Source organism: Neomonachus schauinslandi, chromosome 7, assembly GCF_002201575.2.
Source record: "Neomonachus schauinslandi chromosome 7, ASM220157v2, whole genome shotgun sequence".
Lineage (NCBI taxonomy): Eukaryota > Metazoa > Chordata > Mammalia > Carnivora > Phocidae > Neomonachus > Neomonachus schauinslandi.
In genome coordinates, this window is record NC_058409.1 from 84,671,403 (window position 1) to 84,799,295 (window position 127,893).

Genomic DNA, 127,893 nt, shown 5'->3' on the forward strand with positions numbered 1-127,893 from the left:
ATTCATTCATTTGAGACACAGAGATGCAGAGAGAGAGAGAGAGAACATGAGCAGGGGGAGAGGGAGAGGGAGAGAGAGAAGCAGGCTTCCCACCAAGCCAGGAGCCCAATGTGGGGCTCGATCCCAGGACCCCGGGATCAGGACCTGAGCTGAAGGCAGACGCTTAACCATCTGAGCCACCCAGGCGCCCTTCAGCTATTATTTCTTCAAATAAATTTTCTGCCCCCTTTTCTCTCTTCTTCTAGGACTCCTAAAATACGAATGTTATTACATTTAATGGAGTCTGAGTTCCTTAAGTCTATTCTCATTTTGCATAATTCTTCTTTCTCTTTTGTTCAGCTTGATTACTTTTCATTATTCTGTCTTCTAGGTCACAAATTCATTCTTCTGTTTCTTCCTTCCTGCTGTTGATTCCATCAAGCGTGTTTCATTTATTGAGCCCTTCTTCTCTGCTATGTTATTCCTTATCTCTGTGTTAAGGGTCTCACTCATGTCTTCCACTTCCTTATGGTCATTGCTTTAAATTCTCTATCAGGCATGTTACTTATATCTATTTTACTTAGATCTCTGGCTGTGGCCTTGTCCTGTTCTTTCATTTGGGATAAATTTCTCTGTCTTCTCATTTTGTCTTCCTCTCTGTGTCTTTGTGTGTTAAGAAAGTCAACCATGACTTCTACTCTTAAAAGTAGTGACTTTATGAAGAAGAGGTCCTGGAGTGCCCTACTGTGCATGTCCCCTGTTCACCAGAGCCTGGCACTTTAGGAGAGTATCCTATGTGTGTTGCTTATGCCCTTCTGTTGTGTCTGAGTCACTTTTCCTTTCAGTGCAGTCATCTGCACTGATCTCTGCCTGTTGTGGGCTGTGCTTGCTCTCTGTAGTGTTAGTGGGACCCAGGCAGGCCAGCTCTGAGAGGGTGTGCCTGCTGGGGAACTTGGGAGCAGGGCAGCAGTGTTGGCAAAATTTGTGCTGGGTCTCTAGTCCTATGCTGGATCCCGTGAAGTGCTACAGTGGCTGGAGGGTGTGTCTGGGGTGGCTGGGGGAGTACCACTGGGCATGGTACACAGTGGCAGCTGTACAGCTGGCAGCTGGGTGGGGCATGTGTGCTAACAAAATTTGCCCTGAGCCCAGGGCAGAGGCTAGCAGTCTTGGAGTGGGTGAGTCCTCAGGAGAACTTGTGGGCCTGGCACTCGGCTAGCTGGTTAGGTACCAAGTGTCTATGCAGCCCTGCTTTCCAGGTGGCTCTGTGTTTATGTTGGGGGGCAGGGGAGGAAAATGGTGCCTGCCAGTTCCCTCATTTTTGGAAATGCCCCACCATGCTCCGAAATCCATATGAATAGATCTGTCTCCCATTTGCCCCCAGCATTGTATAAACTGCTGTTTTTATGTTCCCTCTCTGTGCAGGCTGCTGTCGCTTTAAGGGTGGGGACCCAGCTATCACTTGCCCTCCCAGCTCACACAGTGCTGAGTCAGCTGACTTTAAAGCTCCAGGTTCCATGTCCCACTGGTTTTACAAACTCAGAATTCAGTCCCTCTGGTTTTTAAAGCCAAACATTATGGGGATTAGTCTCCTCATGTGAGCTCCCTGATGCAAGGACCCATTTTTCTGCCCTTTCTGTGGGTGCAGCTCTCTCCCTTCTGCAGGCAGCTCCCTCTGCCTCTCTGTCCTTCCTAAGCTTTCAGATGCAGCTTCTTCATATTTAGTTGTGGAGTTTGTTCTGCCAGTCTTCTGATCACTCTCCAGTTTATTGACTTGCATGTGGATGATATCTTGTTGTAAACGTGGGACAGAGAGAGCTCAGAGTCCTCCTACTCAACCATCGTCCCCCAGACTCCTCTATTGTTGTATTTTCAATTAAAAGGAAAAATTAATTTTAGAATTATCATCTTCATTAGTAACTGATTCATCTGAAGCTTCATATGAAAACAGTGCTCTTTTCCATTTAATGGGATGATCTGATCTTTCTTTCTTTTTTTTTTCCAGAGAGAGAATGGGGGGAGGGGCAAAGGGAGAGAGAGAATCCTGAGCAGACTCCATGCTGGGCCTGAAGCCTGACATGGGGCTCGATCTCACAACGCTGAGATCATGACCTGAGCCAAAATCAAGAGTCAGATGCTTAACTGACTGAGCCACTCAGGCACCCCTAGTAGGACAATTTTTAAATTTAATTTCTATTTATAAGCCTGATATTTGTTTCATAATGTTGCAGCAGTTTTCAAACCCAAAAATTCTAAACTCTTTGAAAAGTGATAGCTCCCTAATATGCTTTACAGCAGTATCCATGTGTATGCTATGATTTTAGAATTATTTACAGATAAAATTTACTTCCTTGGTGACAGCATTTCCTATACCCTTGCTCATATTTGTGCAGAAGCTCTAGGGCCCAACTTCCAAGATGGACCACCAAGCCAGTGTCACACCCTGGGTCCCACCCTCTCTTTCCCAATGCCGCCAGTGCTGTTGTTACCACCACCAATCTAGACTCAGGTCCAGCCCCAGCCATCTCCTTGGGGTCCCCTCCGCATCCTGGTCCACCCCAGGCTTATTTGTGTGTGCTAGGTGATGCCCCATGTATACATTGCTGTCTGCAGCCCCTGGAACCTGCGGGTCTGTGCCTGTCAGTACACACCCCTGAAGTAGCCCCTTTGTTCATGAGCACACTCCTTGTCCCATCAGGCTCCACTTACAAAATACAAGTTCAAAGGTAAAATTACTAAGCATGTCCAAACAGCAACAGCAAAACATTAAAATAAGCATAGGGCTCCTTCTGGGAACAGAGTCATGTGCCACTGCAAGGCTTGTACACCCATGAGCCTGGCCCTCCTGGGGAGGGAAGACTTGCAGTTGGCTAGGAATTAAATGGGATGTGACCATGTTATGCTGTCATCTCAAGATCACAACAGGAAGAGAGACTTCTTTCCTCTGTATTTTACTGTACTCATTTTTCAAAAATGTAGCCCTCAGCATTTCTTCCGATCTTGCAGTACCAGAAGCTGAAATCTTAATTTGTAATTTGCCCTGCATAGCAAAAAAAAAAAAAAAAAGTTTTTTTTAATTAAGGTTGGAACTTCTTATTAAGATGAAATCCAATGGACCTGCGATGGCCTGCTAGCTTTTATCCACATGTAATACTTGTAGGCATTAGCTTTTTTAAGGAAAAAATGCTTCTCCACATTTTAGTTAACCAAAGCTATTTTTAATAATACAGATGGCCAGAGTCATTTGACAAGGATGGAGGCTTGTCAGGGTTTTCATGAGAGCATATTTTATTCGCCCCTCAGAAGTCTTGCATCCTGAGAAAGCAATTCCAACAAGTCCCTATCAAGCCCTGGAACTCAGACCTCTCTGACATTGCCCCTTATGCTACTTATCCAGAGGTCATTCTCCACCTTGTTGTCTTCATTAACTAGAATAACGGTCATCCCAGCTCTGGTTTGTAACTGCCTTGGTATTGTGACTAATGTTCTGTTATTTTTGTCATCTACTTTCACCTTTCAGGACCTCTCTCCTTCCATTTCTTTTCACAAACCTATATCAAAGTTCTGAGTTTTGAATCCTTCGTTTGTAGTTAGCAAAGAAGCCATATTTGTAAGTTGAGTACGTATCTATATATAAGTTCTCCTTTTTCTATCCAAGTTACCAGGTTTAATGCTGTTTATCTGTCCCTAAATTTTATAAAGCAATTTGTTTCTGAAGTATTTTCCCAAATCACATACACATGTATCAATATTTGTATACTCTCCATTTTGGTTCTCTATTACTGAACATTTCCACCATGCTATGTACGCTAGCTATACTTGTAGGCACTCAAACGACAAGAGCTGGACACATACTGCAAAAACCACTGCCTCTGAGTATGTTGCCTTGCTCTCCTATAGCAAGCATGTTCTGCAGGGTATCTACTTTCTTTGGTCTTTATTTCTGTTAATTATTTTGGGTCTGGTCAAGAATTTTTATTCTTAATGGCTAATATAATGTTTGAAAGTGATAGAGTTGGACATGCCCCAAAGAAAGCAAGGAGAATGTCATGCTGGATGCTATAATTATACTAGTTGTAAGGCAGCTGGTGTTACCCTCAAAGAAATAGATGTGAAAACAGAGGGTGAAGCTAGCAGACAATTCCAGGATTAGAAATACAGTGACATTAGAATGGATCATAAGTATCTCTGTAGCCTGGGATAATTGACCTGCTATTGTTTGAAAAACACCTAGAATAAAACTGGGCCAGAAGCATGTCATGACTTCAAGTCATTTGAAGAGAATGGAAGAGGCACTGTCAATATAAAATGCCAGGAATGCATGGTCTTGACAGCTGTGCTGTTAACAACCCTACGTGACATTGTTAGCAGTCCTATTTCCCAAAACACATCCTCCTTGCCAAACAGGGTGTGTACAACTTATACAACAATATCTAGAAGTCATCACTCTAAGAACTATTGCCATTCAATGTAACCTAATCCTAAAATAATTACTCAGCTAACGTGAGTTCATTATATTTAAGTTAATTTTCCATTTAAATTATACCTTCAAGATTATCATCTAGCTATGAAATCATAGTTGGCAACATCATCTCTATCAAGACCAAACACTTACAATGTTTAAGACCCTGGAGAGATATAAAGGTAGGACAAATTGCCTCAGTGCTCAAGGAGTTTAGCTTAGTTTGGGGAAGATGAAAGTGCCAGTGAGCGTGTATTGAGAACAAAGGCTACATGAGTTCTGAGCTTAGAGAGAAGGCCCAGGTAGTCAGGGAAAGGTGTGCAGGGCAGGTGGAACTTGGGCTGGATGTTGTTTAGGACTGGGCTTCCATATGGGGAGAGAATGGTGAAGATCTCAATGCAGGGGTGTGGAGGCAGGAACACAAAAGAGATTTCAAAAGTAGGATGAAGAGGGGTGCCTGGCTGGCTCAGTTGGTAGAGCATGTGACTCTTGATCTCGGAGTAGGAGGTTCAAGCCCCACATTGGGTGTAGAGATTACTTAAAAATAAAATCTTAAAAAAAAAAAAAGGAAAAGAAAAGAAAGTAGGAAGAAAAGCCCAAATTAACTGAAGAGCTCATATAGGGCAGCAGGGACGGTGATGGCATTAGTCAGGAATTGCTTGGTTGCATATGATAGAAACCCAACATGAACTAGTTTAATCAAAAAGGGGAAATCAGGATAGCAGACTGTCTTACACAATTCAAGAACAGAAATCTGGCACTGAACCTAGGAACAACTGGAACCAAGGCTTTTGTTGTCTGTCCTCCTGCTCCCCTGGGCTCGTGCTTCATCTTCTCTTGGACTCTGCAGACCACACCACACAGTAAGAAACATGAATGCTAACACTGCCCCCAGTACCACATCTTACAGCCTCAGCAATTCAGAGCCAGAGGGGCAGAAGGGGCTTTATTCCCATTTCTAAAATCCCTGAAAAGGACATTGACTAGGGTATAGGATCAGTAGATTAACATGGAGATTCCTTCAGGAAGCCTAGGGATTAATGCAAGGGATGCAGGGTAGTTTAGGAAGGGATGTAGTTCTAAAAAAAAAAAAAAAGTGTTTGAGAAGGAAAATGGTTATACTAAAAAATATATATTACATATAGAAACAGTATCCATAAACATAGAAATTCATATCCAAAATGAAAAATGCAACATTTTGTGTTTCTTAACTTGGAATTACAAATGCTTAAAACCTCACATCAAAATGCTAACCTAAAATAGAATTGATTCCTTCCTATTATTCTCCCCCCAAAATAGTTAATTTCACCTGCAATTATTAGAGTGAAATGCATTTATATTAAGGACTCACTGCTGCTTTGTATTCTATGCCAGCATTTCACCAAATACACATTCCATCTTCCTGCTTTTCTGTCTTTGTTTAACTAAGGCAGCAACATATAGAACTCTTTTGCAAATTAAGCTGCTCTTTCTTCTAGTTGGAGTGAAATCTTTTTATAATGATAATTGAGGGGAACTGAGCTAACCCCCAAAGTATAGATTAACTATGTTATATCATGATTTTATGGTGCATATTATGTTTTGAGGCCTAAGATTTTACTAATTTCATATAATAAACCATATTATAAGGAATCATTACTGCCTTCATTCAGAAAAGATTGTATAACAGCTTCTGACTTGAATAGGAGCGCTGAATATTTCAATGCTATAGTGAAAAGTAAAGTTAGAAGCATGATAGAAAAACTAATATTTGTTTTATGGCATCCTTGACACTTTAAGAAATGTAGTTTCTATATCCAGTGCTCCCTTCAGAACAGTTTTGCTGTTTATTTCCTGGAACATTCTCCTTTGTTGCACCCCAGTGCCTTCAATCCAAGTCTGTCCTACCATGTACCCCAAGCCCAGGGCTCAGCCTCCTGGGAACAGGAATCTCGCAGTATCACAACACCTAAAACAATGCTGGAACCATAGTAGGTATTCAGTAAATATTGAATAAATGAATGAATTATATAAAGGGTTTGTATTCACAGACACAGCTTCATAAGCACAGAGTAAAAACATCCCTCATGTAAAAACAGCAAGGTTAAAATGGAGAGGTCAGTGAGGTAGGGACAAAACAGCCTATAATTGCTTCCCTCCTTTAAAAATGTCCCTTCATATGCATAAATAGTAAGCTATTGTTTACCTACCAAAGACGAATAATTCCAACTTCTTCCATTTCAATTCTGTTAGTGCTTGGGGATAAAGCTCAGTCTCTAAAGAACAAAGACGTTTCTTGCCGAGAGTTGGCCAGATGGCTCAGAACACAGCTCTGAAGTCCATTCTGATTGTCCAGTGTTTCTTTTGATAAATAGCATGATTGCACTGCCTGGAAAAGTAATTCCTTCTATCAGAAGATGCTGGCAATAGAGCCATTCTGGACCATAAAAACTGTAAAAGGAAATGGTAAGAGTGTCAGCAAATTCAATCAGTAGGATGAGATCAGCTTTTATTGGGTTCCTTGGATAACCAGACAGCACATACCATACTCTTGAATTAGATCTATCCAAGCCCAAACATCCAGTTTCACACAGCCCATGCCACATGTCTTTCAGCTGCATCCAAGACATTTTCCTAATTAGCAAAAATGAAGAGCATATGGTGGGAAGGAGAGGGAGAGCAGGTACCAAGAGTTTGAGGTGTGTATGGGGCAATCCAGAGGGACATATGCAAGAGCAGATATAAAAGGCTGAAAAGATCAGGGATGGTCTAAATCATAGCTAACATGTATTAAACATTTGCTGGGCCCTGTGCTAAGAGCTTCACCCATGTGAACTCTCGTGAGCCTTGCAACAACAATTATCTGAGTGCACTCTACTTTAATCCCCACTTTACAGTTAAGGAAATAGAAGCTCTGAGAGAGAAAATAATCAGTTCACAATTAACAAATGGTAGAACTGGGATCTAAGCCAGTGTATTTCTGAATTCAGAGTCTACACCCCTCACCCCCACATATACTGCTTTATAGAAGAAAGTTCTCGGTTTAATTTCTTCTTTCTCCACCTTTCGTCACAGCCAAACCATTGTCTCTTTCCTTCACATTCAGTTTAATTGGACCTCAACAACAGCTGTCACTTCCTATCCCCACCACTCCGTTGGACCTGTTCTCACTGTACCAGTTAGGATGTTTTGGGATACAACTGGCAAAATACCCAACAGAAAGTAGTCTAAATAAAGGGTTTTTGTTGTTCTGTTTTGTCTTTTTGTTTGTTTTGCTTTTTTCACGTAACCAGAAAACCTGAAACTGAAAGGCCTGGTATTTGTTCAGTAGCTCAATAATGTTCTCAGGGACCCAGCCTCTTTCCATCTTTCTGTTCTCTGCTTTTCTACACGTTGACGTCTATCCTCCAGCCAGTTGCCCCATGATTGTAAGAGACCTACATTCCCTCACCCAATTGCACCCAAAGTGTGAAAGAAAGGGACAGGAACACTGCTTATACATTTTTCTCTTTACATAAGGCAAGAAATCAGCCACATTTCCCTTCATGTCTCATTGGAAGTATGTTTCAGGGGCATCCCTAACTGTAAGGGATGCCAGGGAGGCAAGTATCTGGCATTTTTATAGTCTCAATTGTGGACATCAGGTTCTAGGACCTACCAACATGAAAAAAGGGAAGAGTTGTTGTGTAAGCCAAGAGAAGTTTCTGCCACCTACCTGCTAATCCAGAGGAGTCTTCAGCCCTGGCTGGACTGGCCTTTTCTTGTACATGACATTGGTGCCTGATTTCCTACTTCCTTACACTCTTTCTTTCCAGGCCCAGCTTCTTACCTGTCTTGCCTCCTACCTCTTATGTCACTCCTTCTCTCACCTCCTCCCAATACCTCTTCATCACCAGTGAAATAAAGACACTCAGGCTCATTCCAGATCACACAAGTGCCTTTAGGGATTAAGCAAAAAAAAAAAAAAAAAAAGGTGCGTACGGGGTCATGAGTGATAGATAGGGAGCACTGGAAACTGGTAAATTGGAGACTGCATGCCTGTTTAAAAACACTCCAATCCACATTATAAGAGCACTGGGCTAAGAGAAATTCATCTGTAGGCCAAATGTATCCTGTGAACCTTCACTTTGAAACATCTGAATGATTTCCATTGCTTCAGTTCTAGTATTTCTGCATGTATTTCCCAAAGTATGTTAACATCTGTGTCCATCTCTTCTTCCTGGGCTCTACATTTCCCAGCCCTTCTGTGAACGGAATGTGAACAAGTGACATATCACCGAGGTTGAAAGGGTTTTAAATGGATGCTCTTTCTCATACTGTCTCCTCTAGTCAAATACAAATGATTCGGTGGAGGACTATGGGATGGTGGAGCCACAGAGTAGAAGTGGACTAGATCCCTAAATGACAGCATGGAATAGAGCTCCCTCTTGTACTCTGCTCTGTAACATGAGTGAGAAATGTATTCTGTTAAGCCACTGAGATTTGAAGGTTGTTTGTTACAGCAGTTAGCTGCCTTGACTAAAACAGAATGTACATTTTTGTGGAAGTGAAAAATCATATCTTATATAAGCAATAAAGTCTGTCCCCTACTGCTTCATTAATTTATATTACCTTTTAGGGGTCTGTAGGCATCTCAACCCTGGAATAAAATAAGGTGTGTCAGTAAAGATTTGTTAATTGTGTTTATCTTTTCCAAGAACCAAAACTCTTAGTTTTATCAATCTTTTCTATTGTTTTCCTGTTCTCTGTTTCATTTATTTCTCCTCTTATCTTTATTATTTCCTTACATCTGCTACTTCGGGGTTTTTCTTCTTTTTCAAATTCCTTGAGCACTAGAAATTTAGGTTCTAGTTAGATTGTTTATTTGAGATCTTTCGATTTTTTTGATGTATGAAGACAAGGTGTGCATGGAGAAAGATGGGTTATAACAATAGCAAGTCAAACAAGATTGGTTGTGGAAGCCAAGATTAGAGAAATCAAATGCAAGATGTGTGCCTGGAGAAGGTAGGGAGAGAAAATAGACAGAGAAAGTCGATTTTCAGTTTCTCTCAGGGTTGACACTGGCTGATTCTTTGGTACTTTCCTCTTATACTCAGTGACCTCTCCCTCCCACATTGTCTTTTCTATTCAATCTATAATATCATTTGCACTTTTTACTTTTTGATCTTGAAATATCATTTGAATATTGGAGTTGTTTTATATATTCTCCATCAACATGAGATGATTCATGGTGTAACCATTAAGGGTGATAATGTCATTCCAGCCTCTCTAGCTAAAGAGATTCTCCATTTGGGAAAAAATGACTTAAGTCCAGAGCAGGAATTTCAATTAGTTTAAATTAAGTTTTTTTGGAAAGAAAGAACACAGACTCACTCAGGCTAAGTCAAGGAAAGTGGGTTAATTATAAAAAGAAACAAAAACAGATACCTCGTGGGAATCCAAGAACAGAAACAAGTGAATCCCACCAAGACAGAAGTTGCATTGGGGGAAGCTCTAGGGACTTCTGCAGCAAAGTCCACACATCTTCCCTCTAATAGCAATACTATTGAAGGGAGTCAATTACTCTCTATACCTCTTTTTCTTTTGGTACTGATTCTTTTTTTTTTCAGCTTTATTGAGATACAGTTGACATCTAATATTCTGTAAGTTTAAGATGTACAACGTGTTGATTTGATGCACTTATATACAGGCATACCTCATTCTATTGTGTTTTGCTTTATTGCACTTCGCAGATAATTCAATTTTTTCCAAGTCAAAGGTTTGTAGCAACTCTGCATTGAACAAGTCTATCAGCACCATTTTTCCAACAGCATTTGCTCACTTCATGTCTGTGTGTCACAATTTGGTAATTCTCACAATATTTCAAATTTTTTCATTATTATTATATTTGACTTGCTGCAACAACCTCAGGATAAAACTTTAATGGATGAGGAGTTGCTTCTTATGGATAAGCAAAGAAAGTGGTTTCTTGAGATAGAATCTAATCCTGGTGAAGATACTATGAAGATTGTTGAAATGACAACAAAGGATTTAGAATATTACATAAACTTAGTTGATAAAGCAACAGCAGAGTTTGAGAGGATGGACTCCTATTTTGAAAGAAGTTCTACTGTAGGTAAAATGCTATCAAATAACATCATATGCTATAGAGAAATCATTCATGAAAGGAAGAATCAATCAAGGTAACAAACTTCATTGTTGTCTTACTTTAAGAAATTTCCATAGCCACCCCAATCTTCAAGCAACCACCACCCTGAGCAGTCAGCAGCCATCAACATCAAAGCAAGACCCTCCACCAGCAAAAAGATTATAACTTACTAGAAGCTCAACTCGTGATGAGACATTTTTAGCAATAAAGTATTTTTAAATTAAGGTATGCACATTGTTTTTTTTTTTAGATATAATCCTATTACACACTGAATAGACTATAGTATAGTGTAAACATAGCTTTTATATGCAGTGGGAAACCAAAAAATTCATTTGACTCTTATTGTGACATTCACTTTATTGCAGCGGCCTGGAAGTGAACCTGCAGTATCTTCAAGGTACGCCTGTGCTGCAAAATGATTACCACTGTGGTATTAGCTAACACCTCCATCACATCATGTAATCGCCAGTTCTATGGTAGTATGGACTCTTAATTCTCCTCCATTACTAACTGGCTCAACATCAACTCCATAACTTTTCTACCTCAAAACTTATTGGTTCTTTCTTCTTTATAACTTCTATTTGTTCATGCACCCTCACAACTCCTTTTCCTGGGACTGACGTTACTAAGCTATTAAGTCTCAAGGATGAGCTTCATAGATCTGTGGCATGTAGTTTTATCTTTGTTTATGTTGAAGCCTGTGTGAATAGGCAAGACACGATGTGTGCATTCTTTTGTAAATAAGCATAAACACTGGCCACAGGTAAATGTGTGAGAATACATAGTTGTTCCTAGCAGGGATCAGGATCTGAAATGAATTTCACAGTATAGCTTCCTACTTTCATCTACCAACCCTACCTGACACAGATACATCCAGTAGTTTTTAAAATATAGGTAATTTTAATGATTTTTGGATAAAGTAATATAGGCAGATAGAATTTCCAAATGTTACACAAGGATACCCAATAAAAAATGAAGACTTCCTGACCTCCTGCCCCAACCTCCTATTTCTTCTCCCTAAAGATAACCATTGTGCTTCCATGATTTTTGTACAAATGGATTCAAATTCAAATAAGCAATAGTAACCTTAATGGTAAAGTAGGGGAGAAAAGCAATCTTACCCAATTTACTTGGACAATTGTGGAGGACTTATGGACCTGAAGGATGGGCTCCTTTTCTTCTACCAGAAACCCTAATGAGTCTCACTGTCCATCTAGAAACCTCACAAATTCCAATAACACAGAGCTGAGTACCTCCACTAAATCCCAGCAAGGGCTCTTTGTACAAGTCAGGAAGCACATTTTAGGCTCCCTCCAAAACGTGTGAATTGGTAAGTTAAAGCCAGCTGGTGCCTCTATCAAAGGAAGACCAGATCTTATGGCAAAAACTGTCCCATTATATGAAATTGTTACAGGAAGAAAAGTCTATGCATTCAGTAGGAGACCCACAGAAGCCCAACCTGATAAATCAGATTCTCACCCACACCTTCTGTCCTCCCACAGGACGCCCCACACCCCACACCCCAGGAAAGTTTTCTCTCTCCAAATAACAAATGAAGTTCTTAGTCAAAATAAATTTTGATGCTTCAGGAAATCCCATAAACCTTTTGGTGATATTGGTAATGTCTCCCTCTCTCTACTCACATGACACAAAGATAGCTGGAATTACTAATGACCATGTAAAACCTCTATGGGAGCCCTGTCTAAGGTTCTTTCCTCCACACAATCCTTTTTCTTACCTTTTGAGTCCAAGTAATACACTTCTATTTGCAACCCCTCTACTCAATTCCCAATTCTGCAGTAATTTCCTATACTGCCCCACAAGAGGATGCTAATCTTATCTTGCCCAAGAAATATCAAAAGATGTAGTTAGCTCTCTAGAGGCTGATACCCTGCCACATCTTAATGAAGATTTAGGACAAGGGTACCCAAACTATAGCCCACAGGTCAAATCTGGCTGTCTGCTTATTTGTATAAGTAATAATTTATTGGAACACAGCCATACTCATCAGTTTATGTATTGTCTCTGGTTGCATTTGTGCTATAACGGCAGCATTAAGTAATTGCAACAGACACTATATGGCTCACAAAGCCTAAAACATTGTCATCTGACCTTTTACAGAAAAAGTTTTTTGATCTCCAGTTTTGGCCTCTAGGAAGTTAGATGGGACACCCTATCGTAAGCATGCTTTTAGCAAAATACATAAGACCTCGTTACAGCATGCGACTCTTGATCTCAAGTTCATGAGTTCAAGCCCACATTGGCATGGAGCCTACTGAAAAAAAATAAAAATTGATACATAAGACCCGACAGACAGTGATTTTAACATAATAATATTTATGCTTTCCTAACTTAAATTCCAGAGTTAGCCGGGTTCCAGGTTTATAGAATCAACAGTAGCATCAGAGACCCAGGATCTTTACCCTTTTCTATCCTGCTATCCTCAGCAGGTTGACTTACCACTTCAGAGTCTCCAGATGGCTACAACAGCTAAAAGCATCCTCATCGGAGAGCATCCAAAAAAGAAGGAAAGTAAAGGGCAAGAAGAAACTTTTTCTTGTATAATTCTCTTTTTTTTAATCATGAAAGCAAAGCTTTCCCAGAAAACTTTAGTAAAAATTCCCTAATTGGGTTGCATGAGCATCCTTGGACAATCACAAAGGGAACTGAGATTGCTGTGATGGGTTTGGAGCCATGGTTTTCATGCCTGGTTGCATATTAGAATTACCCACAGAGTAACCAGCAAATTAGAAAACACCAGTATTTGTGTTCCATTCATTTCCTGGAGCTAAGCATATTCCCCATGAACAAAGGCAGATTTCATTTGTCTGGGAAGAAAACCTAATAGCTGATGATGGCTTTGGGGTAGGCAACCAATGGTGTTTACCACAGTCATGTACAGGGACATTGAAGTAATTCAGATAGATAGTGGGACAAGGCGGGGGGGAAGAGACTGTGAGCAAGAATCTACCCAGAATCCTCAATGAAAGAGAAGAAACACCCAAAAAGTTTCTGGGCAACAATTCCAAGGAGAGTAGAGGGCCATGAATTTCAGTGGGGGAGGGACATGCATATAGAGATCACAGGAGCTGGGGAGTGTCAAGGGAGGCAAGGAATATAGGAAAGTAAGGAGTTCTGAGGATACCATTAATTCAGTATTGGCATGCTGAGGGTAAATTGTCTATGTTATATCAAGGTTGAGGTGTCTAAGAAGACTAATCAATCTAGAGTTCAAAAGAAGAGGTCTTTATAGGGTATTTTTGAGAATGATAGGCAGGGGACTACTAATAATTTCCCCAGAAAGCAGATGTAAACTATGTATGTCCTGAGAAAATCCTATCTACAGGGCTGGTGGAAATCATGAACCTGGGTGAGGTTGTTATGTGAGGGGTGTAAAATACAGAGAAAGGTAAAGGTTTGCACCCTGGGATGCAACAAACATAAATCAAGTCTGCTGCCAATCATTAATGGACTGTAGATGTATAGAACTATCCTGAATTTCTGCTAAAGACAATAGAAATTCAAATGTTTTGCTTGACATATTTTTAAGCCTTGATGCTAAAGTGAAATCACACTGTTCTCAGCTAATAAGAATACTACAATTACTGAGCCAAACCCAAGTCTTCTAATTCCAGATCCCTTGGATTGAGTCCTCACTTAATCCAAAGCCTGATGTGCACATGACGGCAGAATCTGAGTGACTTTTTGGTCTCCAATGAAACACCCTGGGAAAACTGTTTTCCCTGCATGCATTTAAAAACAGTAACTGCTCTAGATCATTTAAGATCCTTTGTCAAGGGAATTCAATTAGCATCAGCCTGAGGTCACCCCAGGACTTCATAAACTTTTTCATCCTGTGAACTCCCCTGGGTTTTCCATGACTCATATCAACTGTCCCCAAAAAAGTAAGTTCACTTTTCATCCTACAGATTTTGCAGTAGCTCTGGTCTCCCTCTCAGTATCACATCAAATCTGAAAGGAGGAAGTGCCCGAGGGGAGGCAGTAGGTGGAGAATGCTGGGTCACCCACAGTTAACTGCCTCTTCCCCAAGCAGCTATTCAGGGCGCTGGGGCTGCTGTCTCTGTGACTTCCTGACAATAGCCCATCATCTCCCTATGGGTCAATTCCCAGTTTAGAAAACACTGGGAAAGTACCGAATGTCTATTTGGTATAATGACAAGCTATAAGTTAAATAAAACCCAGGAATGCTAAAATGATAACACTTGCCAAATTTGCTATATCAATTGTATAAGAATAGCAGCTTCAATCAATGGGCAAATATTTATCGTTTGCTATTTTAGTAAAACTAAATATGCCACCTTCACTGAACTAATGTAAGCTAAAAAGGCATTCACCCACTGAGCCCTTAGTTCAACAAATACTTGAATGTCTACTATGTGCAAGTCATTGTACAAGACACAAGGTGAGTGAAACACAGTTCCTGCCTTCCAATAAATTTAAAAATCTAAAAATCTAAATAATATCTATGTTTTAAAAAGGTAATAGGATATTATATATTTCACAAAGGTGTCAACATAAGCCCAGCATTCACCATTAGAATTCAAATGTGCTTGATCATGTTTGTAGGCTTGGTGTCATGGGCCTACCAGGAATCCAGCCACATGAGGTTCTTCATAAGAAGGTATCATGAAGGCAAGATCAAGAAGGTAAACCGGACCTGGTAGAGATGTGTTCATTGTCACAGTGATGCAATTATGAAAACCTGTGGCTGTCAATAGGATGTTTCCTTTGCCCCTTGAGTAAAAGTAGAAAGATGTTTTCATTAACATCTATAAGATATTGGGCCAGACAAGGACACAGCTTGGTACCCTTTTCTCAAAGAGAAAGGTGTACAACATGACCAAATCTTAAAGTGACCAAATATTAATGTTACCAAAGTCAGTCATTCAACAAATATTTATCAAAACCCTACAATATGGCAGAAGGGTTGTGTGGCCCAAGAAAAACTGGGTAACAAATAATGGGCATAAACCACAAAGTAATCAAGCTGATATATTTTAAATTAATAAGGTCCTTATTTGAATGGAGTGTCCAAGTGGTGATAAATTTTTAAAGGATATATAAAGGCTAAAGTGGATTCAAAGGAGAATGGTAAGGATGATTAATTAGGGAAGGAGATTAGGTTCTATGAGAAAAGGTTAAATTAATTCCAGTTACTTAACTTGGAGAAGAGAAAACTAAGGGCTGACTTGACTATTATCTTACCTTAATAATCAGGAGGGGTTTTGTGTTTTTCTTTTCCTTAAAGGCCTTGACTTGAGAAAATGGGATAAAATTAAAGCATTTTTTAGACATTGATTCAATCAATAAACACATCATATGGGACTGCCTTGCCTAACACAGTAAGAGATTGCAGAAGCCCCAAAATGAATATAACATAGTCTCTGCCAGAAGAAGCCATTTCATGTGGACATAAGAAAGAACTCCTATGAACAGCCAGGTGATAAAAACTCAAGAAATGACTGAAGGAGCATATGTAATAGAAAGGCCTAGAGATTGTCAAGAAGAATACTGACCACTATTCAAGACTGTTATGATGTGATCATAGAACTAGATGATTACTAAATTTCCTTTCTAGATCCATGATACTAAAACCTGTACCCTGGTTTTACAGTCAACAGTTTCCTACAAAGTGCTGTTAAAAGTGATATATAACAATAGTATATATAACTGAATTTATATTTGCCCATTGACTAATGTTTTGATTTCATGTCAAATATTCTTGTGTCCATTTTTAATTGATCTTTAATTAAAAGCAATACCTAATGCCTTAGATTTAAGGAAAAATGTCTAATAACCTGACAAAGAGTTAAGAATTTAAACTATGGATCAAAATCAATAAACAGGTTGCAGCTATAAAATGAAATGACTATTGAGAATGTGACAACTTTATTTGAATTTAGGGGTTTCCAGTAGAATATCCAGTATTAAAGAAAATGGACTACAAAAACTTAATCAAGTCCTTTGCAAGAAATGTACTGAGGTACATAAAACCTTGACTCACAGAGTCACACTTAGAACATTTGTTGTTGAGCTAGAATGCTAGAGAGAATAGAAATGCTTGGAGCTGCCTACTAGATACTTCCATTTGGATATCCCACTGAAATTTCAAATTCAACAATTAAAGAAAAAAGACTGAGAAAGCCAGAGAGAGAGCGAGAAAGACAGAGAAAGACCTTATCTACTTCAACTCAAATTTGAGTTGTACTCATGTCTTTTAAATATATCACCCTCTTCCCAGAACTTCAGAATAGAAATGTCAGCCTTCTTTGACTCCTCACTCTCCTTTGTCCCCAAAATTAATTCATTGAACAATAATGTATTGTGCACCTATCATATATCTGTCAACCTACTAGGGTTTAGGAGTGCAAAGATATATGTCACTGTATTTGCCCTCAAGTATAAAGCCATGTAAACCAATGTTCAGTCCCATGTAATCAGGGTTTGTTGGTTTGTTTGTTTGCTTAAATTTCATTGAGATCATTGTAAATCACATATAGTTGTAAGACGTAATACAAAGTGACCTCTTCTGTACTTTGCCTCATTTCCTCCAGTGGTAACACTTTGCAAATCTATAGTATATCAAACTGGCATATTTACACTGATACACTCCTCCCATCTTACTCAGATTTCACCAGTTTAACTTGTACTCACTTGGGTGTGTGTTGAGTTCTACACAGTTGTATCACTCATGTAGGTTACTATATCCACCACCACAGTTATGATACTGAACAATCCCATACTATAAGAGTTGTGTTGCCCTTTTATAACTATACCCACTTCTCTCCCATTCACCTCCCCTATTCTTACCCTCTGGCAGCCACTAATCTGTGCTCCATTTCTAAAGTTTTGTCATTTCAAAAATGTTACACAAATAGAATCATACAGTATGTAATCTTTAAGGATTGGCTTTCTTTTTTCTAAGCATAATACCTTAGAGATTCATCCAAATTATTGCATTTATCAATAGTTTGCTCCCCTGCAGAACCCAGCTTCAACCCACCCTATCTGCTAACACTGGAGCCATTTTCCTAAATTCTACAGCTCACAGTATGTTACTTCTCACCTCAGAAATCTTCACTAGCCCTCCTCCTTGAGCAGAACAAAGACTGAACTCCTCAGAGCCAACCGACCCTACTGCTCCTTCCAGGGATATAAGCTCCAGGTTAATGGGACTGATTTCTAGTCCCCATATGGGACGTGCTTTATCCAGCCTCTAGGATGGAAATGTATGTTTCCTCCTCCTTCTCTGCCTGCACAAATGCTCCTGACCCTTACAGATTTAGGCTCAGTATGGCTTCCTTTTGTGAGGGTCTCCCAGTTCCCTTCCTTCCTCCACTCCCAAATTTAGGCTATTACTCCTTTAGGTTTCACCATCATTTCGCTTGTATCATTACTAAAGTATTTATTTCATCCTGCCTTGTGCTATAATTTACAAGTTATTCTCCTCCAACAGACTGTAAACTGATTCTAGGCTTGGTGATATAGATGCAAAGTACTAACTTGAGTTGTTGTCCATTTATCTTATATCAACACACCTGTGTGCCAAGGACTTGGCTACACCCTGGGTAAGGTGTGTAAATTCTCAAAGGATTTGGAATCTTGACCAAAAAAATATGATATGGTAAAAATAATAATAATACAAGGCAGTATATGGTTTGTTTCTTAAGAGTACAAACAAAGAGCTATATTTACTCCACATACATCCAAAATGTGATTCTCTGTTTAACTTCATTCCATTTGAGGTTCCCTAGAAACATTTTCCAACAATAAAAAAATAGGAACAAAAAAAGAAAAGTGGCAGGCTTGTCGAAAATGTGGCAGAATCTATTTTAAATTTTTAGTCTTCACTTCTTTTTCTTTAACTGTAGTCTAAACTTGCTATTATCTCGTAAATAATTAAACGTGATAGTGTGTTAAAACTATTTCTACACAGTAAAGATTTTAAAATAAGAACAAAAGAGAACATGGTATTATAGTTTAAAAACCCCTTCTAACATATTTCTGTGGACATCAAACCCACTTCTGATAAATTAATGAAAATGCAGAAAGTGAGCGGCACATCAATAATGTTGCCGGTTCCAGACATTTTTCAAGTACAAGGTCTCAAATAATAAGACTCTCAAGAGCGAGGTCAAGGTGACCACTTGTTACCTGGAAGATGTGGACCAGACCATTTTTTAATAGTTTTCGCTTAACAATAAAAACAGAATCAGAAATCTTAGAACAGATACATAAAAGATGATGGGCCAATGAATGTGTTGATCTAACTTGAAATCTATCAGGAAAACTTGACATCCCCTGCTCTTTTGTTTTTAAAAATAATTTACATAAATTATTCTCTAAATCACGAACAAGTAAATGTCATGTTTTTTTTCTAATAGAACCAGTATTCTATTCCTATAGTGTACTGATGGCATTCAATGTGTCTTCAGTTTAAAGAAAAGGAAAAAGAACTGTATGTCATACTGACCTCTTAACATATATTAAATAAAGGCCATAAATATGTAAAAGCTAAAGTAGGATTGCTGGGGCCTCTCCTCCCCTGGACAAACAATTGTTAGAAGCTGATCATAAGGACTGTCTTTGAGGTTCTTATGTAAACTAAGTTTTCCCTTGTTTTTATTTCCTCAGGTTAAGCAAATCTTCTTTAGTTTCAAAAGAAATTCAGAAACACTGAGATCATGATTTTTATTAACTCTTAAAATTATCATCAGTATCTCAATGGCATCTTTTGATAGGCCTTTAATCAGTTTTTAATCACATTCTCCCCAAGTACCAGGCACTGTAATCAAAATTTCCTTCTAACTTATTGGACCTGAGAGGAGTATAATCTTTTGGAAATTCCAACACATGCTCAGCTGAACACAGACATTTCCTTGGAGCCAAATTTTATCTCAGTCCTGTTTTCTGATTAAAAAATGAAAATGAAAAATATTTAACCATGACCTGTACCAAAGAAATGGACTGGCTGTCTGCATCTTCCAGCGGAAGTCAGGACCTGCACAGACTCAGGACAGGGAGGTTCAGGCTAGCCGTGACAGATGATCGTTACTAATAAAACTGATTTATCTAAATGTTTCAACTTTGGGGCTTTTTCCCTCTTCTCCTTTAATATTGAAGAAAGTCAGGATTTTAAAAAGGAGGTGAGAGGAAGGGAGCAAAACAGCACACTGGAGGGAAGTCGGAGGTGGAAACGGAGCCACGCGGGGAAATGCAATCAAAGTTTTTGAGGGATCTACGTCATTGTATTGGAGTATACAACCGAAAATAAGTTCAAACGAGAAAGAAAGGAGAGCGCCTTCAAAAGTCCGCCGGTGCTTTAATAACAATAAAAATAAGTTAATATAAAGGCTTCCCATCTCGTTGGTGTTTGGAATTCACACAGTGCACTCTCGCCCACACACATCTTCTTTCCTAACCCTCACAGTATAGCTCTTGGCAGTTAAACAACATTACTTAGTTTCACACCACCTCTTACTGCAGCATTCAACCGTACCAATGGCACACCTTCTCTTGGTGGCTCTCTGCAAGAATCTGCATTCTCTATCTCTAAAGAGGCAAGCAGAGTGGTGGATTCAGTCATACACAGCATGAATAAGATCTGCTAAGACTGTATTGATCCAACTAGATTATGGATTGTTGATTTCCTTGCGTGTCTGACCCTACTGCTCCGAGCCTGTACCATGTACCAAACTGTAGACGCTGCTCCTTAATGTGACTTCTGACGACGTGGGCAGTATAAGACATTCTCTCTTAATGACAAACTTGATAGAATTAAAAGGCAACTCTAAGGGCTTCTCCACGAATAAGACAATTCCATACTGTTACCTGACAATCTTTAATTTTTAAATTAATTTAATCTCAATTAAATCCACCTGCCTAGAATAGTTGCAATTTAACTGCAAAACCCTGGCCAAGCTCTCTTTATTCTATTTGTGAAATTCAAGGCTTCAAATGATTGGTGGGTCCGAAATGAATGGTAACAGTTTCTGATGGAGTTGGATTTACAAAAATATTTTACATCTTTTGTCAGTTGGTCATCTAGGACATGTTTAGTCTAAAACAAAGCAGAAGCCATGAACATTATTTTTGTGGCCTGAGTTCTGGCCACATGAGACACACAAAGCCTCAGACAGAGCACACTGAGTCAGCACTGTGGTCTAGAATGAGGAGGAATGAGTCCTAGACTAGAGTTCTTGTCATGGAATGGAGCCCCATGTGGACCAAACAGCTAATGGAGTTGAGTCATCGGTCTCTAGGGGCTAAACCAATTACTTCCAAACTAAAGAGTTTTTTAGAATACAGATTCCCAAACCACTCCCTGGATCTAATACACCCACATCTCTTGGAATAGGGCTTATGGATCTGCACTTTTCAAAAGTTTTACAGGTGATTGGAGGACCAGTAAGTTTGGGGAAATAGAGGGCCAAAACTAAAATTATTCTAAGTGGGCATAAAAGTGGGGAGGAGTTCTCCATCTGCTCAGAGACAGAAAAAGCCTCCTTAAACTACTTCTTCAGCATCCAGTGTTGCTAACTAGAAGTCTGACTACAATTTGACTCTTATTCTTTTCTTGACCATCTGTTTGGTTTTTTGATTGATTGATTTTCTCTCTGGAAATTTAAAATTTGGAGGCCAGAAATTCCCTTAGAATGTAGCTATATAAGGACACTATTAATTTGAAGACTCAAAACATTCAGCTGAAAGGAAATTATTGTTTCCTTCTCATCTCTTTCATTTCCTATGTTCAGTTTTTCTAGAACTATTAAGTGGGTGTTTAACAACATGGATTAAAAGTATTGTGTTTTAATTTTTCATTCATTTTCCCATCATTTTCACTTTTTTCTCCAGGTTTTTATAATATTTTATTGTCTAGAATACTAATTCAGCCTTCAGCAATGTTCATCCTGTTTTTCATCTCTTGCACTTGATTCTTTTCTACTTTGCCAATAAGATTTATAATTTCTAGAACCAATTTGGGCTCTCTAGTCACTCATCTTCATAGGACCCTTTCCTTTCCCCTCTTCTTTCCCCTCCCCCTCCTTTTTGTTTGCTTTTCTTTCAATAAAAATAGCCACTTGACTCTCTAAAGATATTTTAAGGTTTTTTTAAATGAAGTTTTCATCTGTTCCTTGAATTATTTCTTTTATAACCTTGGATCAGTGGTTCTGTTAGTTAATCTTGGTCCCTCTATTGTTTTTCATCAACTATCTGGTGATAGGTGATCATCCATTAGTATCTGGCGTGGGTTACTTCTGCAGTTCTGATATTCCACCGGGCCTCATCTTTGATTATAAGACTGCTTTTAGTTTAGTTAACCATAAATGGTTATGGTGAGTCAACTGGACAAATCTCTTAAGGCTCCCTGGGCATGGGCTGGCAGGCCAGTATCTGTCCCCTCCACCCCTTGCCAACTTAGGAAGATGAGCATTTTGGCAGAGGAGTGGTTCAAAGCTTGAACCTCCTGGCAGAGCAGTCTGTCCCCTTTTCTCCCTCGGTGTCTGCATGTGTCTCAAATCCCCATGTGACCTGCTCTTCTCACGCAGACCCCTAAAGGATTTATTCTGATAATACTTTTCAGGCTTATCCTGACCCTGAATTCCATTTGTGCCTGTCATTTAATACAGTAGAGGAAGTGAAAAAGCTGAACTGGTCTGTTTTTCAGAATTTAGCTCCTGTTTAATTACTCTGATGGCTGTTCCTTCACCTCCCTCTCCTCTATATTAGGTCACTCCAAGCTTGGAGGTTTTCGGGGTTACATCCTTTTTTAATTTGCAAAAATTCTCATTAATTTTTTGCCTGCTAATGACATTCTTTCTCCTTTTCCTGGATCTTTATGAATTTTCAGCCACCTAAGGGATTCAGGACAAGAGGAAATTCAGATGTGTGTTGAGTTCAATCTCCTCCTACAATTAACCTTTCTTTGATTCTTCCCATATTATGCCACTGATATATTTAACCACAGAAAGGCAGAAACACCAACATTAAACTACATCACTCTGAAAACACGTAAGAAATACACACACACACAATTCATAAACTAATGGCATCTGTTTCTTCATGAAACCATAAATAGATAAGTTATCTTATAATTAGCCATTCTTTTTTATTTTCTCTTTCAAGAAAAGCAGTTCTATCTGAAAAGATATCTTCTTAAGAGGAATACTGCTAGAGTTGATAAAGCGTACCATTCAACTACATATAACAGTTTCTATCATTTTCCAAATATTTAGTTTCAGAGAAACCTAAAGTGAATCCATCATCATGGCCTATTGTGGCATATAAATGTATAATAGGAATGATGCCCACAAGGTATTGTGGAAATCTACATTGATCCTCAGTGTCTTGGATGGTTATAGACAATCTGCAGTTACTATTTACACAAGGAAACTGTTTCTTGCCAAAGTACAGAACCACTGTCAGAGGATTACAACCTCCTATTAATCAGCGTGTATGCTTCCCTTAGAGATTGCATTTTGAAATCACATGATTTGTTATTTGTAAATATCACTCACGCACTTACCATTTCTCATCTGCCCAGAGTGAACAATCAGGACTCATTCAGAAATTACACAGCAGTTCTCTGTGTTCACTGCAACATTAATCATAAGTGTACATACCATCCAATTGTGTTGTACACTCAAAACTAAGGGCTTCAGAATCTCCTTATTTCCAATTCACATCTAGACAGAAAATAGGGCATGAAATGTGACCCATGACAAGAACTTGTCTGTTATGCACTCATGCATTCAATTTGGTCTTGGGGTGATGGGAGATGATATTCTACATAGACAAAAGTATGAAGGGAGAAAATCAAAGAGCATCTGTAGTAAATGGTAAGTTGCCCAGATTGCCCAGAGTAGCAAAATGTAAAACTAACCAGTGGGCCAAAAGGCCATAAAAGTAAGTTTAAAGCATTTCTCAATGCCAGGAAATGAAAACAGAGTTGTACTGAGAGTGGCAAAAAAATAGTGATTATTCTTTTCCCTGTTAATTTATAGACATTCTCAAATCAGCCACATCATAGTAGCTCCCCCTCCTAAATTAGAGATTAACAGCAAGCCACCACTAAAGTAGAAAAGAGAGAATCTGAAGAAAGCCAATGATCGTGCTAGTGGGAAATCCTACAGTTTATATTAAATGTAGGTAAAACCTGCCTTGGGTCCCAGAGAGCCAGGGATCTGATAGTGTTAAGATGATACATAAATCATATGCAAAGACAATTCCATTTTGATGGCCAAAGTTTAAAATATTTTCTAGTGAAGACAGTGTGCATCATGTCATGTTAAGTTTGGAAAGAGAAATAATTGCATTATGACCTTTTATTTGTGAATGGATATGTATTGGACAAATACATCTCAAAATATGTGAGGAGTTTTAGGCAGGAAAATCTGGGAAATAAAGTATTTGTGCCGTATTCGTTTGCTAGTTCTGCTTTCCTAGTACTTACCCTGTTGGTCTTATTTTAACTTAAGTACATCTCTCTAAAGACTCTATCCAATACAGCACATTCTGAGGTACTGGCTATTAGGATATCAACATATGAATGAGGAGACACATGCTATATATTTTTGCTAAGTTTTGTTTTCTTTAAGAGAGCAACTGTGAATGGGCAGGAAAACCTTAGCACTTAATTCCAAATAAATAAGTTCACCAGAGCCCACACAACCAAAATAAATGTCAGGCAAGTGCTGATACTACACGAAGGAAGGAATTCTAGATATTCTTAATTAGAAAAGAAGCAGTGGCAACTTGGAAGAGACACATTGGTTCTTGCATTTGGCCCTTACTAATTCATACTAAGAATAATAATATCCAAAGGTGTAGATTCATCAAAAAATTACAGAAACATTTTTAACTGCAAAGTAAACAGCTAATCTGGGATTATTTAAGATGAGATCAGAGTTAATTATGTATGAAGTTCCTTTACTGGAAAACATGATAATATCATTTGTAGTGACATTATAATATGGGATATCAAGTCAATGACATTGTCCAGCCAAACTTTTTTCCAGTTTTCTGGTATCTATATAGAGGGCGATTTTCATTATTAGGATAAGATTGTTGATTGAAGTGTTTGGCTTTTTTTTTTGCTTTCAGGTTTGTTTGTTTGTTTTGAGGAATATCATTAGTAGGATATGAGTAGGAATAGGAGCAACATGAAATTTCTTGGCTTTTTGACCCTTCGTGAAAAAGTCAGGCAGAACTGTCAAGATAGGAGTGAGGGCTAGCCTATCACTTCATGCTATACTGTCCATTTTGAATTTTCACCATGAAACATCCATGCATTTAAAATAAAAAGGTATAGCAAATCCACTTCAATAGGGTTTTTGCCTTTAGCTTTATACTCTCCCCTCCAGACCTCATCAGCTGTCTGGAAATGCCACCAAACAGTCTAGGTTGAAAGAAGTCAAAAGCATTGATGTTCCTTGGCAAACACAAATTCCTCCCTTCTGACTTTCAATCACAGCTTCAAAAGCCTCTGGGGTGATTCCAGGGCCTGCTTGATTTAACTTGGGATGTGACCTGTTTTAGCTCTTGTGCTGGCGACTCACTAAACACATCTCTTTTATTAATCCTTGAATCTATTGCTATCAATCAACACCGGGGCTGAAACAGCTCTAACGAATGTCAGAAATAAACAGTGTTTTCCTGTAAGCTCAGAGGGGAAAAAAAAGAGATGAGGGCATTGGATATATAAAACCATATGCTATATATATTTGGCTTAGAAAACTAAATGTTTTTAAAATCTGTCTTTTAAAAGTCAGAGCCTATTCTAAAGTTTTAATTGTCCCTCCTCAGATTCTAGGGGACATAATTTGTCTATCTTAGCTTTTTTCAGTTTTCTGATATCTATATAGAGTTGATTTTCATTATCAGGACAAGATTGTTGGGTAAAGTGTTTGGTTTTTGTTGCTGTTTTCTGCTCGTGTGTTTTTTTATTTGGAGGAGTACCATTTGCCATGCATTGGTTTTTCCTAAATAGCTCTCCATCTCTGTTCACTATATAGCTCATAATTATAGTTACTTGGAGTCTTCTCTTTAAGGTGGGAAGGGATGTGAGGACTTGGCTTCTCCAACATAGAGGCAAAATACAGACAAACTTGATAATTAAGTTTCCTTTTGGTACAAATCCTAAAAAAAAAAATCTATATAGATATACTCAGAGACATATAAAAATACTTAGAAATTATTGTTTGAAGTAGCAATACATAGGGAAACCACATCTGTTGATACAGGAGTAGTGAATCGACTATGGGATATCAAAGTAATGGAATAGCAGTTAAAAGAATGAGGTGAACCTGCATGTACGTAGCAGACATTTGCTAGGTCTTTGTGAGGTTTTTTTTTGCTTTGATTTTGGCTATCCAGTCTGCAGACCCATTTCTTATTTGAAGGGAATTCTCCTTTCACAAGATAAAAATATTTGGTAAATTTAGCGTATGACTCACCATCCCCTCTATGTGCCCCTGGATGGCCCCAGTAAAATAGTCTCCCTCTAAAGCTTTTGGATATTTGGTGAAGGAGATAGCAGCATTCAGAACATTTAGAAACAAGTATGAGAACAGTGCCTGCTGTATAACAAGTGCTCAATAAATGTTACCTATTCTTTCCATCTACACAGAAACCTGCAGTATTAAATGGAATACCTTTGCACTGGGGAATTTTCTGTAATCCTGCACTCTGATTCTGAGCTAGCACTAATTCCTGGGATTCAGAACATCACTAGAGTCTACTGATCAGAATGAGGGTGTAAAGAATTCAGGTTAAAAATGGATTGTTGAAAGCCTCATAAGTGGGTCCGGGAGGACCCTGAACATATTATGGGGTTATCTGCAATTACAAACTTGGGAGCTGAAGAACTGATATCCTTAATCAATCACAGACTCCCCACCCACTTAACAGCTTCCTGATTCACAGAGTAAAGAATACAGGAGGAAGTAACAAATGGAATGGTCTGGAATACCTCTCCCTAATGAAATATTCGACCAAAAGCCATACTGCAATTCTGGGAACTGGCCAATGTGATAACATCAGTGAAGATTTGAAATATATGGATGGTGACTTCTATTCTATCACTACTCAATTCTCCAGCTTGGTTGGTCAAAGAAAGAGATGGTTGGAGGTGGGAGAGTAATAATGGGAGAACATAATCCTTGAAGTAAAGCTGTTCCCAAAGCACTCCATTATCAAGTAGAAGTGGCTTTAAGGATGAAGTTTGAGCAGTTCTGAAAATCCAAGTAAAGTGAAAAGGAGAATTGCTTCTACTTATTCTGGTCCAATTGCAGGGCTGCTTTATCACTGAGTTGGATCTTGGAAGCTACTGCCATCAGACTGTGACTACTCTGGCCCATCTGACAAAACCATCCCTCTCAAGAGATGGAGGGATCACATATCCCTGGACTGGTGCCAGGCACAGTGAATTTATTTAAAGTCCCTTGTTCTCAGTCCACAATCGCCAAGAAACTTCTGATTCCCAAGTTGTTTAACTTTGGGAAAAGAAGAAACTAATGATACAAATTTCATTCCTGAAACCATTGTATTTTTTCCATGGTTTATGATGAAGCTTCTCACAGAGGTTTGTCAACCGGAAAGGGCTGTGTTGATCATGCTCTCATATGTACTCCCAGGCCACATAGTAGTTAGATTTTCCTTTGTTAATAAATAAAATAGCATTCTGGTGTCTACCTCTGTCATGCAAGCATTTTGGCAAGCATGAGTCAGGTTCTCAGGGCCTGGTCACTCCTGGGAAATACAAGTCATTGGGACTTCAAAAGATGACCAAATTTAGCTGGCCTCTCTTTTCAATGACACTGCATGCAGGAGCACATGTCCATTCAGAACATGGAAAAAAATTTTTTTTCATTTTCTTCCTCTCCCTTTAGCTGTTGGTAACATTCATTATGTACCTGAGGTTCATTTTTTCCTTTATCCTTATTGCATGGTAATTCAATTCCCAGTTGCCCTTCTATTCCTAGGACTTCCCTAAAGGTTCTAGAAGGGTTTTCTGGGAATCCATGGTGTTATTAATATTGTTGTCATTGCTATTGGAGATCATGGTCGTATGATGAACATAGGCCAGGGCCCAGTGTTTCCTTCTCTAGTCAGCTGTATCTAGAAACAATTGATACTTGTTGTCTATATAACTAGAAAACTGACTTCATTATCAGTTCATGGGTTTCTTTTCCCCAGAGATACATATGTTTATTGGTAGCTCCCCCAAGAACTCCTTGTATTTGCCTGTTGCCCAAACATATTGCCAGAGCCAATACTCTTTATTTCCTGAGTCTTACTTAGATATATTAATCTGGATGAAATAAAGCAGTTTTCTACTGACCTGTCAAAAAACCAACCCCATAAATGATTAAACTTTTCTCAAGTCCTCTTCTAAACAAGAACTGGGCTGCCCAGAGATTTATCTTGGCAAAACTGGAACACAGAAAACCTAAGGCATGCTGGGTAGAAATCCCATCATTAATCCTCAAAGAGGTCACTGAGTTTATTTGGCATTCACCTTTGGCCCTTGGCCAGACATGCAGCAACTTTTTCGACAAAATAGAACTAAAGACATTCAGGAGAGAAAAGGAGAAATACAGGGAAGGAAGGGGAAAGGGGACTAGAAACACTAAATAAGAAATATTTTCTTTGGACTTATGCATCAGAGTAATGTTACATTCAAATCCCAAATATGGAAAGGAAATTTGTTTTATATTGTATTTTTTTTTTTAAAGATTTTATTTATCCACTTGAGACAGAGAGAATGAGAGAGAGCACATGAGAGGGGGGAGGGCCAGAGGGAGAAGCAGACTCCCTGCCGAGCAGGGAGCCCGATGCGGGACTCGATCCCGGGACTCCAGGATCATGACCTGAGCCGAAGGCAGTCGCTTAACCAACTGAGCCACCCAGGCGCCCTATATTGTATTATTTTTATAATTAGCTTACTAGGAGTGAATTTCCAAAGTGGACTTGTTATAACCCAAGACAATGGAAGAGCATAGAACTTTTAAAAATTGTTTTAAAAATCATTAGTTCTCCAACCCATGAGTTAACATCTGAATCATAATAGAATAAATGGCTCATGTGAAAAAAGTAAGATGTGTTAAGAGTTCTCATATAAGTTTAATTTTTTAAACTATTTTAAAACCAAGTAGCTGTATCACCTAAGATTAGGTTTAGATTTATTGCATTTTGGAAAGTCGCTTTTTTCAAAGCTACAAGGATCTTATGCCAGAGCAGTTAGTAAACAATCACAGTTCTTTTTTTTTATGATTTGGTTTGCTTGGAAGATGTCCTATTTTAAAAATATGCTTCAATTAGCTAATTGCTTTTGTGTGGGACACCCTATAACATCATATTGGATACAGCATACCTGAAATAAAATGAATTCACACACATTTTCATTTTTTTATGTATCCTCAACAGGAAAATTTTGTCCTAAATCAATAAAGTAGAAATTTAAAAGAATACACACACACACACACACAAAAAAAACAATAATGATGATGGAATTCACATCTTTATTATTTTTTTTATTTTTATTTTTTTCTAAAGATTTTATTTATTTATTTGAGAGAGAGAATGAGATAGAGCATGAGAGCGGGGAGGGTCAGGGGGAGAAGCAGACTCCCTGCTGAGCAGGGAGCCCGATGTGGGACTCGATCCCAGGACTCCAGGATCATGACCTGAGCAGAAGGCAGTCGCTTAACCAACTGAGCCACCCAGGCGCCCAATGGAATTTACATCTTTAGAAGCCATGTGGCTTGTTTTGCAGATGAGGAAACTGAAGTCAAGAGGGTTATAAATTAGATGACATCTGGTTTTAAAACAGTAAAAACATTTTCTGTCCTCTTCTTTTAAAAAATCACTCTCAAGGGTGCCTGGGTGACACAGTCAGTTGAGCATCCGACTCTTGGTTTTGGCTCAGGTCATGATCTCAGGGTCGTGGGATCAAGCCCCATGTCAGGCTCCTTGCTCAGCGGGGAGTCTGCTTAGGATTCTCTCCTTCTGCCCCTCCCCCTACTCTCTTATGCTCTCTAATAAATAAATAAATCTTTTTAAAAAATCACTTTCAAAAATACATAAATAACAAGAAACAGAAACAAAAACTTCAACTTCAGTGCAGCTAGGAGATTCCTATAACCCTAAACCAAATATTTGAAAGCGGAGAGTGGATGGAGAAATGGTAAATGACTTACTTAGTCAGCAACAGGAAGATTAAATCTACAACAGTATGATACAAATGAGAAGCAAGCCACTCTGATCCTCTGCATTCTGAAAAGTTGCTGGAAATGGGGGCAATAGTCATTACAGAAGCCAACTGAAAAGTTTGTATAAGGAGTAGTGAGCACTTTAGGTCCCCACCTCTATAACCAGGTAACATACCTCTCCCACCCCCAATCAAATACTGAACCAGAGAGATCTAGACTGGGTTACCAAACACGGTGGGGGGGGGGGGGGGGGGGGGGGGGGGGCGGGGAATGTGGTGCCTTGCTGAAACTGGAGGATTAAACTTTAGCTGCACAATAGACCTTGAAACTCAGAGCCCCTCTGCCTGCCCAGATTTTGTATGCTAAAAGCCATTGTTATGCCCTCCAGGCAGGAAGTTGGAAGATCTTCTTTCTGAGAATTGTTTTAAAATAAAAATCTACAGAAGTTCATATCTGGAGGGAAAAGCCTGCTGACGTCTTGTTGATATCCACCAATCTGTAAGCCCCAGCCAAATACACAGACTCCAATCAGTATTTTGCTGCTTCTCTCGTAAATATCAACAGTTAAGAGTGATCAGACGTTGAGAAATGTGGAAGAGGGAGATCAGATCTACCTGGCTGGGCTTTGTGATAATTATGTAAGTTTGTAAATTTACAGCGTCTGGCTGAGTGATGGTGCTTATAATGCATCCATTAGATTCTTGGATAATGTTGAATTCAAGTGTACATTTATTCCCCTCTGAAAATGAGCAAATATTTATTTTCACAATACAACTTTAAAGGTAGAAGGAGCATTTTGTTGTGTTGCTATTCCTCTCATTGTAGTTGTTATTGTTAAATAAAGTGGAAGGACTATGTCCTTAGCAGTTACAAGAGGGAAATTTGCAGCATGGATACTACAAAACCTGGAAAATTCTTTACCTGTAATACACATTCATGGCTGGTTACACATCTAGCAACAGAAAGAGACTAAGAATCTTCAGATTCACACTCTTCATTATAGGTGTTTGCATCTGGAGCTCTCTGGGAGGACCATGATTCAATATAAATACTTTAAAAACAGGATAACCCAGGGGCACTTGGGTGGCTCAGTCAGCTAAGCGTCTGCCTTCGGCTCAGGTCATGATCTCAGAGTCCTGGGATGGAGCCCTGAGTCTGGCTCTTCGCTCAGTGGGGAGTATGCTTTTCCCTCTCCCTCTCCTACTGTGCTCTCTCTCTCTGTGTCAAATAAATAAAAACAGGATAATCCGTAATGATATGGATTACTAACATATTGCCCTACAGCACTAAAAAAAAAAAAAGAAAGAAAGAAATGTTTCATAATGCAATTACAGAAAGTAAGAGTATGGTGATAGTATTTCTAGACAGGGTATCTGAAGACCAATGTAAATAATAAAAAACAGAAGATTAATGTTAATCCAAAGCCCTTTTTCCTCTCTGTTACCAATCCCATTAGTTTGAACAGTCCCACACCTGTCACAGAGACCTTTGCTGTGGATCTTTGTGTGATTGCTCATCATGCATTCCCCGTTCCTTGAGAAATGGGCCTGGGTAGTCCATTTTGCCAATTCTCAGACCAAGTGGTTTACATGAAACCAATTCCATCCCCAGGTGTAAGAGTGGACATCTGATCCTCGAGGGCCAGTCAGAACATTGTCCTCTGCCCTCAAGCACAGTAATTGGTTAAGCAGAGAAAACATCACCACATCAGATATTTCCAGGCCTTTGGACATGGGCACTAGGTGGGAAATCTTTCCTTTCTGCTACCCTAGAACATGGGAAGATTTTTTTTTTAAATATTTATTTGAGAGAGAGAGAGAAAGAGTGAGTGAAAGTGAGTGGGGGAGAGGGCAGAGGGAGAAGTAGACAGAGAATCTTTCAAGCAGACTCCCCACTGAGCACAAAGCATACATGGGGCTTGATCTCACTACCCATGAGATCATGACCTGAGCTGAAACCAAGAGTTGGATGCTTAACTGACTGAGCCACCCAGGTGCCCCAGAACATGGGAAGATATTAGGTCTGAGCTGCTAGGAGACAGCCCAAAGAGAAAGCCCACCGAAGAGGGAAGCCAACTTCTAGAAGGATGCAAAACCAAGATTAAAAGGGTGATTTGGCTCTGGCTGTATCAATACATTGGATTTAGCAATGCTGCGGACAAGAAATACCCTGGACTTTCAGATATAGGAGCCAATGAGGTCCTTTTGTTGCTTACACCAGTTTGGATTGGATTTTCTATCACTTGAACTAAAAAACCCTGACTAATACAGTCATGAATTTGTATGTAAGTATATTTAAGATACAGTATAATCTAGTCTTCTTCCATTGATCATGCAGGCAAAACCCCTCACAGATGTCTCCCATCTAAATAGTCTTCCAGCACAAATATATGTCATATTAATAATAGAGTCAAAAAGTTCTTTTTCATCTTTGATTCCCCAACATCAAGCATACTTAATGAGGAGTGAGAAACCCTCAGTAAATGTTTATTGAATGATTTGAAAATGACCGGCTGAATAGATGAATGAATAATGTAGATCTCTGACCTCGTCTAACATCAATCCCTGCAGTGTGCATTCTCTGTATAGATAATCATTAATCCTAATTTAATGATTTCCAGGAATCACTGGAAACTCCCAAGCTCCTTCAGTGGAAAGAAAAATATTCAATTAGCTTTATCTAATGCAAACAGAATGTGTCTACAATATTCTTGGTGCTTGGTTAGAGATTGGAAAAAAGCAAGTTAAATTAGCCTGGTTCTTGTCACCTAGGAACTCATCAGATATATGGATATGTATGGGGAGAGTTCTAAAGGAAATATTAATATACAAACTGTATGTATACAGTTAAGCATAATTACTCTTCCAAAAATTCCTCACATGATACTGAATCCCTTCACATTCATGGGAGTTCTCCTCTAAAAAGTATACTACATTGTTTGCACAAAATAATAACTGAAGTCATTCATTAACAATTACTCTGTGCTGTGCTCTGTGCTAAATTCTTCAGGTACATTACTATTTCTTGAACTCCTCATAACCGTTGTATATGGTACAATAGAAGGTGATTCAAGTAACAAATTTATTCATTCAAATAACGAATTTCTTCTTTAAAAAAAGGTTTTCTCTGATCATCCATTTTTACTTACACTGTGTAATAATAGAAGATCAGTTTGCTACAATATGCTGTGCTAAGGAACAGTGCAATCTCCAAGCTACAAATGAGAGGCAGGGGCTGACAAAGTGGACAAGGGGGTGTAGATTATAAAGGATGGTGCGAGATTGATCCTGACAAGGCTGTTTGATGCTGCCCAAATTTCATAAATCCCATGGAACAAATTTATTCACTAGTGTGAAGTTACTCCAGATGTATAGGTTGGGGGAGAGCCTTGAAAATAAAGAATGACACTAGCAAGTGGAAGCTCCTGTCTGATCTTTTCCAGAGACCTATCGTATTTTTCTCTCCTGTGGCTGCTACAGAAAAGCAAATGCTGATGATTAGTGATCTTCCCAAACCTCTTTCTGCAGGTTAGGAACCAATTTCATGTTTCTAAAATAAATTTTGGGCTTAAAAAGATTACTAGATTTTTTTTTAACCATTGTTTAGGAAATGAGTATGGTTTATAAATTCCAATTTTGCAGTAATAATTTGGTAGGCAAAATATACTAATTATATATATTTACATAATTAAATATTTCTATTTTATGTGATATATATTTTCCTTTCACAGGTAAACAAATATTTTCATTCAATGCAAAATATCTACAGATATGCAATAAATTCCTTAAGCGACTCAAAGTGATAAGTAAAAAAATGTTTCTGTAGGACACCTATGCATTTTAATTCATTTCTTACCATACTTGACACCTCATATACCAAACTGTCCAACTAAAATACCTTGTGTAAATCATTGTATTCTTTTGGAGTTAAGATATCTAATGTAAGAAATATTAATCTGGAATGAATCAGGCCCTGACAGTCCAAGTAAATAATCTTTTACTGTAGGTATTAATACTCACACTTTATTAATGGAAAGACTGGGGCTCCAGAGAAACTAAGTAACTTGCCCAAGGTCAAACAAATAATAGTTAGCTGAACCAAAATTCAAATCTTTGTCTCTCAGATTCCAAAGCTCATGCTCCTGACTAGTGTGATATATCATTCAAGGAGCGATGACCAAAGAAAATGCAACATGACTGGTCTGGCACAATCCATATGGAATACAGTGTATTACACTAGATATAACAGTGTAGAATAAAATACACTGTAACTCCGTGAAGTCAAGAATTTTTATCTGTTTTGTTCACTGTTAGAGTTCCAGGACCTCTGACAGTTACTAATACATAAAAGGTACTTAATAAATACTTGTAGAATGAACAGAAAAATGGATTACTTTGTTTCTTTACTATTAACACAACCCAATACTTGTTTAGCACTGAGAGGATAAAGGTGTATTTGTATTTACATCTACTAAAACTCTTTATTTTTTCTCACAAGCAAATGGTAAGTCACAACTCTTCCATTATGTAATTGTGAAGTGTTTTAAAATTAATAACTATTTATTCATTCAACAGATATTTATTAGGTACCTACGATATGCTGGCATATCCATGTATTTGAGATCCATTGCAAACACAACAAAAAGCTCTGCCTTCATGGAACTTGCATTCTAGAAGGGGAGAAAGACAACAAACAATAAAACTGATAAATAAATAACATAGTATACTGGAAAATAACAAGTGCTATGTAAAAAGAAAAATAAAGGTAGAGTAGGATCAAAAGTGCTGGGGGCCTGGGGGACACAGGATGCAACCGTTAATGTTTAATAGCATGCCAGAGTAGAAGGTGACAGAATTAGGTGCGTAGGTGTCTGGTGGAAGAGTGTTTCAGGCAGAGGAAACAGCCAACATAGGCCCTACGGTGGGAATGCAACTGGCATGTTTGCACAATAGCAAGAAGGCCATTGTGACTGGACCAGAGTGAGCAAGGGGGAGACTAGGAGGAGATGAAGTAGCAGGAATGGAAGAGCAAAGCATATAGAGTCTTGTGGCCATGGTAAGGCTCTGACTTTTACTCCAAATGAAATGTGACAGCCTTTTGAGCACAGACTGAAGGCCAAAAGTAGAAGCAGGGAGACCACTTGGAGTTTAGTGCAGCAATCAGGCTAGAAATAACAGTGCCTGGGACCAGGGCAGTAACAGTGAGGGTGATGAGACGTGATGAGATTCTGGATATATTTTGACAGTAGTGTCAACAAGCTTTCTTTACGAACGGGATATGGAGTGTGAGAGAAAGGGAGACAATACCAAGGTTTTTGGTCTACGAAACTGCAAAGATAAAGTGGCATTTACTGAGATAGGGAACACTATAAACAAAGCAGTTCTGTTGGGATGGGGGATCTCATTTCTAGACATTTGTAATAAGGCATTTGGGAAAGAGATCTGAACTGGACATGCAAATTTGGGATGGTATAAAGATGAGTTTTAAAGCCATGAAACTAGATGACCATCAAGGCAACGAATGCAGAAAGAGAAGAGAATAAAATCAGGAGTGAGCCTTACTTCTAGGGCTCATAGAGAAGAAGAGACCACACAGAAGAGGGGAAAAAAAAAAAAAGCAAGGGGACTGAAAATGCATAGCCAGGAAAGGAGTAGAAAACACAAACCAGTATGGTGTCCTGAAGCCAAAGGAAGAAAGCGCATGAATGAGAAAAGAAGAAGTAACAACAGTACCAACTGACACATCAAGTAAAATAAAGATTAAGATCGGTTTTAAGAGAATTATGGGGGCAAAGTCCTGATTAGAATGGGATTAAGAGAGAGTGGGAAATGAATAGAGACATTGTCAAATAAACTCTGTTGAGGAGTTTTGTTCCAAAGAACTGGAGCAGAAGTAAAAATCTAAAGGTTTTTTAAGGTAGAAGAACCAGTAGTATGTTTATATATTTGTGAATATGACCTAGCGGGAAGTAAAAAAAAAAAAAAGACTGTGAAATCCCAGAATTCCTGGAATAATGTTTTTGAATAAATTAGAGGAGAGGAGCAGGATCCAGTGTATATGGTGGTTATATGTCAGGTCATACACAGTTCATCTCTCTAGAAACAAAGGAGGTAAAGTATGTAGGGGCAGAGGAGGTGACAGGCGATGTGGAAGTTCTCATTGGATGACATTTTTTTCAGTGAGTGGTGGCAGTATTAAGGGCCCACTTCAGGTTAGTAGTCATGAATTAAAAGTGAAGCAAGTCACCAGAGTAGTGGGCATTTCTTCAGCCACATTTATCCACAGATTCACGTAGAGAATTGGATGTTTCCAGAATTGTGGTTTATAAAGGACAAAGCCAGAGATGGGCAAGGGAGTGATTATAATGATCAGCCATGAAATCAAGCTTGATGAGGAGGCAAGAGAGAACAGCAAGGGGGTAGGAGACAATGAAAGGTGGTTGGTAGGATCAGTGGAGTGGAGGTATTAAGCATCATCATTTTAGTTCAATCCGTTTTTTCAACCATTCGATTCTTTTTGAATCTTCATTCTGTTATTAATTATATAACTTCTTTTTTTGTGTCACCTGAAAATAATGATAAATGAAGCATTAAATCACTCATTCTTTCATCTATTCAAAAAAATTTTACTGATGGACACTAAGCACCAGATGCTGTGGGGATATAAAGTTAAGTAAGGTTGGTCTTTGACCTCAAGTAGTTCACAGCCTAACTGAGGAAACAGACAGGTGGATGAGAAATCACAGAACATTGTAGTAAGTAGCATGAAAAACTACAATAGCAGTACAGAGGAGAGACCTCTAAATCAAACGGAGAGAGACGGAAGACTCCCATTAGGAGGAGATTCTGAAGCAGCACTTTGAAGATCAAATAGGAAATTTAAGAAGGGCACCTTCCATGGCTTGTCCAAATCATAAATTAAAATGTTGACTGAGGTTGGGCCAAAATAAAGGCTTGTGGGATAATCCAAAAGATCACCTCTTAAGTTATATAATTTCACTAAGTAGCCATAACTGTTCTACCAGACATGGCCGTTTCACCCAGCTCTGTTTACCCTGTCTTGTCTATGAAGCCACTTTGAGCACCTACTTCACGTGCCTTGCTGAAATCAAAATGCTCTCAGTTTCTTTAACCTCCTAATGTAAGGACCCTATCCAAGGCAGAGAGTGGTTTACCATTTGTTCTTAGAAAATGCATGCAGACCCTCATAATTTATTACTGATTTTTTTCCCCAAGTGCCAAAAAACTGCTTGTTTCATATTCTGTTTTAGGATTTTGCCACTAACTGACATCAGATTCATCATTTGTAACTTGCCTGTTTATAGAGGATGAAACCAGGTTGGAAATCAGTATCTCTTTCTGAAAATGTTTTAAGGAGATGATAGCGTTTGAGAATCACTTTCATGCTAAGGGAATTGAGGGGAAAGTACAAAAGTTGAAGGCAGACAGGGCAAAAAATACGGAACAAAAAGACAGAAAATTGGCCAGGAGAAATGGTGTTATTTAAGAAGTTTGCATTCAGTTCATGAAGCGGAGTAATCTAGGTCAGCGTGGGTGAAGTCCTTAGAATTCAAAGATAATGTCTTGGTTCTGACATCTGGTGAAGGGCCCTCTCAGAGCTGAAGATAAAAGCCAGACTTACTGGGGGAAAACTTGGAAACCACTTTTAAATAAAACAAAGGAAATTCTTTTCTATGACATCACACCAATTCTGCCAAATCCCAGTTTGCCAGCGCTTGTCACAATGTTTACAATTAAGAATTTGAATACATAAAAGTCCTTGGTTCCCCTGCAGTTCAGCAAGGCTGTCAAGATTCTGGGATAGCTCCTTCAAGGGAGAGGGGAAAAACACACACAAAAACATTACACAAAGGATGACAAAGACTCACAGCTCAACCCAGATAATAGAGACGAGTGGGTTAAAGAAATTGCATTAAATGGGTCAGCCCAGGCCTATCTGACAGCCAGCCATTAATTGCTTTTTTTTTCTTTCCTTAATTGTAAAAGTTTATTCCCAAGTTTTGTTTTATTTGATTCCCTTAGTGTCTATATTAATTTTTCAATCTTAAAATCAAAATACAGATTTAACACTGCTTTTATCAAGGTTAAAAGAAGTGTCTGACCAACAATGAGACTTCCTTTGATTATCTTTTGGTTAAATTTCACTAATTTTTTTTTTTTTTAATGCTTGACTGAAGTATCTGATGAGCAGAAAATCCAAGATACTCTGTTCAATTTTTGCTGGAGGAAGCCGGAGGTGGAAACTAGAAATCCTGAAATTGCCAAAATTAAAATAGTCTGATTAAGTTTCTTCTCAACTTAATATTAGGAACAATTTATTATTATGCCTAGACTTGCCAGCCCTGGAAACAAATATGTTTTCTTTAGGGAAAGTGGCAAAGGCAATTAGAACAATATGCCAATTGTTACAGTTTAGAAATATCATTGAAGTATTCTTTCCATTTCAAAAGACAAAAAAATTTTAACCTGCATTATTTATGAAACAGCGACCAAATGGTGTGAATAATTATATGGGTGGGTACTCCGTGGGTGGGTATTGTTCTATTATTTTATACTCTCTCAATAGACAGCCATTCCACAAAAAGCAAGAAATTTTGAAAATCGAGCTACATGAATAATTTACACTGAAATGAAATTAAACATACACAAAATTAATCTGGCATATTTAATGATGAATCATTGTTATTGTTCTTTTATATTATTGGTGATTATGCATAATTGACAATGAGTTTATGTATTTATTGAAACTAGTCTTTTTAAGCATGTTTTTCTCTCTTTCTTATCTCTCAGTCTCTACTGTCAGTGTTGCTTGACAGTTTCCCTCACTCCATGGTAGATTTTAATTTTTATCACTTTATTCCTGTCCTATAAGTTAATACAAATTCTAGGGGTACCCGGGCTGCTCAGTCAGTTAAGCATCTGCCTTCGGCTCAGGTCATGATCCCAGGGCCCTGGGATTGAGCCCCGCATCAGGCTCCCTGCTCAGTGCCTGCTTCTCTCTCTGCCTCTGCCCCTCCCCCCACTCGTTCTCTCTCTCTCTCTCTCTCTCTCTCAAATAAATAAATAAAATCTTTAAAAAAAAAAAACCCACAAGATTCTAGACGTGGTACCTCAAATTAAGGCCCAAAGCTCCACTCTGAAGACCTGGGTGCCCCCAGTGCTTTGCCTACCTTACACCACCACACAGGCCTTCAAAGGCCATTGCAGCTATTCTCCATACAGGACCCTAAAGAAGTCCTGCACCTGAAGAGTCAAGAGACTGAAAACGTAGGTTCTAAGTATGTCTGGGCGTTGGTGATAGGGCAGCACATGCTGGAAGCAGTATCCAGGGAGGGGGTGAGGGAGCTGGTCAGTCCCCCTGGCTGCATAAAAAAGGGGAGAAGATGCCAGGAACTGAGCAGATGGGAGTTTAAAAGCCTACACTGTGATACCTTCAGAGGAAACACAAAGCTGCTCCCGTTGTTTTTTCTTCTTATCTACTTTCTTCCTGACATTTATGGCCTTAATATTACCAGATGCCTTAAAAGGAAGGGGTAGTTTATCTCCACATTATTTCACAGACATCTTTTCGATCGTATGCACTGCCTAGCACCAGGACTTACCATAATGCCTCAGATGCTGTAGGAATTCAATGAATAATTGACTTAGATTATTTTAAATCATTTTTTAAAGAAACTGCTCAGTCTTGGATATATATGGCTCACTAGAACCAAGTCATTGGCTCACTTAACCCATTAGCCACAGATTACTAAATTGTTAATCCAGACACAGAGGAGACAACAAGGGCATAGCAGAGAAAACATGTACCTGAGCCCAGTTCTGGGTCATTCATCCAGTGTTCTAGGTACAAAACAGGTAGAAATCTATTTTCTGTCTCAAATCTACATTTTTATCTTAAACAACCGTGTGTATTTGATCCTACGACCAGCAAGCTGCTTGATCTCAGAGCAGACAGTTACTATACTACCTTGGTTTTCTTATCTTTAAGAAGAGGGGATTATTCATTTTGCTAAATTTTATTAAGTGGATCCTGACTGCAAAACATCATGCTAGACACTTCCGTAGAGGAGAAACGTGACAGTGTGGTACCCCGTTTTCTTCAGGGGCTGAGACCATACAAAACAGGTAGGTATCCATCCTTGTCTAAGCATTCACAAGAAACGATATTTAGGAACATCTCTTAATAAACAATGTTAACAAAAAAAGTAATTCTTCACTTCCACTTTCTTTTCCTTAAATCCCTTTTGGGGTTTAGTAAGAACACTGATAAAATACCTTACATTCCCTAGAGTTAGAAAGCTTTTTATTTCTAATCTAAATCCTTCCTGCTATAGCTTAAATCCATTTCCTCTTATTCTATTCTCATGGAAGACAGAGAAAAACCATTCATCCTCCTCTATATAATGGTCCTTCATGTATTAAAGATTTCAGCCTTCATTTCTCCAGGTTACATAATGCCGATTCTTTTCATTTTACTCATATATCTTATTTTCCCAAGCTTTTAAATTAATTCCATCACACTCCCCTTGGACTATATGGATAATGAAATAGTCATGCAACCCCTTTCAGATTCTAATTGGGTAATAAGCCTTCAGGGAGGCAAGTATTTTTAAATCTTAAATCAGAATCTCACATGATCTGGGGTTTAAAACATTTCTGGCGAGCAGGAGGATGCTGGAAAGCACATTTACCATTGGCACAGAAAGCATGGGAAGAAGTGGGAAAGTACCATTTGGATGTTATTATTTTATAAAAGAGAAAAGTAAGGCGTGTGTGTGTCACAGAAAGTAAGGAAAAGATGCAAGATTAAAGTTACAATTAAAATAACCAGCTGCTGATTCCTGGTTTCCTACCAAATTGCTGTCAAGTGACTATGATATCTGATCATAGTAATCTAGGCTGAAGTTTAAAAAAAAATAAATCGCATTATCACAGCTTAATTGGGCAGTGGGAATTCACCACACACAGTGTTGATATTATTTTTCTGGAAAGCCTTTCAGTTATCTCCTCTTCCCTTTCCAATGGAGTTCTACAAAGAGTTCCTCTCCACTAATATATTCTACAGGGGGAAATACATAAAACCTCTGAGGTTAATTTATTCAACTTCATATAATGTCTAAATCAATTAGCATGTATATGAAATATTATTCGCCTTAATTTGGAAACTGATGCATGGACAAATAAAATGTGGTATATCTATACAATGGAATATGATTCAGCCATAAAAAGGAATGAAGTGCTAACACATGCCACATACCATAAATAAACCTTGAAAATGTTAAGTGAGAGGCGCTAGACACAAAAAGCCACATAGTGTAGGATTACATTTGTATGAAATGTTCAAAACATAGAGACAGGAGACAGATCAGTGGTTGCCAGGGGCTTTGGGGAAGAGGGATGGAGAGTAACTGCTTAGTGGGGACAGCATTTCCTTTTCAGGTGATGAAAAAGTACTGGAACTGGTGATAGCTGCACATTATGAATGTACTTCATGTCGCTGAAACATACACTTTACAATAGGAAATTTTATGTCATATGTATTTTGCCACAATAAAAAAAATTATTTATATTCTCAGGAACTGTATGTATTAATGCAAAATTAGGCACAGATAGAGGTGGGACCAGAGAGGACCCTCTTGCAAGTTGGTAATCAGCTAGTTGAATATTTACTGGGAGCCTAGTGAGAGCCAACTACTGGGCTGGGCACTGAGATGGCAGCAACAGAGACAGATGTGGCCTCTGCCCTGGTATAGAAATTTCCCAGAGCATCCATTCTTCCATTTCTTCTCTTCTGCGAGAGATACATTTATTCTTTTTTTTTTATGTTATGTTAATCACCATAGATTACATCATTAGCTTTTGATGTAGTGTTCCATGATTCAGTGTTCGCGTATAACACCCAGTGCTCCATGCGGTACGTGCCCTCTTTAATACCCATCACCAGGCTAACCCATCCCCCTACCCCCCTACCCTCTAGAACCCTCAGTTTGTTTCTCAGAGTCCATAGTCTCTCATGGTTCATCTCCCCCTCTGATATCCCCCCCTTCGTTTTTTCCTTCCTGCTATCTTCTTTTTTTTTTTAACATATAATGTATTATTTGTTTCAGAGGTACAGGTCTGTGATTCAACAGTCTTACACAATTCACAGCACTCACCATAGCACATACCCTCCCCAGTGTCTACACCCAGCCACCCCATCCCTCCCACCCCCCACCACTCCAGCAACCCTCAGGAGATACATTTATTCTTAAAGGAAAAATAAGAGAAAAAGAAATGACTGGACTCTATTGATACACCTTTCTGTGAAAATAAGCAACCCAAACTGAAGCCTAGCTGCTTAACCACATAAAAGTTCATCTTGGGTCCTAAAATAAGGGTTGTCAAATTCACACTTAACCTTATCGGACACCACGAAAAGAAGGCATAGTGCGTACTGTGTCTGCATATGATACCACAGATAGAAATCCTTTCGCTCTTATATATACCATTTGTCATAAAGAATAAAACATACGACATAGCTTGGATTGCGTACATTCAATAAATACTCCTTCCACACTTCCCCACACTTCCATGGGTGCTACGTATTCTCCTGTCCCGTGGATTTGGGGCTTGCCACGTGACTAATTTTGGCCAATGGAACTTTAGAGGATGATGGGCATGGACGCCTTAAACGTGTTTGCACAGTTAAGTTTGGTGCTTGTGTCTCTGCTCTCCATCACAAGAATGTGCTCTGGGCAGACATTGGTCCAAAAACAGTGAAAGGCATATAACACAGATATAACCCTAACCAGCAGCCTGAAAAAGAGTTGCCCCATTGTTCTGGACTAAATCAAACTGCAGTCAAACATAGACCTTTTGAGCATGAGAATAATTTCATGTTGTTGTCAGTCATGAAGTTTTGGAGTATTTATGCAGTGTTATTGTGGTAACAGCTGATTAATACAACACATACATTGAAACAAACTCACCCAGAATTCTCTCACAATATATGATTTTTAAAATACTTAGCAAGTTAACCATCAATAATAAATTAGTTTTTTCTTTCCATATTTTCTTATTCAAATAATTACAGATTTAGTATTAAAAACTGTCAACTGTGTAAAATGGAAATTTAAACTAAGTAATCTAACTTTTATCTATAAGTATAACTGATAAAATTTGCAAGGATGTATTACTGGGATGTTAAGAAATATAGAAACTATATTTGCTGCATATATGCTGATATAATCAGGTTCCAGTAAACATCTTGATGAAAGCAAATTAATCACTAATTTGACATTTTCTTTTGGCAAATAAGCAAGATTAGGTTTCACGTTAAATAAAAATGTGTTTGCACTGAAGTACTCCATCAAAGCAAAATCTCTGATGGCTTGACTAAAGGTGTATAATTCAAGGAAATCTCACTATATTCTTCTGTTTCAGACATTTCTATTCCCAATCTTCCTGTTTTCAGTCCCCAGACAATGTCACCTTTTTGTAAAATTTTTCTTATAAAATATTCAAGAAGTTTATAGGGAAAGAATTTGGCACATTTAGAAAAACCATGTGATATTCTTTTAACCTGTGTCCCTCCATTGGTCTAGGTGGAAATTTGAAAATAGAGATACCATAGAGTGAATATTAAGAAAAGTTTCATAAAAACACTGTGTCTCTTAAAGAACTGTGATTCTGTTTTAACTTTTTGTAGGGGACAAGGTTTTTTCCTCCTAAAATGCTGGTTTATCAGATAAACATTATTTACAAACTATGATGGAACATGATGTGAAGGTAATTTTCCTCTCACTGGATGCTTTCTGTCATTCACAAAAGTTCAATGGAATAGGAAAACATGCATGCAAAGTAATAAACCAAGAAGAAAACGAAACAATACTCTTTAAGAAGATAAACAATTAAAATTTTTAAAAAGAAAAACAAAAAAATTAATCTTGGAAAAAATACTTGAGGATAGATAAACTATAGAGGCAGGCAAGGAGACCTAGCATCTACTTCCTTGAGATAGTTCAGAGTTAAACATGACTGTAAAAAGGCCAAACACACCCCTAAATAGCCACAAAAGGAAGTGTACCAGAAACTGTTATTTATTCATCCATTCAATAAACATCAATCATACACTATGTACTTAACTAGAAATTTAAATAAATCAAGGAAGTGGAGATTATAGTTTGTAGGAACTCTGAGAAACTTATGTATGGACGAGAGTAGAAAAACACAGAAAGGAATTCTGCCCTGGGAGGGAAAGGGAGAAAACTCTAGAGGCAGGTCTCCAGAGAAATTCATTCTATGTGTCTTTTGACTAAATTAGAGCCATGGAAACCTTCCTTTGTATATTCATGCATTGTAAAGCAGTAGGCCTTGTGATCAGAAAGAGAACTTAAAGCAAGAGAAGAAAATATTTAGAGTTTTTACTCTAAATACAACAGTAAAACAGTTTTACTGTTGTAAAAAATGATAGATGAGATGTTTGCCGTGTAAATTCAGAAATGCAGTGGACTCCTAAACACATGAAAAAAAAGAAAAACAACTAAAGATTTTTAATAAATTCCTAATACCCGGAAGACTTCTAACCTATAGAACGGTAAGCTATTACAGAGGTATTGTTTTAAGCCACTAAATTTGTGGTCATTTGTTACACAGCAAGAGAGAGAAGACAAGTACAATCTCAAAATATTTTAATCTCCAAATATTTTGAAAATATTTAAAGTATTCCAAATTAGTTGCAGCATTCATAATGCTATGCACTAAAAAGGTTTTGAACTCTGTCCTCAAGTCATTAAAAATGTGAGCAGCATGGATATGTGCAGGTATCAATATCACTTAGCTATTCATGTTCTTTGTCAACATCAGCATAATTATTTTAGTCAGCACATGCTCTAGTGACATATAAATGAAAGCCTTTGAAACCATAATGCTCAACTGCATGCTAGTTAGGAGCAAGAGACACAAGCAAGGACTTGGGAGAAGATGGTACCATGCAATATTTACTCTTCCATTTCAATGAAATTTGGACCCAACCACAGGAGAATGTTGAGAACTGAAATCCATCTCCATAATCTTCATCAGAGTGCAGTTTTTGCTGGGTTTTTTTTTGTAAGAGAAAATGTAACATCCCTTAAGTAGAAAGGGAAAATACCAAGTCTATTAAAATAAATAAAATGAACCTATGTAGATACAAAAATCTTATCTATAACAGCAGGGTACTACCACAATTTATACCAAAGACTCTAATATATCTACCTTCCTTATACAATGAAATTTGGACCCAACCACAGGAGAAATTTGAGAACTGAAATCCAACTCCATAATCTTCATCAGAGCACAGCTTTTATTGTTTTTTTCTTAAGAGAAAAGATAACATCCCTTAAGCAGAAAAAGAATATAACCAATGACCATGTTGAACCATGGAGAAAAACAAAAAAGCACCCACTTGAGTCATATTTGCATACAAAGGACAAAAAATGAGGCAGGGTTGAAGAAGGTACCATGCACTGTGCCATCTTTACTTTATGTGATAATCCATCATTCTGATCTTTAAAACAAACAAAATTAGAAGGCAGTCTTCTTTGCCCATATACTACCCCAACCTCACACACACACACACACACACACACACACACACACACCTCAAGGCAGATGATTCATCAGATCTGGAAAATGTTTAGAAACAATACCTACACCAAGGCTACAGGCTGCCTGCTATCCTGGCACACACATCCCTATACCCCAATGTACATACATACACACACACACACACACACACACATTCCACACACACACAACTGCCTTGTACCTTGACTGGTATCACTTAATTCATGGCCATAAACCTCAAACAATCCCCTAATGCTTTCTGGCTATCATACTATACTTCCTTAGCCTGTTCATCTACTCTTCTAGAAAACTGTTTTACTTTTTCTCCTTTCTTCTAAAACATCCATCATCTCCTCCTGCATTCTCTCTTGATCATGATTTTATTTCCAACTTCACTATGAAAATTGAAGCAATCAGAAGAGAACATTCACAGATTCCTACTACCACATCTAACCAATTGACAATCTTGCATATGTCACCTGTTACCATGGCAGTTTCCTGACTTTTGCAGAGGAAGCAGCTCCTATAATACATCAGCTCTGGATGGCTGTTCTGGGAATCATTCTTCGTGTCTTCCTCTAGAACCAGCTCCTCCTAATTCTTAATCTCAGGAAACAAACTGAGGGTTGCTGGAGTGGTGGGGGGTGGGAGGGATGGGGTGGCTGGGTGATAGACATTGGGGAGGGTATGTGCTATGGTGAGCGCTGTGAATTGTGTAAGACTGTTGAATCACAGACCTGTACCTCTGAAACAAATAATACAATATATGTTAAAAAAAAAAAAGAAGAAGAAGAAGAAGATAGCAGGAGGGGAAGAATGAAGGGGGGGAAATTGGAGGGGGAGACGAACCATGAGATGATGGACTCTGAAAAACAAACTGAGGGTTCTAGAGGGGAGGGGGGTGGGAGAATGGGTTAGCCTGGTGATGGGTATTAAAGAGGGCACGTACTGAATGGAGCACTGGGTGTTAATACGCAAACAATGAATCATGGAACACTAATAAAAAACTAATGATGTAATGTATGGTGATTAACATAACAATAAAAACTTTAAAAAAAAAAAGGACCTGCTCCTCCTGCCCTTCAAATGATGCTATAATGCAAACTTCCCAGCTATAAATTCTTTGTGCTTAAAATAGCTAAAGTCGCTTCCTTTATTGCAACTTAACGGACTAATACATCAGTCAAAAATTAATAAGGGAAAAATATGGTTGTTAGTATTTTTTTAATGGAAAGAAAGGAACACACTCAACAAATGACAGATGAAGAAAAGATTTTGAAATGGAGATACTCCAGGAAACAGAAGAAAATTTTAGACCAGTATCTTAAATAGGTAATCAGCTCAAAGAGAAGAGATGCAAATGAACAAAGGTGAGAGATGCTGTTTCAATGAAGGAAGATATAAAAAGGAGCTGGCAAAGCCTAAGGGGGAAACATCATTACAGAAATAAAAACCAAATTGAAAGCAGCAAAACAGTGAGAGAACACTGGTGAAACCACAGTTGTAATATGGAAAGGAAGCTCAAGAAAATAACAAGACAAGTGAAGATAATAAATTTGAAGGGCAGTCAATACATAAAGAAGAGAACAGAATGCAAAAATCACTCATCAATGGAACATTCCTTTTCTAAAAGAACACTTATATGTCAATGTTAAAGAGGTTAACTGCGTTCCATGAAAAAACAATGAAAGAATCATGATATTTCGTACTGATACTACTCTATTTCAAAAACAAAGACTCTTGTAAGGACTTGAGAAGAATCAAATCCCCTACAAGTGTTTTTTAAAATTAGAATAATCTCAGACTCCACTTCAGCAACACCAAAGGCCAAAAAGGTGAGAAAACTACATCTACGGAGGGATAAAGGGAGGGGAATGGCATCCAAAAACCATACACCCAGCCAACAGACTGTCATGCACAGGGCAGGGGGGAGATATCTGATTTTGTGATACCTTGGGAATAAATGCACTACAACCTCTTCTTGAAAATAAAATGTCCATGAATTCTTAATAGGGCCAAATGAAAGATGATTCAAAACAAAAAATTCACAAGTGAAGAAAACCCACTATAAAGGAACCAGTGGTATATAATGACTCAAAATAATATAAGTAATATAATATAAATATGATAAGAGTAATGGTATTATAATTCTTAAAAGAAAGGCTATATAAATATTAACTATAATATTACAATAAGTGATCAATGCAAAAATTCCAAATTGGCCCAAGAAAGATAAAGGAAAAAAATTAAAGAATATTCATAATCTAAAATCCCAATATTGCTAACTATGAAAAAATAAAAATAAACAAATTAATCAATCAAATAAAATCAAACCACAAAATCAAAGTTAAAGCAGAATAAAATAGTAACAATGGATACAGTATTACTGAATTAGAAAATGGAAATACTACAAAATTGATAAATCATCCTAGAGACAATTGCTAAAGTAATAAATTAAATAAATTGATACCTAAATATTTAAAAATAATACAAAGCAACAGCCACAAAATTAAGAATGAGAATGAGAGGAAAACACAAACATGTCATAAATTAAGAGAATTATAAGGACAGATTTGCACAATTTTAAACTAATACATTTTTAAACTAGGGTAAAATGGATAATTCAATCCAAATTAAAAATTTATTATGCGTATTAAGGAGGGCACATGTTGGGATGAGCACTGGGTGTTATACGCAACTAAGGAATCACTGAACACTACAATAAAAACTTACGATGTACTATCTGTTGGCTAACTGAACATAATGAAAAATTTAAAAAATTTTTAAAGGGAAAAAATAAATAAATATTTTTTAAAATTATTATAAAATCATGAAGATGAGGGCGCCTGGGTGGCTCAGTCATTAAGCGTCTGCCTTCAGCTCAGGTCATGATCCCAGGGTCCTGGGATCGAGCCCCGCATTGGGCTTCCTGCTCCGCGGGGAGCCTGCTTCTCCCTCTCCCACCCCCTCTGCTTGTGTTCCCTCTCTCTCTGTGTCTCTCTCTGTCAAATAAATAAATAAAATCTTTAAAAAAAAGTAAAAAAAAAAATCATGAAGATGAGCCCAAGAAAAGATTGACAGATTTAATATAGTTCATGATTATTGGTTATTTTAATTTTATAGAGCTACTTCCCTAAACATCACCAAACCCCAACAATTTCACAAATAAATTGTTTCAAATCTTAGGGGAAAAAATTCCCAGGCTATTTAACTGTACCAGAGCACATAAAAAAAAAAGAGAGAAAGACTTCCCAGAATATTTATAAAATACGTATATCACTGCCATAGTAATCACATAAAAGCAGCTTTTAAAAAAGAAAATATAGGCTAATTTCAGTTTTCTGGTTTTAATCATTCCAGGAAGGCAGAGATGGATCAAAATCAAGAATTCCATTAATAATGTTCACCATATTGTAACCTAAATAGATAGCAAAAATACATTTGATAAAATTTAATCTTTTATTAAGAATTGGCTTAAAAAATTGATTCTTAATTTTTAAAAAATTTCAATAAAATCAACTTTTATAGCTACTTAACTACATTAGCATATATAATCTAAAAGCCAGTATAATGCTTATTGTTAGACTAAAATATATGATTAAAGTAAGAAACGGGGTAAGAAGATGCGTAGTCTCACCATGATAGATTCACTTTGCTCTGGTAGAATTCTGAAAACAGCACCAGAGTAAGATTTAGCAAGATATATAATTTTTTTTTTTTAAAGGAAGACAATGTCATTACTGTTTACAGACTATATGATTATCTCTCTGGAAAACCCAAAATAAACAACTGAAAAAGTACTAGCAGAAAACAAAATATTCAGCATTTAGCTGGATCCAAAATTAATATACAAAAATCAACAGCTTCCCATTTTCTTATAAAATATAATGGAAAAATATATTTATAATTGAAACAAAAACACAAAACATTCTGGGGAAGCTTAACCAAGAAAGGCATAGTCCCCCAAAGAAAAAGAGTATAAAACTTCACTGAGGGACACAAAAGAAGACCTGAAAAAATATTTTAATTTTATTTTTGGATAGAAAGACTCAATAGTTTTAAAGTATTGTTTTTCATCAAATTAATGTATAAAATCAGTGTCATAAAAATCAATATCCCCACTGTACTTTTAAAGCTGGATCCATAATTTGAGCAAAGGAAACTAGAAAGCCTCTTAAATATTCAAATACAGTAAAGCTATAGTAATAAAAACATCTAATATCAGCACAGAAATAGACAGTCAAAATTAATACAACAAAAGAGACCCAGCTAGATGGAAATATAGTGTTTGATGAGGATGGTATTCCAAATCAGTGGAGGGGAAAATGGACTATTGAAAGAAGCAGGTTGTACAATGAGCCAGCCATTTGGAAAAGGATAGCAATTTGGAAAATAATTAAATTGAATCCATGCCTTATATCTTGTTACAAATAAATTCCAGAAGGATGAAAAACTTACATACAAAGCAAAAACATAAATTCACAAAGAAGCTAAAAGAAACAATGGTAAATATTTATTATAAACTTAGACTACAAGAAGCACTCTAAGCATTATGAAATATAGAAGCAATATATATGTTCACATGAAAATTTGAAAGTTCTGCAAGGCAAAATGTACTGTAAATGAAAACAGAGGCAATCAGGGAAAAGTATAGACAATACACAGAAAAGGCAAAAGTCTAATATCCCTACTATATATGTAACATATTAATATATATTAGTATATATATTAAAATCAATGTTTATTTTTTAAAGATTTTTCTTTCTTTATTTATTTGACAGAGAGAGAGCGCGCGCACAAGCAGGGGGAGTGGCAGGCAGAGGCAGAGGGAGATGCAGACTCCCTGCAGAGCAGGGGGAGCCCAATGTGGGACTCGATCCCAGGACCCCGGGATCATGACCTGAGCCGAAGGCAGATGCTTAACTGACTGAGCCACCCGGGTGCCCTAAAATCAATGTTTAAAAAGGTAAATAACCCAATAGCAAAAAAATGAACATGAACAGGCAACTCATAAAAGAAATACCATGGACCAATAAACATATAAAAAGAGGATAAACCTAATAATTAAATACACTTAAATTAAAACAAGATTAACAAAGGTTAACAAAGACTAACGACTGATACTAGCCAGTGCTGATAAGTGTCTGGGAAGGTGTAGGTTAATACAACTTTATTTGGTAAAGCAATTAATAACATATCCATTGGCAAAATATTTATTGGCAATCTACTAAAATTATAAAAGTTCAGAATCTTTGATCCAGCAATACCACATGCACTAATTTGGAGTACACAAACAGAAGGAAAAGGAGTGGGGGAATGAGAAGAGATATGGAGAAGAGGAGCAAGAAGAGGAAAAGGAAAGGAAGGAGGAAGATGAAGAGTCAGGGGAAGAGGAAGAAGAGGAGAGAGAAAGCCAAAGGAGGGAGAGGAGGACAGGGAGGAGGAATGAGAAGGGAAGAATCCCACAAAAAATAAAAAATAAACTCTGGAAGAATATACACAAACTGTCAGTAACAGTTACTTCTGAAGGGCTAGGTTATAGGGGAATTTCACCTTATTGTTAAATATTTGTGTAGCATTTAATTTTTTAATAACAACAATGTATTAGTTTTAAAATAATCAAATATGTCAAAGTGTAATGAAAATGCAAGCAAGCTGAGAAAGAGCATTTCTTCCAAATTGGTTTCTCTGCTACTTTTTTTCCTTCCAAGTACATATCTAGAGACTCCATAGACACGATTTTTGATTTCCATCCCAGTTGTGACCATTCCATCCCCTCTGTTCATGCACTGCAAAAATAGAGAATGGAATGGTCTCCATCATAGCTTTACCCATTAACACCCAACACTGACACAGTCTATCTCCCCATGGTACTCAGATTGTTGATTTTAAGAGTCATTAGGCAAGAAACGTTGGAAAGCTAGTGCTGAGTTACATAAACAATGATCTGAACGGAATGAAAATGATTGTGCTTTGCCAAGTCAGCAATCTAAGAATTCTGTTGGGGAAGCATCAGAAAGTTGTTTATATCAAGATAGCTTGTGATGTTTCCAATAAAACTAAAAATCAAAGAACTAACTTGGACAAGCCTGCTCCTTATTAATACTTTGGCAATGTCTTATCAGCTAATGGCCTCCTAGAAGTTGTTATCCTTGCTCAGCAGAGTGAAGAGAAGGGTTTTCACCTTTTGAACTAAAAATTTTTAATCTTTCCTAGCACCAGTTCAGCACCACAAAAATTCAATTTAGTATTGACTTCTACATAATAAACAAAATATTAAATGGATTTCTACATATCCATTTGTATGCTTCTCCATGTTTAAATTTTCAGTGATAAAAATGAAGAAAGGAACTTGGAAAAATATAGTTTAGTAACCAACTCTCCCAATCAATTCATAAATTATTTTAAAGACAGAGAGTCAAAACTCCCTGAGGAGTTTTTTTCTTCCTATTATATTATTAGCTCTATTAGCATCAGATCTATTAGCATCTCTATTAGCATAGAGATGACTAACAGAAATTGAAGTCAACACCAACCCATCTTCTGTAATTTGGAAATGGTTTTGGGATGTGTTTATTGGATGGACACATGCACACCTTGGATGCCTCTGGGTGTCCTCCATGAAGAAAAGAAACAGCTTGCTTCCTCATACCTTTCTCATCTCCTAAATGGCATCTCCTATAGTTGCTAGAGAATTATATCTCATAGTCACTTTCATTCAAACCTCATTTATGCATTTAGAAGAAAGTATCTTTGTCTTTGGTACTCTGCTTCTAGACTGAGCTTCAAGTGGATTATATGATCATCTTAAGACAGATCCAAAATTCAAAATGAGGACTCCCCTATGAGCAAAACTGCCACAGCTGAATTGGAAAAGAAAGAAATCCTGGTACCAGCTGTTCAAGGGTTAAAATTAAGAGGCAGATCATGGTTGAGTATCAATTGAGAATGTACAAAAGAGAAAGGATGTTAATTCATAAGATGTCTTGATCTCATTCAAGTTAGGACAAAAAGGAATCTCATAAGGTAGTAGACATTATCAGGACTCACTAATACTCAGTTCTTCCTCCTGGACACAGAAGACTATACCTCCTGGCACATTTGTAACTGAGCAGGGCCTAATAACTAATTATGGTCAACGTTATGAGCAGTTTTAGGTGCCTCTTCCAGGCTGAAATATTTAATTACTGACATGAGATCTCCAGAGCTCTCCACCTGCTGTGTTGATCATATAAACACATTATAAAATGGCAGCGTCAAGGGATGGTGGTTCATTCTTCATCCTGGGTCCCTGAATATGAAGAGCAGAAATCTCCTGCTGGACTCATTGGGTGTATTCTTGTTTTAAGCCGCTGAGAATTCAGGGATTTGTTACAGCTACATAATCTAACCTGTCTTAACTGATACATATATTTAATCAATCATCATGGTAATAGGTGGATGGTCTTTTTGATTTTGTCATTATTGCCGGCAAAGATGAGTTGGGGGCTTAGTGTTATCATTTCAAATCTAGAATAAAGTTCACAACATTGCTCTACACACATATGTGAGCATAAAAATAAATAGGTGGCTAAAAAAAGTTCTATGTATTTTTTTTTTACATAGCATTACATAGAATTTTTTTACATAGATTAGTATGTGGGTTTTTTTCAGTTTGCTTTTCATTTCCAAACTCTTTGGTTTATTTTTTAATGAGTAATACTTGAAGGAGAGAGACCGTGGGAATAAAAATTGTCCTTATCTGGTTAGCAGCATATACACAGGTAAGAAGAGTTCTTTCTCTGTTAGTGGGAAGGAGATACTCTTAAATCAAGATGACATGTGTATAAGCCACAAGATGTATCATATAACATCAGGATACACGCTTAGCCTGAGACAGTTCTAATCTAATGACACAAACAGCTAATGTACTGGATATTTTCTATTTGCTTAATGCGGATCCTTTCTCTCTCCCTTCCACCTTGCTTTTACCCAACAGGCTTTCATGCAATTCAGCTTCTGGTTGGGTTCAGTCAATGGGCATGCTCAGGCAGAAGCTAAAGAGGAAAGAACAAGGCCGGGGTATTATTCCCCTAATTCTCTTCTTGGAAAGTCACCTGCACATGGCTGTGTTCCTCAAAAGAAATTCACTGGTTGTCTCAAGGAAGTGTGCCCCAGGCTCATCCTTCTGGCTCTCAAAAACCTCTCCCTCTCCCATTCCTTCCAGCCTAAGAGTGATAACACCTTCACTATTCCTAGCTCTGGGTTTTGCTACCCTTGTGGGCACCCTATATCCCACCCACAAATTTAGAATTTGTCCCCCATCAAATTTCCTGTGTATTTGTCATTTATTTCTTTTTGGAACCCTAAGTGATTCAGCTACCCTGTTGCTTACTATACCAAAAAATTAATGAGGATAAACAATTTTGCCTGAAATAGAGGTCATACAGATGTAGTTAACAATGAATTGCAATGAGATTTTCCCTGAATAACAGAAAATTACATGAATAGTTAAACTACACATATATACATATACGTATCTGTACATGCATGCATATAAACATATACTTATATGTAGACACACACATATACAAATATATATACAAATATATATATATATATATATATATATATATATATATATATATTTAGTTGCTCACACACAGTTGCCCAGCCAACTTTTCTGCATGTAGCAGAAAGCTGGGACAAAGACTATGCAGTGTGAATTCACTGTCCTGAGGGGAAGGAAGTAGGGCACACAGATCAAGCCACTCTGAACATAATGTTCTGCTGACAGAACTATCTTCCCAGCAGCTGGAAATATCACTGAGCTAATTCAGAAAGACTGCAGGACTGGAAGCTGAAGCCATTTACAATGTGCACATCAGGGCTGGTCAGCAGTTAGAAAGTCCAGAATCAGTGGACCTGGCAAGATAGAGTTGGCAGTAACTGCTCCTGCCAGATGTAGCCTTAAGAGATGGTGACAGGGCACTTCTAAGAGGGCTTTAGCAAACACTGAGAACTTTTCAGATCAGAATATTTATATAATCTTATATTTCTTATCATCTTACAACCTTCAACTCTATTAATTAAGCTGAAGATTAGTGTATAGAAGAAGATAAAAATATAATTTTATTTATTTTTAAAGATTTTATTCATTTATTTGAGGGAGAGAGAGAGAGAGCAGAAGCAGGGGGAGCAGCAGAAGGAGAGGGACAAGCAGACTCCCTGCCGAGCAGGGAGCCCGACGCAGGGCTTAATCCCAGGACCCTGGGATCATGACCTGAGCCAAAGGCAGATGCTTAACGACTGAGCCACCCGGATGCCCCTAAAAATATAATTTTAGAAGAACAAATCCCTTATAAACCAACAACTACCAATTTCTAGCACATACTTGGGACAATGGCCAATATCTACCACAACTATTCCGCTGTTCTTAAGATACATATGTTTCCCAAGACATAGGAAGCAGTGAACAACGGGGCTAAACAATTTACACAAAGAGGAGAAATATGGATTTTCCTTATTTGTATCACATTATACTAGAAATTAATATCCAACACCTTCCAAGAAATCAAGAAATGAACTAAAATTCCACAACTTGTCACAGTTTGATTTTTATGCATTTTTAAAAAAATTGGCAACCTACTCAAAGCCCCTTGAAGAGGCTGAACACTGACTGTTCATGTCAATTTTGTGGCAAATGGGCTATATTGTACACAGAATTCTCTAGAAGTTGGACTATAAATAGGCCATTGAGTGCATTCACTCTTAGCCTTTAAATTTTATTATTTTTCATAAAAAAGTGTTGTTTATAAATTAACATTATAAAGCTCTTGTGAAATTATCCTTATTTATTTTTTGAGTACAGCTTTGATATTAGCTAGCAAGTATTATCGAATAGTGCACATGTACAGAAATCAAACATAACTAAATATGATTACTGTACATTACCTCAAAGAGTCAGTGGTATAATTACATGTTTTTATATTTGTTCTGTTGTGTTGAGGTTCTGAGGATTGAAAAGGTGAAATAATAGGTGATAGAAGGGAATAATTGGAATATATAAAATTAATCGATATGTTACAAAATTCTACAGCAGATCAAACCTAATGAAAGAAATGTTTAAGCATTGTTTGTTACTGTATATTGGGTTGGGAAATAAAGTATTAAACATTTTTGCCATTGAATCACAACATTTCATTTTAAAAAGAGAAGAATAACATCATGTATTATTTATAAAAAGAATCCAATTTGTTATTTCACTGGGGCTATCTCTTCATGTTTATACATTAAAATACTTTTCTGAAGAATCTCTACATAAAACAGCAATCAACTAGATGGGAAAACAAAACAACTCTTGCATCAGAACCAGCTGACAAGATAGTTCCACAGATCCACAGATAGAAGAGGGTACCAATAAACTTGCAACATCCACAGGATCTACATGGTGTTAGTGCCTGGATGGGAGAAGACAGAGGAAAGCCAGGGGATGTCTCATGGGTCTGAAAATGAAAGAGCAAAACAGTGCACAGGGATTCCTAGAAAGTAAGATCAGCTGATCTGACAATAGCAGCAGAAACAGGAAAGCATTTTGCCCGATCCAATCGTGGATGACCACATGGGGCCCACCGTAAAGTCTGAAAAAGATTGAAGCAGTCTGGGCCACATGAGGTGTTAAAACCAAACAACCAGAATTCCCTTTCAAGTAAGAACCCCACATTTGGGAGAAACTTCTTCAATTGAAATCAAAATTCAGTAAGAATTTGAACAAAAGAGACAAATGAAAGACAGGGTCCAGATAAGTAGAGAAGGGAGAGAGCCAGGAAATCTCAAAAAGTAAGCGAATATGTATTTTAACACTTAAAAAAATAAACAAAAAACAGAACTGGGAGCATCAAGAAATTAAGAAAGCTACCTTGAGCCACATCTTTGAAAAGTTTAGGAAAACTAGTTTCACACAAATATGAGCAAAAGGAAAATATCTAAGTCAACTCCAATACAAAGTTACAGAAGAAAAAAGGAGAGAAAAAAGAATAGCATCACTCTAGACAATTAAAACATGCCAGCAAGATATGCCTACAAAACAGAACCAATAATGACCCCCTAGATGAAATTAAGCTAAAAGTTAAGAAAATTATGTAAGATTTAAAAGAACAACATAATTCAGAATTTTAAAAACTCAAAAAGAGGGTGAAAGATTTTAGGGAAGATTAAAAATAAGGGAAAAAGTCATTTTAGAAATGAAGACTAAGGGCACCTGGGTGGCTCAGTTGGTTAAACCTCAGACTCTTGATTTCTTGGGTCATGATCTCAGGGTCATTAGATCAATCCCCGTCAGGCTCCATGCTGGGCATGGAGTCTGCTTAAGATTGTCTGTCTCCCTCTCCTTCTGTCCCTCCCCACCCCCTCTGCCCCATTCATGCTCTCACACTCTCTCTCTCTCTAAAAAAAAAAAAAATTAAAATTAAAATAAACAAAAATGAAGACTGAACCAGAAGAAATATAAGAACAAATAAACACAACACATAATACCTTAAGGATAATAGATTAAAGGAGAAAAGAAATAAAGGGAGTTAGTAACAAATACTGAAGATAAGCAAAAAAGAGCCAGTATATAGAGAGTAGGATTCCTTGAATATTAAAACCAAACAAGAGAACATAACAAATATAAAAGTATATATTTCAAGAAAACTTTCCTGAATTAAAAATAAAAAAGATTGAGGTGCCTGGATGGCTCAGTCAGTTAAGTGTCTGACTCTTGATTTTGGCTCAGGTCATGATCTCAGGGTTACGGGATCAAGCCCCGCATTAGGCTCCAAGCTTAAGATTCTCTCCCTCCCTCTTTGTCTGCCCCTCCCCGCCTCTAAAAAAATAAATAAATAAAAATAAAAAGATTAATACTATACAACACACATGAGAATAATGACCCAGAATGACCAACTCCAAGATACATTCTTATAAAACTACTAGACTTTAGAGAAAAAAGTTAACTTGAGTATCTAAGCAAAAAGAGAAAATAACCTTTAAGGGAAAAAGTTAGATTACAATCAAATTTTCAACAGCAATCTTTACACCAGAAGAGGAAAAAAAAAAAAAGCATTACATGTTATTAAAGGAAATAAGATACAAGTCTAGGTATTTTATCGAATAAAACTGACTTTCAAGTATAAAAGTCACACACAAGATGTTATCAACATGCAAGAATTCAGAGAATATTATTTCCAAGACCCTGTCCTACAGAAGAATTTTATATAATCTAAAAGTCTAGAAAGACATCTGTATAAAGATTGGGTGTGAGCACTAAATATATACTTGCTTGTAGAATTATGATTAAATAAAAATTAAGGAGGAGAAATTAAAGTATGCCATGGCTATGTGATTTGACAATGTAGATATAACAAAACCACTTTTTTTAAATGGGGGAGAATGGGGAGAACATCTGCTTATACACTGTTTTCAGAAATCATATTGGTGGTGGTAGTATTAGTATCATTATTCTGAAATTAATGTGTATAGAATATGTTCTAATTTTGTCATCATCTATGCCTTTGAGAATCAATCCTTAAGAACTCAGTGTGGAGCACAGGAGATTCAGAGGTATTCTAGAAGATGTCAAGTAAAAGTCCTAAGTCTTGAATTTGAATTGGAAGTATCAAAATGAATTCCATCCCCTGAAAAGGCCTAGAAACCATGACCAATTCATAGCAATGAGCATCTCTTGTCCCAGATTATGATCCTGAAATACCACTTCCTACCAAAAGAAATTGGAGGTACTTGGAGAAAGAGTTGATTCTAGCTCCAGGCAGGAAATACAGTAGATAGATGGCCCTGGAATAACTTGTCATACTGGGGTAGGTTGAATAATGGTTCCCCAAAATATCTAGGATTTTGTATTAAGTTTTTTATTTTAATTCCAATATAGTTAACATAAAATAGAGTGATTCAAGAATTCTATACATTACTTAGTACTCATCATGATAAGTGTACTTCACAGAACTAGACCAAATAACCCTAAAATTTGTATGAAACCACAAAAGACTTGAATAGCCAAAACAATCTTGAAAAAGAAAAACAAAGTTGGAAGTATCATAATTCCACATTTCAAGTTATACTACAAAGCTGTAGTAATCAAAACAGTACAGTACTGGCATAAAAATAGACACACAGATCAATGGAACAGGATAGAAAGCCCAGAAACAAACCCATGATTATGTGGTCATTTAATCTTGAACAAACGATGCAAAAATATGCAATGGGAAAAAGATGGTCTCTTCAACAAAATGTGTGGGAAAATGGGACAGCTACATGCAAAAAAATGAAACTGGACCACTTTCTTCCACCATACAAAAAAATAAACTCAAAATGGATTAAAGACCTAAATGTGAGACCTGAAACCATAAAAATCCTAGAAAAAAACACAGGCAGTAATTTTTCTGACGCTGGCTGAAGCAACATTTTTCTAGATATGTGTCCTGAGGCAAGGAAAATAAAAGCAAAAACAAACTATTGGGACTACATCAAAATAAAAAGCTTTTATATAAGGGTGCCTGGGTGGCTCACTCAGTTAAGCATCCAACTCTTGACTTCAGCTCAGGTCTTGATCTCAGGTCCTGGGACCCAGCCCCATGTCAGGCCCCACACCCAGTGGGAAGTCTGCTTGAGGATTCTCTCTCCTTCTCCCTCTGTCCCTCCCCCACTCCTGCTCTCTCTCTCTCTCTCTCTCATATAAATAAATAAATCTTTTTTAAAAAGCTTTTATACAGCAAAGGAAAACAATCAACAAAACTAAAGACAACCTACTGAATGGGAGAAGATATTTGTAAATGATATATCCAATATAGGGTTAGTATCCAAAATATATAAAGGACTTATACAACTCAACACACACACACACACACACACACACATAATCCAATTAAAAAATGGGCAGAAGACATGAACAGACATTTCTCCAAAGAAGACATCCAGATGGCCAAGAGACCCCATGAAAAGATGCTCAACATCACTTATCCTCAGAGAAATGCAAATCAAACCCACAATGCAATATCACCTTACACCAGTCAGAATGGCTAAAATCAAAAACACAAGAAACAAGTGCTAGCAAGAATGTGGAGGAAAAGGAATCCTTGTGCACCATTGGTGGATATGCAAACCACCAAATATGGTGCAGCCACTGTGGAAAACAGTATGGAGTTTCCTCAAAAAGTTAAAAACAAAATATCTAGTCTTAATCCCTGAAACCTGTGGATGTTACCTCATATGGCAAAAGAGACTTTACAAGAAGGATTAAATTAAAATTTTTGAGATGGGGAGATTATCCTGGATTATCCATAAGGACCCTAAATATAACTTAAAATGTCCTTAGAAGAGGGAAATGAGACACAGAAGACAGAAGGCAATGTGTAAACTGAAGCAAGATGATATGCTACTGGCTTTGAAGATGGCAGAAGGGGACACAAGCCGTGGAATACAAGGAATTCCTCTAGAAGCTGGAAAAGGCAAGAAAACATGGTTCTCTGAAAGAGCCACTGGAGGAAGAATTGCCCTGCTGACACTTTGATTTTGGTCCAGTAAAAAAAATTCAGACTTCTGACCTCAGAACTATAAAAAAGTAATTGTGTGTTGTTTTAAATCACTGAGTTAGTAGTAATTTGTTACAGCAGCCATAGAAAATTAATACCCATTCCAGATAACAAGGTTGTCATCTAAGACTAGGGTCATATCAAAGGACACCAGAGGCAATTTGCAGAGGCTCTCACTGGCCAGATTAGGAAAATTTGAACTTTTCATAAGGAGAATAATTACAATGGATTGAAACCCATCAAATATATTTATTTTTTTTTTTTTTTTTTTTTTTTTTTTTTTTTAAAGGTTTTTTTTTTTTATTTGAGACAGAGAGAATGAGAGAGAGCACATGAGAGGGGGGAGGGTCAGAGGCAGAAGCAGGCTCCCTGCCGAGCAGGGAGCCCGATGCGGGACTCGATCCAGGGACTCCAGGATCATGACCTGAGCCGAAGGCAGTCGCTTAACCAACTGAGCCACCCAGGCGCCCCATCAAATATATTTAAATCCATTAATTCACAATGATATTAAAAATGAATTTGATACCTTTGGAAGATGGTAGGGAGGAAAATCTTTATCTGAAAAAATGTTAAATAAATTGAAAGAATCAAGTATTAAGCATTTATTCACTGTATAAAGTACATCTCTGGATAATCAAGTAGTACATGAAGGGAAGCATCTCTTTATAACAGTATTTCAGCTAATAAATGGAAAATAAATAATAAAATTGAATATTATCATTTGGCAACGTCCAATGTATTAATGGATCTAGGCTTAAGTACCAGTGGTTATTACCATCAGAAAAAAGAGTCAACCAAATATTATATGCCTCCTGGTGACAGAATCCAGCCCTACATATAGTCCCATCAAGGGGATTGAACTGGATTTCTGACCAGTACCAGATTTCTAAGCTTTGGATCCAACTGTCAATTTACAGGAAACACAGTAGAAAAATGTGTTCAAATGCACCATGAGTATGCAACAGCAGCATCTAGACTGTGGGAAACTACAGGTCAGACAACTGAGGTCTTTCCACAGCTGAAGTGGTAAGAAAAAGCAAAAACTGATGATGGAATTTGTGGATTAAAAATTTTTAATGCCATATCCAGTTTCTTTAAAAGTGGGCATGACTAGATTACAGTCTGGAAATGCACACTAGTGATAAACTGTTTTTTATTTGTTTTAAAGATTTATTTGCGATAGAGTGAGAGAGAGAGCACACAAGCAGGGGATGGGGGTGGCTCCCACTAAGCAACTGAGCAGGGCATGACCTGAGCCAAAGGCAGACACTTAACCAACTGAGCCACCCAGGTGCCCCATACTGTTTTTTAAAATGCAACAAGGTGGTAATGTCAGTATAATGGCTGCTTTGTTGTTGTTGTTGTTGTTGCTGCTGCTGTTGTTGTTGTTGTCGTTGGAAGGAGGTGATTGTGACTGGGTCCAGGCATATGGGAGGCACATGTATTTTTTGACCTGGGGTGATGGTTACAAAGGTGTCTACACAATTCAGTAACCGTATTTGTTTTATGTGGTTTTCTCTGATTTTAAAAGGAAAAAATACAAAGAGCAAGAAAGAGCTATAAAGCAAGCATCAGTTTTATTATTTATAAGGCTGCATTAGAGAAATAGTTGATTCTGGGTCCAGGGAAGGAAATATACAAGATGAACCCAGTATATCTTTTTTTTTTTTTAAAGATTTTATTTATTTGACAGAGAGAGATACAGCGAGAGAGGGAGTGGGAGAGGGAGAAGCAGGCTTCCCGCTGAGCAGGGAGCCCGATGTGGGGCTCGATCCCAGGACCCTGGGACCATGACCTGAGCCAAAGGCAGATGCTTAATGACTGAGCCACCCAGGTGCCCGAACCCAGAATATCTTGTCATACTAAATAGCAAAACTATTTGGGCCACTCTTCCCTACCACCTCATCACTTTTGAGGAGCAAGTAATATGTTTGAAAATAAAAATAAAAAACAAGGCCAAAGGAAATCTTTCCAACATATATAATATGTAAAAGATTAATAGCAATAGAATTTTAAGAGTTTCTAAAAATCAATAAAACATAACCAGCCCAACAGAAAAAAAGAGTAAATGATGAAAGAAGGAATTCAATGAAGAATTATATGGATAGCCAATAAATACATGGAAAGATGTTTTACCTTGCTAAGTATCAGAAGACTCCAAACTGAACATAAATTAGAACAGAAATAAGATTGAATTTTTAATCCACAAATTTAAAAGACTGATAATATCTAGTGTTGGCAGGAGTGTAAACAAATGGGTACTGTTATATCCAGCAGTGGAGATGCAGATTAGTGTAATCTTGTGGGAGGGTCATAAGACAGTATCTTCTAAAATTTTAAAGGTGCCTTCCCTTTGACCACTTCAAGGCATCCATTCTTCAGGAACAGGCACAAGATACATGTATAAAGATCACTGATACGTTAAGAAAAAAAAAAAGAAGAAGATAGCAGGAGGGGAAGAATGAAGGGGGGGAAATCGGAGGGGGAGATGAACCACGAGAGACGATGGACTCTGAAAAACAAACTAAGGGTTCTAGAGGGGAGGGGGATAGGAGAATGGGTTAGCCTGGTGATGGGTATTAAAGAGGGTACGTTCTGCATGGAGGACTGTGTGTTATATGCAAACAATGAATCATGGAACACTACATCAAAAACTAATGATGTACTGTATGGTGATTAACATAACAATAAAAAATTTTAAAAAAAAAAGATCACTGAAACAGTGTTTGAAAAAGTGAATAGCAAACAACCTAAATATCCCTCAATAGAAAAATGGCTAACTATACAACTACTTTATGAATATAATACAATAGATAACAAGCATGAGATGGATCTATTTACCTATGCAGATTCCCAAAATATGTTTTTATGTGGGGAGAAAAGCAAAAATCAGAAAACATATACAATATAAAACCCCCAAAAGAACCTACATATTTTCACATGCACATATATGTATACAGAAAAACATCTGGAAGGCTACACAGAAAACCCTCAACTCAGGACAGAAAGTGGGAGATGGTAGTGAAGAAGGCCTTCTGCAAAAGAAGGAGGAAGAGGAGGAGGAAGAAGGAGAAGAGAAGCAGATGTAGAGAGAACAAATGGAGCCTGGTCTAGTTCTAGCTTGGATGCCCATCATGTCCTTTGTCGCCCTGTATTCTATATGACCATCCACAGCCGTCAGCATCCTCACTGGAAGGACAGGTCTCTGTCCTCCCACCCCTGACGTACATCCTGTATTTAGTGTCACTAGGGTTTCAGCTCCGTGAGAGTTGGAACCAGTGGTGTGTTGGTGTTTACCCACCATCTCAGCTCATGCCTTGACTGTCATCTTGTGAGAGACCGAGCAGCAGCCCTGCCAAGCCTCACCTGGACTGCTGACCCACAGAAACTGAGAGGTAATAGATGTGTGTTGATTTAAGCCATTAAGCTTGTGGTAATATTGTTTTGCAGCAAGGAAAACAAATACGCCGCTTTGTCCATTAAATGCTATGCAAAAGTCGAAAGAAAAAAATGTCTTCTTTTGCTTTTTGTTCTATACTTTTATGTTGACTGGATTCATAGATTTCTTGTATACTTAAAAGACAAACAAGAATTACCACTTAAACGTTGCCCAATAAACTTGTTTCTTTTCCTATTCTTATTGGGACTTACCACTGTATCGCACTTATCATGGAGGTTGCTTCCAGTTGGCTTATCCCTGGATTGGATTATATCTGGATTAAAACTAGAGATTGGTTTTCCTGAAACATCTGCAATTTTGCAGGGCTCAGGCTCCTTACTGATCACAAACCAACAACCAGCCTATTCCCAGTTCCTGGCACTCATTTCTTTCAGTGCAGAAACAATGAGTAAGAAACATTTGTGTGCACATATCATGCACACAATACATCTTTCATAAGATGAGAAAAGCTATTAAGATCATCTGGTTTGATACTTTTATACAAGAGAAGACTAAAGCCCAGAGAGGCAAAATGACTTTCCCAAAATTACATATCCCAACATACTGTCATTATTTGTTTAAATGTTCATTTCCTTCCATGCAGGGATTGTGATTTATTCATCTTGAAATTTCAGCATGTAGCACAATACCAAATATGCGGTGAGAATTTGATAAAGGTTTGAAGATAAATCAACAAAAGTAATGAGAATAAGAGTTAACTCCATTTGTTCATCTAACAAATACTCACTGAACAGTTTCTATGGGCCAACCACTGTTCTAGACTTTGGCAAAACTCTACTGAACAAAAACATGCAGTTTATCTGGGGGTACAGATGGGCGGATAAATCAGAAAGTGGTAGTGTTATGTCAGGAATTTTGAAAGGGTGATGGAGTGATGGGCAGTGAACAAATGGCCACAGTAGATTGTATGGTGAGGCATGCGAAAGTAAGATTGCATTTCTTACCCCATCATGATGTCTGGGAGAAAAACTATACTAATCTACCTACCTAAGATATGTAGGGTTTTTCTTTCCTTTTTTTAAAAGATTTTTTAAAATATTTTATTTGACAGAGAGAGAGAGAGCACAAGGAGGGGGAGCAGCAAGCAGAGGGAGAGGGAGAAGCAGGCTCTCCACTGAGCAGGGACCCCGATGCGGGACTCGATCCCAGGACCCCGGCATCATGATCTGAGCCGAAGGCAGAACCTTAACCGACTGAGGTACACAGGCATCCTGTATATAGGGTTTTTCTGAAAATATGGGCCTTTTAAAAGAATTGCATTATATTTCTCCTGACTTATGTGTCCCTTCTACTCCAGAGATTTTTAAGTTTCTTACTGAACTCCTTAGGCATGACTCCTCAGAGAAATTTTTAATTTAGTTATTTCTCTAGCCTCTGTGAAATAATTGATGATATTTAAACAAACTCTTAATTAAGAACTAGAATTTATAACTGAAAGAATTTAAGATTTGTGCTTGAGTAACTAGAATAATCATTTTCTTATTTATGTCTTGTAAATTTTAATGTTTAGGCCGGGCTTTTATTCCCTTTCAAAATAAATGGAACAAAACTGAGCTTGTTCTTTTTCATTTTTTAAATTTTTAATTGAAGTACAGTTCACAGGTAATATTATTAGTTTCAGGTATACAATATAATGATTTGACAATTATATACATTATGAAATGTTCACCACAATAAGTATAGTTACCATCTGTCACCATACAACGTTATTACAATGTTATTGACTACGTTCCCTATGCTGTACTTTTCATCCCTATGACTTATTAATTTCGTAATGGGAAATTCGTACCTCTAAAGCCCCTTCACCTATTTTTGCCTATCTCCCCGCCCCCATCCTGCCTTCTGGCAACCACCAGTTTTTTCTCTATATTTATGAGTCCGTTTCTCTTTTTTTATTGTTGCTGTTGTTTGTTTGCTTGTTCTTAATGTAACCAGATTTTAAATGCATCTTTCCCTGTTGCCCAGAAGTCTCAGCTCAGGCCCCAAAGCTAAAGACCATAGGTGTTAAGAGGTCAACTACTAAACTGAGCTGCCAGTCCATTTATACTGAATTCACCACCACACTGGCTCTGTACCCACCCATCACCCACCCACCACCACCTACCACCTATCTATGACAGAGGGTGAGAACGAGGAGAGAGGGCATTGGTGCTAGGTCAAGAGGGGGGTGGCGGTATGGGTTAGCCCAGTGATGGGTATTAAAGAGGGCATGTAGGGGCCCCTGGGTGGCTCAGTCATTAAGCATCTGCCTTCGGCTCAGGTCATGATCCCAGGGTCCTGGGATCGAGCCCCACATCGGGCTCCCTGCTCGGCGGGAAGCCTGCCTCTCCCTCTCCCACTCACCCTGCCTGGGTTCCCTCTCTCGCTGTGTCTCTCTCTGTTAAATTAATTACTTAATTAATTAATTTAAAAAAAGAGGGCACGTTCTGCATGGAGCACTGGGTGTTATACACAAACAATGAATCATGGAACACCACATCAAAAATTAATGATGTAATGTATGCTGATTAACATAACATAATAAAATTAAAAAAAAAAAAAAAAGAGGCTCCATGGGCTCCAGCATAGGCCTGCAGCAGAGCATGGGGGAGGGAGATCTGGGGAGAAACTGATCATCTCCCCCAGAACCAGGTGGTCACAGAGCCTGGTTTATGACTGTCACCTGAAGACATCAGCTGGCCCTGATGGAGGGAGAGAGGAGGCGTGGTGCAGCCCCACATCCCCACCAGTGACGGGCAGGAGCACTGCCCATGGAGAACTGGCTCCAGCAGGAGGAGGCTGCCCTGGGCCACCAGAGGCAGGACCTGAGAGCAGTCAGAAAGCATCTGTAAGGAAAACATCACCTGCACCAAGGAACTGCAGATGGATGGTTCCCTATGGTAAAGCTAACTATGAGAGGGAGAGGGAGAACATGGGCAGCCTCCACAGAGGGACATGGACACCACCTTGGCCAGTTTATTCTCCCATGTCCCCTTCCCCCTCTGTGGTTCTTCCAGGGTGAGGGTGGGGAAGAGGGCAAACAACTTTGAGGATAGGGATGAAGAGGTGAAAAACCCAGCAGGGGTAATCACTGGGCAAACTGTGCTCCCCTTGCCCAGTATTGGTTTCAAAGCCTGGGTCAGGAGCAAGCTGATAAAGGGGAAGGTTTTTAGTTGGGTAAGAGGCAGATGTCTGGATTTAGACAAGACAGAACTTCCTAACATCTGAAAATGACACTCTCTAATTCCTGAATGTGCCTAGAATCCTATGAGATCTGCCCAAGATCGCTTCCTGGGGTCAAGAACGGACAGACAGAAAAGGCTCAAGGACAAAGTAAAAATAAAAAATGAAATAAAGTTGCTTCCTGCTGACATCCTATCAATGAAATGGTTACATGATAACATTTCTGGATCCAGCCCAGGAGAGCTGCACAATTTGGGACTCTTCAGGAAAGAGAACCAACAGATAGTGAGGACTGACTGTGTACCCACACTCAGTGTGTGCCCTTGTCTTTACAACCTAACAGTGATGAAGTAAGGATTCATGCATTCTGAGTCTGTGGATGAAGAAACTGAGTTTCAGAAAGTTAATGTAAATTGCCCAAGGACACAGCCAGTAATAATGATGCGATAACATGTGCTGAGTAGGATGTACCAGCTTTGTGCTATGAATTTTACATGCATTTCTCATTTAATCTTAACAATAGCCTGTGAGGTAGGTCCTAGGACAGGATATCAAACTCGGGTCCTTCCGGCTTCTTCCTGCTTCCCCGTCCTGGGCAGCCTGGTACTCAAGGAAGCCAAAGAGAGGCTCAGTGCAAGAACTCTCCTCTCGACACTTCAGTGTAGGTGAGGATCAGGTCTCAAAGGCACCCTCACAGTTAAAAAAGCGCGTGTTCTAAATTTAATGCCCACTTTTCTTTGCATGTCAGGAGCAGGTAGTTGCAACAAAATTACAGAATAGAGTAGATTTTACTCACTCTCCATTTGTAGCCCAAAATTACTTGATTCATACCAATAGTTGCTGGGTTGTTTTAAAAATACTCATTTTCTCTATTTAAAGCTGTCAGACACCAACTCTTGGGTTGCAGCCTGATGTAAAATTAACTACCAAGCATATTTCTACTGCCAAGAATAAAAACTCAGAACCATAAAATGTGGATGGTTTACTGTGCTATAGTTAACTTTATAGTTAGCATTAGTTTCTTTCCTAAGGAAGGGCACGACATGAAGTTTGGGACATGTCACTGAGCGCAAGCAATCACAGAGAAACATATTTCCAGAAGTCACTGAAACTGGACTAGGTGGAAAGGAAGGATGAATAGTTACAGCACACAAGTACACAAATTACACAAGTCAGAAGGACGATGGAGCAGACAGGAAGATGATCATCCTGGTGTTCCTGGAGCGGTATAGAATGCGGTATTTGTAAATCTCAGTTATGACGGTACTGAATCTATAAAGATACCCTCAGCAATCACCACAGCCCTTTATTTTTAGCTGCAAGACAGGGTTACATTCTGCTCTGTTGCAGTAAAGAAATGGAATTTGCTTTCTATTTTCTAAGCTCTGCTTTAATTAAGAAATCCGACTATGGAGACTTAAGTTAATTTTTAGAAATCAATTGTAAAACCAAATCTGTGTCTCCTCCACCCTTTGGCTGAGCTTGTTTTCAGTAAAATGTATGCTGTAGCCAACATCTTTCATTCCTTTGCTGTGTCAGGACTTGTTTCTGGGTCCTTAGCACATAAGATACCAAGACATGCTTGTGCTGCAATGAAACTGGTTTTCAAGGTAGGCAGTAAGAAAAAGGTAGGATTACAAAGGACGGAGAGGAACCAAGATTTCCTAGCCACTTTTAACTTCTTGGAGTTTTCTCATGTTATTATCCTGTTTATTTCCCCCTCATGATGATTAGTTGTTAGACCATTAAAATACAAAGATCCTGTGTTCTATCTTTGGGTACAGAAAGCAAAGGAAGGGGTGCATGTGAATCCTCAGCCAGAATCATGGAAAGAGAACACACACACACACACACACAGAATGTGTGTACTAGCCTCATTACATACACACACACACACATACACACACAGAATGTGTGTACTAGCCTCATTAAATGAGAAAGGATTTCAAGCTTGGTTAAAAAGGAAAATCGTCAAGGAAGAACACGTGAACCCTCAGAACAGATCTGGGCCAGGCTGGAATGAGTGAAGGGAATATCACATCATAGCAGTTACAAGTGCATATGATCTAAAAGACTGCCAATCCTTGTTATGCTTTTCCATTGGGAGACAGTGTGGATGTGTTTGCATTTAGGTAAAGCACCATGCCATGGTATGCATTCCTACCCAGCAGGGTCACGTTACACAGAAATGTTTTTAATTGATTTTCTCTGTCTTGAAGGAGGTATGGCCAGACCACCTCTCTCTACTCAGAGAATTCGGTAAAGAATGTCCCAGCATTTATTCTTCTCTGGTACTGTGGGCTGATCAAGCCAACCCGAAAAGGCCCCTTAAACTAAAGAGCTAAAGTGATTCTCCATGATTCGGTGTATTGAACAGTCTCAAAATCAAAGAAAAACAGATACCAGAAAACTGAGTAGAAGGAGAAATGACAACTGAAGGAGTCAGCATATAGAGAAGTTCCCTTTCTAGGGAAGTTCCAGCCGTTTTTCTAATAGCCCTCCCAAGAGCAAGCCCTCAAAAGGAAAGGAAAAAAAAAAAAGATTTGTGTACTTTGCACATATTTGGAGACTCATGTTTGGAACATCTTTTGAAAGTTTCAACAAAATGGCCACAGAAACCTGGATAAACATTGGCAATTTTTAAAGTAATGATTGCTCCTTCCCACACCAGTCTCAGAAGCAACAAAGAGTATAGTACTATAAGGAATAAGTCAGCAATCCATAAAAAAATAATTCCACTTATGAAAGTGAGTGATACTCATGTATTACAAGAAATGAGGAAACATTCTCTATTTCTGGAGCATTTACGGTTCATGTGTTAGTATTCATACTAACCTGGATTATTCCCTCTTTAATTTTAAGTAACATAGTCGTCTCTAAATTTAGATCTCTTTTTTCCTTTGTCACATTTTTCTTATGTCACATTTGCTCTTGGGTCAACATGAATGCGGCTACACAGAAACACACATGCTGATAATTATATTTTCCTTACTATGTGTTTCTTCTTTGTTGTGGATTAATTCTTATGATCTTTGTCACAAAGCCAAGCAAATCAGATTTATGTTCATGGAAATATAACAAGAATTTTGGAAATGTTTGTAATTGATCCCACATGTTCTATTTGCTTAGATTCATAAGGCTGCAAGGGAATTTCAAGAGATCATTTGGGGATTTTAGAGATGGAATGTTATATGATCTGATATCATTTACTAATTTTCCAGAAGGACAGATTGCCCGTGCAAAGGAGTGGTTTCTCTCTTATCAGAGAGTTCTCACTGTTAAGATTGAGCCCACATTGTGTAAAAGAATACACTGTCTGCAGATAGTGGGGATTCTGGTGTCCCCCCCTGTGAAGGTATGAGAAATCAGGTGGCAGACACCACTGAACACCTTTAAAAGTTCTAATATCAAGAGAGACTAATGACACCAGAATTCCAACCAATTAAAAGCATATAAACATCTCTGAAGCACGTAAAAGTAGTCAGTATTGTTTCCTAAATGTACTGGTGCAGTATAAAATAAAATATCCTGAGTGTGCTTTTTGCATGGTTGATCTACAAGGACTGATTTGCTCAGTTACTCTACAATCAGGAAACTATCTTATTACTTAGTCCTCCAGATACTATTTGCCTTGAGGAAACTGGAAAAAAAAAAAAAATGTTCACAGTCTTTTAGGCCAGGCCCCTGCTGTTTAGGTGTCCATAGTTTAATTGCTCAAAACAAGTGGCTATTCATCAAATCTGTAAGCCGCTTCAGAAACAGGAATCTCATAACCTTCTCATTCTACCAAAATGCTTCCTACATATAAATGTACTCCTCGGGGGCGCCTGGGTGGCTGAGTTGGTTGAGCGACTGCCTTCGGCTAAGGACATGATCCTGGAGTCCTGGGATCGGGTCCCGAATCAGGCTCCCTGCTCAGCAGGAAGTCTGCTTCTCCCTCTGACCCTCCCCCCTCTCATGCTCTATCTCATTCTCTCTCTCAAATAAATAAATAAAATCTTTAAGAAAAAAAAAAATATACTCCTCAGGTTACTACCAAGCCCACCATAATGAGAGTAGACTTACCATGGCAGCAGATAGACTCTGTTCACTGGTAAGGAATTGACAATGCAGGGTAGGTGGGAAAGAGACAGCTGTAGGAAATGAAGAGGATTATTGGGATTGGCTCAAGACCACCTGGCACACAGCAGTGGTTCTCAAACTGTAGCCTGTATCAGAATCACCTGGAAGGCTCATTAAATAGATTGCTGGACCCACCCCAGAGTTTCTAATTCAGTAGGTCCGGTGTAATGTAATGCCTGAAAGTTTGCATTTCTAAAAATTTCCCAGTGATGCTAAAGCTGCTGGTCTAGAGACCACGTTTTAAGAACCACTGGCCTACAGTATTTGCTCCTGCATAAAAGTCCTAGCTTCCTGAGACACAGGAATGTGTGCAATATAAAGAAAAAAATCTTAGGGGAAAAAAATTTGCTTTCCTTTCTCCTAGAAACATGTTTCACATACCATAAGGATTAGATATGCAACCATTTGTTTCCCTGATGAAGGAGCTAATTGCTCTGATCCAAAAAGACCCCAAATGGTTACAGCCCAGACTGGAGTGTTATCTCCCTAGGTATTTACATTTCAAGGAGGAATGAGCCCCAGAACTTTCAGACGTCTCTTGGTGGTAAAAGCCAAGACACACAGGGCATTCTGGCTCCTGGAGAGATTTTATTTATAAACCAAAGGGTTGGAGTGAGGATTCAGGCCCATTATGTTTCCAAGGAGACAGGAGGGGAGGGGAAGGGCTGCCTCCTTCCCCCACTAGAAGCAGAGAAAAATTTTCCTCGTCTCTCACCTATGAAGTGTCCAGCTACTCAGGTAGGATTATTTGGCCTTTTATCAACATTGCCCCAGAGATGAGTTCTGGAGCATGAAGAGCTGACACACTTTTAAAATCTCTCTCCTACCTAGAATACTTTGGGTACACGCTCAGGATAAAATTAATAAAAACTAATATTAAAAACCCAACGGCATCCCAATGCTAAATGAGCTCTACTGTGATTAGCATGCCTAGCATGTCTTGATAAGAGTCAGGAGTACACCCAATTGATTCTATAAAAGGAATATTAAGAAATTTTATCCAAATGATTTCTATCTGGTAGAAAAAATAACCCTCTATGTTACAGTTTATTGCACATTAGGCCATTAACCAGTTGCCAGTCTAGGTTAGCAAGCTCATTCTGACATTCTTTTACTAAATTTCCTATAAATGCCCAGTTTCTCAAAATGCACTTGCAATCAGCTTTCCATCTTACTGGTTCCTTCATTAAGTGATGAGTTGAATGAAATTGTTGATAGCTAGTTATATCTGTATGAGTTATGCTTTTAACTTTTCGAAAATTCTCTTCATGGGAAGGTCTAACGACCATCACCCCAACAGCCTGTAGCTCTGGGCCTGACCCTGGTCCGTGCTGCCACTGCATCTCCACTACCTACTTATGGAAGTGCTGTCCGTTTTCTTGACAAAAAAGACTCCGCTTACTTGGGCGAGCACCATCAACCCTCTCCCAACATCAGTGTGTGCTCCACTTTGCTTGAAATGGGGGAAAACTTTAACCCTCATATCTGCTCTTTGGCAAAAGGTCCTCCTAGAGTGTCTAGATAGTATAATTCCAGGTACCCTTGGACAGTCACGTAAAATTCCATCTAAATGGCCCTTCTGTAGTTGTGCACCGTGGGTGGCTCCGGATCGACTCCAGTGGGAACTGTCTTGGGAGTATTTGTATTTTATCCACACTCTACTAGCCTGTGGTTGTATAACTACCCACCCATTCAGAGGAGAAAGAACCTATTCTAGGTCTACATCTGAAAGTATGTGACTAAAGACGAAAGAAGTAGTTATAGGCTTCTTACAGGTATATAATGAGCCTCAGTCTTTTCCACTTTCTTGCTTTTATGCAGAAAGTCATCTCCTTTTCTGTATAAGAAAATACATTTAGTCATTTCCTGACTCCCAAGCACTAAAGAAACACGAAGGTCCACAAAAGCAGTGCAAACTCAGCCATCTCTACCGGTTCCTTTCCAGAACACTTTTGCCTCAGAAGCAAATTCTAATTCTTCCCTCCAGCTGTATACATGGCTTGTGTACATGTTTTTAGTGGAACAGCCCCTGCTAGGAATGATTTTGCTGAATTGTTGTCAGGTGTGATGCCATTGACCTACACTGAAGTCTAGATAATCAACAACTCTCAGAAACCTATCACTACACCACAGAAGGACTCTGTTGAGAATATCATTCATTATATCATACAATGTCATCTCCATTAAGGCTTCAGGAAACACCTGCCTGTCTCCAGCTTCAGTGACAGTTCTGTAACTCCACAGCAACAACATGTTGTATCTTAGGTACCACTGACTCCATATACCTCTTTACTGAATAGCTTCTAGAATGTCAGACACAAACTTGAGACCCTTGGTGGGTCTTTGTGCTTGGCATTTTTAAAAATCAATGTTATTTCTTGCTCCATTTTATTTTATTTTATCTTATTTATTATTCTTTTTTTAGAGGGGGGAGGGACATAAAGAGAGGGAAAGAGAGACTCTTAAGCAAGCTCCACGTCCACCACAGAGCCCATCATGGAGCTTGATCTCACAACCCTGAGACGATGACCTGAGCTGAAATCAAGAGTTGGACACTTAACTGACTGAGGCACCCAGGTGCCCTTCTTGCTCCATTTTAATATCCATGACTTCGTGTTGCTTTTGTCTGTTTTTCTTTAAAATTATATTATCTTGCTTTTACCATCAACCCCTCCCCAACACACATACATGCTCATGAACACACACACAGGGGTAAGTATCTGTAAACTTAAGATCTTTCTGGAACAAGGCCAGCAGTAGAAGAACTTGTGAATTCTCTAAAAACAGGACTTAGTACTCTAGCCATCTGTTAACTTAAGCCCTCATAATTACTCACACATTATTCATCTATGATCCCCCACCTTGTATTTTCCAACATTTCATTCCTACTTTTATTATGAGTAATAATCAGCTTATCCAATATTCAGTAAATTTTCAAGAAATGCAGTCCTTGATATTAGAGAATTCTTTCAGTGTTGTCAAGAAACTGGAATGTATTGGTTAAGGGGAGTCATTTGGGGAGAAGTGGTTTTTTTAATTAGTGGGCAGTAATTTGTATATTCATGTCTCTGTGCAGCAAAAGTAAAATTTATTACTGCAGAATATGTTTCTGATTGTGTTTTAAACTTTCACTGACCACCAGCAGCATATGAAGTACCAGAAACAACAGCATTAGACCTAATTATAGCCCAGTGGGCATGCTGCCTAAAATGGTCATTTTCTTGCTTCTGTCTAATATAATTCTATTTATTCGGCTTACTCTGTCAATTTAGGCTTTATTTGTCATCTCTTATTCATCATTATTTTTAAAGGCCTATACAGAGATCACTAAGAATTCCCAAGCAACTCTTGTCAGGCAAAGAAAAGAAAAATCTTATTTGTAGAAAGTACCTGGGTCCCAATTTTGTTTTAAATTCTGCCATTTATTTCTTTAATAATGTATCAAGAAAATTTGAATGATAGCCTTTTTATAGGTTTTAATGTTATAAATTCTAGATGTTAAATTTTTTGCCTTAATTCTTGTTATTTCCAGGAATTCAAGAAATGCGGAAATCATTCCTTCAGGAACATACCTATAATTTCTTGTGTATCATGATTACTCTTATAAGAGCAAGGACAGGGTGAAGGTTACCCTTTCCTCCAAAGGAGGCTATGGTACTGAGCTTTACTCCTCATGAGTGCTACCTAAATGTTTGTTTACTGTGGAAGAAGACCCACCTTCTAGGGCCCACTTCTTTTTTTTTTTTTTAAAGATTTTATTTATTTATTTGACAGAGAAAGACACAGCGAGAGAGGGAACACAAGCAGGGGGAGTGGGAGAGGGAGAAGCAGACTCCCTGCCGAGCAGGGAGCCCGATGCGGGACTCGATCCAGGGACTCCAGGATCATGACCTGAGCCGAAGGCAGTCGCTTAACCAACTGAGCCACCCAGGCGCCCTTCTAGGGCCCACTTCTATCCTTCAGTCTCCCTGCTGGCCCCAGGATGCTCACACTGTGCTGCTCTCAGCCATGTTCTCTTTCAGCTTTCTGTACCCTCTGGCTCACATGCAGACAACATAAGTGGGAAGCATCATTAGCATCAAACATGGGCAAAGATGGGGATGCACCAATTCCTTTTCCTTTATTTAAACTGCACGAAGGCTCACAAACACAGTAACGTAGAAAGAAATTAGAGGGCTCAAGTGGATAGTTGTAAAAGTTCCCGCACCAGAACAATAAGGTAAAATGTGAACTGTCACTCATCCTCCCTGCCCCCCCGACCCCTAAGTTCTAGGACTGGATCAAGAATTCATGCTTTTTTGTTGGCTACTTCTAAAAATTCCAGATAAGTTACAGCCATTTGGACATGCTTCCTTTCTTGCAAAGCCGAAAAGGAAGGGACTGAAATCTAGCCCCCCACCCCTCCCACGGAGACATCTGAGTCACTCCAAAGCATCAGGAAAATTTCTATTCTGGCAAAATTTCCACTCTCCCCTCCTTGCCTCATCTTCACTGCAGTTAGAAACTCACTGAAAAGCTTCTGGTTATGCCTGGCATATGTAGACCACATGCATTTACCTAGCCTACTTTTCAACCCCCCACTAAAATGACATGGAAGCATATAAAAAACCTGTGCCTTGTATTAGTTTCCTGAAGCTGGGGGCTATAACAAATTATCACAAATTTGGTGACTTAAAATGAAAGAAACTAATTCCCTCACAATTCTAAGGGCTAGAAGTCTAAAACCAGTATCACTGGGCAGAAATCAAAATGTCGGCAGAGCCTCTGGAGGCTCTAGAGGGAAAACTGTTCCTTGCCTCCTCCAGCTTCTGGTGGCCACTAGCATTCCTCAGTTTATGACTGCATCACTTTAATCTCTGCCTCTGTGGCCACATGTCCCTCTGCCTCCCTCTTGTTAGGATACTTGTAATTGCATCTGGAACCCATCTGGATATCCAGGATAATCTCCCATTTCAAGAGCTCTAACTCAATCACACCTGCAAAGTCTTTGCCACAGAAGGGAATAATCACAGTTTCCAGAGATTAGGACATGGATGTCTTTTGAGGGCGCCATTATTCAGCGTAAAAAGATACCAGGGCAGTAATCCAACAGAGTCTAAGAAAGCACCACTTAGAAGATTAAAGAAGATGGAGCAGTGGGGATGGCTGTAACAGAGCAGGGGAGGAGGAGAACACTAACAAAAAGTGAGCTGCCCATCTACTTAGCATCCCTCTCCCAACCTGAAAGGAGGGCAGAAATTATTCTCTGGAGACATAAGGTCAGGAAGGCCTCACAGTCATGGCCATCAAAGAGAATGGAGGAGAGAAGTGTGGCACAGGATGAAAACTATGAATAAACTCAGAGTTTGCATGGTGAACTAAGGGGTTTGCAAACCCCTTCCTCTGAATTACTCCCAAAATGCCACCGTATAGTCCAAAGTCAGGGAAGTGAGGGATTCTTTCATGGAAGAAAATGAATAATTTCAAAAAAATGCACCTACAAATAATACCATTGGGGGGCATCCCAATGAAAAGACCAGCTCCTTCCCTTAGGTCCAAATGCAGTAGTTCTCAAATTTTTGGTCCCAGACCCTCCTTATACTTATAGAAATTACTGAAGGCTCTCAAGAGTTCTTGTTTTGCAAATTATTGCTGTCAGTGTTTTGCCATTTTAGAAATGAAATTAGGAATTTTTAAAAATACTCATTAATTCATTTCAAAATAACAATATAAACCTCCTACATAACATAAATATTTTTATAGAAAATAACCAATTATACAAAACAAAAAAAGATTTAGTGGAAGAATGGTATTTTTGGCAAGCTCTCTAATGTCTGTCATAATAAAATACATCTGGGTTCTCATACCTGCTTCTGCATTTAAAGCCTTACAACATATTGTTTCTGTTGAAGCATATGAAGAAAATGCAGCCTGACACTAATATATAGCTGGAAAATGGAGGAGTATTTTAATAGCCTTTTCAGATAATTATGGATTGGGACTATAGCACAATCTGAAAAGCAATCGTTTCTTAAAGGTTAATTGCAAGGTAGAATCTGAAACCATGTCAGTGAACTTTTTGTACTCTGTTACATTGAAGCCCATTGGTCGATCTTGCACTTTGAAAGCATTTATAGGCATGCAAGATTTTGTAACATCATGCTTTTATCATTTCAAAAATCTTTACTCAGTGAGTTATACAGATCTTCCAAATGTTGACACATTTCATTATGCAATACCAAAAGAAATCATATTTGTTAATATTACCACTGATCTCATCAGAAGATTCTGTAACTATTGGTAAGCTGTCAAGCTCCCAGTGGCCAATACAAGTTTTTCAAATTTCTGATTTTTCTTGAAAGCCTGAACTTTATCATTGGCAATAAATATTGTCATTTGTTTTCCTCAAAGTGAAACTTAATTCGTTTTCAAAAATATGTCTGCCAGGGGCGCCTGGGTGGCTCAGTTGATTAAAGCGACTGCCTTCGGCTCAGGTCATGATCCCAGGGTCCTGGGATCGAGCCCCTCATAGGGCTCCCTGCTCAGCAGGAAGCCTGCTTCTCCCTCTCCCACTCCCCCTTGCTTGTGTTCCCTCGCACATTGTCTCTCTCTCTCTCTGTCAATTAAATAAATAAATAAAATCTTTAAATATATATATATATATATATATATATATATATATATATGTCTGCCAAATACCCAAGTCTGAATAACCATAGTTTGCCTGTCAGTCAAGTAAAAACGGTTTCCATGAAAAAAATGGTGATTTCAATTCTCAACTGAAACAATTGCATTAATGCTTTTCCCTGAGACAGCCACTGAATTACAGTATGCAGCAGAAGTGCTGTTAGACATACTTGCCATTTTCTCACACAAAATATGAAAAGATGTGTACTTCATTTATAAGTTTTACTGTTTCACTAAGGTCAACCTTAAGTGAAACTAGCATATTTTTACAACATTCTTGTAAAGAATACTGCTATAGCTTGGTACCATTTCCTTTGTTCATGGCAAAGCCTTCAGCAGTTTTATCCATCAGTGTTTTACACCACCACTGAAAAGCAGATAAAACCTGGTATTAATATGAATATGAAAATACTTTTGACCTTGTAAACTCCCTGCAAGTTTCTCTGAGACCTCAGAGTTCTTGAACTATACTTCGAAAACCATTGCCCTATAATGAAATGAACAAACCCTGTCTTCATGTGCTGAGAATTCACTATGCATTTTAGTTGCTTATGTGAAAATATGAAGAGTTAATTAAGAATCACTTTTATGATGGTGTTCTCCAAAACCACTCAGGCTCAGGGAGTCACTAGAAAACTCACAGGACTAGAAAAGCTGTTATACTCCTGGTTCTATTTTATTACAATAAAAGGATAGAGATTAAAATCAGTAAAAGGAAAATGTACATAGGGTAAAGTCCGAGAAAAGCCAGATACAAGCTTCCAGGTTTCTCCTTTTAGTGGAGTCATATGGGAATGCACTTAATCCTCCCAGCAATGATATATGACACATGTAAAGTGTTGCCAACCAGGGAAGCTCACCTAAGCCCTGGTGTCCAGGGTTTTCACTGGATATCAGTCATACAGGCAAGCAGTACCTGTATGACTGACCTCAGCTACTCCGATTTCAGCCTCCCTCCTCCGGAGTAAAACAAGAAATTCATCATAAATCACGTTGTTAGCATAAACTATTGGATTACACTGGTATGGTGTGGCCCAAGGCCTCAAACATACAAAATCAATCTTATCAGGCATACAAAATCAATCTTACAGAATTTATCTTCCAGGAGCCAACCAAGAACCAATCTTGAAGACAGGCCTTTCTTTGAGATTTGCTGGGTTTAATGCAGGCCTGCTAAGTTAACACTTTCCTGTTCAAACTGCCTCCAACATGAAAGGAAAGGATAAAGACAAAGAGCTGAAAGGAACATAGAAGAGACAGAAACAGCAAATGCAGAGAAAATTTCACGTAAGTTGTAAATAATATCTTCAGTGAGACAAAAAAAAAATACTGCTACACAATGATAAGAGGGTAAGAAAGAGCTCTTGGAAATTAACCATCATAAAACACCCAAAATAAAGAAATCAATCAAATGGTTGAAAGTGAAAACGGAAGACATCACTGAGAAAGTAGAGCAAAAAACTAAAGAGTCAGAAAATATGAAAAGAACGGTAAAAAAAAAATCCCTCTAAAATTGATCTAGGGTGGCCAACGAATGACAGGAGTACTAAAATGAGAGAACAGGGAGAATAGTTCAAAGAAGTAATACAAGACATTTTTCCAGAACCCAAAAACAAGAGTCTCCAGTTTGAAAGGGTCAACCAAGTGACCAAAGCCATGCAAGAAATATGCATCATTTCAAGATTTCATGTCAGAGATAATGAGAAGATCCTAAAAGCTTCCAGAGAGAGAAAGCCTGTCAATACAAAAGAATGAAAATGAGAATGGCACCAAATCTCACAAGAGCAACACCAAATGCTAAAACACAGTTAGCGTGTTGCTTCAAAATCTAAGGGAAAATATTTTTTCTACTTAAAATTCTGCGCCAAGCCAAAATATCAATCAAGTGTGAAGATAAAATAGAGACAGTTTTGACACAAAAGGGCTTTTTAAGTGAACGTCTTATGCACTCTTTTGAAGGATATGATTTAGCACACCAGAGAGTCAGTCAACAAAGAGAAATGCATGCATTCCAGGCTCCAACAATGTGGCTCAAACAAAGTAGAGTAACAGCATCAAAGAAAGGTCCAGTATGATTGTATGCATCACTCTGTCTTCCATTACAAGTAAGATGACCATATATACAACCTCTGGTGGGACAGTACCAGTTTACAAAAGTTGGTCATAAAACCTCCTTTCACTCTCAAAAATGTCCAGGTTTGACAATAAATTATGTGGTCATTTTAATTATAAGCCATTGTATCAAACAGCTTAGCTAAATTATTCTATGATAACAAATGACCCTGAAATCTGAGTGGTTGACAAGAAGATGAATGGGGTTACTTCCCACTCATGTTCACCATGGGTGTCTCTTCTCTTCGTCTTCATTACAAGGTCTAGGTTGAAATAAAAGACCCCGGTTGGGATATGCTGATTTTGTAGCAGAAGGAAAAGAATGATGGCAGAACCACATTATGGCTCTTACAACTTCAGCTCAGGTGGCACATATCACTTCCATTCACATCTTATTGGCCATAGCAAGTTACATGGCCAAATCTGATCACTGAGTTTAGAATTAAAAACCACCCATAGTGTGGGGTAAAGTAAAGAGAGAATCTGATGGGATTGGTGGGAGTAAATTATTTTTGAAAGTAATGTACTTTACCATAGTTATTTAGAATTACTTAGTTTTAGGGGCGCCTGGGTGGCTCAGTCGTTAAGTGTCTGCCTTCGGCTCAGGTCATGATCCTGGGGTCCTGGGATCGAGCCCTGCATCGGGCTCCCTCCTCCGCGGGAAGCCTGCTTCTCCCTCTGCCACTCCCCTGCTTGTGTTCCTGCTCTCGCTGTGTCTCTCTCTGTCAAATAAATAAATAAAATCTTTAAAAAAAAAAAAAAGAATTATTTAGTTTTAAAACTCTGTACATGTTTCACTTTAATCAAAATAAAAATTCATTTTATTTTTTTTAATTTTTAATTTTTTTTAAGATTTTATTTATTTATTTGACAGAGAGAGAGACAGCGAGGGAGGGAACACAAGCAGGGGGAGTGGGAGACGGAGAAGCAGGCTTCCCGCTGAGCAGGGAACCCGATGCGGGGCTCGATCCCAGAACCCTGGGATCATGACCTGAGCGAAGGCAGACGCTTAAGGACTGAGCCACCCAGGTGCCCCTAAAAATTCATTTTAAAGTAGCAATTCATGAAAAGCCTTCATTCTTGACTAGGGGGAAGTCACTTGGATGGCCACACATTAAATCCTGGCATTATTCTTCAATATAGATCTAATGTTGTTTCATGGAAGTTATAAGTAGTACCAGGGCTCTCCAAGTGATCAGTGTAGGTCACTAGGTAAGACTCTACTCACTCGTGACTTACCACATCACAAACATAATCTTTCATCACAGCCATGCAGTGACAAATTGACTTAAATCTGCTCATTCATTCCTTCATTCAGCACACATGTACTGAACACTGGAAAACCAAACTCAAGATTATATAACTGCCTACAAGGAGCCCTAAATCTTGTTAAAGAAAAAGATGTGAAAATACTGATAAGATATAACTATGATGTTTTTTACAAAATACTTTGTGAGCACTGTTGGGTTGACCTTGTTCACTGGTCTGTGTGTATCTCCTTCCTGCTGTGGCCTAGTTGAGGTGCTTAGAAATATTTGTTAATTTTTAAACTATATGGTATTTCTATTAAGTGGCTAAATGTCTAAATACTCTATAGTGACACACTTTTTCTTAGGTTTCATCTTAAGTAATTATCTAATGCTCTCCACCCAGAGCATCTTTCTCTGATAATCATTGCCAATAGCATAAAGGAACACAGAAGCACTGTTGTAGGAGATGCCATTTCTCAAAGAAAATCTGATTCCAATTAGGTCCATTTGATGCTCTTCTGCCATTTCACCAATTAGGTCCATTTACATAAGAATCCTGATTAAGGTAACCTAAATTTCACAATTGTAAAACCTCAAATAACCAGCTAATGTATAAACTTTCAGTGGTAAGCAAAAAACAAAACAAAACAAAACAAAAAACAACAAAGTAGAATGAAAGTGTAGAGCATCTTAAATGAAGGCAGAAGGTGAACCAGGTAAGAACTGGAGTAGGGAAATGTCAGGCTCACATTGATGGTACTTCCTTAAAGACCCCTCCTCACTGATCCATGTGCTGGTTCATGAGTAATGATTGAGTTCCTTCTATTGGCTGCACATTCCTCACTCTGCAACACACCTCTTCCATCCTTCCCCTAACTTCTCATTTTATGAGATCAGCCAAGCCTGGTGTTCCTAAAAGTCAAGGCAGATCTCAGATACCACCTCCATAATCTGAGGGTGAATGTATTTCCTTCCATTTTCCCAAAGCTAACATCACCTAGGAGTAGAGAAAGATGAGCAAATATAGGCAAAAACCTCTGAGAGCTATGCTTTATTACCCACTGGGAATAGTTCTAAGTGCTTGTAATGCAACATCTCATTTTACCTTCTCCGAGATCAGTGGGAACATTTTAAATATCCATCTTACCAATGAAGAAAATTATGTCCCAGAGTTCTTAATACTTTACCCAAAGTCACATTACTAGTAGCTGGTGGAGCTAGGAATTGAACCCATGTGGACTTCATGACCCAATGCCTTTAATTATATACTATACCGCTTCCATGGCTGCAAATATGGAAGAGAATGTAGTAATAGAAATCTCAAAGTAGCAAATATCTTGAATATGCACCAATTCAATACTGAATCTGTAGATAGATCCAAGGAACTAGTTAGAAACTCTTATGCTGGAACATCCACCTTTCCTTTCAAATGACCCCAGCTGGAACAACAAATGGCTTGAACATAGTAAGAGCTTAACAATACTAGCTGGGTGAATTTACTCAATAATCTCAAAAAGAGCCCACACAAAATATCTCAAAAGCTAAATGTCTACATGGCTACTTCATAGAGCTAGTACAGCAGCTTGTTTTATGGTCAACAATTTGTTCTTTCTTTGGAAAAAAAATCTGATCAGACAGTAGATCTCATATGCATACTCACTCCAAGTGAATAAGACATGAATTTTAAGAATAATGAAAGAGAAGAGTGTTACCTTTTCATTGATAAATAAAGTGTTTCATTTTTAAAAATATCATGTCTATTCAAGTAATTTGAGCAACATATGCTGGCAAAAATTAAAACAAAAATTGTTTTAGTGATTAGTAACCATATTTTGTAGAATCGAGTTTGTATTTATAGTTTTAATCTATTATCAGTAAGGAAGAAGACATATAACAACACACTTATAACATTTAAAATTTATTTTTCAGCAGGATATTCAAGAGATTTGTATTTTAAATGTTATATATACTCCAAATACCTAAACCCATTTGTATTTATTCTTTATAAGAAAAAAAAGGGAAAAAAGGTCAATTTCTAATTTCACAGAACATTAGTGTGTACTTTGAAAGTATTGATTCTGCCTCTGACAGAGTTATTTCATTCCATTAGAAAATTATGGCTTAGAGGTTATTAGAAACATAGTAGAATATTACATGTGCATGATGGCAATTTATTACTGAGTTTTCTCAATTTTATTCCCTGAAGATTTCCACTTCCGTTTACACAGACTGCCAGACATGCCATACTACAAAAAAAGTAATGATAAGAAATTTTAATTTGTTAATTGGATTAGAAGAATTTTCAGAATTATTATTCAAACCACTGGTATATTTCAAGTTATATTACTTACATATCCTAGGAATGAAAATAAATATAACTAAGCATTTTCACCTATGTTCACTAATCTACTCATAGAATTATTCAAACTAGATTATACATAGCAAAATTCTTCAAAGTTTACCTTGATTAGCAAGTATTGGTATCTCTAAGTTGTTTTTATTTCCCAAATTCACTAATGATAGAAATTACTTTATTTTTAGAGGTTGTATTACCCTATTCCAAACACATTGCATGGCAGTTTTTGGAATAGGCAAAGTAGAATCATGAAAAGAAACCTCAATTATTTTCAGTCTGTCTAATCTGAAAAAAGAAAAGGCAGGAAGAAGCTAAGGATATCAAATAGGATAATTCATGCAGAAACACTTTTTAAACTATGTAACAGTATGCAAACTAAAGGTATTATTTATTCAGAAATATTGACATAATTTTTCTTTAACTGTTCAGCATCAAAAAAGACAAAACATACTCTGAAAATTATAAAACACTGATGAAAGAAGTTGAAGATGACACAAACAAATGGAACGATATTCCATGCTCATGGATTGAAAGAACAAATATTGCTAAAATGCCCATACTACCCAAAGCAATCTACAGAGTTAATGCAATCTTTATCAATTTTTCACAGAACTAGAACAAAAAATCCTAAAATTTGTATGGAACCACAAAAGACCCTGAATGGCAAAAGCGATCTTGAAAAAGAAGAACAAAACTGGAGGTATCACAATCCCAGATATCAAGATATTCTACAAATCTGTAGTAATCAAAACAGTACGGTATTGGCACAAAAAGAGACACATGGATCAATGGAACAGAATAGGGAGCCCAGAAATAAACTCATAATTATATGGTCAATTAATCTTTGAAAAAGGAGGAAAGAATATCCACTTGGAAAAAGACAGTCTCTTCAACAAATGGTGTTGGGAAAACTGGACAGCTACATGCAAAAAGTGAAACTGGACCACATTCTCACACTATAAACAAAAATAAACTCAAAATGGATTAAAAACATAACTGTAAGTCCTGAAACCATAAAAATCCTAAAAGAGAGCATAAGCAGTAATTTCTCTCACATTGGCTATAGCAACAGTTTTCCAGATATGTCTCCTCAAGCAAGGGGTACAAAAGTAAAAATAAACTATTAGGACTATATAAAAATAAAAAGCTTCTGCACAGTGAAGGAAACAATCAACTAAACTAAAAGACAACCTACTGAATGGGAGAAGATATTTGCAAATGACATATCTGATAAAGGGTTAGTATGCAAAATATATAAAGAACTTATACAACTCAACACTAAACAAAACAAATAATCTAATTTTTAAAAATCCAGACATTTCTCCAAAAAAGACATATATATGGCCAATAGACACATGAATAGATGTTCAACATCACTCATCATCAGGGAAATGCAAATCAAAACTACAATGAGATATCACCTCACACCTCAGAATGGCTAAACTCAAAAACACAAGAAACAAGTGTTGGCAAGGATGTGGAGAAAAAGAAATCCTCATCACTGTTGGTGGGAATGTAAACTGAGGTAGCCACTGTGGAAAATGGGATGGAGGTTTCTCAAAAAAACTAAAACTAAAATTACTGTGTAATTCAGTAATTTCACTACTGGGTATTTACCCAAAGAATACGAAAACACTAATTCGAAAAGATATATGGACCCCTATGTTTATTGCAGCATTATTTACAATAGCCAAGTTACGGAAGCAATCCAAATGTCCCACGATAGATGAATGGATAGAGAAGATGTGAGGTACACACACAGACACACACACACAGTGAAATTTTACTCATCCATAAAAAAGGAATGAAATCTTGCCATTTGCAACAACATGGATGGATCTAGAGAATAAAATGCTAAGTGGAATAAGTCAGTCAGAGAAAGACAAATACCATATGATTTCACGCATATGTGTAATTTAAGAAACAAAACGAACAAATTTAAAAAAGAGACAGACCAAAACACCAACTCTTAACTATAGAAAACAAACTGATGGTTACCAGAGGGGAGGTGGGTGGGGGGATGGGTGAAACAGGTGAAGGGATTAGAGTATACTTATCATGATGAGCACTAAAATTGTCGAATCAGGGCGCCTGGGTGGCTCAGTTGGTTAAGCGACTGCCTTCGGCTCAGGTCACGATCCTGGAGTCCTGGGATCGAGTCCCGCATTGGGCTCCCGGCTCATTGGGGAGCCTGCTTCTCCCTCTGACCCTCTCCCCTCTCATGCTGTTTCTCTCTCGCTCACTCTCTAATAAATAAATAAAATCTTTAAAAATAAATAAATAAATAAAAATAAAATAAAATTGTCGAATCACTACAATGTATACCTGAAACTAATATAATACTGTATGTTAATTATAATGGAATTAAAATAAAACTTTTTTAAAAAAAGACAAAACACCATCCCTCAAAATTTTGGAACTGAATAGATTCTAAATATTTTAGTCCTTCTAAAAGGTAAGATGGGCTGTATAACTAGTTGACATCAGAACTGAAGCTAAATTTTTATTTCACTCACTTTCTACTTGGCATACTCATTTTTATAACATTTCTATATAATTTCTATATTGGCTCTTTTAAATACACATATTCTTCACTGAACATATCAGCCAGTTCCTTACTGATTTGAGGATTTTTGTAAAAGGGCAACAAGAAAACATTGAAGGGTTTTTAATGGAGAAATGGCATGACTCAATTTATGTTTTTAAAAGGTCTTTCCACTGTATGGAGAATGGATTAAAAGCAGGCAAAAGCAGACACCAGGAGACAAGTAGTGCTGAAATGACAGCTAGGATTAGAGTAGGGCTCTATGGATGGAGAGAAGCAGAAAGATTTAAGACATATTTGAAGGTACAGTCCACAAGACTCAGTGATAAATCTGATATGTGGTATACAGGAAAGAAGGACTCTTGGTGTTAGCTTTTACTCAATTAGGAATAATTTTGTTTTGAGTCATTTTTTCCCTCTATGTATAAGGAACTTGGATCTTCATTGTATTAATTCAGAGCATACTTTACTTGTAAGTTTTCCCCACTTCACCAGTCTGTCAGTACAATTGATTTAGCATCATCAGTACTACTGTGCCTTTGTTATCCCACCTCCTGGGTGGTTATCACCCATTCTACAGTTGGCCCTTGAACAACATGGGTTTGAACTGCACTGGTCAACTTATATGTGGATTTTTTTAATAAACACAGTACAGTACTGGAAATGTATTTTCTCTTCCTTACGATTTTCTTAATAACATTTTCTTCAGTTACTTTAAGAATATAATATATAATACATATACAAAATACATATTAATCTACTATTTATGTTATCAGTAAGGCCCTGTCAACAGTAGACTATCAGTAGTTAAGTTTGGGGAGAGTCAAAAGTTATACTTGGATTTTCAACTGCGTGGAGGTTGGTGGCCCTAACCCCTGCATTGTTCAAAGGTCAGCTGTATATGTAAATCAAACCATCATGCTGTATGCCTTAAACTTATATCGTGATGTATTATCAATTATTTCTTAATAAAACTAGGGGTAAAAAGAACTCCCTCAATTCAACAATAAAAGGACAAATAGTCAAATTTTAAAATGGGGAAAAAGGTTTGAAAATACCCTTTTTCTCCAAAGAAGATGTATGGCTAGCCAATAAGTCCATGCAAAGATACTCAGCATCATTAGTTATTAGGGAAATGCAAGTCAAAACCACAATGAGGTATCAGTTCACACCATTAGGATGACTATTATCAAAAAGACATGCTATAACAAGTGTTGGTGAGGATGTGGAAAAATTGAAATTCTCATATATTGCTAGTGGGGATGTAAAATGATACCACCACTACAGAAAACAGTTGGCAGCACCTCAAAATATTATACATAGAGTTACTATATAACCCAGCAATTCTTACATATGAAACTTAGGAATGCTGATGTCAAAAAAAAATTCATGAATAGTAGAAACAATCCAAATGCCCATCAACTGGTGAAAGGATAAACAAAATGTGGTCTATCCACACAATGGAATACTATTTGTCAAAAAAAAAGAATGAGGTAGGGACACATGCAATAAGGATGAACCCTGAAAACACTGTGTTAATGAAGAAAGCCAGACACAAAAGGCCACATATTATATGATTCCATTTATATAAAAATGTCCAGAATAGGCAGGCCTATAGAGATGAAAAGTAGATTAGTTGTTGCCGGGACCTGAGGAAAGTGTGAGGTGGGGGTAAGGAGTGACGATTAATGGGTCTAGGATTTCTTTTGGCATGATGAAATGTTCTAAAAATAGATTTTAGACATTACAGATAAAGGGCTGGTATCCAAGATCTATAAAGAACTTCTCAAACTCAACACCCACAGAACAAATAACCCAGTCTACGGCCATACCACCCTGAACGCGCCCGATCTCGTCTGATCTCGGAAGCTAAGCAGGGTCGGGCCTGGTTAGTACTTGGATGGGAGAACAAATAACCCAGTCAATAAATGGGCAGAAGACATGAACAGACACTTCTCCAAAGAAGACATACAAATGGCTAACAGACACATGAAAAAATGTTCAATTCCATCAGGGAAATATATATCAAAACCACAATGAGATACCACCTTACACCAGTTATAATGGCAAAAATTAACAAGACAGGAAACAAGTGTTAGCGAGGATGTGGAGAAAGGGGAACCCTCTTACACTGTTGGTGGGAATGCAAGCTGGTACAGCCACTCTGGAAAACAGTATGGAGATTCCTCAAGATGTTAAGAATAGAGCTACCCTACAACCCAGCAATTGCACAACTAGGTATTTATCCCAAAGATACAGACATAGTGAAAAGAAGGGGCACATGCACCCCAATGTTCATAGCAGCAATGTCCACAATAGCCAAACTATGGAAGGAGCCGAGATGCCTTCAACAGATGAATGGATAAAGAAGATGTAGTTCATATATACAATGGAATATTACTCAGCATTAGAAAGGATGAATACCCACCATTTGCATCGACATGGATGGAACTGGAGGGGATTATCCTAAGTGAAATAAGTCAAGCAGAGAAAGACAATTATCGTATGGTTTCATTCATATGTGAAACATAAGGAATAGCGTGGAGGACCATAGGGAAAGGGAGGGAAAACTGAATGGGAAGAAATCAGAGAGGGAGACAAACCATGAGACTCTGGACTCCAGGAACCAAACTGAGGGTTACAGAAGGGAGTGGGTGGGGGGATGCGGTAACCGGGTGATGGGTATTAAGGAGGGCACATGTGGTGATGAGCACTGGGTGTTATACACAACTAATGAATCGTTGAACACAACATCAAAAACTAATGATGTAATATATGTTGGTTAATTGAACACAATTAAATAAATAAATAAATAAATAAATAAATAAATAAATAAATAAAACAAACCAAGGGGGGAAATTAGGTTTTGGTGATAGTTACACAATTTTTTAAATACAACAAAAGCATTAAACTGTATGTATGTTTTAAATAAGTGAACTTTAAGGTATGTAAATTTATACCAATAAAAAGCATATTCACAGCAAGGTGCCTGGGTGGCTCACTGGATTAAGCACCCAATTATTGATTTTGGCTCGGAGTAGTGAGATTGAGTCCTGCATTGGGCTCCATGCTCAGTAGGGAGTCTGCTTCTCTCCCTCTTTCTCTCCCTCTGCCCCTACCCCCATTTGTACTCTCTCTCTCCCTCTCTATAATAAATAATTAAATCTTTAAAAAAAAAAAGCATATTCACAGCAATAGTGTTTGTAACAACAGAAAATTGAAAATAATCCAAGCATAATCAATAGAACAAATAAATAAACTTGAATATGTATACCCTACAATGTGAGTGAGCTATGTAAGAGTATAAATAGTGAAGAACCACAGAAACATATCGCTGAACAGTAGAAGGCATTTGCAGAAGTACACAGACTAATTCCATGTATGGAATTCAAATAGGTAAAACTAATCAAAGTAATAACTCTTTTTTTATTTGATTATTCACTTAAAGGGGAAAAAATCAATGTCATAGTTAACAATTTGTCTATATTATAAAAACTTTAATTTTTAAAGTTAAAGATCATTTTGCTACGTAAAAATCTTCCTCTCTAAAAATAAACACCATCAACATCTTAACTTCATTCTGTACTTTATTTTGCCAAAATCTTATTCAACGAAAGTTAAGGAAAAAAATCTCTTGACAAAATGTCAACACGGATGATGAATAAATACTAAACATTATGAAAACATCCACTAAACATTGCAAACAAAAGGGTCAGTCCATATTCTATCCCATTGTGAGTGATGGCAGGAGCTTCTATTCTATGCAAGACTTCATAGGGCTTCATAAACTTTAAGATCTTCTGTTTCAAGTAGAAATAGGTTATGAAATCAAAAACCTTTAAAAGTAAACAGTCTTTCTTTTGAGGCCATTTTCTCTTTTCACAATTCTCTACTCATATATTTACGTTCTGATTAAATGAGAAAGCTACAGTACTCCCACACTTACCAATTTTCTATGTGGTTTCAAGATTTGGGTGGTATCATTTCTGAAAGAGAAGTGAGGGACAAGGTCAGTGGGTTTCTGAGTTCTACCAACAGGAGATTCTGATTCAATGAGTTCTAAACATCTGAAGATTTTGAAAGGATCACAGGGAATTTTAAGGAAACCACTGAATAAGAGAGTTCCAAATCCCAGTGCTAGTTTTACACTGTAAAATATGATAACCGTGTAAAGCAACCAGTTAGTTAGCAACATCATAATGGTCTGGGCTGGTCAAGTCATCAAATCACAGATCTTGGAATATAAACACAGTCTGCTCAAAGATAAGCAGAATAGCTATTTTATCTAGTAAGAAAAACTGAAATCACATCCAACTAGGAAGGCCCAGCAGGTGTTGAACACAAAATCAGTAACCAGAAAGCATTCTTTAAGTCATGTACATTCTTCAAGATACTTAGTCCCAGGGAAAATGAGAAATTACATGATAAGGAGTTCTCATTCTCTAGGTATGTGGTAATATTTATCTTTTAGATATGTGTAAATAATCTCTACGTTGTGACTGGGTCTCAGTTTTCACCCAAAGATTTTCATGCCTTTTTGCAAAAATGGACATTAGGAATCAAGAGAAAATTAAGATCCAGATTTGTCGATTTCTCTAACTTGGTAATGAAGCAGTAGCAGGGTATGTAAAAAACAGCTAGAACCAAGGCACAGATTTAACTCGCATACCTTATCCATCTGTGGTTATTTAGATAATAGTCATCTCCCAGAGACTTCACAGAAATTTTAGAAGTAATCTGATTTTTTTTAATGGTTGTCTCATAAGGTCCTCAAATTCCTTTCAAGGGTAGATTCTCTTGGGTTTTACATGGATGACATTTTCCATGGATGACACTTTGATGGATAACACAATATATGCAGACAGATATTGATGGAAAGCCAGAGGAATTACCCAAATAGGATGGAAAGAGGGCCAACCACAGTAGTCCAGGCCTGTGACAGAGCTGAACCTTTTCTAGTGTCTACAGGTTCCCATCCCCAGTACCACCAGGTCCCTCTGTAGCATGACAGTCCTGCTGGTCTAGTCCTGCTTCCACTAAGCTATACATTACAAAGAAGAGGTTTTCTCTCATCCCCTTATTTCTATCTTGGACTGATTCACTGTTTTAACTTCTCTAACCTTCTTTGGAAAAGAAGTTACATAAATAAGAACTTTCTTTTGGTTAGGACATGTTGACTAAAACAAAGTTATTTTTGATTCCAAATATATTTTGAGACAACAAATGCTAACAAACACTAAACATCAATATGCCTTTTGTTTTTTATTCTTTCAAGAAGAAGAAAAATAATATGAGAATAAGAAAACAAACAACCTGATTTAAAAATGGCCAAAGAGGGGTGCCCAGGTGGTTCAGTCAGTTAAGTGTCCGACTCTTGGTTTTGGCTCAGGTTGTGATCTCAGGATCATGAGATCAAGCCCTGCGCTCAGTGAAGAATCTGCTTGAAATTCTCTCTCTCCCTGTGCCCTTGCCACCACTCTCTCTCATTCTCTCTCTCTCTTTCTTTCTCTCTCTCTCTCTCAAATAAATAAATAAATCTTTTAAAAATGGCCAAAGACTTAACAGATACCTCACCAAAGAAGATATAAAAGTGGCAAATAAACATACAAAAAGATGCTCCATATCATATGTCATCAGGGAAATACAAATTAAGACAACAATGAGATACTACTACACACCTATTAGAATGGCCAAAATCTGGAACACTGACAACACCAAATGCTGGCAAGAATGTGGAGCAACAGGAACTTGCATTCATTGCTAGTGGGAATGCAAAATGGTACCACCATTTTGGAAGACAGTTTGGCAGTTTCTTACAAAACTAAACATACTCTTACCACAAGATCTAGCAACTGTGCTCCTTGGTATTTATCCAAAGGAGTTGAAAACTTATGCCCATACAAAAACCTACACATGGATATTTATTGCACTTTTATTCATGATTACCAAAAGTTGGAAGCAACCAAGATGTTTTTCAGTAGGTAAATGGAAACTGGGTATATTCAGACAATGGAATATTATTCAGTACTAAAAAAGAAAAGAGCTATCCAACCACAAAAAGACATGGAGGAACCTTAAATGCATATTGCCAAGTGAAAGAAGCCAATCTGAGATGCTACATATGGTATGATTCCAATTATATGACATTGTAGAAAAGGCAAAACCATGGAGACAGTAAAAAGATCAGTGGTTATGGGAGGTTGGGGGGCTGAATAGGCAGAGCACAGAGGATTTTTTAGAGCAGTGACAATACTCTGTATGATATTATAATGATGGATATATGTCATTATACATTTACCCAAGAATGTACAACACCAAGAGTGAACCCTAAGGTAAACGGTGGACTCAGGGTGATTATGATGTGTCACTCTAGGTTCATACTTGGTAAAAAAAAAAAAGCACCACTCTGGTGAGTGATGTTGATAAAGGGGGAGGCTTTGCATGTATGGGAGGAGGGAACATATGGGAAATCTCTCACTTTTATTGTAAGCCTAAAACTGCTCTAAAATATTAAGTATTTAATAAAAATAAACAATAATAATAATAGTAAGAGGCTGAATAATTTATCAGAATATCAATATGTGTTTTTATTCTCCTATCCATAGGAATTTTCCCCCTCTCTCTCCCAAGGAGATTTCTAAGCTTATGTGTTCCCTTGCCTTGCTCAAACTGTTTTGTGTCCAAATATAAAACAGAAGCTACTGGTCACCTAGAAGATAATCCCCACTCTTGACTTTTATATTCAAAAATTTAAACTCATGGCAGAAATTAATGCATCATTCCAGAAAAAGAGAAGAGGCAAATGAGGGCTTTCAGGTAGGGGGAGGAAGAGGTAAAGAGCTTCTCTTACAGAGTTGAGGGACCACAGCTCAGCTCCACATAGATGTACCCATACATCCTCTCCCCAAAAGGTGACTAGCCCTCAGATAGGTCTTAAAGATGACTGTGGAAGAGTAATAGACATAGAATACTAAGAATCATGTTTATGGGCACCTTGGGGAAAAATCTTAGGCCCACTCTTGGTAGAGACGTGACAATGATGCTGTGTCGCTTAGGAAATGAGCATTCAGGACTAAAGATTGAGGAACATAATGTTTTGGTCTGTGGAGGAGCCTTAAAACCTTTGGATGATCAGGACGGCAGGGAAAAAGTAATGATTGAGATTGAATTTCTTGGCAGTCCACCAGCAGGAGCTTGGAGAAAATCTGTCCTAGAAAAATAAAGAAGATACAACAGTTTCTTATTGCCCTTTGTTATAGAATAAATACTAAATTTTGTACTATAACAATATTTGGTAGAAAAATTCCCTATATGTACACCTTACTTTTTCAGCCCAAGTTTAGATGATCAGAAAGAATTCTTCCAGATAACCACTAACCCATGTTTTCAATTTAAGAAAGGTCATATATAGAACCATCAAGATATTTGATGCAGTGGCCACAGCAGACCATGCCTTGTGTATACAATGAGGAGAATAAAGTATAATAAATTGCTCTAGGTTACACATAAAAGCCAATCACTTCTTCTCACTTATAGTGGAAAAAATAAAAAAGGGGTAAAATATAAAAATGTCATACCTCCACTTCTGAAAGCATCTTGTGAATAGTACCAAGTAAAGAGAAAATGTATACTTACTAAACAAAGAAAAGAGTCACCCTAAATGAATTCAGTTAACCCACAATGTAACTATAATTCCAGTATGTTTTCCTCCTTCTTTTAAATACAGAACTTAAGAAGACTCCTGGGTTAATCTCACTGAAATATAATGTTGGGAGTAAGGTAGATTAAAGTGTTTTAAGAGTGTTCAAGTGTTTTACAGATTTACTTTTATGTATTTATTTTTAAAGATTTATTTATTTATTTGAGTGAGAGAGAACAGGGGGAGGGGCAGAGGGAGAGAGAGAACCTCAAGCAGACTCCCTGCTAAGTGTGAAACCCAACTCAGGGTTCGATTTCACAACCTTGTGATCATGACCTGAGCCAAAATCAAGAGTTGGACACTCAGCTGACCGAGCCACCCAGGTGCCCCATTACCTCAGTTTTCTTACCTGCAAGCAAAGCGTACTTATTGATACAGACTTGTGATCTCAAAGTTTAAGCTTGCCTTTTAACAAGTTTGGTTTCTATGACGTTGTTCAAAAGACTCATCCTAAGATCTAGTCATTATCACTACACAGACATTAGACTTCTCAGGGCCTTGATTTTGAATATAATAAATAGCTATAAGTCAATGGATATAAAAATGCAAATATTGAAAACCCCATTAGTCTCTTAGTTGAGAAGACCTGATTAACAGGAACAGTGATTGTGTAAAAATAGGATTCTAAGTAGTGTCCCTAAATCCCAGTAGACAATCTACAATATAGCCAAAAGTTTTCTTTTACTTCTTTTTCCCACTCAAAATTTTCCCACAGAGGGGCGCCTGGGTGGCTCAGTTGGTTAAGCATCTGCCTTCAGCTCAGGTCATGATCCCAGGGTCCTGGGATCGAGCCCCGCATCGGGCTCCCTGCTCAGCAGGAAGCCTGCTTTTCCCTCTCCCACTCCCCCTGCTGTGTTCCCTCTCTCGCTGTGTCTCTCTCTGTCAAAAAATAAATAAAATCTTAAAAAAAAAAATTTTTCCCACAGAAATACATGCCAGGGGCGCCTGGGTGGTTCAGTTGGTTAAGTGTCCCATTCTTGATCTCAGTTCAGGTCTTGATCACCAGGGCCATGAGCTCAAGCCCCACACTGGGTTCCACACTGGGCACGAAGCCTACTTTAAAAAAAAAAAAGAAAGAAAAGAGAAATATATACCAAAACTATATCTAAATGTGGATTTGAAACTGAAGGGTCATTCCGGGGGGGGGGGGGGGGGGGGGGGGGGGGGGGTGTGTAGTGTGTGTGTGTGCATTGTGTTTTATTGTGGAAGAGAAATACAGAAGTTTACAATGGCATTCTAGTTTTGTACCACAGATACCACAGAGTACAATACCATTGTACTCTGTGATACAGAGTAGAGTATCATTCTACTCTGGAATGACCTCCACAATTTCTTCTCCCATATTTTTCCTTTCCTCTCTTCTTATCTTCTTATCTTTTGTCCTATTCTTCTTTATAGAATTTCTCTTCCCTAAATCTATGATGTTCCTTGGGTCATTCAACAGTTTTCATAATTCTCCTTGGAATTTTGGTCCTTGCAGCACATATATTCTTTCAGTGCCAATTAATAAATATGTCTTCATCACAAAATCATTTTCTTGGCTTAATAATATGAGAAGCAATAGAATATGAGAATAACTTAGCTGGAAATTAGGCATCATTAAAGAATGGAAGGACAAATAAACCATGAAAAGTATTTATATGTCCAGTCTAAAATCCTGGCTCAAATAACCTATTGCTGAAATAAGGATAAATTAATTAATTTTATAAATTCAACTAGTAAGACATATTTCTCCAAAAAGAATGAAAAGAAAATAGCAAGTTGGCCTTTACATTTTAAAAACACATTTTTCTTTCAAAACCAAATAAGGGAAAACTCTTACTCACATTTTTGATTAGCTTATTTTGTTAAAACAAATATAATTAGGCCATGCTTTGAAAAATAGTGATGGGGCGCCTGGGTGGCTTAGTTGTTAAGCATTTGACTTTGGCTCAGGTCACAATCTCAGGGTCCTGGGATGGAGCCCAGCGATGGGCTCCACACTCAGCAGGGAGTCTGCTTGTCCCTCTCCCACTCCCTCCATCCCTCCCCCTGCTCATGCTCTCTTTCTCTCAAATAAATAAATAAAATCTTTAAAAAAAAGAAAAGAAAAATTTTAAGTGATAACCTTCTCTGGATAGAGAAATGAATACCTCTAAATAAGGATTAACTGGGTTTTATACTTATTTTTGCCCCTTTTAAAAGTCTTTCTCCTTTTGTCTTTAAAAGCTCTTTAATCAGCAACTGTGTGAGAAGCAAAATATCCTGAATAGATGAGGAACCTGAAGATGGGAGAGCCCCCAAAAGCCAATAACTATTCATTGGAAAGCACTGCAGACTGACTTGAGAATGGAAGCTAAAACTGGCAGTTTCTAAATCTAAAAACAGGTGAGGGAATGTGGTATCCAGTAAACTTGAAAGAGGCGAAGCTGTCTATGAACTTCTAGAAGAGATCAGCTCACCTCTAAGACAGAGGACACGCTGGGAGAGATCAAATTGAGCAGGATAGTGACAATTGAGACAAAGGAGAAAAGGCTTATGGGAAGAAGCCAGGAGATCTCAGAAAGCAAGCCACCATATTACTTAATGCTACCTAAAAATAACCCAAGAGGAACTATGTGAAGCTAGAAATACTATCCTGAGCCATACCTCCTGAAAGTTGAGAAAAACTAGCTTCTCATAAAATTTGGAAAGATAAGGATTGAGGTAAAATATCATACCTTATTATAAGAAAAAAAGAGAATGAGGAGCAGAAAAACACTCCAATAATGAAAGCATGCCAAAAGATGTGCCCACATATCAGACCAAAACTACCTCAAAATGAGCAAACAGATATTAAGACATGGTACAAGATATGAAAAAAACAACATCAAAATCAGAAAAAAGAAGCTCAGAAATGTAGTGATAGTACTCATAAAAGAATCAGAAATAAGTTTTTGAAAAACCATTTCAATAATGAAGAATAAACAGAACAAGCAAAAACCATTTCAGTAATGAGGAATAAATAGGAGGAGCAAAAAAGCAAATAAACGTAATACATAATGCCTGAAGAGAATTGTAAGGTGAAAAGAAATAGTATATTAAAAATTAAAAAGGAATGAAGACATAAATTAAAAAGGAACAAAGACAAAGTTAAAAAGGATTTATGAGACAGTGACAAATACTGAGCATAAACAAAAACGACCCAATACTGATAATAGGAGCCTCTGGAAAAAAAGAAAACCTAAGCAAGGTTTGAGAACATTTGCCAAAAACTGTAAATTCAATAAAACCTCCCTTAAAATTTCCCTGAAACTATATATTGAGACTCACAATTATCAATAATAAGACATATGCCTATAAAATGATTGGACTTTGAAGAAAAAGAGAAACGTCCTTTGGGCATTTAAAAAAAAGTGAGCAAGAACTTATAAAGAAATGTAGACATGCATCTAATTAATTATCATCTTCTATTACTGTTTTATGCCACAAGAAAATGCAGTTAACATACATAGTTAAGACATTCTAAGAAAGAAAATGTAAGCCAAAGATTTCACCTAGCCCAAACTGACTTTCAAACGTAAAGAGCAATTGATATCAATGTGCAAAAAGTTAGGGACTAGTGTTCCCATGAGCCCTCCTGAGGAATCCACTAGAGAACAAGCTTCAGACAACCTGACTAGTCAGAGGGAGATTACCATAAGACATTAAATAAGTTTTATTTAAGCATTAAATAGTTTCATGTAGGGGCACCTGGATGGCTCAGCTGGTAAAGTGTCTGCCTTCAGCTCAGGTCATGATCCTGGTTTCCCAGGATCAAGTCCAGCATCAGGCTCCCAACTCAGTGGGGAATCTGCTTCTCCCTCTCCTACCCCCCCCCATGTTCTCTCTCTCTCTCTCTCAAATAATAAATAAATAAAATCTTTAAAAAAGTAGTTTCATGTAGAACTACAACTAAATGAGGATTAAAGGGACAGAGTATAGTACTTGATGACTGTGAGCTCAGACAACACTGGGAAGGGGGAGGGAGAGTAAGAAGAGCATATGCAGAGCAAATTTTTAACTGTTTGGAGTAGTCATTGTTGGTAATATCATTAGCATTGCTATTATGAGTTTGTTGTGGTACATTGTGGAATAAAGCAAGGGGGGTAATTATGGGACGTTCAGCATGGAAGAAAGGAGATGCAAGTGTAGTAGAAAAGAAGCTAAGTAAAAATCGTACAGTACTGAGGTATCCATAGTGCTCAGATTGGGGTCTTGAAATATCATTTCCACTAAAATAAACCAGGGCTTTTTTTTTTTTTAAGATTTTATTTATTTATTTGAGACAGAGAGAATGAGATACAGAGAGCATGAGAGGGAGGAGGGTCAGAGGGAGAAGCAGACTCCCCGCCGAGCAGGGAGCCCGATGTGGGACTCGATCCCGGGACTCCAGGATCATGACCTGAGCCGAAGGCAGTCGCTTAACCAACTGAGCCACCCAGGTGCCCAAACCAGGGCTTTTTAGAGCATGCCCTCAGTAGGGTGATATCACCCCCCACCACCACCAAGGAAGAGAAAGTTGGTTTGGGGGGGGATGAAAAAAAAATTTATATTACAGTGGTTTGTGGTCTTCCAAAGCTCAACTCTACCTAAAAAAAAGATAAAATCTTATCTCTTAATATTTGATTTCTTTAATTAAGGATATATTAATTTAATTTTAATTTTCTCTTGAGGGGTGGTGATAATTTTTTAAAAATACCTTTTAAAAATTTTCTCAGATGGCTTGTTTTATCTTCGGATGGCCAAGATAAAACAAGCCATCTGAGACACTATCTCAGAAAAAGGACTGATTCCAGGACTAGAGAGGAAATACGTAAAATAAATCTAGAATATTTTGTCATGCCAGAGGGGAGGAAGCTATCAATGATTATTAAGCTTATGTCAGAAGCACTCAAGAATCAACTTAGAGAGGCCTCCATCTGCCAAAGATGGACAATTTGAGCTTCAATAAAGATAATAATAGCAATGGGCTGAAATCTGCCAAATATATTTAAATCCATAAATTCATAAGGTACTAAAAAGTAATCATTAGTCACCTTCAGAGATTATTAGGGAACTAATTCATTATTTCATATCCTACCTTTTTATTATGCACTATACCATTATTTTGTGAACTCAGTGAATTAAGAGAGTACTCACACCACAAAAATAGAGACAACCAGACATAATGTGCCCCCCCACCCCCATGGTCTTTCCAAACACCAATTAGAGTCTTACCAAAGGGACTGAACCTGAGTCAGATCAGGCTTCTGGATCTATCTCCCAAATACTATGCCAGGAAATAAAACCGATTTTTAAAAATTGATGAGTTCTTGTCAAAAGGGCACAGAACATCTTAAAGTTTTTACTGGCCAAACTACATCAATTTGAGCATCAAAATAAATAATGATAGTAATGGGTTTTAATTCGTTGAATAAGAACAATCCATATGTCATGCTGATAGGAAGGAAGGAAAGGGAATAAGGAGGAAAGGGAGGGAGGAAGGGCAATATATAATAATATGGTTATTTAGAATAAATACAAAAAGAATGATGGGATTAAAAACTGCAGCCATGGCAGTAATAATTGAATCACGTAAACATCAACAGTGGATGCTAAAACTAAGAGGAGAAAGTTGCTGAGAAACATGATATTTACATAATCTCAACGCATCTCCCCCCACAAAGTACTTACTAATTACAAAGGGGTTAAAAATTAGTACTTTACGATAAAGAAAACTGAACCTTTACAATAAGGAAACCTTAACCAAATGATTCCATTTAACATCACCAACAATGGGACAAATTGACATTGGATGGCTCCTGATATGATGCACTGAGCAGAACAAAGCACCTGTGTAATATTCCTGTCAAAAATGCATAAATGGAATTTAATAATGAGGAAACATCAGACTCCTAAATTGAGGGACAATCAACAAAAACAGCAACAACACAATTGGCCTGTACTCTCCTAAAATGTCAAGGTCATAAAAAACAAGAAAATATTTATAGACAACTCTAGACTAAATAAAGAGACAGAAAAACTAAAAGCAACATATGATCCTGGATTGGGTCCTGAATTCACTTGTTAGAAAGGTCATCCATTGGGACAATTAGCAAAATTTAAATAAGGTCTCTGGATTAGATGATAAAATTGCATCAGTGTTAATCTTCTCATTTAGATGGTTATACAGTGATTACCTAAGCGGTATTGTGGTTTTTTTTAGAAGCTGCATACTAAATTATATAGGGGAAATAGCACATCTTGCCTGTAACTCACTTTTAGTTGATTCAGAAAAGGGAATAATGTGTGTCTGTGTGTGTGCATGCACTTGAAGAGAGACAGAATGATAAAGCAAATGTGATAAAACGTTAACATGGTTGGTTCTTTGACTATTTTTGTAACTTCTTTGAAAGCGAGATACTACTCCAAAATAAAAGGTTAAGAAAAAAACCTCTCTGTTAAAACAACTCTTGGGTCAAAGAGGAAACGAAAACCAAAATTACAAAAAAAAAAAATCTTTTTTAGAAAATAATAATAAAAACACTATCTTATAGCAAATAAAGAAAACCTATGGCCTCAAATATTTATATAGCTAATTAAAAAGAATCTAAGCATTACATTCAGGAAATTAGAAAAGGCAAGCAAAATAAACCCATGAAAAGCAAAAGAGATCAAATAATAAACATAACATCAGAGGTTAATGAATTTAAAAAAATGAGTAGAAATGATAAATAAAGATCAGGTTAACCAAATAAAAACAATAAAATAACCCACGAACAGATTTATTCAAGGAAATACGCAAGTTACAAAACGGCACATACTGTATATTTTACACTTCCCATGTCCTGCCTCACATTCTCTTGACCCAACTTTGACCACAGTCACTGCTGTGGTAAGCAAAGGACACAGGTGCAGGCTGTCCCTCATCTCACCATGGGGGGTTCTGGTGCTGTGGCCAAGATAAAACAAGCCATCTGAGAGCTTACAGAATTCCCAATGGATTCAAAGCAATATCTTACCGTGAAGGAGATACAAGAGCGGGCACATGAACACAGACTAACAGAACAATGTAATGGCTTATTAAAGGCTCAGCTAAGGTGCCAGTTCCAGAAAGACACCGTGTGAGGTCGGGGGACTGTCCTTCCAGATGTAGCTATATGCATTGATCAGTGTAGAAGGTTATGCTGCCCATAACTGGAATATACTCTTCAGGGAAACAGGTGGCCAGGCCAGTAGGACTGGCCTCTCCCGCCATTATTCCTGTGACCTATTTGCAGAATTTGTGCTTTCTGTCCCCTCAACCTTATTACCTACTGGATACTTGGTTCCAGAGATGCCATAAGGATTCCCCTGAACCTGAAGCTTTGACTACCACCGAGACTGTGAAAACAGGCAGAGAAAGGAATCACCATATTGGTGGAGGTAACTGACCCTATATACCTGAGGAGCAAGGCTGCTGCTCTGCCATGGGGACCAAAAGAAGTACGTTTGAAACCCAGCAAACCACTGGGACACTGCCTGGTGTTCCCATGTTCTGAGTTCTGCCAAATTTCAGCTGAGGAAAGAGAGCTACAAATATTGAACATGGAGCATAAATGTCAGGCATTTGTTTCACATGTACTTTCCCACAAAATCTTTACAACAATCCTAAGGTATAGGAATTATTCCTTCCCTTACAGTTGAGAATGACAGGGCAGAGATCTAAACCCAAATCTGTGTGACACCAGAATCTGTGTACTTTAACCACATTGCTCCATCTCAGGGCACTTAGAGGAAACTTGAAGGATGACCCCGTCCTCACTAGAACCTTGCTGGAGAAAATCTCCATCTCTGACACCCATGGATGTCATCGGCACTTGAAAAATCCTACGAAAAACAGTAAAATCAATGCATTTGGCCTCTGGAATACTCCAGCCTCTTTTTCCTTGACTGATTTAAAAACTCGCATTTTTTCAGGCTCAGATTGACCTTAGGTCACCCCTTCATTGACCAGACATCCCGCCCAGGCCTATCTAATTCTATAAAAGTATTTCTCCATTCTCACTTTTAGTTGAAATTACCATAACCTTGTTGTCATTGTCCCAGTTAAGTGTCATAAAAACAATTTTAAAGGCTGACTCATACTAACATGTGACCAATATACATAGCTCTGGAAACAAGTTTAAAAACAATGTTATTATACCATGACTAAAAGTGAAGATTAGCTATAATTCCCTTCCAAAGACCTAAAATAGTACTACAGTATAGAGATACATGAAGATACTCTAAGGCAGTTCTATGTGGTAAATTAATTAAGCCTAGTACATTTATTTAGAAAAATGATTACAATTGTCCATGGATAAAGTCAATGAATTTGGAATTACTGCATCTTAGAACAAATATGGCCAACCAGACAACTCAATGTGTTCCTTGTCCTAGAGAAGCCAAACAAAGATACCAGGAGAGAGCAATGGCCCTATAAGAGCACAATCTCTCTATTAATAAAAATTTTATATAAGAAGAAGAATGGGCAAAAGGGGTATTAATGGGCAAGAATACATCACAGCTCCAAACTGATATATTCACCCAGTTTCTCACTTGAAGCCCCAGAAGGCACCATCAACAAGTCTTCTTATCCCACAGAAGAAATTAATGGTTTTCTTTCTATGTAGGCTTATACCAACTACCTAAATAATACAATACACTAGAGGAGCCATGAATAATAGCATGGATCTTAAAAGCTGTATAAAGTAAATAATCCCCCTTCTGCTCAGAAAACAAAGCTAAATCCTCTGGCAACAAGTATATTACTGAGTACTTTATGGACACAATGCTCATTAAACAAGTATTTACTGAGTACCTATTATGTACCATACTGGATATTATGCCTAGACCCTGAGGATGCAGTTGATGGTAAGAGCCTCTCAGCCCCTGGTAATCCCTGCCCCCTGTTACTCATTCTGTGTAATCCCCTCCCCTTGAGTATAGGCCAGACCTAGTGACTCCCTTCTAATGAACGGAAATGGCAAAAGTGATTAGGTATCACTTCCAAGAAGAGATTATGAAAATACTGGAGCTTCTGTCTTGGATTCTCTCTCTCTCTTTCTCTCTCTCTCTGATCAGTCATCCTAGGGAAAGCCACCTGCCATGTAGGGAGGCAGCCCTAGCCCACATGAATTAGGTTGGAAGTAGATCATCTAGGCACGCCAACCACCATAGGAGTGAGCTTGAGACCTCCTTCAGTCCAACTCGGGAGAGATCTTGAACCAAAGCCACCCAGCTAAGCCACACACAAATTCCCAACCCACAGAAATTGTAAGATAATAAATGTATGCTGTTTTAAGCTGCTATGTATGGGGTTAATTTGTTAAGCAACAACTGAAAACTATTACACAGTGGTTTATAATACAAACAAGGTCCTTACCTAAGTACAGCTTATAACTGAGTGGGTAGAGATGGATAATAAACACAGACATAGATAATATGATTTTGCATAATTTTAGAAACTATGGAAAAAGTAAAACAAAGTAATGGGACACAGGGTGACTGCATCAGTGAGCTGAAAAGGAAGACCTCTCTGCAGGGACCAGAGTGAAGTGGGCCTTTGCATTCAAGGCAAAGTATAAGTGCTATTGCAATAAATTAAATAAAAAGGTAGATACGAGGATCCAGCTACCTTCTTTTAAGCCAAACATTAAAGAAATTTGCAAAACTGTAAAGCAACACCATTCTTTTCAATAATTTTTGTTTTGAAAAATAGTTATTTTTCATTAAAATGTTGTGCATTATGTATTATTGTTTTTAAATGAATTAATAAATATTTTTAAAATTGTGTTTCAATTTCTAATAAGTATAAATAGCTATACCTCACATAAACAAAGTCTTTTGAGGATCCTCAACAATGTTTAGGAGTGTAAAGAGGTGCTGAGACCAAAATGAGTAAGAACTTTTAGAGTATATGTATTATGGCTCAGAGTATAGAGTATTATGGCTCATGGTATGGAGTATGTATCTTATTCTAAGTTGAATGGGACAAAAAACCATTGAAGGATTTTTAAGCAGGATGCTATGATCTGATTTAAATTCTTAGAAACTACTTGGGGTCCCATAAGAAGAATGGACTATGTGGGAGAAAAATGTGGAAATCTGTCAGTACTTGGTAAATAATTACCCACAGATCTTTTCATGTAGGCCTGAAGAGGACAGTTCTGAAACTGGGGGTTGGATTTTTTATATTAGAAAAAAAAATCCCGTGTGAAAATAACTGATATGTCTGTTATGCAACTGAAGATCTGCTAGTACCATATTAATTTCAAAATAGAGGAATAAACAAATCCTGATGATTTTGAATGCAACATGGAATTTCCTTTCACCTTTTCCTCAAGCCCTGGAGATTTATTTAAAGCCCTAATGTTGTACTCTGTGGACTTTACCTAGGCACACCATATAATTTCTAAGCAAAAGAGCAAATTATACTTTTGGTGACATTTTCTGCAAGATGAAACAATCAGAAAACAGGGCTACCTGCTGGCTACATTCGGCTTTGCTTTTGCCATTACGAAATTCACACTTCCATAAATTGGCAGTAATAGAATTTCACCTGTCTTATAAATAGCACTCTTCAAGTTGGATAAAATGTTATCTCCAACAGCGGTGTGCCACAGAAATAGAAAACAAACAAATCAAAAAGCCCTCTAATTTTTGCATTGTTGGATGAAATGTGGTGGGCTTTTTTTCTGCCAAATACCAACCCACAGAAACAAAAGGATCTAGTCTGAAGTTCTATAAAGTAAAGATTTCAGTTAAACTGAATTACTATGGGTGTTTTAGATATTTTTACTAAGCTTTTCTGCCAACTCTAGGGAATACTCATCATTGTCAATGACTAGTAAGTCCTAGCTTGATTTTTCTCCCAAAGGTAATGTTTCAGGAAATATAACTAAAATAGTAGGAAAAACAGAAATTGTATGTCTTCCCGAATCATATGAATTCTGACCTTGTTCATATCCTCCTTTGTGAATTAATCAAACACCGAAGTCAATGCCTACCTAGTGTAACCTAAATACACCACATACCACAGTAATTTCCCTTTTTCACCTTTAGAAATGTAAAAAACAACAACAAAAACAAACAGAAAAAACCTCCAATAATTTTATTTTCTCTGAGTAAAAAAGAAAAGTCTGGATGACAAAAGAATAAAATGTAACAGCACAAAGAGAAATGAAAATCTGCTAAGGACTTGGTGTAGTGTGCCTGATTTGGGCTAGAGTACTATTTTAGCTTACATTGCTCATCCTGGCTTTTGACACAGAGAAAGCAAGCTGAAGAAAGATCAGATTTTTTTATTCTCTTTGGGCCAGCCTCAGGTAAGCAGTTTTAATATAGCTATTGACCAGTGGCAGAAAAGAAATTATTTTCCTGAATGTGTGATTACAAAATCAAATGTGGAATAAATGCAAACAAATCTGATAGTAAAAGGCATAGCTTCTATGAAATAAAAGTGTGATTATTCTTTAAGCAGTCGTTCCAACCTAATGAAATTTACCAGAGTGAATTTTAAACAGTACATCTGAAATAGCACTTTATTTGCAAAAATTCATTTCATGCAAATTTTCAAAACTGTATTTAAAGTATAGCACATCAGGCTTATTAAATTATTTGCATGATAGCTAGAACAAGGAAACCCTGGAAGTCAGTTTAATTTCCTTCTACTTCTCTCCATCCCATTTTCTTTCACTCTTAGCGACAGGCTCTCAAGACCCCACTGTTCCTGCTCTGTAGGGTGGTAATTGCCATATGAAGCAGGAAGCTCTAAGCAGAAGAGGCACTAAGTATGCCAGGGTCAAGCTTACCTGTGGCAGCTGCCAGCATCATGTGATTTTAAAAGTTCCAAAAACCCTCCTTGCTCCCCACAAATTTTGCCCACTGGCTTCTACCTCCAAGCCAGAAATTTCCATAGCTTCTACTCATTGCCCCAAGGAAATAAAGACTCTTGCCTAAATACCAATATTACATAGGAGAGAGAGCGTAGCAAAGTTTAAGTGGAAGGATAAAGAATGAATGTATAGGGGTGGCTGGGTAGCTCAGTCGGTTAAGTGTCTGCCTTCAGCTCAGGTCATGATCCCAGGGTCCTGGGATCGAGTCCCACATCGGGTTCCTTGCTCAGTGGGGAAACTGCTTCTCCCTCTGCCTGCCACTCCCCCTGCTTGTGCGCGCTCTCTCTCCCCCTGACAAATAAATAAATAAATAATCTTTAAAAAAAAGGAAATGATTGACTTTATAAGAGTTGTGTTAGTGGGAGACTCTGAAATCCAAGCTAATTAAAGTGGAAATTTCATCTATAATATACTTGGTGTGGGTGAAATGAGGCAGGTATAGGGTCAGTAAACTGGAATCTTGGTGGATAAAGAAGACAGTGAGTAATGAATGCTCACTCTACCAGGAAAAAATGATTCTCCCTGGAGCCAAAATCCAAAGCCTTGAGCAAAGCTGATTCAGGAGGTACAGGGAAGGCTAGGCACCAAAGAAGCGAATCAGGGATATGTCAGAGGAGTTTTACCCTGGTGACATCTTAAAGGCATCATGTAACTTCCTAATTGATGACAAAGAATATGATCAGCTTTGTATTCAAACATCTGAGATTACAGTATGGAAGTAAAGGTTGGCACTAAGGGTCTATAACTTAAGAGAGAAAACAGAACTGATGACCCAAGAGAAAAAAATTACAACTCATCCACAGTGAGCTGATGGAGGAGTGTGAAGAGGTGACATCACCAGCAAAATATATTAAAGAAAGTAGGACAGAGGCTATAGCTACGAAGACCAGGCATAGGCACTGAGCTAGAAAAGGGGCAAGAGAAAGATTTCGGGATGAAAAAGAGAGCCAGAAAGATCTAGAAAACTAAAGGAGGAAAAAAAAATTCAAGAAAAGTGCCGACAAAGGTGTTGACAGCTAGAGAGGGGCAGACAGGATAAGGACTATATATACATAGCCTGAACTCACAACCCTGAGATCAAGACCTGAGCGGAGATCAAGAGTTGGCTACTTAATGTACTGAGCCACCCAGGTGCCCCCAGAATAAGGACTATTAAAAGACTCTGGGTAGAGCAAGATGGAGGGCACTGATGAGCTTTCACTGGGTAGACTCCCTGGAGTAACAGGCAGGATAGGCTGTGTGAGAAGATGGAGGCACAAAATATAAGCCCCTCACTGGCCATTAAGGGAAACAGAAAACCAGATGATAGCTCAAGGAAGCAGCCATGTCAAGCAAAGATTTTTCTCACAGTAGAGGGGACATAAAAGAGAAAGTAGATCCAATTTCCTCCTTCTGGCTCAATGGCAAAAAATGAGCACAAGTAGGCAAGACATGTTTTGACCCCAGATCCCTTTAGACAAGGAACTGGGAGAAAATTAACTCCCCCTTTAAAGTAACAAATGTTAGCATCTCCTCCAGATACATTTATTAAGGAATGAAAGACGTCTCTCCAAATACTCCCCACTCCATTCCACCCCACTCCCCTCCTGCCCTGTGGACACCATATGCTTTCTAGCAGTTTCCCACCCACGGGGTCTCAGTCCACCCTTTCCTGAGCCAGGCCTGGTGGTAAGACCCACCCCTCACCCTTGTTTCAGCTGAACCATCTACTTGCCTCTCCTCCAGGGTTTCCTGACATCTGCACTTTTGTCATATTGAAGCAATAATTTTTGTTGGGGTGGGGGCTCCTGTGCATTGTAGGATGTTTAGTAACATCCCTGGCCTCTCCCCACTAGATGTCAATAGCATCTCTCTTACAGTCCCAACGATAAAAAAATTCTCCATATACTGTCAAATGTTCTGGGGCAAAATACCTCAACCCCACATTGACAGTCACTGCTACAGACACTTCTGGTCCCCTGATTCTTCCTAGAGTTCAATATACACACCCTCTCCCACCCAGTTTCTCCCATATTGCCTGTCTCTGAAACACGCAAATGACACTTTTTTCTTTCCAACAGTTTTTCACTACAGGTAAAAATTGACAAGTCTTAACAAATATAATCCTGATGAAATTCCAGTTTCAAGAATTATAACAAAATGGCCATGCCCCCAGATTCCAGAGAAGCATGACAGGAAAGGAGTGATGCAGTTTCCATGCTTACTTCCTGGGATTCCTTCTCAGCTAAGCATGGGATATGACCCCGTCCCAATCATGGAGACATTGGATGCCAGACCCACCTCCTGACTCCCAGTCTTGTTGAACACACATGTAGGTCACACAGCCATTAGATCCATTGGGTTGACTTCATTATTTTATTGTCAGGCTTGGGTTGCATGGTCACCCCTTTTTGCCAAAAAATCATTGTAGTTTCTTGGCACTTTGTTCTTATGTTGTGGGGCCTCCCACATCTATCCTTCAAATATTCAGATTGCCCAAGTTTCAGTCCATCATTTATAGACTTTGCATCCTACGTAGAGACTTAATGGCTCCAGGCCTGGAATCTTAGCCCTCATCCAGGCCCGAGAGCAAGGAATAGCATCTCCCATTAGACTCCAAGTCTCCCTCCTTGGCTCTCAGGCTGCCCTGTACTAACCTGTACTCACTCCTTTATTTTTCCAGATGGTCTCCAGGGCTCTGGCTCTGGATTACACAGTCAGCCCTCACCCTAGTCCCATTTTTCTAGGCACCTTTCATTTGACTAAAACATCTTTTTATTTGATTGAAACTATGTCAGATTTCAATAAATTCTTCTCACAGTCCAAGCAACATAGTGGGTCCTTAGCCCACTTACAGAGAAAAAAGAACAGATATATTTTGAATCTAATAAATTATTAATAAATTTCTAATGGATTACACTAGCTTCACCCCCACTTTTCAAAAGCCTCTCTCAGTCATTATTTATGTCCTTTTCCTCATCCCTCTTAGGAAGTAATTTTTTACCAGGCTAAGTCATTTTACACAGAAAGCAACACTGATAATTTAGTTAACTTAGGGATACATCCCTGACCTCTTAACCAGCAAAGATATTAAATGTTCTTGCTTCTAAACTGAGCCCCTTTCTTTTTTGGAAATGTATTTGTACATGTCTTTGGAATCCTCTCTTTGAATGACTTCATTCGTTGTGATATAAGTATTGATTGGTTCCATAAAAAGGAAAGAAGTTTGGTCTCCTATCTTCCTGTTTTTATCCTCTTGAGGATGGTTACCATTTATCAAAAATGGTCTATCCTTAGCAACACTCTCCAATTGGCTCCCAGATCAATCAAGATGCCTGTAAATTTTTTGCTTTCAGCCCTCTGCCCTCATATAAACATCCAGAGGAATAAATGCCTGTTTTTCCAACCACCTTCTGGCTAATTTATTTAGTCCCTGCTCCAAAAAATAACCAGACACTTCCCCTAAGGCTTTCATAAAAAACCCCTTCTAAATCCTACCAATTCTCCTCTCAAACTATATAACCTAACAGAGCCACTGACTCCAGCATATGTCTAACTTGCTTTAAAGAAAAAGAAAGAGAGAGGAAGGAAGGAAGGAAGGAAGGAAGGGAGGGAGGGAGGGAGGGAGGGAGGAAGGGAGGGAGGGAGGGAGGGAAGCCCAACCAGAAATGTCAATATAAGAGTTCAGGATATCCACTACCACTCTACCCAGAACTGACAGAACACACACACATGAGACCAGCCCTTCCTTTGAGCAAAGACTCTTGAGAATCTGCAGAATGTACACATTGAATTGATCTGCTCATGTCACAGATAAAACTGACAGGAGAGAGCTTTTAGATCATTCTATTCCCTAAACGGCAAGATGAAGAATTATCATTTACAGTTATAATCTTCTCCCATTATTGAAAACTCAATATACAAGAGTAACTTTAACTCTTGGTTTATACCCAAACTTTTTATTTAACTGACCTGGAAGGTTGATTAAAATTCCATTTGATGCTATAATTTAAAAACAAGTGAGATGACACCTCTAAGCATACATACACATCCACTTTTTTGAGTCATTTGAAAGGATTATAGAAATAAATGAACTGCACAATAAACCAGTAGAAGTGAGAATTGGTCCCTGTGGGTGTGTGGGGATTGAGTATAAGTGAGGAAGTGATAAATTGGGAAAGGAGAACAGGATGCATCTCTCTTTAGGCCACAGAAAATAACATAGGAAACTGTTAAAGAGTGTAGGAAGGCTTTTCTCCCACTTCTTTCCTCCCACAGGAAATCACTAATACTTTCTGAGAAAAAGGATAAGTCGTCCAATTTTTACCCATTAGTAAAACAGCAATTTGTAGACTTAAGCATATTAGTGAGCACTGCCCTTTATAATAGCTCAAGAAAACTCCATTTACAAGGAAAACACTTGACAGTAATCCCTATTGTTTCTAGGGTAAACTCACCCTATTTCAAATGTAACTCCAAAACTGTGACTTTTAAAGAATAGCAAGCAGGTTAATACTGGAATTCTAAGACCTTGCTAAAAACACTTCAATGTAATGTAATCCTTCTCTAGAATTAATGAAGCAAAATGGGCAGAATAAAGAAATGTATGCTTTTGAGGCATCTAGGTGATGCAGTCAGTTAAACATTCGACTCTTGGTTTCAGCTCAGGTCATGATCTAAAGGTCGTGAGATCAAGCCCCGAGTCAGACTCCACACACAGCATGGAGTCTGCTTCAGATTCTCTCTCCTTCTCCCTCTGACCCTCCTGCTCCTGCTCTCTCTCTCTCAAATAAATGTATAAATCTTTTTAAAAACTTTAAAAGAAATGTATGCTTTTAAGGAGCATTTTAAGTATGAGTACACAACATGCCAGACTTTTTGAGAACCTTTGGTAGAAGCAGCTGAGCAGAGCTACTTGGTGCCCCCATTTCCCTCCTTGTAACCTCCTCTGAATGTGATCACTGGGAGAAGTAGGTCCAACTCATAACAGATCCTGGTCTGGCATTGTTAATTCAGAGCAACACTTTTAAGAGGCCAGGTCAGTTTCCATGGAGGAAGAGGCTAGGACATCTTCCTTCCACACTTTACTGCCCCCATACAGGTCCTTACTCCTTGGGCTGTCCCCAGAATTAACCTAGAAGCCCAGCAATCAGAGCAGACAGACATAGATTTGATCTGGTAAAAATCCCCAGGCTAACTTCTCATCTCTAGAATTTAACCACTCACCAACTTACCTGTAAGTCATTTTCACTAGGTCGTGATGAAAAAAAATTTAGATCTCTAATACAATCACAACTTAGGGTTCCAAGAAGAAAATAATGGCATTGAAAGTCAAAAGCTATTTACAGAGCTTCTGATATCTTCTGCCTTTTAGTAATATGTGATGTTTTTCATAGTTCTATTTTTTATAATGACTCCAGAGAAATAGGTTTTGACTGTTTGACAAATTTGGAATTATTATACAATCTTTCATAATTATTTGGAGATTTCTTCCTACATTTAAAGACTTGAAAACTATAGAGAACTTACATTGTTGACTCCCGTGAAATAGCATATATGCAATACAATACCATCCTGAAATTTTGGGATGGGTGAGTGTTGGCTTACACGTATATGTTGTAACCTGAATGGAAATACCCCTACATGATTAAAAAGAATATCTGATTTCCATTGCCATTTGGCATGCAAAGCTCTGGAGGCTCTCTTTCCCCCTTTCTGTTTTAGGATTTTTATTCTCTATACACTTGCTAACTCAGCCTGCATTGCTTTCTTGACATGTAGGGGGTGGGGGTGGAGTGCAAGTCTTATCAGGTTAGCATTTTGACCTCTAGAAAACTAATATCACTATGCAACCTATCCATGTTTCTTCCCTGATAATTAAGATCCATATTTTTGCGATCCATGGAATCTCGATACCCCAGAAATGCCATGTAACACTAAATATTTCTGTGTCTTCTTTCCCACCCTTATGGGCTGAATTGTGTCCACACCCCCCTAAAAAAATTACTTTACAGAAGTAATTACATTAAAGTGAGGTCATTAGGATGGGCCCTAATCCAATATGACTGGTGTCTTTATAAGAGGAAATGTGGCCATAAACATGAATACAGAGGAAAGATGATGTGAAGAAACAGGAAGAAGATAACCATCCAAAAGCCACAGAGAGAGGCCTGGAACAGAACCTTTCCGCAAGGCCCTCAGAAGGAAGCAATCCTGATCACACCTTATCTCAGACTTCTAGTCTCCAAAACTGTAAGAAAATAAATTTCTGTTGCTTAATCCACTCAGTCTGTGGTACTTTGTTATGGCAGCCCTAGGAAACTAATACACTCACCAAAGGAAGAAGAGTGCAGGAAGTTTTAAGATGCCAAAAGGACAGATTGTAAAACAGTGGGAAATGAGGAAGTTCATTAAGATGACAAGTGGGAGCCAACAGGTTACATAAGAGTACAACTGTTATGCACTCCCCATAAAGGAAGGGATTAATTTTAGGTCCTGCTGGACCATGCTGCAAGGTGTAAATTAAAGAAAATTATCTCTCCAATCCTAGGTTTAAAGAAAAAAAAAACCATAGGCATTGAAATACATGAAGATACAAGGTGGCAAAAAGAAATCTGCCATATTGAAAGTATATTAGGGTATTGAGTTAAAATAAGTAGTCCTAACGTTTGAATACATAAGACATATTACAAAGATGTAAGTCTTTGAAGCTCACAGTGGCAATGCTAGGATTCCTGGAAAATGCTGAAAGAAGTCCCACTAATGGACTTCCTAGAAAATGCTAGTAAATACAGGCCTTAGATAATTGTAGCACAGTGAATTGAGGCTAGTAAGAAGTAGATGGCAATTAAATTTATAGAATCATTGATAATGGGTTTTTCCCAATGTAATTTTTTTAATATGCATAAATTTCCTTTTACTGAACACTGATACATAAATGGCAACTTGAAACAAGTCATTAATCAATTTTAGCCGTCTGTTTTCCCATTTGTAAAATGGAAAATATATGGGTTATAGCTACATAAATATCTGAGATACTCAGATCGAACTTACTGTCTTCCTGGAGAGGGGCCATCAGAGGGGGCACAAGCAAAGGGCATATAATATATAACATGTTAGTCTTGTTGCTCTGATCATTCTTACTCTGTTGTCCTGCTCACGTGGGTGAAGAAATGTACTATCTACTGTTTCATAAAAGAGAGAACATTTTTCTGTCTTTCCTGTCGTGGGGAAGTTTGAGTTATCTTAATCATACATGATGCTCTTGTCTTAAGCATCAACACTCACCTTGGTTTTCTATCCATGAGCCAGAATACTGGGTTGATTATTATCCTGCAAGCATACTCTTTGCCAAGGTTTACCATTATTTTTCATTAGTTTCAATTCTGAAAGGAAGGAGACAGAGACTATATATGATGATGGATGGGGTTAAAGGCCCAAGGACTAAGATGATTGTATAAGGAGCTACTGCTGGGTGATATATGAACATATTGAAGTAATACATGCTAAAAGTGAGGGGGCAGCATGCAGCAGTTGGCAGGACAACAGGCAGCCTAAATTACATCATTCATTTAACAGGCCTAACATACGGTAGCTATTAGATCTCCAAAACAAATGCAAGACCAACCAACACTCTCATAGAAAAGAAGCTTCCATTCTTAATTTTTTTAATAAAAGGCCTCAGTCCAAGTTGCTGCCAATTCCAACATAATAATCATATATACTTCTAAATGAAATAATACAGACCTTGCCAAAAAATTAACAGTTTTACCTGATAACGTACGTTTAAAAATGTGAAATGTTCTTGTTTTTGTCTCTTACACATTTTTTAAGGAGCTCTGTAGGAATTCAATGGGATAATTTAGTGGTTTTAAGCAGCAATTGAATCCTGTAATATATAAATCAGCTCATAATTGTTTTCAGGATGAAAGATATAAATGCTCTATATTAAAGCTGGCCTTTGCTTAAAGCAAGTGAAACGTATCTTCGATTCTGTCACTTTCCAATTAATCTTATTTTGTGTTGCAAAAAACAGGAGAAAGCTCCAGTGATCCTTTGGGGACCTAATTTTGTCCTTGTTCTACATGGTTTTCAAATAGTTACCCTACTCAGGAAAAAAACAGGAAAGTGTAAAAGACCAAGATACAACCACTACCCCTCTATTAATAATCATTGCAAATTTTTTTTATCATACTTAAGTAAAACCTTTGACCTAGATGCCAACTCTTCTGGTGAACTACTCTTAAAGTCTCAGGCCTTTTGTGAATACTCCAGAAGGGAAAGGGTCTAGGGCTGAAGGATGAATACGAAACAACTTTGCACTGGGGCGCCTGGGTGGCTCAGTCGGTTAAGCATCCAACTCTTGATTTCCACTCAGGTCATGATCTCAAGGCCATGGGATCTTGCTCCGTGCTCAGCGGGGAGTCTGCTGGAGATTCTCTCTCTCTCTCATCCTCTCCCTCTACTCCTCCCCCGGCTCTCTCTCTCAAATAAATAAATAAATCTTAAAAAAACAAAAACAAAAAAACAACTTTGCACCAAAATTTGAACAGGGCCCCAAAAGTTAACTCACTCCTCATTGCCTGCTTCTGAATTCAGTGCTTTATCCATGTCATTCTCAGCATGACCCAAGGTGCAATCCGAACTTGTCCTTTGAATTTGATCCCATCCAGTTTAGCCCTTTGCTTCTTTAATCTGACTTCCCCCTCCCATCCCACCTTCCTTTTACCAATTGTCTAAGGCTTTACAACGTACCTCCTGGAATATCATTCTCCTGCCCAGAAATTTCCAACATTTTAAACTTTTTAAAGAATTCATTTCTCTTCCCAATATCCATTCACCTTTTTCGAGATGCATTCCCCCGATTTTCTTCTGGGAAACAACTTCCTCATTCTGTCTAAGTGCTTATAGCAAAGTTAACTCCAGCCCTGTCTCCAGAGGTAAGCCAGAATTAAAGCATAATCAAAGAATTATATTCTATCTCCCTCCTCTTAACATTTAAGGTGATGATGAGTTTAGGATGGGCACGTGAAACCAATCCAATCTAATGAGATCCAAGGAGATGTTTTAGAACTGCTGACAAAGACAAACTCTGTTCTATTGGGCAAAACCTGGGAAGATACAGACCTGGAATAATGGTAGACATATTTCCAATACATGAAACCTAAGAATGAAGCCACGGTGAATGATCCAGAACCAAGAGATGGTGCAAGATCACCATGAGACCTCTGTTCTGCCATTTACTTCTTACATTACTATTTAATTGCCTCCGGAGTAGAATTGTATGTCCCTTGAGATCAAGTTCCTAGATATTCTTGGTACCTTCAGCTGCGTCTAATATAGTTCTATACTTGCCCTACCAAAAAGAAGGAATTATATAAATGTAATAATGTGTGTGTTATAATAAAAAATGTATACATCTTTGCCCCACATTCCCATTCACACCCCAAATGGAAACTAATCTGGGAAATGTAAAATGCTCTTCCCTCAATATACCTCTCATAGTGTGAGCATCTCACCACATTAAATGTGATTCTAGAATTTAAAGAAATTTCAAAACAACACTGTCCCTAAGCACAAGGTACATTCATATGGAATGCAACTGAAGATTTAATAAATTTTAAAGCAGGGGTGCGCAGCTGGCTCAGTTGGTAGGGCACGCAACTCTTGATCTCAGGGTTGTGAGTTTGAGTCCCACAGTGGGCATAGAAATTAAGGGGAAAAAAAGGTTTAAGGTAATTTTCACTGTGATGCTTAAGTTGATTTCATGACCAAACTGAATAATATGTCATTCTCCTATATGTGACAGGCTCATACAGACCCTGGTCATACTAAACTCAGAAGAGTAATTGATGTGATTTGAGGGTCTGTATCAGGAGCTTGATATGAAATTTCTTGATATCATACTGTAGAAAAATTTGTCTACTTCTCAGCTTGAATTCTTTGTCTCCAGGAGACCATCACTGATTGTCAGGAGTCCATGGAAAGCAGGGCAGTAACCCCCAGAGAATCTGAAATATGAGAATGTGTAAACCTTTACATTATAAAACAGTTTCTTTTCCTTCTTAGCAAGCCCTATGCTTCTCCGAGCCTTATTACGGTTTTTGTCAAGGAGGCCTGATGAATAGGAACACAAAGACCTGAAAGTCCCAGTACCTGGTATCAGAGTGGGACCTCAGAGATGTATCAGGGTTTCAGACAGAGACCGACCTTGAGGGACATCTAGGCAGATGGGACACAGACAGCCTCACACAGATGCCTGTGTCCTAACACAGTATATAAACACAAAATACTCCTACCACTCCTCCAGCCTGGCAGAGAAGAAGCAGAGAGAGCTACCTGAGCAGAAGGGGCCATGCAGACTGCTCAATGTAAAGAATGGAGAGAATGTGGAGACCAGTGTGGACTGGCGACCATGGGAAAGGTGGGACAAGGTATGGTCCAGAGATCCCAGGGTAGGAAACTTCTGCTTCGAGACCCCTGGAGCATAGGAAAATTTATGAGAGGCTGTTCTGGTCCCCCCTTGCCAGCATTCCACATAGCCATTCCCCAAGGACTGCACTCAGGCACTGAGGCTTGGAGCCCCTCTCCAACACCCCACTGGTTCCCCTTCTCACCCTCCAGCCTACAGGATTTCTGTAATCTTGAGGGAAGCCCTCTGCCTCCTACTCTTTCTAAACATTTTTTCCATACCCAAAATACTCTGAGTTCCCTAAGGACTTAGGGCTTGGAACACAATTCTGGAGAGGTGCTTTCTACACTCTCACTTCCCTTCCTGAGGTGATGAGCTCAGAGCTGACCATCTGCTCCAATAGAGAGAGGAAAGAAATGCCAAAGGAAATAAAATAATAAATCTCAAAGATACTATTCCACCATATTCTTTTCCTGAATTAAATATCTGTATCCCCGTAAATTTACTCTACCTGCAGGTGCTACTCCTTACCCTCACCAAATGTCATCTTCCAAACATGTACCTACCACAGGTGGAGACCTGGGCCCAAATCCCAGATGAGAAGTGCTATGCACAAAGCAGCCCCTAACCACAGGACTGATATTTTCTCCAGGTTCCCAAAGATGAGATAAATGAGAATCGACCCTGAGTGAGTTCTTCCCTTTAGAATGTTCCTTACCTGAGGGTACCCAGGAAATTCTCCCATCTCCCATCGATAATCCCTCAGCTGCCTGCCCCCCAAATTCACCCATCACTTCCACTGAACTGACAGGAGGCCTTGAGGGACTCATTTTACTGAAGAAGTAAAAGCTGTTGCTGACTTAAATAAGGCAGTAGGTGCGTGACCAGACTCCCCGACCTGAATCTCCACCATAACTTAATTCCTAAAATCTCTAAGGTCTCTGGGCTTCAGAGGTCTGGTGAAAGAAGAGATACGGGGGTTTACTGAGCCCAGACCCTTGAAGGTACAAAGTGGCTCTATTCTCCGGTCCTCTAAGTTTTCTGAGACGCTTTCTTCTTACCCTTGCAGAGCAGGGCCTTAGCTCCAGTGTTAGTAGCTAAGGGTCTCATTTAAGGCAATGTCACCATTAAAATGTTCTTTTTTCCCTACAAACAAAACAAAATAGGGCTGTGCTTGTCCTTCACCAGAGTCTTAGAAACATCCACCTTCCGATGCAGAGCAGTGTCCTCTCAAAGCTTGTTAGAGTCCTTCCCCAAGACATGTCTGCCTGTGGCTCTGGCCACTGCATCAATCTTTAGCACAGTAACCGGACACCCCTTTGACAGAGCACCGGGATTCTTCTGCCCTGGAAGCTGCCTTAAAAACAGCATAGGTCAGGGTATCCCAAAAGAGCTGCTATGATAAGTGTCCATCTGTGCCCTCTGCCAGGGCCTGAGCTGGTGCTGCTGGAATCACTCGTTCCTCTCAAGTCCCCTGGCTAAAATCAGAGTCTGAGAAAGATGCCTTAAAAAGAATAGCTCATGCACCAACCTTTTTAACTACCTTCTTGGTACTGACAGAACTCCGATCTATCCACTAACTTCATTAAGGTTAAAGTTTGTCCTCTTCCTTCTCCCCACCACCCTCAAGTTGCCCCAAAACTTCAAAGCATATTTGTAGAACTACCTATCGCCAATAAATTTCACTACCGTCCACTGGTTTTCCTGAAATCACTGGTGTCTTGAGCACCTACCTTGTCTCTGCATGGGATCACAAGTGTTGCCATGGCTTGACTGTAATTCTGGAGTGTGTCAGCAGTCTGCAGTTCAGAAATGTGCTGCATGAGGAATCACAGCAATTCTAGACAAGTCTCCATGGGTATCAGATACAAGTCTCAGCCCTCAAAGTAAGTGTGCCACCAACATACAATATTATTTTTCTATAATTCAGCCTAGCTTTTATTTTAAGCTCTATGTTACTGGAGAGGCAAAAATTTAATCTGTTGGTTTGGCATTCTTCCTTTCCCACTCCCCCTTTCCTGAGTTATAGCTAAGTCCCCAGGAATTCCACAGCCATTCCCCGGAGATTGCCCTGCTATTAGTCACCTACTGAGGCATCTGATGTCCTGTCCGGTTCTCTCTCATCACCATTAAGACCTCCCTCACTTCTGTCCACAGGGCGAGTCCAGTGACTTCCTCCTCTGCTTCCAAGCCCTGTTTCAGGGACCCAGGAAATTCTGTGAGGTCATTTGTATCTGGCATGCTGAAACACACCATGTAGCAGTTAGTGTTCTGGATCTAGATCCTTCTCCATGGTTTCTCCTGGAAAGCGGGGTAGAGAGCCCTACTCTCTTGGGTCTCACAAACCTAAGTGAGGTAGCAGATTCTCCAGAACATTTGGAATTAAGTCTCAGAAACACCGGTCATTCCCTACTAAGGGCTTGGTCTGAAAGATTATGTAGGGTGGGGGCGCCTGGGTGGCTCAGTTGGTTAAGCAACTGCCTTCGGCTCAGGTCATGGTCCTGGAGTCCTGGGATCGAGTCCCACATCGGGCTCCCGGCTCAGCAGGGAGCCTGCTTCTCCCTCTGACCCTCTCCCCTCTCATGCTGTTTCTCTCTCTCTCTCAAATAAATAAATAAAATCTTAAAAAAAAAAAAAAAAAGATTATGTAGGGTGGCCATTTTCCACCCATGCCTGGAGAAGTAAAGAAAGCTTGGGTGGAAAAAGAATGAAGCAGGCCCCATAGCAGAGCATAGAAATAAGAAATAAAAAAAGGAGCCAGAAAATTGCTACCTTGGATCCTAATGGTTTTTTGGTCATAGTCTAGTTCCTCATGAGGCCAGAATGAATCCTAGCTTTTAGATGCTTTAATATAAACTTTGATCTTTCCAAAAAAATTTAATATGAGAAGGTATCTGTTAAAATGAATTCACATCTTACTTCAGGCTTGATTTTAAAATCAGTAGGTTTGGGGGCACCTGGGTGGCTCAGTTGGTTAAGCGACTGCCTTCGGCTCAGGTCATGATCCTGGAGTCCCGGGATCGAGTCCCGCATCGGGCTCCCTGCTCAGCAGGGAGTCTGCTTCTCCCTCTGACCCTCCCCCCTCTTGTGCTCTCTCTCTCTCTCTCATTCTCTCTCTCAAATAAATAAATAAAATCTTTAAAAAAAATAAAATCAGTAGGTTTTTAAAAATCACATATAGTAAAACTATTTTAAAATATATTGCTTAAAAATACAGTATGCATTTTTTTTACAACTGCAAATTGATTTTATTGGCTGCCCTAATTTATCACTTGTAAGTGTTTCACCACTGACTTCAATTAATTCCTCAGTTTCTTCTTCAAGAATGTGGGTAACTCTATCACCACTGACTTACCTGGTCACCTGAACAAAAAATTTCTTTCCATTGTCAATGATAATAATTTTAAAATTAAATCATTCATGGGGCACCTGGGTGGCTCAGTCGTTAAGCGTCTGCCTTCGGCTCAGGTCATGATCCCGGGGTCCTGGGATTGAGCCCCGCATCGGGCTCCCTGCTCTGCGGGAAGCCTGCTTCTCCCTCTCCCACTCCCCCTGCTTGTGTTCCCTCTCTCGCTGTGTCTCTCTCTGTCAAAATAAATAAATAAAATCTTTAAAAATATAAATAAATAAATAAATAATAAAAATAAAAAAATTAAATCATTCATACATTATTTCCATAAGTTTTGACCAACCTACACTGACTTGACTATTTCAATTCTCTGTATTATTTAAACTCTCTCTTTCAATCTCTCTCTTGCTTTCACAATTCATTTGGAGAAATTTTGAAGTTGAGTAAGTTAATTATGCATATGATGAAATCCTGTTATACTTGCAAACAAGCAAATGACATTGGAGATCACCTACTTTTAAGACAACTTCTATTCATTCTGCCAATAACTAACGCCCAGAGAGCAAGTGTTCATAGTCATTTCAAAAGTATGGAGTGATGATTTAGAACATAAACTCTGGAATTAGCTATCAGGGTTAAATCCTGGCTGCACTACCTACTAGCTATTGCCCTTGGGCAAGTTCCTTAATCTCTCTGGCCTCAATCTTTTCCTCTGTAAAATGAGTATAATTATAATAGTATCTACCTCACTGAGGTGTTGTGATTAAACATGAGAGTATAAGAGAAGGGCTTTGAGCATAGTGAATGTTCAATATAGGGGCACCTGGCTGGCGCAGTTGGTAGAGCATGCAACTCTTGATCTTGGGGTCATGAGTTTAAGCCGCATGTTGGGCCTAGAGCTTACTTAAAAAAAATTCTTTTTAAGTGAATGTTCAATATACGTTAGCTATTGGTTTTTATTAGTCCAAAGACATGAGCCAATTAGTAGCAAAGCTAAAACAAAAACTGAGTTTTCCAAATACTTGACTGGTGCTCTCCCCTGTGCGAGGTTCCCTCCTGGCCAATAGTAATAAGTCAATATATGCTAATTAGTTGAGCGCAGAGGTGTCCACAGAGCAAAACTACACATGTGTGGGAATTTCAGTGACAATAATCATAAGTCAAATGGGTCCTTGCTAAAATAATGACTTACTTAGGAAAATACTCATAATATATTTCTAAATATTCCACAAATTTGATAACAATGATGTTAAAAATATATATACATAAACATGTATAAGAATAATGTGGAGGGGCTCCTGGCTGGCTTAATTGGTAGAGCATGAGACTCTTGATCTCGGGGTTGTGAGTTCAAGCCCCATGTTGGGTATACAGATTACTTAAAAATTTTTTAAAAATTAAATTTTAATTAAAAAAAAGAATACTGTGGAAATTTTATGTATCAAAATGTTAACACTACACTATATAACTCGGAGTGTTTTTTGTTATTTTCCTTTGGGGTTTTATTCACTTTCAAGTGTTCTGCAGGGAGCATGAATTATTTTTTTTTTACTAGAAGAAACAAACAAATGATTTCATTTAAAGGTGGATGAACCTAATTTAAAGATGAGTTGAATAAAAATGGAAGACTTATTCATAGTATCCTTTGTCATTGATTCTTCATAATTCCTCAGCTTCATAATGCAATTTTTATGGAATTCAAGGTGAAAACTCAAGATTATGAGAGTAATTACATTTAGCTTCAATTACAATTACTAATCGTTCCACTTCTGCTCACATAACACCTGGCGGAAGTGATGCTCAGGTGGCTGGCCTAAACAGCCCAAAAGTGCAGCATAGGCGCTAAGTAAGAAAAAAAATGTTTTCCAAAAATCCATAGACCACAGGCTGGGGTCAGAAATACCACATTTGGCTTGAAGTTACATGTCATATACTCCTAAATGAATAAGTAAATAAATGTACAAATGAATAATAATAGTTAGACACCATATAGTATGTGACACCTTGTCAAAAGTTACTGCAAGCAAAACATTTAATCCAACAGTGGTTTTGCTTTTCAAAGCTTCCCTCTTCTCTTCCTCTGTTCATTCTAATTGAAGTGAGTGAATGAATATAACAGTGGGATACTGAGTGTGGTCGCCCCAGTGATTACCACCTCTTCCTCTTCAGAATGGCTTTCTATAACCATCATCCGTGCCTTGAGCATGGGCTGGACTAGTGAATCACTTGGTTTTTTTGTTTTGGCTTGGGTTTTTTGTTTGTTTGTTTTTAAGATTTACTTATTTATTTAGAGACAGAGTGAGAGAGAGTGAGCATGCATGTGTGGGGGGAAGGGGCAGAGGGAGAGGGAGAGAGAAGAGAATCTCAAGCAGACTCCATGCTGAGCATGGAGCCCAACATGGGGCTTGATCTCACAACCACAAGATCATGACCTGAGCCAAAATCAGGAGTCAGAGGCTCAACTGACTGAGCCACCCAGGCACCCTAGTGAATCATATACATTATGGCAAAAGTGATATAGGGTCACTTGCAAGATTAGGTTAAAAAAGACTGTAATTTCCATCTTGGGCACCTCTGAGGGAAGCCAGCTGCCATGTTATGAGCTGTTCTACGACTGTTCCTGTCCTACCTGGCAAGGAACTGATGTCTCTATCCAACAGCCAACAAGGACCTGAGGGCTACCAACAACCATGTGTGTGAACCTGGGGAAGCAGATCCTCCCCAGTAAAGGCTTGAGAGGATTACGGCTCCACCTGACACCTCGACTGCAGCCTTGTGAGGGAGCGGAAGCACCCAGTTAAGCTACACTCAGATTCCTGACCCACGAAACTGTTGAGGTAATGTTTGTTGTTTTAAGCCCCTAAGTTTTGGTGTAATTTTTTATGGAACAATAGATAGCTAATAGGCTGAAGAACAAAAGAAAGCTTAAACTAATACCATACAATGTAATAAGTTAATAATAATAATAAAAATAATAATAGGCATAAAAACTAGGACAATTTGGGCAACAAAATAAATAATGTATGAGATCATAATGCAGAATTGAGTTATAATATATACATACATTGATACCGATATAAATAAATTATTGAAGAAAGGGAAGAAGGAAGACTTTGTCTTAGAGAAAATTCCTAAATAGTACATACTAGCTTCCCCCATCACAAGGAGGTGTAGCTTAATCTCCTACCTCCTTGAGTGTGGACTGAACTTAAAGACTTCTTTCCAAAGAATATAGTATGGAAAGGGGAAATAGTGACTTTACAATGGAGAAACCTAGAAAACTCCATTTTATCTAAGTGATCAAGACTAACATCAGCAGGGATAAATCATGTGGGTATATATACATATATATATACACACACCCTTTACCCTTTATGGTGAGTGGGCACTGCACCTCTGTGTATTCTTCCCCAGAACTCATAACCCAATCTAATCATGAGAAAAACAGCAAACAAACTCACAGTAGGGGATATTCTACAAAATACCTAACCGGTACTGCTGAAGACCATCAAGGTCATGAAAAACAAGGAAAGACTGGGAAACGGTCATGAACCAGAGGAGACCACGGAGATGTGACAACTAATGCAATGTAGTGTCCTGGATTGGATCCTAGAACAGAAAAGAGACATCAGAAAAAAACCCAAGTCTTCTTCTCTTCTCCCTGTGTGTCTCTCCTCTGTGTATCTTTTATAAGGACACTTGTTATTAGATTTAAGACCCAATCAGATAATCCAGAATAATCTCATCTTGAAATCCTTAATTTAATTATATCAGCAAAGACTCTTTTTCCAAATAAGGTCACATTTACAGATTCCAGGAGTTAGGATGCAGACATATATTTTGGGAGGCCACCGTTCAACATGCTACAGATGTTAACATTAAGGGAAGATGAGTGAAATGTAAATAGGAACTTGCTATATTGCCTTTGCAAATTTTCTGAACATGTAAAATTATTCCAGAATAAAGCATATTTAAAAAAATACTTAACACTTAAGCAAAGCTGGCTTATTTTTTTAAGATTTTATTTATTTATTGAGAGAGAGCGTGCACGCAAGTCGGGCGAGGGGAGAGGCAGAGGGAGAGAGAGAATCCTAAGCAGACGCCACACTGAGTGTGGAGCCCGATGCAGGGCTCAATCCCATGACCCCGGGATCATGACCTGAGCTGAAATCAAGGGTCAGACGCTCAAATGACTGAGCCACCGAGACACCCTCAGCAAAGTTGGCTTATGACATAAAAATTCATAGACTGAAACAGTGAAAAGAGGTATCCAGAAACAGACATCACTTTGAGGACAGTAACATTGGTGGCAGCTCTTACCTATAAATAACACTTAGATTCATAGCAATACTTTAGAAGACACTTGGATTATATTTTGTTTTTGTAAGCATTGTCTAAGTTACCAGAGATGAAAAACCGTCCTGATCTTTCAAATATCTTCAACCAGAACTTTAAAGTGAAGAATGTGAAATTGCTTTCATGTTTGGTTACTTTTCCCACCCTTTTTAATTACAGATTTAGAAGAAGGGGATCAATCACTGCAAATATACATCTATTATTTGCAGATTCAACAACTCTTTGATTTTCTTTGAGTACTTGTCACATCACAGTAAAATTCCAAACTCTACAAAATCTGCTCTAGTTTATTCAGTGCTTTGAACAAATGCAAGATAAGCAGTTCCAATGGCTGATCCTTCTTCTGTATTTATCAACAAAGGCATTCCTACAGCTCAAACCTGTGATTTAAAAGCTTAAAATTATTATGTGGAGATGGCCTACCCAAACTTTTTTTCTTTTTTTTTTTTGTCTCCTTTCTGAGATACATTCCTATCTAAGGATGTTGACCTATTTCCTTTTAAGTTTTTTGGGTTATTTTCCTTAGTATTATAAAATAGGATCTATTGTTTCAAATGGTTCATGTTGAAAAATGATTTCAAGTTTATATAGAATTCTCACTCTTGTGGTTAGAACTCTGCACATTTTTGGTACAGGGGAAAGAGTCTGCAGTCACATGACAGTCAGATATGGACAAAATCCCACAGACATGGAACACAGGAATGTCAGGTTCCACAGCCCTGGGATCCAGTCCTGACTGCAGACCAAACTTCTCTAACTTAGGCAGAATGACCACCTTCTCTTCCAAGGTCATCCAGGGCCAGATGGAGATGAACAGGAAAGAGAAATTGATTCTCCATTCCAAGTTTCTCTGTGCTTCTGAACACAGAACATGCAAACCCTCTTAAAACAAATCACTTAAAGGGGCACCTGGGTGGCTCAGTCTGTTAAGCATCTGCCTTCGGCTCAGGTCATGATCCTCGGGTCCTGGGATAGAGCCCTACATCAGGCTCCCTGCTCAGTGGGGAGTCTGCTTCTCCCTCTCTCTCTCTGCCCCTCGCACCCCCACTCGTGCTCTCTCTCTCTCTCAAATAAATAAAATCTTAAAAAAAAATCACTTAGGAAGCTCATCAGGGATAGTGCAATCCCTGGGTTTTTCCCTCTGAGGAAAAAGAACACACACAGTTCTTCTCATACCCTGCCTTTTCCTTATCACCAGATTCTAAAATTAGAACCTATTCTGCTGTTTTAAGTGACATATTTACCAATGTGTTGAAAAGAAAATGAAGATATAAGATACATGATGTTTAAAAACTATACATACCACTCTTTTCCCTAATAGCCAGCTTATAAATCATAAAACCATCTGCTTTACCAATCCATAGATGTCCTTCTACTTGTCCTCCTTTACCTTTTCCTGTCTCATTTGAACCATCTGAACACTCCCTTTCCTCATGCCTATATCCCAAATGTAAGTTCTAGTTGTCCTACCTCAAACCAAATGATCTCTGAGAAGCTCCCAAGTGCTCAGTTCTACTTGCCTGGTGTTACCTTTTTGTTTTTTTTTTTTTTTAGAGAAAAAGCATGCATGCCTGGGGTGGGGACGGGATGGGGGGGAAGGGGGTGGGGGGGAGGAGCAGAGGGAGAAGGAGACAGAATCTTAAGCAGACGCCCCACTGATCCAGGAGCTCCATCCCATGACCCTGAGATCACGACCTGAGCGGAAATCAAGAGTCAGATGCTTAACCGACTGAGCCACCCAGGCGCCCCAACCTAGTGTTACCTTCTGAGAGAAGTCCTTGCTTCAACTGCAGAAAGTTCCTGGCAGTTATCTCCTTTCATTTCCCACCATCTGTTTCTGTCTATGCTCTTCCGAACTTCCTTGCTTCACAGCCATCATGCATTTTAATCATTGAATTTCATGAGACAAAGTTGCCTATGTGACCACCCCCTCCCACCAACACTCTTAGGACCGTTCTAAAGGAACAATTAAATAACACCCAGACTTTTAAGTGAGCCATGCAAGGAGGGTTTAAGCTAAACTATTTTGGGAGTGTGGGGCACCTGAATCTCGCATGCAGTCCCAGGCTCTGTGTACATGGTCTCTTTTCCTGTTGAGGATCCTTGGACAGGGCTGTCTCTGGACTATTCATGCCGCCTTTCACACTAAGCTATAAGATTCCTCAACTTAAATGGTAGCTACTGCCACTACTACCCTCCCTAGAATCCTACAGGATTGGAGTCCACCGTCCCTTTCTTCCATTTGTTGACAGCCTTCTTCCCATTTTACAGATCTCACCATCTTCCAGCTTCCCATTTGCCTGAACTCATTGTTTCCTCACTACAACTAAGTATTATTTAAGAATTTACTAGATACTACAAGTTATTTTATCTATTCTCCCAAAATAACATCTGGTATTTCAAAGCATAGCCATGATGCAAGATGAAAATATGAACTTCCTTTTATTGTGGGTATAAATATGAATGAAAATGCTTGTAAGTGTGGCTCAAGAATAACCTTGAAAGGTTATTCACAGGACGTCCATACCTTTGTTATAATAAAGAAACTCTTCCTAATAACTGAGATGTCATTCAAAAGTGATCTAAGAATAGGACTTCAGAAACTAAATTGTGACAACAGGACTACATAGATCAATCAGCAAGAAGAGAGAAATGCTGAAAGAGTGAGATTTTCAGTCTGAAGATTAAGGCTCAAATCCTCTCTCTGCTATTTACTAGCCATGTGACCTTGAGTAAATTAACTTTTGAAGTATATGCACCTCATACCTTTTTTAGAAAATTAGTTGTGCTCCCATTTTTTCATGCCTCCTTATATCCATTCCCTTTGACTTTCAGTTCCTCCCATTAAAAATGGAGATTAGGGACGCCTGGGTGGCTCAATGGTTAAGCATCTGCCTTTGGCTCAGGTCATGATCCCAGGGTCCTGGCATCAAGCCCCATGTCAGGCTCCTTGTTCAGTGGGGAGCCTGCTTCTCCCTCTCCCTCTGCCTGCCGCTCCCCCTGCTTGTGTTCTCTCTCTCTCTGATAAATAAATAAAATCCTTAAAAATAAAATAAATAAATAAATAAAAGTAGAGACTATTTCCTCATTTCCTGAATGAGGGCTGGCCTTGTATTTTGGTCCATAGGATGCAGAAGAGGTTGCAAAATGCTGGTGCTTAGCCTGAGCCTGAGAGGACTTCATGCCTTCACTCACTCTTCTGGAACCCTGCAACATCCACGCTCACAAGCCCAGGCTAGTCTGCTGGAGACACAGTGTCCAGTCACTGTGGGGCCCAGCTGAGAAAAACCACCAAACTCCAGACCTATGAGTAAGTCATCCCAAACTAGTCAGTCCCCAGAAATCTGCCAACTTATGGACACATGAGCAAGCCCATTTAAGATCAGCTGAGCCTGGTCTAGACCAGAAGAATAACCCAACCAAGCCAAAGACTTGGGTTAAATAAATTCTTATTGTTTCAAGCCACTAAATTTTGGGACAGTTACCCAGTAATAGCTAACTGATAACATATACTACATAGGTTGTTGTGGAGATTAACTGAAAATAAAACGAAGGGGTGCCTGGGTGGCTCAGTTGGTTAAGCATCTGCCTTCGACTCAGGTCATGATCCCAGGGTCCTGGGATTGAGTCCCACCCTGCTCAGTGGGGAGTCTGCCTCTCAGTCTCCCTCTGCCCCTCCCCCCTGTTGGTGCTCTCTCTCACTCTCTCTCAAATGAATAAATAAAGAATCTTAAAAAAAAAAAAAAGAAAAGAAACAGAACACAGAATGTACTTATGGCCATGCTTAGCACCTGGTAGATGTTTGATAAATTGCAGTTATTTTTATTATCATACCAAAATCATCTGTATTTTTAGGCTTATGAAGTAGTATTTCATAAGAGGGTGTTTTCTAATATTTCTGTTCGAAGTCTGTATTAGTCAGGATATGACAGAAAACCAAATCAACTAATAGGACATGAAAAAGGAGTGGTTTATTAGAGCTAACATCAGACAGACCTAGAGCCAGACCTCAAACAACACGACCATTTCCCTCCTCTCTTTGTCTCTCTCGGAGCAGGCCTCATTCTGACAATTGCAGAAGGCTTGCTCCATAGGATGATAAAATTAGCCATCCTCAGCTACTCTTCCAGTTCTAGGAACACAGAAGCAAAAGCAGGTTTTCCTATTGCCTCCACTATAAGAAAGTCCCAGACAAGGGCTCTCACCGGCCCTGCTTGGCTCATGCATCACATCTGAACCACTCACAATGGCCAGATGGATGGGGCTCTCTGACCCTATTAGGTCCTACGCTGATCCTTGTGTAAAGAAAGGCAGTAGAGGGGCGCCTGGGTGTCTCAGTCGGTTAAGCGTCTGCCTTCAGCTCAGGTCATGATCCCAGGGTCCTGGGATCGAGCCCCGCATCAGGTCTCCTGCTCAGCAGGAAGCCTGCTTCTCCCTCTCCCACTCCCCCTGCTTGTGTTCCCTCTCTCGCTATATCTCTCTCTGTCAAATAAATAAGTGGAATCTTGAAGAAAGAAAAGAAAGAAAGAAAGAAAGAAAGAAAGAAAGAAAGAAAGAAAGAAA

The 127,893-nt window shown here is 38.3% G+C and overlaps 1 long non-coding RNA gene across 1 annotated transcript; it reads right to left on the minus strand.

Annotated features, from left to right (window-relative positions):
- Positions 1–9,028: 9,028 nt before the first annotated feature.
- LOC110588586 lies at positions 9,029–112,528 on the minus strand. Its single transcript, XR_002480816.1, has 3 exons — positions 112,502–112,528; positions 89,586–89,625; positions 9,029–9,056 (listed from the first exon to the last, which is right to left on the minus strand). It is a non-coding gene; the product is annotated as an uncharacterized LOC110588586 (long non-coding RNA).
- Between the last annotated feature and the right edge of the window lie 15,365 nt (positions 112,529–127,893).